General features: G+C 42.1%; 7 protein-coding genes across 7 annotated transcripts; 3 read left to right on the forward strand and 4 right to left on the reverse strand.

The window, feature by feature from the left end:
• Positions 1–4,113: 4,113 nt before the first annotated feature.
• LOC110522038 (TATA box-binding protein-associated factor RNA polymerase I subunit A) lies at positions 4,114–10,018 on the reverse strand. The gene is made up of 10 exons (XM_090232377.1): positions 9,708–10,018; positions 8,260–8,423; positions 8,049–8,162; positions 7,622–7,820; positions 7,291–7,412; positions 6,869–7,027; positions 6,493–6,559; positions 6,111–6,234; positions 5,776–5,933; positions 4,114–5,508 (listed from the first exon to the last, which is right to left on the reverse strand). Exons 1-10 carry the CDS (start codon positions 9,931–9,933, stop codon positions 5,369–5,371), a joined length of 1,473 nt encoding a protein of 490 aa, XP_090088503.1. The 5' UTR covers positions 9,934–10,018; the 3' UTR covers positions 4,114–5,368.
• Positions 10,019–16,043: 6,025 nt separating this feature from the next.
• LOC110522037 (transport and Golgi organization protein 1 homolog) lies at positions 16,044–35,874 on the forward strand. Its single transcript, XM_090232379.1, is given in 23 exon segments — positions 16,044–16,692; positions 17,579–17,712; positions 19,319–19,405; positions 19,539–21,696; positions 21,979–22,281; positions 22,366–22,499; positions 23,974–24,099; positions 24,224–24,245; positions 24,361–24,449; positions 24,555–24,706; positions 24,708–24,807; positions 24,925–25,047; positions 25,223–25,304; positions 27,245–27,297; positions 27,421–27,511; positions 27,589–27,727; positions 27,909–28,101; positions 28,290–28,357; positions 29,771–29,859; positions 33,351–33,416; positions 33,522–33,568; positions 34,708–35,056; positions 35,200–35,874. Coding segments are annotated over 23 exon segments (5,007 nt in total). The 5' UTR covers positions 16,044–16,571; the 3' UTR covers positions 35,481–35,874.
• A 2,857-nt stretch (positions 35,875–38,731) lies between these two features.
• LOC149984087 (TATA box-binding protein-associated factor RNA polymerase I subunit A-like) lies at positions 38,732–41,813 on the reverse strand. The gene is made up of 7 exons (XM_090230784.1): positions 41,498–41,813; positions 41,167–41,288; positions 40,746–40,904; positions 40,370–40,436; positions 39,989–40,112; positions 39,654–39,811; positions 38,732–39,386 (listed from the first exon to the last, which is right to left on the reverse strand). Exons 1-7 carry the CDS (start codon positions 41,811–41,813, stop codon positions 39,247–39,249), a joined length of 1,086 nt encoding a protein of 361 aa, XP_090086910.1. The 3' UTR covers positions 38,732–39,246.
• Positions 41,814–43,470: 1,657 nt separating this feature from the next.
• On the forward strand, positions 43,471–65,712 carry LOC118964432 (transport and Golgi organization protein 1 homolog). Its single transcript, XM_090232378.1, has 25 exons — positions 43,471–43,951; positions 44,779–44,912; positions 46,522–46,608; positions 46,742–48,899; positions 51,842–52,144; positions 52,235–52,368; positions 54,104–54,229; positions 54,354–54,375; positions 54,500–54,588; positions 54,694–54,771; positions 54,901–55,011; positions 55,461–55,532; positions 55,651–55,755; positions 55,873–55,995; positions 56,170–56,251; positions 58,192–58,244; positions 58,368–58,458; positions 58,536–58,674; positions 58,858–59,050; positions 59,240–59,307; positions 60,728–60,816; positions 63,537–63,596; positions 63,699–63,745; positions 64,885–65,233; positions 65,377–65,712. The coding sequence occupies exons 1-25, from the start codon at positions 43,831–43,833 to the stop codon at positions 65,640–65,642; spliced, it is 5,100 nt and encodes a 1,699-aa protein (XP_090088504.1). The 5' UTR covers positions 43,471–43,830; the 3' UTR covers positions 65,643–65,712.
• Positions 65,713–67,228: 1,516 nt separating this feature from the next.
• Positions 67,229–75,946, reverse strand: LOC149984088 (TATA box-binding protein-associated factor RNA polymerase I subunit A-like). Its single transcript, XM_090232380.1, has 11 exons — positions 75,787–75,946; positions 74,351–74,514; positions 74,140–74,253; positions 73,786–73,911; positions 71,790–71,862; positions 71,454–71,575; positions 71,027–71,191; positions 70,418–70,484; positions 70,037–70,160; positions 69,702–69,859; positions 67,229–69,434 (listed from the first exon to the last, which is right to left on the reverse strand). The coding sequence occupies exons 1-11, from the start codon at positions 75,920–75,922 to the stop codon at positions 69,295–69,297; spliced, it is 1,389 nt and encodes a 462-aa protein (XP_090088506.1). The 5' UTR covers positions 75,923–75,946; the 3' UTR covers positions 67,229–69,294.
• Positions 75,947–81,221: 5,275 nt separating this feature from the next.
• Positions 81,222–102,049, forward strand: LOC110513792 (transport and Golgi organization protein 1 homolog). The gene is made up of 25 exons (XM_090232383.1): positions 81,222–81,856; positions 82,699–82,832; positions 84,444–84,530; positions 84,664–86,791; positions 87,074–87,376; positions 87,467–87,600; positions 89,351–89,476; positions 89,601–89,622; positions 89,747–89,835; positions 89,941–90,018; positions 90,148–90,258; positions 90,704–90,775; positions 90,892–90,996; positions 91,114–91,236; positions 91,411–91,492; positions 93,420–93,472; positions 93,596–93,686; positions 93,764–93,902; positions 94,084–94,276; positions 94,465–94,532; positions 95,946–96,034; positions 99,526–99,591; positions 99,697–99,743; positions 100,883–101,231; positions 101,375–102,049. The coding sequence occupies exons 1-25, from the start codon at positions 81,736–81,738 to the stop codon at positions 101,653–101,655; spliced, it is 5,091 nt and encodes a 1,696-aa protein (XP_090088509.1). The 5' UTR covers positions 81,222–81,735; the 3' UTR covers positions 101,656–102,049.
• A 3,214-nt stretch (positions 102,050–105,263) lies between these two features.
• LOC110522043 (TATA box-binding protein-associated factor RNA polymerase I subunit A) lies at positions 105,264–107,988 on the reverse strand. The gene is made up of 7 exons (XM_036975598.2): positions 107,673–107,988; positions 107,342–107,463; positions 106,921–107,079; positions 106,545–106,611; positions 106,164–106,287; positions 105,829–105,986; positions 105,264–105,561 (listed from the first exon to the last, which is right to left on the reverse strand). The coding sequence occupies exons 1-7, from the start codon at positions 107,986–107,988 to the stop codon at positions 105,422–105,424; spliced, it is 1,086 nt and encodes a 361-aa protein (XP_036831493.2). The 3' UTR covers positions 105,264–105,421.
• Positions 107,989–109,080: the final 1,092 nt, after the last annotated feature.

The raw sequence follows: 109,080 nt of genomic DNA on the forward strand, positions 1-109,080 counted from the left end.
ACCAGGCCAGACCTTATGAAAGCCCCACTGTGTTTATGTCACATAAACACACACACACACACACACACACGCACGCACGCACGCACGCACGCACCCTGGGGGGCTGGGACTTTTGCACTCAGTTGAACGGTTGCTCCACTTCCTTAATGCATTTGGTCATGCGTACCGGGCACTCATTTTGGCATTTCAGCTGCAGAAAAATCACCAAGCACAGACAAGGACTGGAACTGGGGATTTTAGGGGGAGTTCATAAAATATGGTGTCCACCCAGCTTTGCAGTATATTCCCAGATACAATTTTGTCAATGTTAGGTTACGGGAAAAATGTATTAAGGTGCATGTATGACCTGTAGATGACTGACGCTCCCTAGGGAGCAAAAAGGTTTAAGTCAAGTAAGTCATATAGGCTTGTTCTTCAATAACTCAAGAGATAACATGCCCCTACTAATTGTAATATGGCATGCTAACAGTGTGGGTTTAGTGTCCTATTTCCCTCAATGTGACTCACCGTCATGTCTCCTCTCACAAACAGGTGTTAGTGCTCTCTCTCTCTCGGGACCACAGAGGCTGTTGATAAGGTCAGAGGTCAGCTTGTGGAGAAGGTCAGGAGGAACTTACATGGATATAGAACACCAACAACCAGTACGGCCACCAGGGACCAATCAGAAGCCAAAACAGTGCTGTAATTTTATATATATATATATATATATATATTATGACCACAGGGATAGACTAGAGGAATGTCTCCTAGATTACCTGTTTTTGGACCCTAGTTATATAATAGGTTAAACTATTCTACCCTGGTTATATTATACTATAGTAAAGGATTTCCTTTACTTTTTCAAAAATAAGACAGTTTCCAGGCATGAGAATGCATGTACATACAGCATAACTGCCTGGCTACAGCCAGGGACAAAACAGAAACCAACCAACCCAGGGATGCAGAAAAGCATCCCCACAACATGATGCTGCCACCCCCGTTCTTTACGGGGGCTTGCAAGCCTCCCTCTTTTTCCTCCAAACATAAGGATGGTCATTATGGCCAAACAGTTCTATTTTTGTTTCATTAGACATTTCTCCAAAAAGTACAATCTTTGTCCCCATGTGCAGTTGCAAATCATAGTCTGGCTTTTTTTAAGGCAGTTTTGGAGCAGTGGCTTCTTCCTTGCTGAGCGGCCTTTCAGGTTATGTCGATATAGGACTCGTTTTACTGTGGATATAGATACTTTTGTACCCGTTTCTTCCAGGATTTTCACAAGGTCCTTTGCTGCTGTTCTGGGATTGATTTGCACTTTTCACACCAAATTACATTCATCTCTAGGAGACGGATCGCAGCTCTCTCCTGAGTGATATGAAGGCTGCGTGGTCCCATGGTGTTTCTACTTGTGTACTATTGTTTGTACAGATGAACGTGGTACCTTCAGGCGTTTGGAAATTGCTTCCACGGGATGAACCATACTTGGAGATCTACAATTGTTTTTCTGAGGTCTTGGCTGATTTCTTTTGATTTTCCCATGATGTCAAGCAAAGAGGCACTGAGTTTGAAGGTAGGCCTTGAAATACATCCACAGGTACACCTCCAATTGACTCAAATGTTCTCAATAAGCCTATCAGAAGCTTCTAAAGCAATGACATTTTCTGGAATTTTCCAAGCTGTTTAAAAAGGCACAGTCAATTTAGTGTATGTAAACTTCTGACCCACTGGAATTGTGATACAGTGAATTATAAGTGAAATAATCTGCCTGTAAACAAAAAATGACTTGAGTCACGCAAGTAGATGTCCTAACCGACTTGCCAAAAAAAAGTGTGGAGTGGTTGAATTTTTTTTTACTGACTACAAGTATGTAAACTCCCAACTTCAACTGTAGATTATTTTTCTTCAGTACATTTTACCCCCTTTTTCGTGATATTCCAATCGGTAGTTACAGTCTTGTCCCATCTCGGGAACTCCCATACGGACTCTAGAGAGGTGAAGGTCGAAAGCCATGCACCCTCCGAAACACAACCCCGCCAAACTGCACTGCTTCTTGACACACAGCACGCTTAACCCCGGAAACCAGCCGCACCAATGTGTCGGAGGAAACACTGTACAGTTGGCACCCGAAGTCAGCACGGATGCTCCCGGGCCGTCACAAGGAGTCGCTAGAGCGCGATGGGACAAGGACATCCCGTCGGCCAAACCATCCCCTAACAAGGACGACTCTGGGCCAATTGTGCGCAGCCTCATGGGTCTCCCATTCGCAGCGGGTGGCGGCGCCTATAGCACTGCAAAGTAGTGCCTTAGACTGCTGTGCCACTCGGGAGGCCCGAAGGTAGATTTTTACAAGCACTATAGACCATCACTCTAGGCCTGAGGTCAGTATAGTTATTAATACATGTAGCACAATTCTCCTGGCTTTCATCAATATCAATCAACCGTCCCAAGCCATGGCAGCGTGCAACAAAATTGTCTGACTTCACTGTTGTTGCCTGACCCCTCCATAAGGAGCCATGACCAGCGGCCTCATTCCCATTTAAACTGATTTACATTTTTAGGATATAATTAAGATACACAGAATATTAATCTGCAGAAAAAATGCAAATATATACAAATTTAGCCAAAAATGATTGTCCAGTGTCCATGGCAACCATCAACAATCATTACAACAGTTCTTTCCATCTTCCCTTAATTGCTCCCTGTGAGGTTGAATTCTCAGATGACGCACCCCCCCCTCTCTGCCTTCTCTCCCCAGAGCAGCTGCTCTGTGGTTTGGCTAACTAGCCTTGCCTAGTGCTCTGGGCTCTAGTTATGTAATGACTGCAGAGCAGATAGAAGCATAGAGCCACATCCCCTGGTCAACTGAATAGCATCCCAAATGGCACCCTATTCCCTATAGTGCACTCCCAAAAGTAGTGCACTACATTGGGAATAGAGTGCCATTTGGGAAGCACACACCGACTGCATGCATGGCCATCGTTAAGGTGAGCTGCTACAACAGAATCATTACAAGCACTTAAGCTTATTAAAATTGGCATGGGGCCCAATATGGGGCAAGCCCCTGAGATGTTAGACTAAGGCACAGTGCAAGAGCCCATGAGAATGACTGAGTAGACTCTAGAGCATGTGTAAGGGCAGCATACTCAAGTCCCACAGAAGAGAAAAACAAGGTGACATAAAAATGAACAGTACATTATTCAAGTAGCCTAAATGAAATACAAGATATAGGAGTGAGGTGTGGCAGGGGCTTTGGGGGTACCTGAGACCCAAGTGGAGGATAAAGATGATATAGGCCACTTGTAATGCAGAGGAAATGCAGCACCTCCCAGCCAAGACACTCTCCTCTCTGAGCTAAGTGCAAAGTATCTTATGGTTGATTGATGAGAGCGTTCGCAGCCAGGTCAATGCAAAGTTGTGAGCGAGCACTTAGTTGTGGCACCACACCAGGGTGGACAGACAGAAAAGAAGCCCCAGAATTTGGGGCCTCAGCTGGGTCCACTCTCTGGACGTGTGGAGGTGGCGTGGAAGAAAGCCTGACGTGACCCCAACTCAAACCCATACACTTGGGCTCTTTTACCTAAGCTCAAGTAGTGTTACGAGGCAGATGCTTTCAGAGCCAATGATGCCCTGCAAATACAGAATGATGGCAGATGTGTGAAATGTGCATGTATGCATGAGGAGTTCAACTAAGACACCTTTTGAGAAAAAGGAGAGAAATGGGCATAAAGGAAAATAGGGCAAGACTGATGAATGCCTGAACATAATACCTCAAAGAAAAAAACATTTGATTTGACTCATGTCACTACTTTAAGACTATGCCCATTGAGATACAAGATTAGATAAATAATAGTTAAGGCCTCCTGAGTGGTCAAAGGCACTGCATCACAGTGCTAGCTGTGCCACTAGAGATCCTGGTTTGAGTCCAGACTCTGTCGCAGCCGGCCGCGACCGGCAGACCCATGGGGCGGCGCACAATTGGCCCAGCGTCGTCCAGGTTAGGGGATGCTCTTGTCCCATCGCGCACTAGCGACTCCTGTGGCGGGCATTGAAAACAAACTAATATAAATCAAACTAAAGTGCCATGGGTGAAACAAAAACACTTAGGCTTCACAGATTAATTCATCACAAACAACTTCATTCATTTAGAGCTATTCAGCCACCCAATCAACAGTGTTTAATCAGTGACAAATGGTACAAAATATAGCAGCCACAATCACCATACCACAGAGACTACAAAACTGAATCAGGTACAAGAGCTCAAATTGAAACAACCAAGTCATTCACTTTACAGTGCAGAGTATTTGATCATGTAACTTCCTGACTTTACATAGTACTGACCAAAAACCACAGTTAGTTGTTCAGGAACAGAAGGCTTCACAGGTTCTGATAAACATGAGTAGTCCTTAATCATGATAAAGCTGGGCCCACTGTTCCCTGGCAGCCTGCGAACCCTTGGCCTGTGAAATTGAGCTCTGTTATCCTGCATCAAGAGGCTGGAGGGGTGTAAAGTAATCAGATTTGCGTTCCGCCAGTGTGTGTGTGTGTGATGGATAGGTGTGGAAGGAGCCAAGGGTGTGTGTGCTCTCCCTCTATTTTACCTCAGGGACCCAAGGCTGCTTCCAACCAGGGATATCACTCATGTGATGTCATCAGACAGAGGACTCCAGAGCGAAGGCACAGAGTTTTATCAAGGGTGTCTGTCGTGTCACGTGAACGTGACTGAAGAATCTCAAAAGCAAGTTACAAAAATTCTCATTTTTTTCCCCCCCTCTGTATCGCTGCACTATCCTTTGCGTCTGTTGCCATGATGCTGCTCTTTGGCGTCGCCAAATGTTTTAGCAATTCCAACACGTCGCCTCCACCTAAATGCAGCTGGGTTATCCATGAATCAGCGGGAGTTCAGTTGAGGCCACACCTGCCTCAGAGCTTATTACCTCCTAGACTTAATACTGCAGCACACCCAACCTCCCTATTCCCGACCAACTACCACAGTGAACACATTCTTCAATTTCTGCCTCAGCTTCTTTTAAAAACGACGGAGCAGCAGCCTGAAGAGCAACTCAAAAACGTAGCCATAGCTTGAGTGCTCCCTGGTGGACAACCACAGAATTTGACGCATTATACATTGCAGTGCAATGAGAGAGGCCTGCCTTTTGAAGGTGGGGAATGGTCATCGTGGCTGCAACTACTGTATGCAGATAACCAAGAACATTCTAGACAAGAAAAATAATGAAGTTGGACCACCTGTCATGGAAGGGGAGAGAGTCTGACCTGATGACTGTATGAGGTGGTCATGCCTGCCGATCTTGGCAATGGTAGAAGCTCTTCACAAATTTTCAAAATGTTTGTTCTCGCCACTGTGCCTGGTGGCATTCCAGGAGCTTCCTCAAGGTCAGTCTTGGCTTTGCTGTCCCTTTTCTCTCCTGAGCCTTCTTATATTTTTTAGCGGTTTAGGATTCCTCTTAGCCTTTCGAGCCTCAGAAGTTACTCCTTTTCGGGCTGCCTTACCAACACCGGAGTACATGGAGGCATCTGGCAAAAGAGACAACAATGGGTTAGACTACATAAGATGTCATACTGCCACTTTTCCACTATCAGAACCAGGAAAAACTAGACCTAAGGATAGCCAAGCATGGTGGTTCAAGGAAGTAAACGTGTATTCTTAAACTAATTGGATATTTTTCCGCATAGTGCCAATGCTGCAAATACTGATAATAAGTGGGGACATCTTAATTTCACACAACTGAAAGAAAGTAATACTCAAGAAAATAAAAGGTGTTACCGTGTAGCTTTACTTACAGTGAGGACAAAAGGCTCCAACAACAAAGCTCTTCACTTCCAGTAGCTCTCTATTCTCTGCCGAATCTTTCCTGGCCTGGAATGTTGAGAAGTGTATTGCTAGCCACCAGTCCTTTCTGTACCCCATCTCCTCTGCAAAAATCTTCAGCCATTGTTTTCTAAAGGAAAATATAAATCCGTGGAATTGGCACAAATGAAGCATGACATAAGGACTTGCCAATTTGCCATGAGAAGAGATAAGCAATGTATGCCGAATTTAATTTCTTCAAAGGGAGTGCATTTTCAATGTCCTCCTTTTGAGAGAGAGTAGTGTGGATTCATGCAGCCATCCTTACTTCATCCTCAGTCTCTTGATGATGTTCATCAAATGGTTCCAGACATCCAAGTTGCTCCTCCAACTGGAGTAGTCCAGGAGATCCAGAACCACACCTAGAGCCTTCTGAAGATCACCCTCATTCTCTGGGGAAAAAAATCTAATCCTTTACTATGAACACCTTCATAGGACCAACATCAATGTGAAGAACACATCCACCAAACACATTCATCTGAATGCGTAAAAAAGCCACCGAGGACAGAAACACGCACGAAAACATTGAAAAATGACTAAAACATCAAGATAGACTTTAAAATGACTAGTTTCCCCTCATTTTACACCCCATTGTCCCTTTAAGACACTCAAAATCAATATATTGTTATTATTATTCTATATTCACATACCCGACTGTACCAGAAGAGAACAGTATTCCGGCATCAACTCATGACTTGGGACCAATGTATGCAGGATCTAAGGCAAATGTAATCGAAAACATGGACTCATTAAACAGTACAGTACCAGTAGGCTATTGAGGGGCAGAGTACAGGACTAACTGTAGCCTAGAGATTTCACCTTACTGTGATTGTTTTAAAATGAAATGGTCAAAAAGAAACAAATTGCTTCTTAGCAAAGAACCATTTCTAAAGCAAGAATTTTGCTGTGGAAATGTATACAAAACACAGGAAAATATTTTACTGCACTGGGCCTTTAATAATGATAATAGTGCCCAACATTTCAGCTAGATTCCCCTGTTAAGAACAGCAATGGCCTCAGTACTACCTTCAGCACTTTGAGAAGTTTCTTCAGTGGGTGGTTCTGTTTCTTCATGTACCGGTATAGGTAGACATGGGCATTGGGGTTGGGTGGGAAACTGTCGTCATAGGCATAGTCATTTAGAACCTTCACAGCTCCCTCGTGATCGTTGTAGAATTCCAGCATCTGCCATTGGCACACGCAAGTCAAAACATTAGATCATCATAGGTAGTCTGATAAGGGAAAGTAGTTCAATGATGGAAAAGTAATACAATGATGGAAAAAAGGGGATGCCAGGGGCCATGTTAAGTAGGGCAAATTGTAGTAAATCGTTTTGAAACGGAAAAATGAAAACAAGTATTTTTACTGGACAAATTCAGGTAGTATGTTACCGTTTGGTTTGGAAATTGTTCTTGTTTCATGCCTACTGAACACGAAGCAGTACTTACATCAATGTAACTCAGAACAAAAGGATCCCAGACGCCAGGAAGCTTCATGATCTCCTTCAGGTTCACAGAAGATTGTCGGAAGTAGCTATGCATTTCTTGGTTGACAGCTGCATCATACTCATCTAAAGTTCATGTTAAGCCAAAGCACAACCACAGGTTATGGCTACATTTTATTTGGCCATGCTTTTTGAAATGAATTGGAATTGTCCCTAAAGACGCAGTTACATTATCTGGCCAGTAGATGGTGACATAACATAAGGATTTCCACTATCCCAATGTCATTGAAACCAATGAAAAATTGATACTTGGGGGTTGCCAGGTGTCCTCTTACCTGTGCTGGATGCAGTGGCTTTCTTGTCACACCAGATGAAGTAATCCAGGAAGCCACTATAGGCCTGGATCAGCCTAATCCTCTGGGACTGACCGGCTGACTGCTTGCCATACCTCCAGCTCTCAGCGATGGACAGCTGAAGCTTGGCATCCTCAAACTGCCCATTGACCAGGAGATGGAACGAGTGCTCCAGACAGACCTTCAGGACAAACCAATTATTCAATGCACATTGGCATAGACTTCCATTGCAAACACATTGTTTACACATTCCATCTATTTGTTTGTTTTTGAAGGTGTCATAATTGCTTCATAACAAAAGTATAGACATGTTGACTGTCCTATATTAACTTATTTTTTCACCTATTGACTTAGGGTCCTTTAGTTGGGCTGATAGTGTAGAGATCAAGAGGTCAATTATGGAACCTACCTTCAGGTAATGCTTTACTCCTGAGTGTTTCACTCGCTCATAGAAACTGTTGTAGTCTTCCAGCGTCGAGTTGGGATGGTGGTGTAGTATCTCTGTGCCTATCCTCCAAATGATCTGAAAGACAAAGTTTGAAGAAATCAAACTTAGCATTTATACAGTACCTCTCAGCTACCCTTTGTGAAAGTTTCAGTCAGTGCAACGATTGACCTACCTCAGCGTAGAGTTGTGGCATGTTTGCGGTGGTATCCTCCAGTGTCTGTGAGTAACTGGCCATGTACTCTGCGGCATCCTGCCATCTATGGTGCAGCAAGACCTCCCTGATGTGCTGGAGGCAGTTCCTTGTGGTCTTGTGAAAGCCAGTCTCACGGGGTGTCTCTAACGAAACAACAGACATTGCCACTGGTTAATAAGAGCATCTTATGTATAGATGAAAATGATGAAAATCGGGCATTAACATACACTACATGACCAAAGGTATGTGGACAGCTGCTCGTCCAACATCTCATTCCAAAATCACAGGCATTAATATGGAGCTGTAACCCCCCTTTGCTAAACATAACAGCCTCCACTCTTCAGGGAAGGCTTTCCACTTAATGTTGGAACATTGCTGCGGGGACTTGCTTCCATTCAGCCACAAGAGCATTTGTGAGGTCGGGCACTGATGTTGGGCGATTAGGCCTGGCTGGCAGTCGGCGTTCCAATTCATCCCAATGGGGGTTGAGGTCTGGGCTCTGTGCTAGCCAGTCAAGTTAGTCCACATCGATCTTAACAAACCATTTCTGTATGGACTTTGTGCACAGGGGAATTGACATGCTGAAACAGGAAAGAGCCTTTCTCCAAAACTGTTGCCACAAAGTTGCAAGCACAGAATCGTCTAGAATGTCATTGTATGCTGTAGCGCTAAGATCTCTTCACTGGAACTACAGGGCCTACCCCAAAGCATGAAAAACAGCCCAAGACCATTATTCCTACACTTTACAGTTGGCACTATGCATTCGGGCAGGTAGTGTTCTCCTGGCATTCGCCAAACCCAGATTCATTCGTCGGACTGCTAGATGGTTAAAGCGTGATTCATCACTCCAGATAAATGTTTTCCACTGCTCCAGAGTTCAATGACAGCGAGCTTTACACTACTCCAGCCGACGCTCCCGAAGAACAGTTCTTGTGCTGAAGTTGCTTTCAGAGGCCGTTTGGATCTCAGTAGTGAGTGTTGCAACTGAGGATGATTTCTACGAGCTATGCGACTCAGCACTCGGCAGTTGTCTGTGAGCGTATGGGCTACCACTTCACAGCTGAGCTGTTGTTGCTCTAAGATGTTTCCACTTCACAATAACTGCACTTACAGTTGGCAGCTCTAGCAGGGCAGAAACTTGACAAACTTCACTTGTTGGAAAGGTGGCATCCTATGATGGTGCCACGTTGAAAGTCACTGAGCTCTTCAGTAAGACCATTCTTTTGCCAATGGGATTCTATGGAGATTGCATGGCTGTGTATTCGATTTTATACACCTGTGATGGTGTGGCTGAAATAGCCAAATCTACTAATTTGAAGGGGTGTCCACATACTTTTGTGTAAACAGCAGCTTGAACTAGCTAACTAGCTGGTTTAGCTTACTCAAGGGTTCACATATTCTTCTACACACTGCATTTCATAAATTACCTTTAAATAAAGGAGGCGCCAGGGGAAGGTTTGGCTTCTTGATTCGTTTTCTGTTGATTGATTCATCGTCATCTGAAGACTCATTTTCGCCCCGTTCTTCACCGGGCACCCTCAGTTCTGACTCCAGATCATCCATGACCCACCGTTCAAAGTTCGACCTATTTTCGTTAGCATATATTTGATGTAGGTTGTTTAGCAAAAAGTGTGAATTTGCGCCAAACACCATGCACGATAACAGCGTCTTATCAGCGACACAAAAAAAGTACTTCCGGGTCAAGGAAGTCGTTTTTCAAAATAAAAGTCGCCCACGTAATAGTAGAAAAGTGGCATTAACCTATATTTATTCATGACACGAAACACAGCCCTTATTAAGTGTTTCTAAAATTCCTTAAGGGGAAAAATGAATGGTGGAAAAACGATTGGAACCATTTCCCTGTTTGGGTATTATGACATCGCCACTTTGGGGCTCTGTAGCTGGGATAGGCAACTCTGTTCCTGGAGTGCAGGAAGAACTACAGGATTTTGTTCCAACTAGGCACCACATCTGACCAACTGAGCTAATTGATCAGTTCAATGATTGCATAAATTCAACACACCCGCTGTTCCAGGATGGTAAATCAAAAACATGAAGTGTCTGGGGCACTCCAGGACCATGGTTGCCTAGCCCTGCGCTATAGGCCTATAAATTACATATTGGCTTACATTGAAAAAACTATTCTAAATGCTGAAATGAAGTGGGGTTGGGATTACTCACTAGGGTCTTCATTTTAATTTGTCTTTATAACAAGAGGGCTTTGTGTTCGAGCCTATTTAATAAATAAGAGGTAGGCCTACCTGTTTCACAGACAATTATAGGCTGTACTATCCATAGACCTAACCTATATAATAATGATTTAACAACAATATACTGGAATAAAATATAATAAATTAGGGAAGGGAGCACGCTGCAGAGGTCTGGTGTTGGTGGAAGAACTGGTAAAGGGTGGACCTAGTGCTAAAGTAGGAGTTGACTGTACTGATAGTGACGCTGTTGTCTGGGGTGATGAGGGTTAACTGTGGAATTGACAGTACTGATAAATGCATAGATCAGAATAATTTTACACAACGGATGATAAATTAAAATAAGGCTGTTGAACCACCAAATCTGAAGCATAAATTGTATGGGGGTGGCACGGATGTTGTGAATGATCAGAAAGTTAAGACTCAAATTTTGTGGTGGGGGGGACATAAATGCATTTTGGGATTGTCATCATATTTCAATGGCAATACATTCCACTATGCAGCATAATGAAAAATGTGGTTTCCAATTTTGTGAGGAAGTTGCCAAAACCTTGCAAAGGCCAATTGGAAAAACAATTGTCACTAATAAACGTAGTGTCAAAAATCTTAGGAATATGTGGGACAAGAATAGAGGTTTTGTTAATCAGCCTCAGCCTCAAGTTTAGCCTCATTTTTGTTAATCAGATTGAGGAATAGGTTGAATTGACCAATCCGTTGGGTCGTCACCCATATGTAATGAAATAGGAGATGAGGCTGACCGCACAAATTTAAGTCAGTGCAACAGTCAGACTGAACTAATTGATACAAAAACACCAAACACAGAGGGGGGAGGAGAAATGCAGTGAAAGGTAAATATGGTGAGGAATGTGTCACACAGCACAAGAAACCCCAAACATAATTTTAACTAATAAAGGCAATACTTGAGATATTGAGAATAGGCAGAAAGGGCTCCCGAGTGGCGCAGCAGTCTAAGGCACTGCATCTCAGTACTAGCTGCATCACTAATCAAATCAAATGTATTGGTCACATACAAGTGTTCAGCAGATGTTATTGTGGGTGTAGTGAAATGCTTGTGCTTCTAGCTCCGACAGTGCGGTAATATCTAACAAATCATATCTAACAGTTTCACAACATATACACAAAATATATGTAAATCTAAGTAAGGAATATATATACAGTGCCTTGCGAAAGTATTCGGCCCCCTTGAACTTTGCGACCTTTTGCCACATTTCAGGCTTCAAACATAAAGATATAAAACTGTATTTTTTTGTGAAGAATCAACAACAAGTGGGACACAATCATGAAGTGGAACAACATTTATTGGATATTTCAAACTTTTTTAACAAATCAAAAACTGAAAAATTGGGCGTGCAAAATTATTCAGCCCCTTTACTTTCAGTGCAGCAAACTCTCTCCAGAAGTTCAGTGAGGATCTCTGAATGATCCAATGTTGACCTAAATGACTAATGATGATAAATACAATCCACCTGTGTGTAATCAAGTCTCCGTATAAATGCACCTGCACTGTGATAGTCTCAGAGGTCCGTTAAAAGCGCAGAGAGCATCATGAAGAACAAGGAACACACCAGGCAGGTCCGAGATACTGTTGTGAAGAAGTTTAAAGCCGGATTTGGATACAAAAAGATTTCCCAAGCTTTAAACATCCCAAGGAGCACTGTGCAAGCGATAATATTGAAATGGAAGGAGTATCAGACCACTGCAAATCTACCAAGACCTGGCCGTCCCTCTAAACTTTCAGCTCATACAAGGAGAAGACTGATCAGAGATGCAGCCAAGAGGCCCATGATCACTCTGGATGAACTGCAGAGATCTACAGCTGAGGTGGGAGACTCTGTCCATAGGACAACAATCAGTTGTATATTGCACAAATCTGGCCTTTATGGAAGAGTGGCAAAAAGAAAGCCATTTCTTAAAGATATCCATAAAAAGTGTTGTTTAAAGTTTGCCACAAGCCACCTGGGAGACACACCAAACATGTGGAAGAAGGTGCTCTGGTCAGATGAAATCAAAGTTGAACTTTTTGGCAACAATGCAAAACGTTATGTTTGGCGTAAAAGCAACACAGCTCATCAACCTGAACACACCATCCCCACTGTCAAACATGGTGGTGGCAGCATCATGGTTTGGGCCTGCTTTTCTTCAGCAGGGACAGGGAAGATGGTTAAAATTGATGGGAAGATGGATGGAGCCAGATACAGGACCATTCTGGAAGAAAACCTGATGGAGTCTGCAAAAGACCTGAGATTGGGACGGAGGTTTTGTCTTCCAACAAGACAATGATCCAAAACATAAAGCAAAATCTACAATGGAATGGTTCAAAAATAAACATATCCAGGTGTTAGAATGGCCAAGTCAAAGTCCAGACCTGAATCCAATCGAGAATCTGTGGAAAGAACTGAAAACTGCTGTTCACAAATGCTCTCCATCCAACCTCACTGAGCTCGAGCTGTTTTGCAAGGAGGAATGGGAAAAAAATTCAGTCTCTTGATGTGCAAAACTGATAGACATACCCCAAGCGACTTACAGCTGTAATCGCAGCAAAAGGTGGCGCTACAAAGTATTAACTTAAGGGGGCTGAATAATTTTGCACGACCCATTTTTCTGTTTTTGATTTGTTAAAAAAGTTTGAAATATCCAATAAATGTAGTTCCACTTCATGATTGTGTCCCACTTGTTGTTGATTCTTCACAAAAAAATACAGTTTTATATCTTTATGTTTGAAGCCTGAAATGTGGCAAAAGGTCGCAAAGTTCAAGGGGGCCGAATACTTTCGCAAGGCACTGTATACACACACACACACACACACACATTCTACCGTTCAAAAGTTTGGGGTCACTTAGAAAGGTCCTTGTTTTTGAAAAAAGGCTTTTTTTTAACCATTAAAATAACATCAAATTGATCAGAAATAGGGTGTAGACATTGTTAATGTTGTAAATGACTATTGTAGCTGGAAATGGCAGATGTTGAATGGAATATCTACATAGGCGTACAGAGGCCCATTATCAGCAACCAAACCCTTCTGCATTTATGTTAACACAGCTGAAAACTGTTATTCTGATTAAGAAAGCAACAGAAGTGGCCTTCTTTAGACTAGTTGAGTATTTTTGAGCATCAGCAATTACAGGCTCAAAATGGCCAGAAACAAAGGCTTTCTTCTGAGACTCGTCAGTTCTTGTTCTAAGAAATGAAGGCTATTCCATGCAAGAAAATTGTCAAGAAACTGAAGATTTCGTACAACGCAGTGTACTACTCCCTTCACAGAACAGACCAAACTGCCTCTAACCAGAATAGAAAGAGGAGTGGGAGGCTGCAGTGCACAATTGAGCAAGAGGACAAGTACATTAGTGTCTAGTTAGAGAAACAGACGCCTCACAAGTCCTCACCTGGCAGCTTCATTAAATAGTATCCGCAAAACACCAGTCTCAACGACAACAGTGATGAGGCGACTCAGGGATGCCTCCTCTACTCCCTGTTCACTCATGACTGCATGACTCCAACACCATCATTAAGTTTGCAGATGACACAACAGTGGTAGGTCTGATCACCGACAACAACGAGACAGCCTATATAGGGAGGAGGTCAGAGACCTGGCCGTGTGGTTTCAGGACAACAACCTCTCCCTCAACGTGATCAAGACAAAGGAGATTGTGGACTACAGGAAAAAGAGGATTGAGCACGCCCCCATTAACATCTACTGGGCTGTAGTGGTGGAGCAGGTTGAGAGCTTCAAGTTCCTTGGTGTCCACATCACCAACCAACTAACATGGTCCAAGCACACCAAGACAGTTATGAAGAGGCCACAACATAACCTATTCCCCCTCAGGGGACTGAAAAGATTTGTCATGGGTCCTCAGATCCTCAAAAGGTTCTACAGCTGCACCATCAAGAGCATCTTGACTGGTTGCATCACTGCCATGTATGGCAACTGCTCAGCCTCCGACTGCAAAGCACTACAGAGGGTAGTGCGTACGGCTTAGTACATCACTGGAGCCAAGCTTTCTGCCATCCGGAACCTCTATACCAGGCGGTGTCAGAGGAAGGACATAAAAATTGTCCGACTCCAGCCACCCTAGTCATAGACTGTTCTCTCAGCTACCGCACGGCAAGCGGTACCGGAGCGCCAAGTCTAGGTCCAAGTGGCTTCTAAACAGCTTCTAAGCCAAAAGACTTCTGAACATCTAATCAAATGGCTACCCAGACTTTTTGGATTGCCCCCCACCCCCACCCCCCTCTTACACCGCTGCTACTCTGTTATTATCTGTGCATAGTCACTTTAATAACTCTACCTACATGTACATATTACCTCGACTAACCAGTGCCCCCGCACATTGACTCAGTACCGGTACCCCTGTATATAGTCTCACTACTGTACTTTTACTGCTGCTCTTTAATTACTTGTTCCTTTTATTTCTTATTCATATTTTTTAAACTACATTGTTGGTTAGGGGCTTGTAAGTAAGCATTTCACTGTAAGGTTGTGTTCAGCGCATGTGACTAATAACATTTTATTTGATTTATAAAATACAATACAGTATATACATATGAGATGGTGTGATGCAATATGTAAACACAATTGAAAAGTGACCTAAGATACCGTAGAATAGTGTGGAGTGCAGTTTATACATATTGTGTCGACCCTCCTGCTCTGTCTGCCGTATTCTTTCGCTTTGCTCTTGTTTTCCTTATTAGGATGTTGGCGGGCTGAGCTGGGAGGGTCGTCAGCGACATGGGACACACCTGGGCCCGGGTGTGTCCCCGGATAAATGCACCAATTCCCCATTCATTGGGGAGACTCTCCATGCATGCACACTTATAGATTTTGGTTGTGGCATTTTTGTGGCTGTTTGGTTGCTTTGGTACCTTTCAACACACTTCATTATCACCTTTATGCACACAAACACTCAACATTGTTAATTGTATTTAGTTTACTTCAGTTAATAAATATATTTTGTTATTCCTTATCTCCACCTTGTCTCCTTTTTGTTACGAACTTCGAGCTGGTTCGTGATGAGATGAGTAATGCTAGATACGGAAACATTATTAAAGTGGCAGTGATCCATTTCTAAAATTGGCAGTGATTCCAAATCTTTGTCTATAGGCAGCCGCCTCTGATGTGCTAGTGATGTTTCGCAGTCTGATTGCCTTGAGATCGAGAGACTGAAAAACAGCTTCTGTCTACACAGACCCTGGTTCGATTCCAGGTTGTATCACAACCAGCTGTGATTGGGAGTCCCATAGGGAAGCGCACAATTGGCCCAGCGTTGTCCGGGTTTATCCGGGGTAGGCCGTAATTGTAAATAAGAAATTATTTTTAACTGACTTGCCTAGATAAATGTTAAATCAAAAAATGTAATTAAATAAATTGTCTTTGGTATAGGCCTGTAATTTGTTGCAATGCTTTTTTTTGTCATTTCATTGGCAATGACATGCAGCTTGGATCATTACGGTCATTGAGGGTCCTCCCAAATATGAGTAAAATTATGTCCTCAGGTTTAATGGGGTGATTGTAGTCTAGTCGGGTGGGAGTGGCTACTATTTTGATAACGGGTGAAACAAAAACAACTGGATCGCCAACCCGTAGCTTCGTCCAGCAACTAGGCATTTGTATTAACATTTATTTGATCAATTCTGACTTTTACAAGTTAATATAAATGTAGTTTATAGCCCACCCTGAAAATGTGAGTCACATCCTCTCTGTTTTTCAGGCACTGGGTACCAAAACAATCAACATGTGCTTTTGATGTATCATAATAAATCTGCAGTAGTCAGATCGTCAAATAAAATGGGATATTGCGTTCACTTGTCAGTAAACTTGTGGACGGTTTAGTTCTATCCAACAAATACGTGATAAACCCGAATCAGAACTTGTATTGTGACGCAATAAGAAGCTTTTATTCTGCGTTCTGGTTTCATGTCCTTGCTCTTATTTTTGACATTATCTTCCCAGATTTTGATATTTGCCTCTACGATCAACATCCTACGAATTGTTCCAGCCTTGGATTTTCCGACGTGTAGGCTTCATCTGTTCATGCTCCAGCAGAACCAGCCAGTCCAATTACCAACATGGCTGTAAATGTTTCTTACGTATATATTTTTATTTTATTTATTCATAATTTCATATCCAAAGCCGCAGTCGAAGGGAGATTCTCCGACTTCAAAAGCTGTGCAGACGAGGAATGCAGTAGTAAGTACTTGGCGCTGAACTCAAGCGAACTTTCAGGATGCTTCCATCTTTCCATAGCTAGCTAGCTTGACCGGTGTTGTCATTTCAAAGGGAAGTTATAAATACAAATACATAATAACCTAAGCTTGCTTAATTGTAACCTAAGCTTGCTTAATTGTAACCTAAGCTTGCTTAATTGTAACCTTAGCTTGCTTAATTGTAGCCGAAGCGAAGTCTTAGCCTGTGTTGGCTACTGCCTGACTAGTTGCCAAATTCTGGAACTACAACAACTGTTTCTGTAGTAACTACGTTAGTAGCTTGCACAATGTAAACACGCTTTCGGCCTATATATTTTGAAACCAAAGGCAAAGCCACACAAGGGCCCATAGCTACTCCAAACTTGTGAACATTGACTAACTAGCTACATGACAACTTGCCAGTTGATCTGGCAGTCTTCTTAACTAACTAGCTAGCTACACACAATAAGAGATGTTAGCTTGATTGTAATCAACCTCTATAGTTACTTACTAAATGGACCATAAATATATCAAAATTCTGTTGGCTTAGGAAGCAAAGATGGTGTATAGGGCTGGTTAGCTATAAAGCCAGCTATTGTTGACATAAAATACTGGCATGTCATTAACCCCTCTGCTTGCAAGTTCTTCTCTTTTTACATCTACCTTATCAAGACAAAAACAATATTCTATTTACCCTTAATGCTTGGCTTTCCTTTTGGATACTATGGCTCTGTAAAAAGAAAAGCAGATAAAACAAGGCTTACTTTAGTGATTTGTATTCTATTCACGCCCTGATTGTGCATGGGGCACAAAGGGTGGACGCTGAGGTAATGGGCTGAAATCTTTGGTAAGGGTGAAACAACTGATCTTTGAATCATTCCTCTCCACAGTGCTCTTGTGCCGGGGGAAAGCTTTTAGCGATTTCACCGGACCAGACTGTCGGTTTCTGCCATTTAAAAAAGGAGAGACTATATATGTCTACTATAAACTCTCAAGCCAAAGGACAAATATATGGGCAGGGAGTGTAAGTATGAGTTAATATTTCATTACAGCACCTGTCAAACGTTTGGACACATCTACTCATTCAATGGTTTTACTTTATTTGTACTATTTTCTACATTGTAGCATAATAGTGAAGACATCAACACTTTGGAAAACACATGGAATCATGTAGCAACCAAAAAAGTGTTAAACAAATCAAAATATATTTTAGATTCTTCAAAGAATCCAATGTCTTGATGACTGCTTTGCACACACTTGGCATTCTGTCAACCAGCTTCATGAGGTAGTCACCTGGAATGCATTTCAATTAACAGGTGTGCCTTATTCAAATTTTATTTGTGGAATTTATTTCCTTCTTAATGCGTTTGAGCCAGTTGTGTTGTGACAAGGTTCGGGTGGTATACAGAAGATTTGGTAAAATACCAAGTCCATATTATGGCAAGAACAGTGCAGTCGCAAAAACCATCAAGTCCTATGATGAAACTGGCTCTTATGAGGACTGCCACAAGAAAGGAAGACCCGGTGCTACCTCTGCTGCAGAGGATAAGTTCATTAGAGTTAACTGCACCTCATATTGAAGCCCAAGTAAATGCTTCACAGAGTTCAAGTAACAGACATAGCCCAGCATCAACTGATCAGAGGAGACTGTGTGAATCGGGCCTTCATTGTTGAATTGCTGCAAAGAAACCACTACTGAAGGACCCTAATAATAATAATAAGAGACTTGCTTGGACCTAGACACATGAGCAATGGACATTTAGACTGGTGGAAATCTGTCCTTTGGTCTGATGAGTACAAATTTGAGAGTTTTGGTTCCAACTGCCGTGTCTTTGTGAGATGCAGAGTAGGTGAACAAATTATCTCGACTTGTGTGGTTCCCACCGTGAAGCATGGAAGAGGTGTGGGGGTGCTATGCTGGTGACACTGTCTGTGATTTATTTAGAATTCAAGGCTCACTTAACTGGCATGGCTACCACAGCATTCTGCAGTGATACGCCAACCCATGTGGTTTGTGCTTAGTGGGACTATTATTTGTTTCTCAGCAGGACAATGACCCAACACATCTCCAGGCTGTTTTGGGCTTTTTGTGTGTTTTTTTTTTTGAGTGATGGAGTGCTGCATCAGATGACCTGGCCTCCACAATCTCCCGACCTCAACCCAATTTGAGATGGTTTGGGATGAATTGGACCGCAGAGTGAAGGAAAAGCAGCCAACAAGAGCTCAACATATGTGGGAACTCCTTCAAGACTGTTGGAAAAGCATTCCTGGTTCAACAACACCACAAGCATTTTGCGACACCTGCAATAACATCTGCTAAACAAGTGTATGTGACCAATAACATTTTATTTGATTTGGGCTACTTTGAAGAATATCAAATATATTTAGATATTTTTTTGTACACTTTTTGGGGGTTACTACATGATTCCATATGTGTTATTTCATAGTTTTGATGTCTTCACTATTATTCTACAATGTAGAATATAAAGAAAAACTCTTAAATGAATAGGTGTGTCCAAACTTTTTTACTGGTACTTTGTGATAACATTGCAGTCTAGAAGGAATGTTGAAGCTTTTTCTGTTTTGTTAACATGTTTCATTCTCTGTTTTGTTTCCATTTCTTACAATAGGTTGGTAACCGCTTTGGTTACTTCAATAAGGACCAACTCATAATCAATCACATATACACTGAAAAAGAATTGGAGATTCCTGCTGAGGTAAGTCAATAAATAGATGTAGGCCTAGTTCACTACTGCCAATGCATCATCGCTTAAAACATTATCTGGAATGACTGAACTTCTTTCTGAAATAGGTAGTATGACTCAAACAATGTTTTCTTTTTCTTTTCAGGAAACCGACTTTGTTTGCTTTGACACTGGACACGATAAGTTTGACAGTTATGACATTGATTCACTGTTAGGTTCCTCTTTATTGTTAACAGACGAGGAGGAATCTGTGCAAGTAACCACAGAGACTTTTTACCTTAACAAAAGTGCTGAGAGCACCACGGTGGAAGTGGATGAGCCTCCACCTGAAGTGACATTGTTAGAAAATGATGAGATTGATAGGGATGTTCCTGAGGACATTGATAAGGTTGTAGAGGTTCTAGATAATGATGATCTGAGACATTTTGAGGCTTTAGAGTCCTCTCTGCCTCAGCCTGAAACTCTTGACACAAAGGGAGTGGAATATAACACTGTACTTGAGACCACAGCTGAGAGGATCAAAGATTACCTTCAGAAAGATCAGCAGAGGACAGAGGACTCTGTGCCGTACAGTGTTGTTGAACCAGAGGAAGGTGAGATCAAAGAAACCCCCTCAGAACCTCTATCCAAAGATGATCCTGAGTTAGAAAATGCACCTGATGGTTTTTCAGAAGGCAGACCTATTCCGGAGTTAAAAACCACACTTGGAATAACTTTTGATGCTGTCACTTCCAATGATGAGGACACTTGGAAGGTGACTCCATATGATAAGGAAAGTGACAAGACTGAATATCAGCAGGATGAGGAAAGTGATTATCATCTCAGGGAAACTCCATTGCTGGCTTTTTCTGAAGAAAGTTCTAATTTGGAACACGAGAACATTCTGGAATCTGATCATACAGATGAGGAAGACAGTCTATCAGAGGTACCTCATACACAGAAACAGGACTCCAAGGACAATAACCTGTGGTCTGCATTTGGTGATACAGTTTTTAACGTTGTCAGTGGTGGGGAAAGAATAGCTCATGTTGCCAGTTCAGAGGAAAATGAGGAGGATGACGAAGGTGAGATTACACCAGAGCAGCCTCCCAAAATTGAAGAACCCAAGGAGTCATTTGGCTGTTCTACTTCCTCTGAGCTAATCTTTGAGCAACCTGCGGACTCTAATTTCAGTGAGGATGCTGTCAAAGTACCCGATGAGGATTCTCAGATGTTGCAGTTTGAGGATGAATCTGAAGAAGCTGACGTTGAACCTTCAACACCTCCTGCTTATGAGGCAGGACACACTGAGGCTTTAGCAGAGAATCTTACAGTAGATGACAGCCCAGTCCCTAAACAGCTCTCACAGACAGACATGCTCTCATACTTTGATAGTAAAAATAATGAATTAGAGCTGAAACAAGCTGTTGAAGAACTCCCAATAAAAAAAGAGGAGTCAATAGATTTCTCACAAGTAGAGAATACATTTAAACAGGGTGGTACAGAGCTTTTTAGACTATTGCGAGAACCATACCAGAAGATCCCAGATCCAAGTAAAAACACAATGGTGAAAGAGAGCCATCTTGAACTCCCCATAGAGGAGGATGATTCAATACACCTAGTGGGGGAAGAGATTGAGGAAGAGTTGCTAGAGGATGAAAATGTGGTATTGTCTTCATCCAAAACTGAGCACACTGATGAAAATGACACAGAAAGTCTATCTGAATTTGGGTCAGAGCAACCCAATAATTATACACAAACCGATGTTGTATCCAGTGATGTGTTGGATGTGGTCCAACACGACGAGGCTATTGACATAGAACCTGAGGTGCATGAGACTGAAAATGATGCTGAAAGCCACACACCCTCACTTAAAGATAAAGTTCTGGATCCCCTTCCAAACAAGGAGACGGAATACAGTGACAATGTGTTGAGGCTGACACTATTGCGAGACCACTTCAAGGAGGAGGATATGGAGCGCCTCCAAAAGATTCTAGGTCTTCAGAATCTCTTTAGGGTGGAGTTCCTGTTTTCTGACCTGGAGCTGAAGGCTGCCTGGCTATCCCAGACAAACACCAGTAAGGACATTGAAAAGGTGCTGGAAGCCATTTTGGAAGCCTCTGAAACCCCAATCCTGGATGAGATTGAGAGGATGCTGGATGCCCAGGAGAACGCTGACCTGCAGCAGGTGGCTGGTGAGTTTGTTGAGGAAGCTTCCATCTTGGACGACATCCAGGAATTGGTGTTCACCCTGAATCAGAAGTACTCAACGGCCAGAAACAGTGCTCCCTTGGCAGTGGGCAGTCAACTACACCCTGACACAGGTAATATATTTTTTTTTCAGTTTATGTTCATGTCAGAGTATAGGAGGATTAAAACCTTTTGTTAAATAAATATTTGGAAAGTCTCATTACATTGCTAATTACATGATTATAATGCCTAGAGATTTGGTTTGCAGAATAAGCTGTATTTAAGAAATGCCCAAGAAGTACAACAAAGTAAATAGTGATCTGTTGACAGAACAAATACACTTCCTGACAATGCCAGTTAGATTGTAATGCATGAACATTTACTCACTGTTTGCACCTCTCTGAATGTTTCAAAAGATGTGGATATGTCTGATGATGCGGAGGAAGAGAAGACATTCCCGCAGTCTGTGGAGGACATAAACAAGGACAACCTCACTGTGACAGAGACGGGTGAAGAGACTAAGGCACCTGAGAAGCCTGCCCATGATGGTCACAAGATACCAGATATGGGCATTGAGGAGGATAGTGGGTACTTGAACAGAAACAAAGACAATCAGGCAAGCTCTAAAACTCCAGAAGAAATCCAGAGGGGCCCTCAAACTATTTTGGAAAATACCTTGGACATGGGACTTAGCGTAGACATGGATCACCCTCCCTCAGGTTCATTATATTTCCCTACTTTTGAAATTGTGGTGAGATGTAAACTGTATGCATTAACCTAATTTGCTTGTGCTGTATTTCCAGGCTCTCTGGAGTCACCTCCTGTCACTGATTTCCATGAAGATGAGCAGAGTGGTTCATCATTCGTATCAGTGCTAATTTTATCTGGTCATCTCATCACCCTGTTTTATGAGTATCTTGGAATATATGGTGTTATGGTAAGTTACTTCATGTATTTCTCTCTTGTGAATGGGCTTTCCTTTCCATTGTAATTGACTAATTGCCTGCATGTAGTGCTTAGGACTCAAGTATTCATACTTATTTTATTATTGCTGGGACAATGCATGTATTATTTTTATTTGGGGGGGCATTTGCCATGCTGACAGCGTTACCCAACCCTTCCCCTTTTTTTCAACTGGTAGTTGAGTACAGCACCGTTTCCGTTAAATTAAACGTTCCAGAACGTAAAAATGTACTGAATGCAGCGTGTTCTAGTGAAGTGTAGGCTGAAGTTAAGTGTCCACAGCCGGTGTTTTGCTTATTGAGTTTGATATAAATGATTCCGCCGCTCGTTTTACCAGGCTTTGCGTAGAGAGTAATCGCGTTCAGAACTCTAAAAGGAGGCTAGTAGACATGTTGTTGGCGAAGCAGAGCCAGCATTGGCCAGCTAACCTTCAAGCTTAGGTTATAGTAGCTAGAAAGATAGGCACATATTGTCCTCTCCTGGGTAAATAGAACCACGATGAAGGATCCTCTCCAATAGTCGACAACGTTGATCAGTTGGTGAAATTAGGATTTTCGGGTTTACGCAAACGACTTGCATTGCAAGTCACAAGCCAAACTAACTTGATAGCCAGCTCAACTGTCAAAGTAACGTACGGTAGCGATGGATTCGGAAGAAACAACCCCATTACCCACTTTGCCCCTGATGACAGAATCTGATCAACTGTCTGTATGTAAGTAGTTGGTTACAATGTAGCTAGCTGGCAAGTCAAGTCTTAGGCCGCCATATGGCTGGCTGGCTAGCTACATTGAAACTGAATCTTGTTGGCAACTTCATTGTCTTGGGGAATGATTTTGTCCAACAATACCTAATGCATTTCCCAAATAGCTGCAGCCTAGAATGGGTCACTTGATTGCTCTTAGTTTAGATTTTTTTCGAAGTGGAAGTTGCCTGTCCTCTTCCTCATTAAAAAAATGGCTCACTTTCCAGACTAGCAGTATCTGTTCTTCCTGTATCTGGGTCTCAGATCGAGAGGTGCCTTCAAGTTGTTGAATTTTGCTCTGACAGCTTCCCCTTACATAACTATCACCTGAGGTTACATGCCATTCAAATCTACACATGGATGGACAGTGTTAGGACCCCAGGCCAATCCAATCCCAATTGATTACATAAGGTCAAGGCAAATCTTCTCTCTATTGATTTTGATCAACACTAGGTTATAGTCTGTCTATTTCTAAACCCACCTTGATTTGATCTGAAGATATGCCTCTTTGCATTGACCTAGAGGGTGCTCAGTGGGATATCCATTAGCCATGCTTGTAAACGGAACACTGGAATGCCTGATGGTTTAGTTCAATGTTTTTAACATCACTTATTTTCATCTGTCATCTCAGGCCAACTATTACCCAACGTATTTGCTAAGCCTGACATGTGCTGTCGTAATACTGATTGGACCTATCTCTCCCCAGATGGTCACCAGTCTGCCAGAGCACTGGAAGCCAGGTCCAGACTTCTACAGCGTGTTCTGTGAACCCGTGCTGGTCACTGCAGGTGCCGGGGTCATCGGCTTCCTCTTCTGGAGGAGCATTCTATCTGTAAGTCGTTGTTGCACAGTTACCGCTTTCATAATTTCTGATTGCTTTATGTTATTCTATGATGTATTGTATGCTACCATTGAGGAGGCTGTTTGCTGCCACTTTTTTGTTTTCCTCCTCACAGGTCAAAAGCAAGTCATATCTAAGTAAGTTCTTCTCTCTGGCTATTTAGGGTGCATAGTGAATCCTCATTCATATTGCTTACAGGCTGTTGTCCTTGTCACATGTCTGATTTCATATTCTCGTCATGTATTTTATTAGCTACTGAAAAAGAGCTGGTGGACAGGATGGAAATGCTTGAACAAGAGAAGAAGGAGATACTCCAAAAGGTCGCTGAACTGCAGCAACGGGTAAGTTGCAGAGACTTTTCACTGACTAAGATCCAGAATTTTGAGTTCAATGTGAATTAAGGGACATAATGTTTTGACAGTATATTTCTACTGGGTTCCCCTTAGGGCGAAGAACTTAAAGAAAATCAAAAGCTGTCTGAAAAATCTGCCACTTTCTCTCTGGAGAAGATCCAGGATTTGGAGGTGTCTCTGAGAAATATTATCTTGATCACATGTTATTTCCTTTTAATTATCCTTATCATTGAATCTGTAGTCTACCATTCTGATGGATGAAGTCAAGCTCTGTGAAGATGCCCGGAATGTCCAGCACCAGGTTCTGGAGAAGGATATTGCCACCCTGAAGGAGGAGAACCTCTCGGTGAGTACCAATATGGAACAACGATTCACAATTTAAGCCTCAAGACATTGTGTAGGACTCATTGGCCATGCAAGGCCTGCATAGCACCGTCCTTATGACCTCATTTCCTTGTTACAGCTGCACCATGCTGCCAAGTTGTGGGAGGAGAAGCACAGGGAGACAAGAGAGCGGATCAAAGTCTACTACAAGTCTCAGAAAGACCTGGAGGATTCCCTCGTTCAAAAGGACCACAACGTTGAGGTTTGTTTTTTACACTTTACGATATTGTTACACACATCAATTCCTGTTCACACCTTCTCAAATACACCTTGATGACAAAGAAACATGTCACCTTTATTATGTTCCAAAAAAAATACTTCTTGACTGATTCCAGGGGAAAAGTGTCTCAATTGGTGCTTCTCAACCTCTCTGGCAGGTTCTGTCTGACCTGCTAGGAGACCTGGAGGCCTGCGATGACCTGAAAGGTGGAGTTGTGGCTAACGGGGAAGCCTTTAACGGTAAGTCACCTGACACTGTGTCCTAATCAGAGGAGGCTGGTGGGAGGAGCTATAGGAGGACGGGCTCCGTGGAATGGCTGGAATGGAATGAAAAACATGGAAACAGTGTGCTTGACTCCATTCCGTTTACGCCATTATAGTGAGACGGTCCTCCTATAGCTCCTCCCACCAGCCTTCTCTGATTAGGATACCGTCATGTGATTTGGTCTTATGTAGCAACATTTTAAATCGTTTTTTACATTGGATTAAGGTAGAGACTTGGAGCAACAAAATGGTATTTCATACACTACAGTTGAGGAACAATGGGAAAGTAATTCTGCTTTGAAAGTTAATAAGCTTGTAACTCATACTGGAGAGCTCTTCTTTGTCTATACCCATTCAGCATTGTTCACACCCTCTTTAACCTTAGCCCCACCCATCTCTTTAAGGATTCACATGTGAGGTCGTGTACTAAACAACCAAAGATTTCAAGACTAAAGGCTGGTTTACACTACGTCTATCGACATGTCTGTAGACAGTTGTCGCGGTGACATGAACATTCTATTATGAAGAGAAAATCGAATCACAAAAACGACAGGCCGCATGACATCAGCAGCCTGGTGGTCCAAAATAGAATAATTGGTGTATTTTAACACCAATAAACCCAACCATTTAAAAATGGAATTTTGTATATGTCAATCTAGCAAACCAAGAACATTTCTAAACATTGGTTTGGTTTGTTTCTAGCTTGTTAGTTGGCTAGCCAGTTCAAATAATGACCATATCATATACCTGACAAGGTCTTAACTTTAGCTAATTAGTATTCATTATTACAGGAAAATAAACTCACAACAAAATCATTATATACAAATTAAGAAAATAGCTTACGGATATTCGTGTGACGAAGTAAAAGCAGGGTATTCTACTGGAGAATTTTAGTACTTGGACAGTGTCTCGTTGGCCTAACGTTATATCCTAATTTGGACTTTTATGCAGGTCATGTTCTTCACATATTACCGTCTCTGGTGATCACACACATATCAAATAAAATCTGGTTACTTGCATAGTGGAGACTTTTGTTTAGCTAGCTAAACAATTAACCATAATCCAAACTCATAACGTTACTACCTTGAATGAATCCCCTGGTAGCTAAAACTAACCAACTAGTTCAATGTTAACCTAGCTAGCTAACATTAGGCTATAACTAGAAATGCAAATGCGTCTGCGATATGAATAATATTATTACACAGATCAATCACTTAACATTAGCTGGCGATCCAGCCAGCTAACGTTAGCTAGCTAACAATATGCTTTATTTTGCAATGAGAAAATCACTTTCTGACAATTAGAAACTTATATCTGAAAATAGTTTCCCTTAATTTGAAGATGTATAAAACACCTGTCTCCAGAATACAACGGCCTTCAATGTGTTCTATTTTCGACTGCCTCTGCATATTTGCAATCAAACCACAGAATTTTCTCCATCTACTTAGCTATCATACTCTGCTTCCACCGGACAGTCCACTGATTTCAAAACTTGGTCCTCCTAAAAGTGGAGAGCATCTTTTCAAAAAAGCTGCGTTAGAAAGGATTACTTACACATACTGAGAAGCTCATGTTATAGACCAAAGCGTGTTACATGGCAGACCAATCCGAACTCGTTTCATGGCGCGTCCAGCTCATCCATTATCTCAGCCAATCAAGACTAGAGGGAAGGTTCCTTCCTTTTTCTGTGGCTAAACTAACTCGGCTCGTAGTTTACCATTTTTACTCGTATTTACGGATGGTATACAAGTTTGTTATTAAGGCACATGGAAGTTCACATACCAGAAGGCATTTTGCAAAAAAGAAAACGCATTTTGATAGTTATACATTCAAATGCCTCTCCTGTGAATTATTGACACGGTACATACGCCTACTTTCCTGAAACGCGTCACTGTGTTTACTATTATTTGTTTCAGACAAGCAGACCATCATCCAAAACCGCATTAAGCAAATGATGGTCGTCTCTCGGGTAAGACTGAGTTCTTTCTTGAACAGACCCAGATTTCTGTGTACCTGAAGGCAGGTAAAACTTGTGCTCAGAACCAAGAAGTGTGTCAACTCTTGCACTAACTGTTGGCAGAACTTTCCACAGGTCCAGACCACTCTGTCTGTTGTGGAGGAAGAGCGCGATCGCTTCATGACCAAGCTGCTGAACGAAGAGAAGTCCAGGAAAGAGCTGGAAGGTATGTCCCAGCAACTAGAATTTGATATGCATCACTACCTTTTCTCTCTCAACACTATCAACTTGTTTTCGCCACAGAGCAATTTCAGAAGCTGGAGCATGACATCTTGTTGGTGAAAAGTGACAAGAACCACCTGGAGAAGCAGTACAAGACCCTGCAGCAGAAGAATGACATCATGACCGAGATGTACCAGCAGAAGGAGAACGCTTTGCAGCAGTAAGTAGAATCAGAAGTGGTGCAGTTCATGCATTAATACTATAGTAGGGTTTGTTCTCCATGGTTCCACGGCATTAAAAAAAAAAATCATTGTCTTTTACTGTATTCTTTCACTGTGAGGTTTGAGGTTTTCAAATGGACTTAAAGTAGAGTTTGATTTAATTTGTGTGTCGCCTTACAGGAAGCTGACCAAGGAGGAGTTTGAGCGCCCCAACAAGGAAGACCGGCTGACGAAGGTGGACAGCAAGGCCCTAGAGGAGGAGGTCAAGGTGTGTAGGCAGCGCGTTAAAGAGATCCAGGATAAGCTGAAACGGACCGAGAAGTCCTACAAAGCCCAGATCATTAAGCAGGAGCAGAAATCTCACGAGAACTGGGTTTGTACAATACAACTTTTTTTTTGTCCATTTGTTAAAGAAACAACATGTCTCATTTCTCAACCCCCATCGATGGCACATACATTAGGATCAGGACATTTTTTTTTAAGTATTCTGTTTGGCCAGTCATTTGTAAGGTGAATTTAGTCCAAAACAGGAGATTTTAAATGTCTATTCCTTCTCTCTAGGCGATTGCACGTGCCGCAGAGCGAGCTATGTTCAACGAGAAGAAGGAAAACATTCACCTTCATAACTTGTGAGTGCAACACTAATACAACAGACTAAATTGGGCTATACCAATGCAGGGCTCAAGGCTTATTTAGTTGATGGCACCAGCACATGATTTGGTTACATACATTTTTCGCCACTGCACGGATATAATGACCTGACCTGTGTCCCATAATGTACCTGCATTCCATACAGAACCAGGCTAATAATGACTAGCCATCTTTACATTAGCATGCCCTTGAGTTCTAACATTGATTTGGATAGATTTACTCAGGGTGCAATGTGACTTTTTTGTCAGTGGAAGTTTATAAATCCATTGAGATGCATGCTTTCTCTCTCTATTCAGCTAGTAATAGGCTACATTTGGTTATTAATTAATGATATATTAAAAAGCTGTATGAAATAATTTTGCAATGTAAGACATTGCTCTGTTTGTTAGAATTGCGGAAATGTATTTTCTAAAGTAAGCCTGTAAAATATTATTTTACATTTAAAAATAGTATGTTGTCCCTTAATCAAGACAGACTGCTTTTTGAAGGAGAGTTCAATATGTCTACAGTAGGCTAGCCAAGACAAGTGCTAGTTGTCTTTGTAGCTTTCTTTTTTGTACACTATCAACAGTAGCCAGTAGAATATTTTTTTTCTCCAGTGACAAGCGAACTGAGATGGTATTCTAGGATTCAAAACAAAATCCAGGGAATGCATGATTGGTATTTTGATGTGAAACCTGTCCAATTAGGATCCAAAATGATCCAATATGTCTGCCTACACAGCTTGACCTAGGCTATATTATTCACCACCTGAGGAAGTGGAAACTCAAAACACTTATCTAGATTGCTAACTCTAAATATGTTAATGTTACTAGATAGCTAATTTATTAGCAAATGTAATGTCTTACAAAAGATTTCCAGCACTAGGCCCGTCCAGGCTACTGGATGTAGCCCTATTCACTGCAAATGGTGCACTCCACCGGCGCATCAAAACCATGTACTACATAGCCTACTCCGGTTGTTAAGTGGTGCCATGAGCTCCATCTTGAGAGCTGAGTAATGTAATTGTATACTCACAGAAAGCTGTGACTCTCCTCTCTGTAACTAGAACAACAGTAGCTGCTTTGCAAACTGCCTTTTTCCCGAATTGCATTTTAAGCAGCGGTCATATGGTTGTGCTAATTAGAATGCGCACCTCACCTATTGCTCACTCAAAATGGAGACAGGCAGATCCTTTCATTTGGTTAATTTTTGGTCAATATCACATTTACTTTTTGAATGAGTCATAATAGTAAAGTAAAAAGAGAAGCATTGTGAACCAAAGGTTGCACTGCCAAGTCGAAGGGCCACAAATGCAAGTGTTTTGGTCACAGTTTTGCAAGCTGTATTAGTCTAGATTTGGAGGTACAGTATTGAGAATCTAAATGCCTGGTCTCATTTTTTCACCCTAGACTGACTTCCATGTCCAGCAAGCTGAATGAGCTCCGTAGGCCTCTGTTCAAGCCCACCCTTGGGATGGCTCCCATGCCTCTCCGACGAGGTAAGAACCAATCCTCAGTTCACGTTATTTAGTGCTGGCGACTGGCACGTCTGCATTCAGTAAGGCAAAATTGTCAGAACATATCTTGCAGATAGAAATGAAATGAATAGGGCTGATATGACACTATTCTTGAGGACAGAGAATCATATTTCTATCTGAACGTTCTGTAACGTTCCTGGACATTTCTATTGTCTTGTCGGTTGGATATCAGCTGTGACTGCGTTTCAAATTAGATCTTGGACTTTTTGACTGTCTGATACCCCATCTGCTGTTTGACTTCCACCCTCTGAAATGCATGTTTTCCTGAGGTTTTGATTTGTATTCCTTGCAGCTGGTCCAATGTGGAGAGACTGACAGTGTTTTGTTAAATGGTTTTGCTAAACAGGTGATTAGTACGGGCCCTCACCTGTGAGCGGAGGTGCCCCTTCCCCCTCCTCTCATGATAGAAGTTCACGGGTGCCCCCCCTGTGGGGTGAAGGAACGAGCCCTATCGGGAGTCTCCTGAACCCCCGGCCCGGACAGCCTTGGCCCTGCTGATTGGCTGAGCAGTACCATCCCTCAGCCAATCAAACCCCCCTTGTTCACCCTTGTATGCCCTGACTCCCCGCTTTCTTTTTCACCTTTCCTTTTCCCTGTCTTTACCTCCGCTGTGGTGTTTCAATAATTCACTTATTTTTCTTCCTACTGCTCTCATCCTGCTCCTTACTGGTACCCACCTCTGACCTTTTCCTCTTCCTAATGTTTGTCTTCTGATTACGTCCTCTCTGATTTTCAAAGACATTCTTTCCTGTCTCTTTCACTGCCATCTTTTCTCCCTCTACTGCCATCTTTCTCACCTGTGTTTGCGTGTCCAGACGACCCAGAATGCTCCTATGCCCCCGTTTGCTTTCACAATTTGGAATAACCGCTCTTGCATGCCTCTTGCTCTTTCAGTATTATGGAGTTTTTGTTGTGTTCAGCTGTTGTGTGTGGAACTCGTTAGGTTACAAAAGCTTCAGCCTTTGCTTTCCCTTGTGGGATTACTGCATTCCATACATTTTTATGTTTAAAATATACACTACCGTTCAAAAGTTTGGGGTCACTTAGAAATGTCCTTGTTTTTGAAAGAAAAGCATTTATTTTTGTCCATTTAAAATAACATCAAATTGACCAGAAATACAGTGTCTACATTAATGTTGTAAATGACTATTGTAGCTGGAAAGTTTATATTTTTTTTAATGGAATATCTACATAGGCGTACAGAGGCCCATTATCAGCAACCATCACTCCTGTGTTCCAATGGCACGTTGTGTTAGCTAATCCAAGTGTATAATTTTAAAAGGCTAATTGATCTTTAGAAAACCGCTTTGCAAGTATGTTAGCACAGCTGAAAACTGTTGTTCTGATTAAGGAAGCAATACAATTGGCCTCCTTTTAGACTAGTTGAGTATCTGGAGCATCAGCATTTGTGGGTTCGATTACAGGCTCAAAATGGCCAGAAACGAAGCACTTTCTTCTGAATCTCGCCAGTCTATTCTTGTTCTGAGAAATGAAGGCTATTCCTTGTGAGAAATTGTCAAGACACTGAATATCTTGCACAACGCAGTGTACTACTCCCTTCACAGAACAGCGCAAACTGGCTCTAACCAGAATAGAAAGGAGTGGGAGGCCCCGGTTCACAACTGAGCAAGAGAACAAGTACATTAGTGTCTAGTTTGAGAAACAGACGCCTGACACGTTGAGGAACTGGCAACTTCATTAAATAGTACCCGCAAAACACCAGTCTCAACAGTGAAGAGGAGACTCCGCGATGCTGGCCATTTTGAGCCTGTACTCGAACCACGCAGCCGTTATACTGCTCAGGAAGGAGACGCATTCTGTCTCCTAGAGATGAACTTAATCCTAACCGACTTGCCAAAACTATAGTTTGTAAACAAGAAATTTGTGGAGTGGTTGAAAAACGAGTTTTAATGACTCCAACCTAACTGTATATACACATACACACAGTACCAGTCAGAAGTTTGGACACCTACTCATTCTAGGGTTTTTATTTTTACTATTTTATACATTGTAGAATCATAGTGAAGACATCAAAACTATGAAACAACACATTGAATCATGTAATAACCAAAAGTGTAGCCTCCCTTTGACTTGATGACACCTTTGCACACTCTTGGCATTCTCTCAACCAACTTCACCTGAAATGCTTTTCCAACAGTCTATTGTTGGCTGCTTTTCCTACACTCTGGGGTCAAACTCATCCCAAACCATCTCAATTGGGTTGAGGTCGGGTGATTGTGGAGGCCAGGCCATCTGATGCAGCACTCCATCACTCTCCTTGGTCAAATAGCCCTTACACAGCCTGGATGTGTGTTGGGTCATTGTCCTGTTGAAAAACAAATGATAGTCCCACTAAGCGCAAACCAGATGGGATGCCGTACCACTGCTGTGGTAGCCATGCTGGTTAAGTGTCCCTTGAATTCGAAATAAATCACAGACCGTGTCACCAGCAAAGCACTATCACACCACACCACCTCCATGCTCCACGGTGGGAACCACACATATGGAGATCATCCGTTCACCTACTCTGCGTCTCAAAAAGACACGAAGGTTGGAACCAAAAACTCTCACATTTGTACTCTTCAGACCAAAGGACAGATTTCTGTCAGTCTCATCTCCATTGCTCTTGTTCATTGGCCCAAGCAAGTCTCTTCTTATTGGTGTCCTTTTAGTGGTTTCTTTGCAGCAATTCGACCATGAAGGCCTGCTTCACGTGGTCTCCTCTGAACAGTTGATGTTGAGATGTGTCTATTACTTGAACTCTGAAGCATTTATTTGGGCTGGTAACTCTAATGAACTTATCCTCTGCAGCAGAGGTAACTCTTGGTCTTTCCTGTGGCATTTCTCATGAGAGCCAGTTTCATCATAGAGCTTGATGGTTTTTGCGACTGCACTTAAAGAAACTTTAAAAGTTCTTGAAATTTTCCAGATTGACTGATCTTCATGTCTTAAAGTAATGGACTGTTTCTTTTTGCTTATTTGAGCTTGTCTTGCCATAATATGGACTTAGCCCTATTTGGTAAAATACCATCTTTATAACACCCTTACCTTGTCACAACACAACTGATTGGCTCAAATGCATTAAGAAGGAAAGAAATTCCACAAATGAACTTTTAACAAGGCACACCTGTTAATTGAAATGCAGTCCAGGTGACTACCTCATGAAGTTGGTTGAGAGAATGCCAAAAGTGTGCAAAGCTGTCATCAAGGCAAAGGGTGGCTTCTTTGAAGAATCTCAAATATTCTGGTACTGGTACTTCTAGTTCTGGAAGAATAATATCCTACCATGACATGACCAAATAGACCAGACTTTGCTATAAATAGATGGTAGCATGAACCAGTAACGTGGTCTTGAGTCAGGTGCCTAATGACAACCAGGAGAGCCAAGGTTAGCATTCTAGAAGATTTGACATTTTACGTTGATGTATCACCGTGTATTTATTGTCCAACAGGACCACGACCTCACGGCCGTTACCCTCCTGACCACAAACACAGTGGCAGTGTGGCTTCTAGACCTGGTAGGGATTGTATTTTTTGTCAATGAGGGTTGATATGGTATTATCCCTAATCGAGCGCTTATCCTAAATCTGCTCTAATCATTCTGCCCTTTTTATCCTCCACAGACACCATGGCCCCAAGTACATCCTCACCAAGCGATCTGGGCAGCTCGGTAAGTGTCTCAAATTGACTGAAAATGTCCACAGGTTATTTACTTCCTTATTACGTAACAATGTCAGGAGGGAAAAAGTGACATGGAACTAGAGAAGGAAAGTTTCAACGAAACACCGTGAGTCCTTACGGTCTTATGGGCATCTCTCCCCCCTGTTCCTCCATCATGTGGGTGTGTTTGCACTAAACAGACCGCTCCACTAGAGTCACAGGCTGAGGCCCAGGCCTCCACAGAGAACCCAGAGGCAGTGAGTATTATGTTGGAGGCAGCAGTGGCAGGGATGTGGATGTGTGTGTGAGCATGCTTACCCCAGCCGTGGATCAGTGGCTGGAGTGGCAGTCAGCTGGGTAGTGGCTTCACAGGGTTGTCAGACTTAACATTGCTGGCTGGAGTCTGACATGCGTGGTTGCTTGTTTTAAGGAGCTTACAGACGGGCTGCGGTAAACTGAACATTTCTGCCTACTGTGTGTAGATGCCAGCGGTCTCGGTTGTTGTCAGCTCGACGGTTGTGATTTTAAAACATTGGTTGGTTGGCGAGATGGACTCTGCTCAATGGTCAACCATGCATATTTTGAAACGTTGAGCGTAGAGCCAACGCCGCAGCTCACTGGAGTGAGTACCACGAACGGCGACAATTGCAAAACTGCTTACCTTTTGCCGCCCTAGTCCCATTGAAGTCTGAAGACCTTTGCCGCTCCCCGTGGCCCGTCTGTAAGCTCCTTTTTATTTTTTCCCTATATTACAACACCCACCCTCCCTCTGACCCCCACTGAATGAATTGGTGACATTGTTCTACAAAGCCATAACTTCAGCACAACTACATGATGGATATCTCAAATGTGTTATCATTTAAAGCTGTGTGTGTTTTGAGGTTAATGCTTTGTGGAAACGGTCCTGATTCTGAATCGGTGTGTAGCACTTGGTTGTGTGATTCTTGTGGGACTGTGTAACTTGACTTATTATTGTGGGATATTGTTGTCTTTCTCACCAGTGCATAATTGTTTGTTTTGTTCTAACCTAACGAAACTGTTTGAATCAGATGAAAGGGACTCTCATTGTTGGTGCCAGCAGCAGGGCTACAAGTACAATGGACCTATTGCTATTCTTTGTTTTAATATTTTTTGTTGTTGTTCCTCTAGAACACTCGACCTCAGGGTCCTGGCTCCCTGCTGGTCTCTCCCATCAGGCCCCCCCCCGACTCAAGACCCGGCCCCCTCAGACCAGTCATCAGCCATCCCTCCGGACTCTGCTACCGTCCCATTCCCGGACGCCACCACATCCCTCCTCCCCCACCCTTCATGCCTCCCGTGTACCGACCAGACAACGGACACTCAGGCATGATGCCTCCTGGACCCCCACCGCCTAACGGACACCCGTTGATACCACCCGGACATCGGCGTCCAACTCCTGGTGCTTACAGTCCCCCTTCCCCACACAACCGGTACCTTCCTCCACCTTCTCACTATGAACCGGTGCCTCCCCCATTCGGTAGGTGGTGAATTCTGGCCCCCAGCTTTTATCTCAAGTTGAGTCTTTGTTATTCGCATCGCTAACCACAACTGAAATACTATTGTTATGTTGGTACTGCAGTGTTATATTTAATTTGTTTGTTCATTTTTCCTTCTACCTAGGTGTTTCCGGCAGCACTCCTATGGCCCGACCCATGGGACCCCCACATACCTACGTGCACTATGGACCACTTGATCACTCCATCCTGCCCCCTGGGGTGGCCCCATACCCTCATGTCGGCCCCAGAGACTTCCCTGTGCAGCCACAGGTCCCACATGGCCATGACTCTTCAGTGGGCCCCCAGCCCGGCGCTGGCCCCCAGGGCCAGGGGCAAGACTATAGGTCCCAGCAGGCAACAGCTGCCCCCCAGGACTCAGACAGCTCTGCCATGGCAGAGCCTTAGACACCTACCAACCATTAACGACCCAGCTACATTTAATCAACCACGATTCATCTCTTTATTTTTCTCCTTTTTGTTTTTTAATTAGCTGAAAATAAATATATGATATACTTGCAAACAACAGAAGTATCTAAAAAGTTAGTTCCTATTAAAGCATCAGAAAATCAATGTCTTATGTTTCTTGTCTGAAATGTAATAGACTTGAAGAGGAGTAGTACTGAGGCTTGTTACTCTGCAAGAGGTCCTATTGTGCAATAACATTTCTATTGTGTGACTGAGCTTTTTTTAAAAGGTTATTATGTTGATTTTTGTATTCATTTCACAATGTTATCATGGTTTCCTGTGGAAATTATTATTAAAAAGAAATGGACCCCAAGCTTTTGGGTTGCTTGATCAATCATTTCAGAAGTACCATATTATCTGAGCTCTTCCCAAAACTCTCTTCAGAATGAACTGAAAGGGAAGGTTGAAGGTCAGATGTAATTTACTGTTTTTAGGATATTTTATTAATAAAACTGGTAAAAGATACTGCAGTTTTCTATTGTTCATATGACGCATATGACAACTTTTGCGATCCATTATAGTTTGAAAGGAAATGTCTGACAGTGCATTTTGTTTTGTATGGGTAGCTGCATTACATGTGAAAGGCCAGTAAATCACCCACTAACTGAACACCTGTCATATTACATTGGTTTCACATTTGTTTCTTTTTGTTATGTTACATCAGGAATGCATCACACTTTTTCTATTTATTATCAATAAAAAGAAAATAACCCATTTTTTTTGCACGTGACTAAAGACTATTTGCATTAAATGTATATCATTGCATGCTTTGGTTAGAAATGTTTTACTCTCTGTAGGTCCCAGAACTTTTCTTTGTACCCACTGACTATTTACCTCTACCAAAACACTTGACTGATTATTGGCATATCTGGAATGTTATGATGTACACTGTTATCGAGGCTGTCAAATTATTGTGTAGCTGGGCACTGCTCTGCCTGTCACCATACTGTACACTGAAAGTGGTTCTGAGTGAATGACACAGGGAAAAGTAAGGGCATACAAGCGTTTGAGTCTTATGCTATAGTCCAGGGTTTCCCAAACTCAGTCCTTTTGCCCTAGCACTACACAGTTGATTCTATTAATCAACTCATCAAGCTTTGATTATTTGAATCACGACCGAGTTTGCGAAACCCTGCTCTAGTCTACAGAAACAGTGCAGGTAGAATGAACAGGGTTTGTCATCACGTTCTAGGTTTGTATTGACATTGTACATTTCTACAGTATGTGACGCCATAAATGGAGTTACTGAAGGTTAATCATGATGACGTGGATTTAAGTGGATTTTTTGTCGACACCCAACACTTGAATTTGCTGTCTTTGTATATGCTAACAATAACTGCTACAGTATATACCCATCTGTTTATTCCTGATTTAAGTGGATAATTCTGGTAATTACTATGGGCACTCCTGCAAAGCATTCGATAGTCTTACACGGCAGTGGCTATGTTCGTGAGAATCAAATATGTGATTCATTATGACTAACTGATCTACGAATAATGAGTTGTTTATTTTATGATGCGAGGTCATTTGTTTATCAGTCAGCAGTCACCTGCAATGTCAAACAAGCCCAGTGAAAATTTGACATGTTTGGTTTCGCTCCTTTAGTAAGTGTAAAGAAGGACCACTATTCGAACAGCATTTTGTTTATTAAAAATGAAAGTAGTGTAAATTGTCAGTCCAATGATAAATGTTCATTTTCTCACATCTGTTACCAAAAGCACAACACTGTATTGACAATCGTCAACCCTGTCGGACAGCACACACAATAATATGCACTGATTAGTGTCTCTTAATGCCGTGTTCAAAACAACTGGGAACTCAGAAATCTTTGACTTCAGTGTGTTCAAGACAACCGGGAACTCTGAAAAAAACAATCTCTGACTGGGAGAAATCTTTTAAGTCATCCAACTCGGACTTCCAAGTTGGGAACTCTGGCACCTTTCTAGAGCTCTGACTTTCCGAGCCGAAGATCACTGACGTCATGATTTGACCAATTTTTTTCAGAGTTCCCAGATGTCTTGAAAGCACCATAAGTGTATTCAGTTAGTGCCATTACAACAAAAAAATATCAAAATTTGAATAAAATGGAGACAATGTTTAAATTGTGGTTAGCCATTGTGGCCTTGATGGGAACAGCATTCAAAACAAAGGTAAAAGTCAACTTCAGTTACATGCAGCATCCTTTTCAACTCCCTTTTCAACTCAACTCCAGGATGACATAGCATCTCAGAATCCTTTTTGAATGCTAAAAAAATGCATCCTTCCTCCCATCCTTGAAGTAATCACACATATAATGTGATAGGATAGATTAAAGCAAATATCCCAATATATTACTTTTTACCTATTAAATAACGCTAGATCAGTGATAAGGATGTAAGTAAATGAACAGGGCAGTTATATATTTTCACTGTGGCAGTGTCAAATGGGCACAATGAGATATTTTGAAATTTGCACCAGGATATGACATCATCAATACACCACTTGAGCACCAATGACCATGTTGATCCTCTTTCATCCATAAAGGGAAAGGCAGAGGAAGACTAAAGACGAGGCTGGTTGTTTTTCTGCTGGTTGTTTGACATACAGTACCAATTGCTATCTCAACTCTTCTTTTCCATTGAGCGTCATGCAGAGAAGAGAGAAAAAAGTGATCGCTAATTGGCACCAGAGGGGTCAAATGCATTTGTAACCAAGTGGGAATTTACCATATACAACTGAGAAAAATCAATTTGAAAGGCCCTCCAACTGGTAATTACTAGTGGGAAACTCATACATCATCCTGAGCTCCCACTTCTCCCACATGCTGACCTCACCTACTTAGGAAATGACCTGGATAACAGCATTTTTCTGCAATTAAATGCAACAAATCATTATTTATAAAAAGCAATCTATTAATATGTTTTTTTAACACTCATTTGTTTACCAGCATGATAGCTTTTAGTTTATGGTTTAGGTAGCTTGTTGGCCATTAGCCAAATGATCTTTTCAAAGCACGTGAATGCATTCAACTGGTATTTAAGACTTCACAACTGCTAAATTCCCACCTCCCACTTGGTTACGAAGCAGCATTATACAGTAGTGTGTTGTCACCGCTGTAGTTAATATGTGTCATCCAGGGCCGTCCTATCACAGAGTTGAGGTTGTGGCATTTGGGACAGCTGGGTTTAGTATTGCTGATGTGAGTGGAGGCGGGTTCTCCATGAATCAGCGGAAGTTCAGTTGAGGCCACACCTGCCTCAGAGCTTATTACCTCCTAGACTTAATACTGCAGCACACCCAACCTCCCTATTCCCGACCAACTACCACAGTGAACACATGCTTCAATTTCTGCCAAATCTTCTTTTAAAAACGACGGAGCAGCAGCCTGCAGAGCAACTCAAAAACGTAGCCATAGCTTGAGTGCTCCCTGGTGGACAATCACAGAATTTGACGCATTATACATTGCAGTGCAATGAGAGGCCTGCCTTTTGAAGGTGGGGAATGGTCATCGTGGCTGCAACTACTGTATGCAGATAACCAAGAACAGTCTAGACAAGAAAAATAATGAAGTTGGAACACCTGTCATGGAAGGGGAGAGTGTCTGACCTGATGACTGTATGAGGTGGTCATGCCTGCCGATCTTGGCAATGGTAGAAGCTCTTCACAAATTTTCAAAATGTTTGTTCTCGCCACTGTGCCTGGTGGCATTCCAGGAGCTTCCTCAAGGTCAGTCTTGGCTTTGCTGTCCCTTTTCTCTCCTGAGCCTTCTTATATTTTTTAGCGGTTTAGGATTCCTCTTAGCCTTTCGAGCCTCAGAAGTTACTCCTTTTCGGGCTGCCTTACCAACACCGGAGTACATGGAGGCATCTGGCAAAAGAGACAACAATGGGTTAGACTACATAAGATGTCATTCTGCCACTTTTCCACTATCAGAACCTGGAAAAACTAGACCTAAGGATAGCCAAGCATGGTGGTTCAAGGAAGTAAACGTGTATTCATAAACTAATTGGATATTTTTCCGCATTGTGCCAATGCTGCAAATACTGATAATAAGTGGGGACATCTTAATTTCACACAACTGAAAGAAAGTAATACTCAAGAAAATAAAAGGTGTTACCGTGTAGCTTTACTTACAGTGAGGACAAAAGGCTCCAACAACAAAGCTCTTCACTTCCAGTAGCTCTCTATTCTCTGCCGAATCTTTCCTGGCCTGGAATGTTGAGAAGTGTATTGCTAGCCACCAGTCCTTTCTGTACCCCATCTCCTCTGCAAAAATCTTCAGCCATTGTTTTCTAAAGGAAAATATAAATCCGTGGAATTGGCACAAATGAAGCATGACATAAGGACTTGCCAATTTGCCATGAGAAGAGACAAGCAATGTATGCCGAATTTAATTTCTTCAAAGGGAGTGCATTTTCAATGTCCTCCTTTTGAGAGAGAGTAGTGTGGATTCATGCAGCCATCCTTACTTCATCCTCAGTCTCTTGATGATGTTCATCAAATGGTTCCAGACATCCAAGTTGCTCCTCCAACTGGAGTAGTCCAGGAGATCCAGAACCACACCTAGAGCCTTCTGAAGATCACCCTCATTCTCTGGGGAAAAAAACTAATCCTTTACTATGAACACCTTCATAGGACCAACATCAATGTGAAGAACACATCCACCAAACACATTCATCTGAATGCGTAAAAAAGCCACCGAGGACAGAAACACGCACGAAAACATTGAAAAATGACTAAAACATCAAGATAGACTTTAAAATGACTAGTTTCCCCTCATTTTACACCCCATTGTCCCTTTAAGACACTCAAAATCAATATATTGTTATTATTATTCTATATTCACATACCCGACTGTACCAGAAGAGAACAGTATTCCGGCATCAACTCATGACTTGGGACCAATGTATGCAGGATCTAAGGCAAATGTAATCGAAAACATGGACTCATTAAACAGTACAGTACCAGTAGGCTATTGAGGGGCAGAGTACAGGACTAACTGTAGCCTAGAGATTTCACCTTACTGTGATTGTTTTAAAATGAAATGGTCAAAAAGAAACAAATTGCTTCTTAGCAAAGAACCATTTCTAAAGCAAGAATTTTGCTGTGGAAATGTATACAAAACACAGGAAAATATTTTACTGCACTGGGCCTTTAATAATGATAATAGTGCCCAACATTTCAGCTAGATTCCCCTGTTAAGAACAGCAATGGCCTCAGTACTACCTTCAGCACTTTGAGAAGTTTCTTCAGTGGGTGGTTCTGTTTCTTCATGTACCGGTATAGGTAGACATGGGCATTGGGGTTGGGTGGGAAACTGTCGTCATAGGCATAGTCATTTAGAACCTTCACAGCTCCCTCGTGATCGTTGTAGAATTCCAGCATCTGCCATTGGCACGCGCAAGTCAAAACATTAGATCATCATAGGTAGTCTGATAAGGGAAAGTAGTTCAATGATGGAAAAGTAATACAATGATGGAAAAAGGGGATGCCAGGGGCCATGTTAAGTAGGGCAAATTGTAGTAAATCGTTTTGAAACGGAAAAATGAAAACAAGTATTTTTACTGGACAAATTCAGGTAGTATGTTACCGTTTGGTTTGGAAATTGTTCTTGTTTCATGCCTACTGAACACGAAGCAGTACTTACATCAATGTAACTCAGAACAAAAGGATCCCAGACGCCAGGAAGCTTCATGATCTCCTTCAGGTTCACAGAAGATTGTCGGAAGTAGCTATGCATTTCTTGGTTGACAGCTGCATCATACTCATCTAAAGTTCATGTTAAGCCAAAGCACAACCACAGGTTATGGCTACATTTTATTTGGCCATGCTTTTTGAAATGAATTGGAATTGTCCCTAAAGACGCAGTTACATTATCTGGCCAGTAGATGGTGACATAACATAAGGATTTCCACTATCCCAATGTCATTGAAACCAATGAAAAATTGATACTTGGGGGTTGCCAGGTGTCCTCTTACCTGTGCTGGATGCAGTGGCTTTCTTGTCACACCAGATGAAGTAATCCAGGAAGCCACTATAGGCCTGGATCAGCCTAATCCTCTGGGACTGACCGGCTGACTGCTTGCCATACCTCCAGCTCTCAGCGATGGACAGCTGAAGCTTGGCATCCTCAAACTGCCCATTGACCAGGAGATGGAACGAGTGCTCCAGACAGACCTTCAGGACAAACCAATTCTTAAATGCACATTGGCATAGACTTCCATTGCAAACACATTGTTTACACATTCCATCTATTTGTTTGTTTTTGAAGGTGTCATAATTGCTTTCTGCCATCCGGAACCTCTATACCAGGCGGTGTCAGAGGAAGGCCATAAAAATTGTCCGACTCCACGCACGGCAAGCGGTCCCGGAGCGCCAAGTCTAGGTCCAAGTGGCTTCTAAACAGCTTCTAACCCCAAGCCATAAGACTTCTGAACATCTAATCAAATGGCTACCCAGACTATTTGGATTGCCCCCCCCCCTTACACCGCTGCTACTCTGTTATTATCTGTGCATAGTCACTTTAATAACTCTACCTACATGTGCATATTACCTCGACTAACCAGTGCCCCCGCACATAGACTCCGTACAGGTACCCCTGTATATAGTCTCACTACTGTAATTTTACTGCTGCTCTTTAATTACTTCCTTTTATTTCTTATTCATATTTTTTTAACTACATTGTTGGTTAGGGGCTTGTAAGTAAGCATTTCACTGTAAGGTTGTGTTCAGCGCATGTGACTAATAACATTTTATTTGATTTATAGAATACAATACAGTATATACATATGAGATGGTGTGTTGCAATATGTAAACACAATTTAAAAGTGACTAAGATACCGTAGAATAGTGTGGAGTGCAGTTTATACATATTGTGACGACCCTCCTGCTCTGTCTGCCGTATTCTTTCGCTTTGCTCTTGTTTTCCTTATTAGGATGTTAGCGGGCTGAGCTGGGAGGATCGTCAGCGACATGGGACACACCTGGGCCCGGGTGTGTCCCCGGATAAATGCACCAATTCCCCATTCATTGGGGAGACCCTCCATGCATGCACACTTATAGATTTTGGTTGTGGCATTTTTGTGGCCATTTGGTTGCTTTGGTACCTTTCAACACTCTTCATTATCACCTTTATGCACACAAACACTCACCATTGTTAATTGTATTTAGTTTACTTCAGTTAATAAATATATTTTGTTATTCCTTATCTCCACCTTGTCTCCTTTTTGTTACGAACTTCGAGCTGGTTCGTGATGAGATGAGTAATGCTAGATACGGAAACATTATTAAAGTGGCAGTGATCCATTTCTAAAATTGGCAGTGATTCCAAATCTTTGTCTATAGGCAGCCGCCTCTGATGTGCTAGTGATGTTTCGCAGTCTCATGGCCTTGAGATCGAGAGACTAAAAAACAGCTTCTGTCTACACAGACCCTGGTTCGATTCCAGGTTGTATCACAACCAGCTGTGATTGGGAGTCCCATAGGGAAGCGCACAATTGGCCCAGCGTTGTCCGGGTTTATCCGGGGTAGGCCGTAATTGTAAATAAGAAACTATTTTTTTAACTGACTTGCCTAGATAAATGTTAAATCAAAAAATGTAATTAAATAAATTGTCTTTGGTATTGGCCTGTAATTTGTTGCAATGCTTTTTTTTGACATTTCATTGGCAATGACATGCAGCTTGGATCATTACGGTCATTGAGGGTCCTCCCAAATGTGAGTAAAATTATGTCCTCAGGTTTAATGGGGTGATTGTAGTCTTGTCGGGTGGGAGTGGCTACTATTTTGATAACGGGTGAAACAAAAACAACTGGATCGCCAACCCGTAGCTTCGTCCAGCAACTAGGCATTTGTATTAACATTTATTTGATCAATTCTGACTTTTACAGGTTAATATAAATGTAGTTTATAGCCCACCCTGAAAATGTGAGTCACATCCTCTCTGTTTTTCAGGCACTGGGTACCAAAACAATCAACATGTGCTTTTGATGTATCATAATAAATCTGCGGTAGTCAGATCGTCAAATCAAATGGGATTTTGCGTTCACTTGTCAGTAAACTTGTGGACGGTTTAGTTCTATCCAACAAATACGTGATAAACCCGAATCAGAACTTGTATTGTGACGCAATAAGAAGCTTTTATTCTGCGTTCTGGTTTCATGTCCTTGCTCTTATTTTTGACATTATCTGCCCAGATTTTGATATTTGCCTCTACGATCAACATCCTACGAATTGTTCCAGCCTTGGATTTTCCGACGTGTAGGCTTCATCTGCTCATGCTCCAGCAGAACCAGCCAGCCCAATTACCAACATGGCTGTAAATGTTTCTTACGTATACATTTTTATTTTATGTATTCATAATTTCATATCCAAAGCCGCAGTCGAAGGGAGATTCTCCGACTTCAAAAGCTGTGCAGACGAGGAATGCAGTAGTAAGTACTTGGCGCTGAACTCAAGCGAACTTTCAGGATGCTTCCATCTTTCCATAGCTAGCTAGCTTGACCGGTGTTGTCATTTCAAAGGGAAGTTGTAAATACCAATACATAATAACCTAATGTAACGGATGTGAAACGGCTAGCTTAGTTAGCGTGGGCGCTAAATAGCGTTTCAATCAGTGACGCCACTTGCTCTGAAACATTGAAGTAGTAGTTCCGGCGTTTGTGGAGCGATGGGTAACGATGCGAGGGTGACTGTTGATGTGTGCAGAGGGTCCCTGGTTCGCGCCCGGGTATGGTGCGAGGGGACGGTTTAAACTTATATTTACATTGATGCTGTTGACCCGGATTACTAGTTGACTAACTAGCTACATGACAACTTGCCAGTTGATCTGGCGACTGCCACTAGCTAGCTACACACAATAAGAGATGTGCTTGATTGTAATCAACCTCTATAGTTACTTACTAAATGGACCATAAATATATCAAAATTCTGTTGGCTTAGGAAGCAAATTGCAAGATGGTAATAGGCCTGGTTAGCTATAAAGCTAGCTATTGCACCCCTCTGCTTGCAAGTTCTTCTCTTTTTACATCTACCTTATCAAGACAAAAACAATATTCTATTTACCCTTAATGCTTGGCTTTCCTTTTGAATACTATGGCTCTGTAAAAAGAGAAGCAGATAAAACAAGGCTTACTTTAGTGATTTGTATTCTATTCACGCTCTGATTGTGCATGGGGCACAAAGGGTGGACGCTGAGGTAATGGGCTGAAATCTTTGGTAGGGGTGAAACAACTGATCTTTGAATCATTCCTCTCCACAGTGCTCTTGTGCCGGGGGAAAGCTTTTAGCGATTTCACCGGACCAGACTGTCGGTTTCTGCCATTTAAAAAAGGAGAGACTATATATGTCTACTATAAACTCTCAAGCCAAAGGACAAATATATGGGCAGGGAGTGTAAGTATGAGTTAATATTTAATTACAGCACCTGTCAAACGTTTGGACACATCTACTCATTCAATGGTTTTACTTTATTTGTATTATTTTCTACATTGTAGCATAATAGTGAAGACATCAACACTTTGGAAAACACATGGAATCATGTAGCAACCAAAAAAGTGTTAAACAAATCAAAATATATTTTAGATTCTTCAAAGAATCCAATGTCTTGATGACTGCTTTGCACACACTTGGCATTCTGTCAACCAGCTTCATGAGGTAGTCACCTGGAATGCATTTCAATTAACAGGTGTGCCTTATTAAAATTTTATTTGTGGAATTTATTTCCTTTTTAATGCGTTTGAGCCAGTTGTGTTGTGACAAGGTTCGGGTGGTATACAGAAGATTTGGTAAAATACCAAGTCCATATTATGGCAAGAACAGTGCAGTCGCAAAAACCATCAAGTCCTATAATGAAACTGGCTCTTATGAGGACTGCCACAAGAAAGGAAGACCCAGTGCTACCTCTGCTGCAGAGGATAAGTTCATTAGAGTTAACTGCACCTCATATTGAAGCACAAGTAAATGCTTCACAGAGTTCAAGTAACAGACATAGCCCAACATCAACTGATCAGAGGAGACTGTGTGAATCGGGCCTTCATTGTTGAATTGCTGCAAAGAAACCACTACTGAAGGACCCTAATAATAATAATAAGAGACTTGCTTGGACCTAGACACATGAGCAATGGACATTTAGACTGGTGGAAATCTGTCCTTTGGTCTGATGAGTACAAATTTGAGAGTTCTGATTCCAACTGCCGTGTCTTTGTGAGATGCAGAGTAGGTGAACAAATTATCTCGACTTGTGTGGTTCCCACTGTGAAGCATGGAAGAGGTGTGGGGGTGCTATGCTGGTGACACTGTCTGTGATTTATTTATAATTCAAGGCTCACTTAACTGGCATGGCTACCACAGCATTCTGCAGTGATACGCCAACCCATGTGGTTTGTGCTTAGTGGGACTATTATTTGTTTCTCAGCAGGACAATGACCCAACACATCTCCAGGCTGTTTTGGGCTTTTTGTGTGTTTTTTTTTTTTTTGAGTGATGGAGTGCTGCATCAGATGACCTGGCCTCCACAATCTCCCGACCTCAACCCAATTTGAGATGGTTTGGGATGAATTGGACCGCAGAGTGAAGGAAAAGCAGCCAACAAGAGCTCAACATATGTGGGAACTCCTTCAAGACTGTTGGAAAAGCATTCCTGGTTCAACAACACCACAAGCATTTTGCGACACCTGCAATAACATCTGCTAAACAAGTGTATGTGACCAATAAAATTTGATTTGATTTGGGCTACTTTGAAGAATATCAAATATATTTAGATATTTTTTTGTACACTTTTTGGGGGTTACTACATGATTCCATATGTGTTATTTCATAGTTTTGATGTCTTCACTATTATTCTACAATGTAGAATATAAAGAAAAACTATTGAATGAATAGGTGTGTCCAAACTTTTTTACTGGTACTTTGTGATAACATTGCAGTCTAGAAGGAATGTTGAAGCTTTTTCTGTTTTGTTAACATGTTTCATTCTCTGTTTTGTTTCCATTTCTTACAATAGGTTGGTAACCGCTTTGGTTACTTCAATAAGGACCAACTCGTAATCAATCACATATACACTGAAAAAGAATTGGAGATTCCTGCTGAGGTAAGTCAATAAATAGATGTAGGCCTAGTTCACTACTGCCAATGCATCATCGCTTAAAACATTATCTGGAATGACTGAACTTCTTTCTGAAATAGGTAGTATGACTCAAACAATGTTTTCTTTTTCTTTTCAGGAAACCGACTTTGTTTGCTTTGACACTGGACACGATAAGTTTGACAGTTATGACATTGATTTACTGTTAGGTTCCTCTTTATTGTTAACAGACAAGGAGGAATCTGTGCAAGTAACCACAGAGACTTTTTACCTTAACAAAAGTGCTGAGAGCACCACGGTGGAAGTGGATGAGCCTCCACCTGAAGTGACATTGTTAGAAAATGATGAGATTGATAGGGATGTTCCTGAGGACATTGATAAGGTTGTAGAGGTTCTAGATAATGATGATCTGAGACATTTTGAGGCTTTAGAGTCCTCTCTGCCTCACCCTGAAACTCTTGACACAAAGGGAGTGGAATATAACACTGTACTTGAGACCACAGCTGAGAGGATCAAAGATTACCTTCAGAAAGATCAGCAGAGGACAGAGGACTCTGTGCCGTACAGTGTTGTTGAACCAGAGGAAGGTGAGATCAAAGAAACCCCCTCAGAACCTCTATCCAAAGATGATCCTGAGTTAGAAAATGCACCTGATGGTTTTTCAGAAGGCAGACCTATTCCGGAGTTAAAAACCACACTTGGAATAACTTTTGATGCTGTCACTTCCAATGATGAGGACACTTGGAAGGTGACTCCATATGATAAGGAAAGTGACAAGACTGAATATCAGCAGGATGAGGAAAGTGATTATCATCTCAGGGAAACTCCATTGCTGGCTTTTTCTGAAGAAAGTTCTAATTTGGAACACGAGAACATTCTGGAATCTGATCATACAGATGAGGAAGACAGTCTATCAGAGGTACCTCATACACAGAAACAGGACTCCAAGGACAATAACCTGTGGTCTGCATTTGGTGATACAGTTTTTAACGTTGTCAGTGGTGGGGAAAGAATAGCTCATGTTGCCAGTTCAGAGAAAAATGAGGAGGATGACGAAGGTGAGATTACACCAGAGCAGCCTCCCAAAATTGAAGAACCCAAGGAGTCATTTGGCTGTTCTACTTCCTCTGAGCTAATCTTTGAGCAACCTGCGGACTCTAATTTCAGTGAGGATGCTGTCAAAGTACCCGATGAGGATTCTCAGATGTTGCAGTTTGAGGATGAATCTGAAGAAGCTGACATTGAACCTTCAACACCTCCTGCTTATGAGGCAGGACACACTGAGGCTTTAGCAGAGAATCTTACAGTAGATGACAGCCCAGTCCCTAAACAGCTCTCACAGACAGACATGCTCTCATACTTTGATAGTAAAAATAACGAATTAGAGCTGAAACAAGCTGTTGAAGAACTCCCCAAAAAAAAAGAGGAGTCAATAGATTTCTCACAAGTAGAGAATACATTTAAACAGGGTGGTACAGAGCTTTTTAGACTATTGCGAGAACCATACCAGAAGATCCCGGATCCAAGTAAAAACACAATGGTGAAAGAGAGCCATCTTGAACTCCCCATAGAGGAGGATGATTCAATACACCTAGTGGGGGAAGAGATTGAGGAAGAGTTGCTAGAGGATGAAAATGCGGTATTGTCTTCATCCAAAACTGAGCACACTGATGAAAATGACACAGAAAGTCTATCTGAATTTGGGTCAGAGCAACCCAATAATTATACACAAACCGATGTTGTATCCAGTGATGTGTTGGATGTGGTCCAACACGACGAGGCTATTGACATAGAACCTGAGGTGCATGAGACTGAAAATGATGCTGAAAGCCACACACCCTCACTTAAAGATAAAGTTCTGGATCCCCTTCCAAACAAGGAGACGGAAAACAGTGACAATGTGTTGAGGCTGACACTATTGCGAGACCACTTCAAGGAGGAGGATATGGAGCGCCTCCAAAAGATTCTAGGTCTTCAGAATCTCTTTAGGGTGGAGTTCCTGTTTTCTGACCTGGAGCTGAAGGCTGCCTGGCTGTCCCAGACAAACACCAGTAAGGACATTGAAAAGGTGCTGGAAGCCATTTTGGAAGCCTCTGAAACCCCAATCCTGGATGAGATTGAGAGGATGCTGGATGCCCAGGAGAACGCTGACCTGCAGCAGGAGGCTGGTGAGTTTGTTGAGGAAGCTTCCATCTTGGACGACTTCCAGGAATTGGTGTTCACCCTGAGTCAGAAGTACTCAACGGCCAGAAACAGTGCTCCCATGGCAGTGGGCAGTCAACTACACCCTGACACAGGTAATATATATATATTTTTCAGTTTATGTTCATGTCAGAGTATAGGAGGATTAAAACCTTTTGTTAAATAAATATTTGGAAAGTCTCATTACATTGCTAATGACGTGATAATAATGCCTGGAGATTTGGTTTGCAGAATAAGCTGTATTTAAGAAATGCCCAAGAAGTACAACAAAGTAAATAGTAATCTGTTGACAGAACAAATACACTTCCTGACAATGCCAGTTAGATTGTAATGCACATATGTCAGAGTCAAGGCCCGCGGGCCACATCCGGCCCGCAAGAAGGTTTTTTACGGCCCCTGGGATGATCTTGATTTATTATTAGAACCGGCCCGCAGCAAGCCGGCAGCCCGCAGATCTTTTACACGTACCAATACTACATTTCCCACAATGCAAAGGTGACGCACCGAGCAGTAGGCTGCTTCATTTCAATATTTATTGGCACAGCAGTCGTCAGCATCACAGTAAAATTAACTTTCAGATACCCATCAAAAATGGCAAAACGGAAGGTGGATACTGAGAACCGGGGGTTTCAAACAAGGTGGGAGTCGGAGTATATGTTCACGAAGGTAGCTGGAAAACCTGTGTGTCTTCTGTGTGGAGAAAGTGTGGCGGTACTGAAAGAGTATAATCTGAGACGACATTATGAAACGAAACACGCGGACAAAAACAAGAATATGGACATGGAACAAAGGCTACAAAAGGCAGAGGAATTAAAACGAGGCCTCAAATCTCGACAGGCTCTGTTCAAAAAAGCCAAATCACAAGGCCAGGCTGCTGTCAAGGCCAGTTTTATTTTGGCAGAAGAGATCGCTAAATCAGCCCGGCCATTTACGGAGGGGGATTTCATCAAAAACTGCATGATTAAAGTTTGTGACGAAGTTTGCCCAGAAAAAAGGCAACTCTTTTTAAATGTGAGTCTGAGCAGAAACACCATTGCCGAGAGAGTAGACCAGTTGTCCATCAATCTAAAAGAGCAGCTTGTGAAAAAGGGAAAAGATTTTATTGCATATTCCTTGGCTGTGGATGAGAGCACCGACATTTCTGACATTGCCCAGTTGTCAATTTTCATCCGCGGAGTGGACTCCAGCCTAAGCGTGACAGAGGAGTTTTTGGCTTTACGTCCTATGCATGGCACAACTACGGGGCATGATTTGTATGAAGAGGTGTCAAGATGTGTAAATGAGATGGAGCTGCCTTGGGAAAAACTCGTGGGTTTGACAACCGACGGAGCACCTGCGATGTGTGGACACAGGAGCGGACTGGTGGCGAAGATACGGGAAAAGATGCAAGAGGAAAACGCGACAGGTGAGCTGACAGCTTATCATTGTATCATACACCAGGAAGCGTTGTGCGGTAAAGCCTTGAAAATGGAGCATGTAATGAGCATCATCACGCGCACAGTTAACTTTATCAGAGCCAAAGGTTTGAATCACCGCCAGTTCAAGGCATTTCTGACGGAGTTAGAAACGGAGCATGGTGATTTGCCTTATCACACAGAGGTGCGATGGCTAAGCCAGGGAAAGGTGCTTCAAAGATGTTTCGAGCTTCGTGAGGAGATTTGTCTATTCTTGGACAGCAAAGGGAAAGACACAACACAACTCCGAGACGAAATGTTTCTGTGTGAAATGGCTTTTCTGTGTGACATTACGAGTCATCTGAATGCAATAAACTTGCAGCTGCAGGGTCGGGATCGTGTCATCTCTGATATGTACAGTACAGTGAAGGCATTTAAAACCAAACTGACTCTGTGGGAGACGCAGATGCGGAAAGAAAATTTGAGCCACTTTCCCAGCTGCCAGACCATGAAAGAGAAGCTCTCTACCAGTGCGTTCCCGAGCACACAGTTGGCTGATAAAATAGGTATGCTTACCACTGACTTTCGACGCCGATTTGCTGACTTTGAAGCACAAAAAAGCAGGTTGGAACTGCTCGGTAACCCATTTGCTGTTGACGTGGAAAGCTCACCACCAAACCTCCAAATGGAGTTGATTGACCTCCAATGCAATGATGCACTGAGGGAAAAATATGCGGCAGTGGGTGCTGCGGAGTTTGCCCGTTTCCTCCCCGGCACAATGCCCCAGCTGCGCATCCAGGCTGCTCAAACGTTGTCTATGTTTGGCAGCACATACCTGTGTGAACAACTGTTTTCTTTGATGAACCTGAACAAAACATCACACAGAAGTCGACTTACTGCTGAACACCTCCACTCAATTCTGAGGATTTCTTCAGCTCAGAGCCTTACCCCGAACATTGATGAACTTGTGGAAAAGATGGGACACCACCAAGTATCACCCTCAACCTCAAAGAAGTGAACATTACTGTGCAATCACATATTTAGAGTTTTTACTCAGTTCAAGTTTAAAAGTTAAAATTTAATATTTGTTTTCACTGCATGTTACTTCTCCTTAAACAAAGTGTTGTTTTTGATTAATAGATTTTTGCACTTTATTTTTTTGTATTTCAATCCAATTATATTTTAAAAATATTTCAGTTGAGTGGATGATAGAAAATTGCTATTATTGTTTTTTCTTTGAAGTAAATTTAGCCCACTTTTGCTAAAATAGAAAATATAGTCTACTGATGGTGCCTTGAATACCGGTTTCTTTCATTTAATGTTCATGTTATGGGGATATTTATATAAAGGAAATTTGTCTTTTGTGTCTGTTGAAAATTAAAGATTACTGACAGAGCCATAAGAAAATATTGCTTTATTTATCTGATCATATTGTAATATATTTGTTAGGTTTTCAGTAGGTTCAATTAGGTTCACTAGACTATATGCGTCATTTAAAAATTTTTCAATGAACATTCGAACAGTCCGGCCCTCGTCTTGTAGCTGATTTTTTTATTTGGCCCTCCGTCCATTTGACTTTGACACCCCTGTTGTAATGCATGAACATTTACTCACTGTTTGCACCTCTCTGAATGTTTCAAAAGATGTGGATATGTCTGATGATGCGGAGGAAGAGAAGACATTCCCGCAGTCTGTGGAGGACATAGACAAGGACAACCTCACTGTGACAGAGATGGGTGAAGAGACTAAGGCACCTGAGAAGCCTGCCCATGATGGTCACAAGATACCAGATATGGGCATTGAGGAGGATAGTGGGTACTTGAACAGAAACAAAGACAATCAGGCAAGCTCTAAAACTCCAGAAGAAATCCAGAGGGGCCCTCAAACTATTTTGGAAAATACCTTGGACATGGGACTTAGCGTAGACATGGATCACCCTCCCTCAGGTAGGTGTTCATTATATTTCCCTACTTTTGAAATTGTGGTGAGATGTAAACTGTATGCATTAACCTAATTTGCTTGTGCTGTATTTCCAGGCTCTCTGGAGTCACCTCCTGTCACTGATTTCCATGAAGATGAGCAGAGTGGTTCATCATTCGTATCAGTGCTAATTTTATCTGGTCGTCTCATCACCCTGTTTTATGAGTATCTTGGAATACATGGTGTTATGGTAAGTTACTTCATGTATTTCTCTCTTGTGAATGGGCTTTCCTTTCCATTGTAATTGACTAATTGCCTGCATGTAGTGCTTAGGACTCAAGTATTCATACTTATTTTATTATTGCTGGGACAATGCATGTATTATTTTTATTTGGGGGGGCATTTGCCATGCTGACAGCGTTACCCAACCCTTCCCCTTTTTTTCAACTGGTAGTTGAGTACAGCACCGTTTCCGTTAAATTAAACGTTCCAGAACGTAAAAACGTACTGAATGCAGCCCAGGTTCAGTGATCCTTTCCCATTTTTTTGTAGACGTGTTCTAGTGAAGTGTAGGCTGAAGTTAAGTGTCCACAGCCGGTGTTTTGCTTATTGAGTGGGATATAAATGATCCCGCCGCTCGTTTTACCAGGCTTTGCGTAGAGTAATCGCGTTCAGAACTCTAAAAGGAGGCTAGTAGACATGTTGTTGGCGAAGCAGAGCCAGCATTGGCAAGCTAACCTTCAAGCTTAGGTTATAGTAGCTAGAAAGATAGGTACAAATTGTCCTCTCCTGGGTAAATAGAACCACGATGAAGGATCCTCTCCAGTAGTCGACAACGTTGATCAGTTGGTGAAATTAGGATTTTCGGGTTAACGCAAACATTGCAAGTCACAAGCCAAACTAACTTGATAGCCAGCTCAACTGTCAAAGTAACGTACGGTAGCGATGGATTCGGAAGAAACAACCCCATTACCCACTTTGCCCCTGATGACAGAATTTGATCATCTGTCTTGTACTGTCTTGTACTTCAATATGCAAGTAGTTGGCTACAATGTAGCTAGCTGGCAAGTCAAGTCTTAGGCCGCCATATGGCTGGCTGGCTAGCTACATTTGAAACTGAATCTTGTTGGCAACTTCATTGTCTTGGGGAATGATTTTGTCCAACAATACCTAATGCATTTCCCAAATAGTTGCAGCCTAGAATGGGTCACTTGATTGCTCTTAGTTTCGATTTTTTTCGAAGTGGAAGTTGCCTGTCCTCTTCCTCATAAAAAAAATGGCTCACTTTCCAGACTAGCAGTATCTGTTCTTCCTGTATCTGGGTCTCAGATCGAGAGGTGCCTTGAAGTTGTTGAATTTTGCTTTGACAGCTTCCCCTTACATAACTATCACCTGAGGTTACATGCCATTCAAATCTACACATGGCTCATGTCTAGTAATATGTTATGTAATCATCTGTTTTGTTTATTGGCCATTTTACAGGGTGAAAGGCTACATGATGCAATCTTTTGCACTCTAAATCCACATAGGCCTAAGGCTTGTTAGTTAGATCCACTCTGTGGTGATTCATTTAGCTATTCCCCGAATTTCACTGAGAGACTGCGATGGAAGTTCTGTATTGTGCAAAGGTCACCATGGATGGACAGTGTTAGGACCCCAGGCCAATCCAATCCCAATTGATTACATAAGGTCAAAGCAAATCTTCTCTCTTGATTTTGATCAACAACTAGGTTATAGTCTATGTCTATTTCTAAACCCACCTTGATTTGATCTGAAGATATGCCTCTTTACATTGACCTAGAGGGTGCTCAGTGGGATATCCATTAGCCATGCTTTTAAACAGAACATTGGAATGCCTGATGGTTTAGTTCAATGTTTTTAACATCACTTATTTTCTTCTGTCATCTCAGGCCAACTATTACCCAACTTATTTGCTAAGCCTGACATGTGCTGTCGTAATACTGATTGGACCTGTCTCTCCCCAGATGGTCACCAGCCTGCCAGAGCACTGGAAGTCAGGTCCAGACTTCTACAGCGTGTTCTGTGAACCCGTGCTGGTCACTGCAGGTGCCGGGGTCATCGGCTTCCTCTTCTGGAGGAGCATTCTATCTGTAAGTCGTTGTTGCACAGTTACCGCTTTCATAATTTCTGATTGCTTTATGTTATTCTATGATGTATTGTATGCTACCATTGAGGAGGCTGTTTGCTGCCACTTTTTTGTTTTCCTCCTCACAGGTCAAAAGCAAGTCATATCTAAGTAAGTTCTTCTCTCTGGCTATTTAGGGTGCCTAGTGAATCCTCATTCATATTGCTTACAGGCTGTTGTCCTTGTCACGTGTAAACCATGTCTGATTTCATATTCTCGTCATGTATTTTATTAGCTACTGAAAAAGAGCTGGTGGACAGGATGAAAATGCTTGAACAAGAGAAGAAGGAGATACTCCAAAAGGTCGCTGAACTGCAGCAACGGGTAAGTTGCAGAGACTTTTCACTGACTAAGATCCAGAATTTTGAGTTCAATGTGAATTAAGGGACATAATGTTTTGACAGTATATTTCTACTGGGTTCCCCTTAGGGCGAAGAACTTAAAGAAAATCAAAAGCTGTCTGAAAAATCTGCCACTTTATCTCTGGAGAAGATCCAGGATTTGGAGGTGTCTCTGAGAAATATTATCTTGATCACATGTCATTGTCATGCTGACAATTATTTTATTTTTTATTATAATTGTTTTCTTCTCCATAGTGTTTAAATTGACTACGCATTTTCTTTTTCTATCCAATAGAATATTGTGCAAGAGATGGAGAGACAAAATGAGCGCCTGGATGAGGAAAATCACTTACTCGCCATATCCTTTGACAAAGAGCGGGCCAACACTGCGAAACATGAAGATATGGTGAGTAGTATTGAGCGATTTGGCTGTAATTAAAATGTTTCAGAACAACCAATTCTCTGACGTCGGTTCAATTATTTGAATCCCATTAAGTTAGTTTATTGTGTGAGCTCAATGTGCCGTTTCTGTAGAGAGAAATCAAATGAAGCACAAACTTTGGGACGTTGTAGTTTTCAACAGGCAAATAAATATTCAACATAGTTTAGTGCAGAAAATGTGGTAATTGACTAAAATGACCACAATCCATTACAGCTACCTGGACTTGTGCGGGCAGTCACAGAGAGAAAGTGACAGCCTGCAAACGAAAGAGACACCCTAGAGAGCAGTTGCTTTCGTGATGCAGATAGCATAGGCAGCTACTATTAGCCAGCTACTATCCTAAATAGGATGGCTCGTTGATGAGCACAGAGAAAGATGGTTGTCATTATGCTTATCATTATCTTTGCCCATAGATGTCCGAAATGGACAAAACCATTGAGAAGTTGAAGCGCAGCAAGAAGAAGACCCAGGACGCACTCTCCAAGGTATATATGTCATATACGTGAACATGCCCAATGAAAATATGTCAAATATATTAACATTGCAACAATCAAATGTAAAGTGTTTATTTCCTTTTAATTATCCTTATCATTGAATCTGTAGTCTACCATTCTGATGGATGAAGTCAAGCTCCGTGAAGATGCCCGGAATGTCCAGCACCAGGTTCTGGAGAAGGATATTGCCACCCTGAAGGAGGAGAACCTCTCGGTGAGTACCAATATGGAACAACGATTCACAATTTAAGCCTCAAGACATTGTGTAGGACTCATTGGCCATGCAGGGCCTGCATAGCACCGTCCTTATGACCTAATTTCCTTGTTACAGCTGCACCATGCTGCCAAGTTGTGGGAGGAGAAGCACAGGGAGACAAGAGAGCAGATCAAAGTCTACCACAAGTCTCAGAAAGACCTGGAGGATTCCCTCGTTCAAAAGGACCACAACGTTGAGGTTTGTTTTTTACACGTTACGATATTGTTACACACATCAATTCCTGTTCACACCTTCTCAAATGCACCTTGATGACAAAGAAACATGTCACCTTTATTATGTTCCAAAAAAATACTTCTTGACTGATTCCAGGGGAAAAGTGTCTCAATTGGTGCTTCTCAACCTCTCTGGCAGGTTCTGTCTGACCTGCTAGGAGACCTGGAGGCCTGCGATGACCTGAAAGGTGGAGTTGTGGCTAACGGGGAAGCCTTTAACGGTAAGTCACCTGACACTGTGTCCTAATCAGAGGAGGCTGGTGGGAGGAGCTATAGGAGGACGGGCTCCGTGTAATGGCTGGAATGGAATGAAAAACATGGAAACAGTGTGCTTGACTCCGTTCCGTTTACGCCATTATAGTGAGACGGTCCTCCTATAGCTCCTCCCACCAGCCTTCTCTGATTAGGATACTGTCATGTGATTTGGTCTTATGTAGCAAAATTTTAAATCGTTTTTTACATTGGATTAAGGTAGAGACTTGGAGCAACAAAATGGTATTTCATACACTACAGTTGAGGAACAATGGGAAAGTAATTCTGCTTTGAAAGTTAATAAGCTTGTAACTCATACTGGAGAGCTCTTCTTTGTCTATACCCATTCAGCATTGTTCACACCCTCTTTAACCTTAGCCCCACCCATCTCTTTAAGGATTCACATGTGAGGTTGTGTACTAAACAACCAAAGATTTCAAGACTAAAGGCTGGTTTACACTACGTCTATCGACATGTCTGTAGACAGTTGTCGCGGTGACATGAACATTCTATTATGAAGAGAAAATCGAATCACAAAAACGACAGGCCGCATGACATCAGCAGCCAGGTGGTCCAAAATAGCATAATTGGTGTATTTTAACACCAATAAACCCAACCATTTAAAAATGGAATTTTGTATATGTCAATCTAGCAAACCAAGAACATTTCTAAACATTGGTTTGGTTTGTTTCTAGCTTGTTAGTTGGCTAGCCAGTTCAAATAATGACCATATCATAAACCTGACAAAGTCTTAACTTTAGCTAATTAGTATTCATTATTACAGGAAAATAAACTCACAACAAAATCATTATATACAAATTAAGAAAATAGCTTACGGATATTAGTGTGACAAAGTAAAAGCAGGGTATTCTACTGGATAATTTTAGTACTTGGACAGTGTCTCGTTGGCCTAACGTTATATCCTAATTTGGACTTTTATGCAGGTCATGTTCTTCACATATTACCGTCTCTGGTGATCACACACATATCAAATAAAATCTGGTTACTTGCATAGTGGAGACTTTTGTTTAGCTAGCTAAACAATTAACCATAATCCAAACTCATAACGTTACTACCTTGCATGAATCCCCTGGTAGCTAAAACTAACCAACTAGTTCAATGTTAACCTAGCTAGCTAACATTAGGCTATAACTAGAAATGCAAATGTGTCTGCGATATGAATAATATTATTACACAGATCAATCACTTAACATTAGCTGGCGATCCAGCCAGCTAACGTTAGCTAGCTAACAATATGCTTTATTTTGCAATGAGAAAACGACTTTCTGACAATTAGAAACTTATATCTGAAAATAGTTTCCCTTAATTTGAAGATGTATAAAACACCTGTCTCCAGAATACAACAGCCTTCAATGTGTTCTATTTTCGACTGCCTCTGCATATTTGCAATCAAACCACAGAATTTTCTCCATCTACTTAGCTATCATACTCTGCTTCCACCGGACAGTCCACTGATTTCAAAACTTGGTCCTCCTAAAAGTGGAGAGCATCTTTTCAAAAAAGCTGCGTTAGAAAGGATTACTTACACATACTGAGAAGCTCATGTTATAGACCAAAGCGTGCTACATGGCAGACCAATCCGAACTCGTTTCATGGTGCGTCCAGCTCATCCATTATCTCAGCCAATCAAGACTAGAGGGAAGGTTCCTTCCTTTTTCTGTGGCTAAACTAACTCGGCTCGTAGTTTACCATTTGTACTCGTATTTACGGATGGTATACAAGTTTGTTATTAAGGCACATGGAAGTTCACATACCAGAAGGCATTTTGCAAAAAAGAAAACGCATTTTGATAGTTATACATTCAAATGCCTCTCCTGTGAATTATTGACACGGTACATACGCCTACTTTCCTGAAACGTGTCACTGTGTTTACTATTATTTGTTTCAGACAAGCAGACCATCATCCAAAACCGCATTAAGCAAATGATGGTCGTCTCTCGGGTAAGACTGAGTTCTTTCTTGAACAGACCCAGATTTCTGTGTACCTGAAGGCAGGTAAAACTTGTGCTCAGAACCAAGAAGTGTGTCAACTCTTGCACTAACTGTTGGCAGAACTTTCCACAGGTCCAGACCACTCTGTCTGTTGTGGAGGAAGAGCGCGATCGCTTCATGACCAAGCTGCTGAACGAAGAGAAGTCCAGGAAAGAGCTGGAAGGTATGTCCCAGCAACTAGAATTTGATATGCATCACTACCTTTTCTCTCTCAACACTGTCAACTTGTTTTCGCCACAGAGCAATTTCAGAAGCTGGAGCATGACATCTTGTTGGTGAAAAGTGACAAGAACCACCTGGAGAACCAGTACAAGACCCTGCAGCAGAAGAATGACATCATGACCGAGATGTACCAGCAGAAGGAGAACGCTTTGCAGCAGTAAGTAGAATCAGAAGTGGTGCAGTTCATGCATTAATACTATAGTAGGGTTAGTTCTCCATGGTTCCACAGCATAAAAATAAAAAAAATCATTGTCTTTTACTGTATTCTTTTACTGTGAGGTTTGAGGTTTTCAAATTGACTTAAAGTAGAGTTTGATTTAATTTGTGTGTCGCCTTACAGGAAGCTGACCAAGGAGGAGTTTGAGCGCCCCAACAAGGAAGACCGGCTGACGAAGGTGGACAGCAAGGCCCTAGAGGAGGAGGTCAAGGTGTGTAGGCAGCGCGTTAAAGAGATCCAGGATAAGCTGAAACGGACCGAGAAGTCCTACAAAGCCCAGATCATTGAGCAGGAGCAGAAATCTCACGAGAACTGGGTTTGTACAATACAACTTTTTTTTTGTCCATTTGTTAAAGAAACAACATGTCTCATTTCTCAACCCCCATCGATGGCACATACATTAGGATCAGGACATTTTTTTTTAAAGTATTCTGTTTGGCCAGTCATTTGTAAGGTGAATTTAGTCCAAAACAGGAGATTTTAAATGTCTATTCCTTCTCTCTAGGCGATTGCACGCGCCGCAGAGCGAGCTATGTTCAACGAGAAGAAGGAAAACATTCACCTTCATAACTTGTGAGTGCAACACTAATACAACAGACTCAATTGGGCTATACCAATGCAGGGCTCAAGGCTTATTTAGTTGATGGCACCAGCACATGATTTGGTTGCATACATTTTTCGCCACTGCACGGATATAATGACCTGACCTGTGTCCCATAATGTACCTGCATTCCATACAGAACCAGGCTAATAATGACTAGCCATCTTTACATTAGCATGCCCTTGAGTTCTAACATTGATTTGGATAGATTTACTCAGGGTGCAATGTGACTTTTTTGTCAGTGGAAGTTTATAAATCCATTGAGATGCATGCTTTCTCTCTCTATTCAGCTAGTAATAGGCTACATTTGGTTATTAATTCATGATATATTAAAAAGCTGTATGATATAATTTTGCAATGTAAGACATTGCTCTGTTTGTTAGAATTGCGGAAATGTATTTTCTAAAGTAAGCCTGTAAAATATTATTTTACATTTAAAAATAGTATGTTGTCCCTTAATCAAGACAGACTGCTTTTTGAAGGAGAGTTCAATATGTCTACAGTAGGCTAGCCAAGACGAGTGCTAGTTGTCTTTGTAGCTTTCTTTTTTGTTCACTATCAACAGTAGCCAGTAGAATATTTTTTTTCTCCAGTGACAAGCGAACTGAGATGGTATTCTAGGATTCAAAAAGTAAGATATTTCTTCTAACACATCCAGGGAATGCATGATTGGTATTTTGATGTGAAAGCTGTCCAATTAGGATCCAATATGTCTGCCTACACAGCTTGACCTAGGCTATATTATTCACCACCTGAGGAAGTGGAAACTCAACACACTTATCTAGATTGCTAACTCTAAATATGTTAATATTACTAGGTAGCTAATTTATTAGCAAATGTAATGTCTTACAAAAGATTTCCAGCACTAGGCCCGTCCAGGCTACTGGATGTAGCCCTATTCACTGCAAATGGTGCACTCCACCTGCTCATCAAAACCATGTACTACATAGCCTACTCCGGTTGTTAAGTGGTGCCATGAGCTCCATATTGAGAGCTGAGAAATGTCATTGTATACTTACAGAAAGCTGTGACTCTCCTCTCTGTAACTAGAACAACAGTAGCTGCTTTGCAAACGGCCTTTTTCCGAATTGCATTTTAAGCAGCGGTCATATGGTTGTGCTAATTAGAATGCGCACCTCACCTATTGCTCACCCAAAATGGAGACAGGCAAATCCTTTCATTTGGTTAATTTTTGGTCAATATCACATTTACTTTTTGAATGAGTCATAATAGTAAAGTAAAAAGAGAAGCATTGTGAACCAAAGGTTGCACTGCCAAGTCGAAGGGCCACAAATGCAAGTGTTTTGGTCACAGTTTTGCAAGCTGTATTAGTCTAGATTTGGAGGTACAGTATTGAGAATCTAAATGCCTGGTCTCTTTTTTTCACCCTAGACTGACTTCCATGTCCAGCAAGCTGAATGAGCTCCGTAGGCCTCTGTTCAAGCCCACCCTTGGGATGGCTCCCATGCCTCTCCGACGAGGTAAGAACCAATCCTCAGTTCACGTTATTTAGTGCTGGCGACTGGCACGTCTGCATTCAGTAAGGCAAAATTGTCAGAACATATCTTGCAGATAGAAATGAAATGAATAGGGCTGATATGACACTATTCTTGAGGACAGAGAATCATATTTCTATCTGAACGTTCTGTAACGTTCCTGGACATTTCTATTGTCTTGTCGGTTGGATATCAGCTGTGACTGCGTTTCAAATTAGATCTTGGACTTTTTGACTGTCTGATACCCCATCTGCTGTTTGACTTCCACCCTCTGAAATGCATGTTTTCCTGAGGTTTTGATTTGTATTCCTTGCAGCTGGTCCAATGTGGAGAGACTGACAGTGTTTTGTTAAATGGTTTTGCTAAACAGGTGATTAGTATGGTCCCTCATCTGTGAGTGGAGGTGCCCCTTCCCCCTCCTCTCATGATAGAAGTTCACAGGTGCCCCCCCTGTGGGGTGAAGGAACGAGCCCTATCGGGAGTCTCCTGAACCCCCGGCCCGGACAGCCTTGGCCCTGCTGATTGGCTGAGCAGTACCATCCCTCAGCCAATCAAACCCCCCTTGTTCACCCTTGTATGCCCTGACTCCCCGCTTTCTTTTTCACCTTTCCTTTTCCCTGTCTTTAGCTCCGCTGTGGTGTTTCAATAATTCACTTATTTTTCTTCCTACTGCTCTCATCCTGCTCCTTACTGGTACCCACCTCTGACCTTTTCCTCTTCCTAATGTTTGTCTTCTGATTACGTCCTCTCTGATTTTCAAAGACATTCTTTCCTGTCTCTTTCACTGCCATCTTTTCTCCCTCTACTACCATCTGTCTCACCTGTGTTTGCGTGTCCAGACGACCCAGAATGCTCCTATGCCCCCGTTTGCTTTCACAATTTGGAATAACCACTCTTGCATGCCTCTTGCTCTTTCAGTATTATGGTGGAGTTTTTGTTGTGTTCAGCTGTTGTGTGTGGAACTCGTTAGGTTACAAAAGCTTCAGCCTTTGCTTTCCCTTGTGGGATTACTGCATTCCATACATTATGTTTAAAATATACACTACCGTTCAAAAGTTTGGGGTCACTTAGAGTTGTCCTTGTTTTTGAAAGAAAAGCATTTATTTTTGTCCATTTAAAATAACATCAAATTGACCAGAAATACAGTGTCTACATTAATGTTGTAAATGACTATTGTAGCTGGAAAGTTTATTTTTTATTTTTTATGGAATATCTACATAGGCGTACAGAGGCCCATTATCAGCAACCATCACTCCTGTGTTCCAATGGCACGTTGTGTTAGCTAATCCAAGTGTATAATTTTAAAAGGCTAATTGATCTTTAGAAAACCCCTTTGCAAGTATGTTAGCACAGCTGAAAACTGTTGTTCTGATTAAGGAAGCAATAAAATTGGCCTCCTTTTAGACTAGTTGAGTATCTGGAGCATCAGCATCTGTGGGTTCGATTACAGGCTCAAAATGGCCAGAAACGAAGCACTTACGAAGCACGAACGCAGCACTCCATCACTCTCCTTGGTCAAATAGCCCTTACACAGCCTGGATGTGTGTTGGGTCATTGTCCTGTTGAAAAACAAATGATAGTCCCACTAAGCGCAAACCAGATGGGATGCCGTACCACTGCTGTGGTAGCCATGCTGGTTAAGTGTCCCTTGAATTCTAAATAAATCGGTGACCGTGTCACCAGCAAAGCACTATCACACCACACCACCTCCATGCTCCACGGTGGGAACCACACATATGGAGATCATCCGTTCACCTACTCTGCGTCTCAAAAAGACACGAAGGTTGGAACCAAAAACTCTCACATTTGTACTCTTCAGACCAAAGGACAGATTTCTGTCAGTCTCATCTCCATTGCTCTTGTTCATTGGCCCAAGCAAGTCTCTTCTTATTGGTGTCCTTTTAGTGGTTTCTTTGCAGCAATTCGACCATGAAGGCCTGCTTCACGTGGTCTCCTCTGAACAGTTGATGTTGAGATGTGTCTGTTACTTGAACTCTGAAGCATTTATTTGGGCTGGTAACTCTAATGAACTTATCCTCTGCAGCAGAGGTAACTCTTGGTCTTTCCTGTGGCATTTCTCATGAGAGCCAGTTTCATCATAGAGCTTGATGGTTTTTGCGACTGCACTTAAAGAAACTTTAAAAGTTCTTGAAATTTTCCAGATTGACTGATCTTCATGTCTTAAAGTAATGGACTGTTTCTTTTTGCTTATTTGAGCTGTTCTTGCCATAATATGGACTTAGCCCTATTTGGTAAAATACCATCTTTATAACACCCCTACCTTGTCACAACACAACTGATTGGCTCAAATGCATTAAGAAGGAAAGAAATTACACAAATGAACTTTTAACAAGGCACACCTGTTAATTGAAATGCAGTCCAGGTGACTACCTCATGAAGCTGGTTGAGAGAATGCTAAAAGTGTGCAAAGCTGTCATCAAGGCAAAGGGTGGCTTCTTTGAAGAATCTCAAATATTCTGGTACTGGTACTTCTAGTTCTGGAAGAATAATATCCTACCATGACATGACCAAACATTTTCCTCGGACTGCAAATAGACCAGACTTTGCTATAAATAGATGGTAGCATGAACCAGTAACGTGGTCTTGAGTCAGGTGCCTAATGACAACCAGGAGAGCCAAGGTTAGCATTCTAGAAGATTTGACGTTTTACGTTGATGTATCACCGTGTATTTATTGTCCAACAGGACCACGACCTTGCGGCCGTTACCCTCCTGACCACAAACACCCAGTGGCTTCTAGACCTGGTAGGGATTGTATTTTTTGTCAATGAGGGTTGATGTGGTATTATCCCTAATTGAGCCCTTATCCTAAATCTCTAATCATTCTGCCCTTTTTATCCTCCACAGACACCATGGCCCCAAGTACATCCTCACCAAGCGATCTGGGCAGCTCGGTAAGTGTCTCAAATTGACTGAAAATGTCCACAGGTTATTTACTTCCTTATTACGTAACAATGTCAGGAGGGAAAAAGTGACATGGAACTAGAGAAGGAAAGTTTCAACGAAACACCGTGAGTCCTTACGGTCTTATGGGCATCTCTCCCCCCTGTTCCTCCATCATGTGGGTGTGTTTGCACTAAACAGACCGCTCCACTAGAGTCACAGGCTGAGGCCCAGGCCTCCACAGAGAACCCAGAGGCAGTGAGTATTATGTTGGAGGCAGCAGTGGCAGGGATGTGGATGTGTGTGTGAGCATGCTTACCCCAGCCGTGGATCAGTGGCTGGAGTGGCAGTCAGCTGGGTAGTGGCTTCACAGGGTTGTCAGACTTAACATTGCTGGCTGGAGTCTGACATGCGTGGTTGCTTGTTTTAAGGAGCTTACAGACGGGCTGCGGTAAACTGAACATTTCTGCCTACTGTGTGTAGATGCCAGCGGTCTCGGTTGTTGTCAGCTCGACGGTTGTGATTTTAAAACATTGGTTGGTTGGCGAGATGGACTCTGCTCAATGGTCAACCATGCATATTTTGAAGCCTTGAGCGTAGAGCCAACGCCGCAGCTCACTGGAGTGAGTACCACGAACGGCGACAATTGCAAAACTGCTTGGCTTTTGCCGCCCTAGTCCCATTGAAGTCTGAAGACCTTTGCCGCTCCCCGTGGCCCGTCTGTAAGCTCCTTTTTATTTTTTCCCTATATTACAACACCCACCCTCCCTCTGACCCCCACTGAATGAATTGGTGACACTGTTCTACAAAGCCATAACTTCAGCACAACTACATGATGGATATCTCAAATGTGTTATCATTTAAAGCTGTGTGTGTTTTGAGGTTAATGCTTTGTGGAAACGGTCCTGATTCTGAATCGGTGTGTAGCACTTGGTTGTGTGATTCTTGTGGGACTGTGTAACTTGACTTATTATTGTGGGATATTGTTGTCTTTCTCACCAGTGCATAATTGTTTGTTTTGTTCTAACCTAACGAAACTGTTTGAATCAGATGAAAGGGACTCTCATTGTTGGTGCCAGCAGCAGGGCTACAAGTACAATGGACCTATTGCTATTCTTTGTTTTAATATTTTTTGTTGTTGTTCCTCTAGAACACTCGACCTCAGGGTCCTGGCTCCCTGCTGGTCTCTCCCATCAGGCCCCCCCCCGACTCAAGACCCGGCCCCCTCAGACCAGTCATCAGCCATCCCTCCGGACTCTGCTACCGTCCCATTCCCGGACGCCACCACATCCCTCCTCCCCCACCCTTCATGCCTCCCGTGTACCGACCAGACAACGGACACTCAGGCATGATGCCTCCTGGACCCCCACCGCCTAACGGACACCCGTTGATACCACCCGGACATCGGCGTCCAACTCCTGGTGCTTACAGTCCCCCTTCCCCACACAACCGGTACCTTCCTCCACCTTCTCACTATGAACCGGTGCCTCCCCCATTCGGTAGGTGGTGAATTCTGGCCCCCAGCTTTTATCTCAAGTTGAGTCTTTGTTATTCGCATCGCTAACCACAACTGAAATACTATTGTTATGTTGGTACTACAGTGTTATATTTAATTTGTTTGTTCATTTTTCCTTCTACCTAGGTGTTTCCGGCAGCACTCCTATGGCCCGACCCATGGGACCCCCACATACCTACGTGCACTATGGACCACTTGATCACTCCATCCTGCCCCCTGGGGTGGCCCCATACCCTCATGTCGGCCCCAGAGACTTCCCTGTGCAGCCACAGGTCCCACATGGCCATGACTCTTCAGTGGGCCCCCAGCCCGGCGCTGGCCCCCAGGGCCAGGGGCAAGACTATAGGTCCCAGCAGGCAACAGCTGCCCCCCAGGACTCAGACAGAAAATAAATATATGATATACTTGCAAACAACAGAAGTATCTAAAAAGTTAGTTCCTATTAAAGCATCAGAAAATCAATGTCTTATGTTTCTTGTCTGAAATGTAATAGACTTGAAGAGGAGTAGTACTGAGGCTTGTTACTCTGCAAGAGGTCCTATTGTGCAATAACATTTCTATTGTGTGACTGAGCTTTTTCTAAAAGGTTATTATGTTGATTTTTGTATTCATTTCACAATGTTATCATGGTTTCCTGTGGAAATTATTATTAAAAAGAAATGGACCCCAAGCTTTTGGGTTGCTTGATCAATCATTTCAGAAGTACCATATTATCTGAGCTCTTCCCTAAACTCTCTTCAGAATGAACTGAAAGGGAAGGTTGAAAGTCAGATGTAATTTACTGTTCTTAGGATATTTTATTAATAAAACTGGTAAAAGATACTGCAGTTTTCTATTGTTCATATGACGCATATGACAACTTTTGCGATCCATTTTAGTTTGAAAGGAAATGTCTGACAGTGCATTTTGTTTTGTATGGGTAGCTGCATTACATGTGAAAGGCCAGTAAATCACCCACTAACTGAACACCTGTCATATTACATTTGTTTCACATTTGTTTCTTTTTGTTATGTTACATCAGGAATGCATCACATTTTTTCTATTTATTATCAATAAAAAGAAAATAAGCAATTATTTTTTTGCACGTGACTAAAGACTATTTGCATTAAATGTATATCATTGCATGCTTTGGTTAGAAATGTTTTACTCTCTGTAGGTCCCAGAACTTTTCTTTGTACCCACTGACTATTTACCTCTACCAAAACACTTGACTGATTATTGGCATATCTGGAATGTTATGATGTACACTGTTATCGAGGCTGTCAAATTATTGTGTAGCTGGGCACTGCTCTGCCTGTCACCATACTGTACACAAAGTGGTTCTGAGTGAATGACACAGGGAAAAGTAAGGGCATACAAGGGTTTGAGTCTTATGCTATAGTCCAGGGTTTCCCAAACTCAGTCCTTTTGCCCTAGCACTACACAGTTGATTCTATTAATCAACTCATCAAGCTTTGATTAATTGAATCACGACCGAGTTTGCGAAACCCTGCTCTAGTCTACAGAAACAGTGCAGGTAGAATGAACAGGGTTTGTCATCACGTTCCAGGTTTGTATTGACATTGTACATTTCTACAGTATGTGATGCCATAAATGGAGTTACTGAAGGTTAATCATGATGACGTAAGTGGATTTTTTGTCGACACCCAACACTTGAATTTGCTGTCTTTGTATATGCTAACAATAACTGCTACAGTATATACCCATCTGTTTATTCCTGATTTAAGTGGATAATTCTGGTAATTACTATGGGCACTCCTGCAAAGCATTCGATAGTCTTACACGGCAGTGGCTATGTTCGTGAGAATCAAATTTGTGATTCATTATGACTAACTGATCTACGAATAATGAGTTGTTTATTTTATGATGCAAGGTCATTTGTTTATCAGTCAGCAGTCACCTGCAATGTCAAACAAGCCCAGTGAAAATTTGACATGTTTGGTTTCGCTCCTTTAGTAAGTGTAAAGAAGGACCACTATTCAAACAGCATTTTGTTTATTAAAAATGAAAGTAGTGTAAATTGTCAGTCCAATGATAAATGTTCATTTTCTCACAACCTGTTACCAAAAGCAGAACACTGTATTGACAATCGTCAACCCTGTCGGACAGCACACACAATAATATGCACTGATTAGTGTCTCTTAATGCCGTGTTCAAAACAACTGGGAACTCAGAAATCTCCGACTTCAGTGTGTTCAAGACAACCGGGAACTCTGAAAAAAACAAGCTCTGACTGGGAGAAATCTTTTAAGTCATCCAACTCGGACTTCCAAGTTGGGAACTCTGGCACCTTTCTAGAGCTCTGACTTTCCGAGCCGAAGATCACTGACGTCATGATTTGACCAATTTTTTTCAGAGTTCCCAGATGTCTTGAAAGCACCATAAGTGTATTCAGTTAGTGCCATTACAACAAAAAAATATCAAAATGTTAATAAAATGGAGACAATGTTTAAATAGTGGTTAGCCATTGTGGCCTTGATGGGAACAGCATTCAAAACAAAGGTAAAAGTCAACTTCAGTTACATGCAGCATCCTTTTCAACTCCCTTTATAACAGGATGACATAGCATCTCAGAATCCTTTTTGAATGCTAAAAAATGCATCCTTCCTCCCATCCTTGAAGTAATCACACATATAATGTGATAGGATAGATTAAAGCAAATATCCCAATATATTACTTTTTACCTATTAAATAACGCTAGATCAGTGATAAGGATGTAAGTAAATGAACAGGGCAGTTATATATTTTCACTGTGGCAGTGTCAAATGGGCACAATGAGATATTTTGAAATTCGCACCAGGATATGACATCATCAATACACCACTTGAGCACCAATGACCATGTTGATCCTCTTTCATCCCCAAAGGGAAAGGCAGAGGAAGACTAAAGACGAGGCTGGTTGTTTTTCTGCTGGTTGTTTGACATACAGTACCAATTGCTATCTCAACTCTTCTTTTCCATTGAGCGTCATGCAGAGAAGAGAGAAAAAAGTGATCGCTAATTGGCACCAGAGGGGTCAAATGCATTTGTAACCAAGTGGGAATTTACCATATACAACTGAGAAAAATCAATTTGAAAGGCCCTCCAACTGGTAATTACTAGTGGGAAACTCATACATCATCCTGAGCTCCCACTTCTCCCACATGCTGACCTCACCTACTTAGGAAATGACCTGGATAACAGCATTTTTCTGCAATTAAATGCAACAAATCATTATTTATAAAAAGCAATCTATTAATATGTTTTTTTAACACTCATTTGTTTACCAGCATGATAGCTTTTAGTTTATGGTTTAGGTAGCTTGTTGGCCATTAGCCAAATGATCTTTTCAAAGCACGTGAATGCATCCAACTGGTATTTACGACTTCACAACTGGTAAATTCCCACCTCCCACTTGGTTACGAAGCAGCATTATAGTGTGTTGTCACCGCTGTAGTTAATATGTGCCATCCAGGGCCGTCCTATCACAGAGTTGAGGTTGTGGCATTTGGGCCAGCTGGGTTTAGTATTGCTGATCTGAGTGGAGGCGGGTTCTCCATGAATCAGCGGAAGTTCAGTTGAGGCCACACCTGCCTCAGAGCTTATTACCTCCTAGACTTAATACTGCAGCACACCCAACCTCCCTATTCCCGACCAACTACCACAGTGAACACATGCTTCAATTTCTGCCTCAGCTTCTTTTAAAAACGACGGAGCAGCAGCCTGCAGAGCAACTCAAAAACGTAGCCATAGCTTGAGTGCTCCCTGGTGGACAATCACAGAATTTGACACATTATACATTGCAGTGCAATGAGAGGCCTGCCTTTTGAAGGTGGGGAATGGTCATCGTGGCTGCAACTACTGTATGCAGATAACCAAGAACATTCTAGACAAGAAAAATAATGAAGTTGGGACACCGGTCATGGAAGGGGAGAGTGTCTGACCTGATGACTGTATGAGGTGGTCATGCCTGCCGATCTTGGCAATGGTAGAAGCTCTTCACAAATTTTCAAAATGTTTGTTCTCGCCACTGTGCCTGGTGGCATTCCAGGAGCTTCCTCAAGGTCAGTCTTGGCTTTGCTGTCCCCTTTCTCTCCTGAGCCTTCTTATATTTTTTAGCGGTTTAGGATTCCTCTTAGCCTTTCGAGCCTCAGAAGTTACTCCTTTTCGGGCTGCCTTACCAACACCGCAGTACATGGAGGCATCTGGCAAAAGAGACAACAATGGGTTAGACTACATAAGATGTCATACTGCCACTTTTCCACTATCAGAACCAGGAAAAACTAGACCTAAGGATAGCCAAGCATGGTGGTTCAAGGAAGTAAACGTGTATTCATAAACTAATTGGATATTTTTCCGCATTGTGCCAATGCTGCAAATACTGATAATAAGTGGGGACATCTTAATTTCACACAACTGAAAGAAAGTAATACTCAAGAAAATAAAAGGTGTTACCGTGTAGCTTTACTTACAGTGAGGAGAAAAGGCTCCAACAACAAAGCTCTTCACTTCCAGTAGCTCTCTATTCTCTGCCGAATCTTTCCTGGCCTGGAATGTTGAGAAGTGTATTGCTAGCCACCAGTCCTTTCTGTACCCCATCTCCTCTGCAAAAATCTTCAGCCATTGTTTTCTAAAGGAAAATATAAATCCGTGGAATTGGCACAAATGAAGCATGACATAAGGACTTGCCAATTTGCCATGAGAAGAGACAAGCAATGTATGCCGAATTTAATTTATTCAAAGGGAGTGCATTTTCAATGTCCTCCTTTTGAGAGAGAGTAGTGTGGATTCATGCAGCCATCCTTACTTCATCCTCAGTCTCTTGATGATGTTCATCAAATGGTTCCAGACATCCAAGTTGCTCCTCCAACTGGAGTAGTCCAGGAGATCCAGAACCACACCTAGAGCCTTCTGAAGATCACCCTCATTCTCTGGGGAAAAAAACTCATCCTTTACTATGAACACCTTCATAGGACCAACATCAATGTGAAGAACACATCCACCAAACACATTCATCTGAATGTGTAAAAAAGCCCCCGAGGACAGAAACACACACGAAAACATTGAAAAATGACTAAAACATCAAGATAGACTTTAAAATGACTAGTTTCCCCTCATTTTACACCCCATTGTCCCTTTAAGACACTCAAAATCAATATATTGTTATTATTATTCTATATTCACATACCCGACTGTACCAGAAGAGAACAGTATTCCGGCATCAACTCATGACTTGGGACCAATGTATGCAGGATCTAAGGCAAATGTAATCGAAAACATGGACTCATTAAACAGTACAGTACCAGTAGGCTATTGAGGGGCAGAGTACAGGACTAACTGTAGCCTAGAGATGTCACCTTACTGTGATTGTTTTAAAATGAAATGGTCAAAAAGAAACAAATTGCTTCTTAGCAAAGAACCATTTCTAAAGCAAGAATTTTGCTAGTACTGTCTGGGAGAGGTCTTTGTGGGGAGGGGAAATCCGAAAACTAGCTGTTATTGGCAGAGACGTTTGGAACTCTTTCTTATTGGTCTATTAACAAATTGACCACCTGGTGATGTCACCAGGCAGACCAAAACTCCACCCCACCAAAAACAGGCGGACATTTCAGGCGTCTCTTCAACCAACTCATACACCAAAAGGACATTATACATTTTCACAGTATTATTCAAACCTGTGGAAATGTATATAAAACACAGGAAAATATTTTACTGCACTGGGCCTTTAATAATGATAATAGTGCCCAACATTTCAGCTAGATTCCCCTGTTAAGAACAGCAATGGCCTCAGTACTACCTTCAGCACTTTGAGAAGTTTCTTCAGTGGGTGGTTCTGTTTCTTCATGTACCGGTATAGGTAGACATGGGCATGGGCATTGGGGTTGGGTGGGAAACTGTCGTCATAGGCATAGTCATTTAGAACCTTCACAGCTCCCTCGTGATCGTTGTAGAATTCCAGCATCTGCCATTGGCACGCGCAAGTCAAAACATTAGATCATCATAGGTAGTCTGATAAGGGAAAGTAGTTCAATGATGGAAAAGTAAAACAATGATGGAAAAAGGGGATGCCAGGGGCCATGTTAAGTAGGGCAAATTGTAGTAAATCGTTTTGAAACTGAAAAATGAAAACAAGTATTTTTACTGGACAAATTCAGGTAATATATTACCGTTTGGTTTGGAAATTGTTCTTGTTTCATGCCTACTGAACACGAAGCAGTACTTACATCAATGTAACTCAGAACAAAAGGATGCCAGACGCCAGGAAGCTTCATGATCTCCTTCAGGTTCACAGAAGATTGTCGGAAGTAGCTATGCATTTCTTGGTTGACAGCTGCATCATACTCATCTAAAATATGTTAAAGTCCATGTTAAGCCAAAGCACAACCACAGGTTATGGTTACATTTTATTTGGCCATGCTTTTTGAAATGTATTGGAATTGTCCCTAAAGACGCAGTTACATTATCTGGCCAGTAGATGGTAACCTAAGGATTTCCACTATCCCAATGTCATTGAAACCAATGAAAAATGGATACTTGGGGGTTGCCAGGTGTCCTCTTACCTGTGCTGGATGCAGTGGCTTTCTTGTCACACCAGATTAAGTAATCCAGGAAGCCACTATAGGCCCGGATCAAATCAAATCAAATTTTATTTGTCACATACACATGGTTAGCAGATGTTAATGCGAGTGTAGCGAAATGCTTGTGCTTCTAGTTCCGACAATGCAGTAATAACCAACAAGTAATCTAACTAACAATTCCAAAACTACTGTCTTATACACAGTGTAAGGGGATAAAGAATATGTACATAAGGATATATGAATGAGTGATGGTACAGAGTAGCATAGGCAAGATACAGTAGATGGTATCGAGTACAGTATATACATATGAGATGAGTATGTAAACAAAGTGGCATAGTTAAAGTGGCTAGTGATACATGTATTACATGAGGATACAGTCGATGATATAGAGTACAGTATATACGTATGCATATGAGATGAATAATGTAGGGTAAGTAACATTATATAAGGTAGCATTGTTTAAAGTGGCTAGTGATATACAGTATTTACATCATTTCCCATCAATTCCCATTATTAAAGTGGCTGGAGTTGAGTCAGTGTCAGTGTGTTGGCAGCAGCCACTCAATGTTAGTGGTGGCTGTTTAACAGTCTGATGGCCTTGAGATAGAAGCTGTTTTTCAGTCTCTCGGTCCCAGCTTTGATGCACCTGTACTGACCTCGCCTTCTGGATGATAGCGGGGTGAACAGGCAGTGGCTCGGGTGGTTGATGTCCTTGATGATCTTTATGGCCTTCCTGTAACATCGGGTGGTGTAGGTGTCCTGGAGGGCAGGTAGTTTGCCCCCGGTGATGCGTTGTGCAGACCTCACTACCCTCTGGAGAGCCTTACGGTTGAGGGCGGAGCAGTTGCCGTACCAGGCGGTGATACAGCCCGCCAGGATGCTCTCGATTGTGCATCTGTAGAAGTTTGTGAGTGCTTTTGGTGACAAGCCAAATTTCTTCAGCCTCCTGAGGTTGAAGAGGCCTGCTGCGCCTTCTTCGCGATGCTGTCTGTGTGGGTGGACCAATTCAGTTTGTCTGTGATGTGTATGCCGAGGAACTTAAAACTTGCTACCCTCTCCACTACTGTTCCATCGATGTGGATAGGGGGGTGTTCCCTCTGCTGTTTCCTGAAGTCCACAATCATCTCCTTAGTTTTGTTGACGTTGAGTGTGAGGTTATTTTCCTGACACCATACTCCGAGGGCCCTCACCTCCTCCCTGTAGGCTGTCTCGTCGTTGTTGGTAATCAAGCCTACCACTGTTGTGTCGTCCGCAAACTTGATGATTGAGTTGGAGGCGTGCGTGGCCACGCAGTCGTGGGTTAACAGGGAGTACAGGAGAGGGCTCAGAACGCACCCTTGTGGGGCCCCAGTGTTGAGGATCAGCGGGGAGGAGATGATGTTGCCTACCCTCACCACCTGGGGGCGGCCCGTCAGGAAGTCCAGTACCCAGTTGCACAGGGCGGGGTCGAGACCCAGGGTCTCGAGCTTGATGACGAGCTTGGAGGGTACTATGGTGTTGAATGCCGAGCTGTAGTCAATGAACAGCATTCTCACATAGGTATTCCTCTTGTCCAGATGGGTTAGGGCAGTGTGCAGTGTGGTTGAGATTGCATCGTCTGTGGACCTATTTGGGCGGTAAGCAAATTGGAGTGGGTCTAGGGTGTCAGGTAGGGTGGAGGTGATATGGTCCTTGACTAGTCTCTCAAAGCACTTCATGATGACGGAAGTGAGTGCTACGGGGCGGTAGTCGTTTAGCTCAGTTACCTTATCTTTCTTGGGAACAGGAACAATGGTGGCCCTCTTGAAGCATGTGGGAACAGCAGACTGGTATAGGGATTGATTGAATATGTTCGTAAACACACCGGCCAGCTGGTCTGCGCATGCTCTGAGGGCGCGGCTGGGGATGCCGTCTGGGCCTGCAGCCTTGCGAGGGTTAACACGTTTAAATGTCTTACTCACCTCGGCTGCAGTGAAGGAGAGACCGCATGTTTTCGTTGCCTAATCCTCTGGGACTGACCGGCTGACTGCTTGCCATACCTCCAGCTCTCAGCGATGGACAGCTGAATCTTGGCATCCTCAAACTGCCCATTGACCAGGAGATGGAACGAGTGCTCCAGACAGACCTTCAGGACAAACCAATTCTTAAATGCACATTGGCATACACTTCCATTGCAAACACATTGTTTACACATTCCATCTATTTGTTTGTTTTTGAAGGTGTCATAATTGCTTCATAACAAAAGTATGGACATGTTGACTGCCCTATATTAACTTATTTTTTCACCTATTGACTTAGGGTCCTTTAGTTGGGCTGATAGTGTAGAGATCAAGAGGTCAATTATGGAACCTACCTTCAGGTAATGCTTTACTCCTGAGTGTTTCACTCGCTCATAGAAACTGTTGTAGTCTTCCAGCGTCGAGTCGGGATGGTGGTGTAGTATCTCTGTGCCTATCCTCCAAATGATCTGAAAGACAAAGTTTGAAGAAATCAAACTTAGCATTTATACAGTACTTCTCAGCTACCCTTTGTGAGAGTTTCAGTCAGTGCAACGATTGACTTACCTCAGCGTAGAGTTGTGGCATGTTTGCGGTGGTATCCTCCAGTGTCTGTGAGTAACTGGCCATGTACTCTGCGGCATCCTGCCATCTATGGTGCAGCAAGACCTCCCTGATGTGCTGGAGGCAGTTCCTTGTGGTCTTGTGAAAGCCAGTCTCACGGGGTGTCTCTAATGAAACAACAGACATTGCCACTGGTTAATAAGAGCATCTTATGTATAGATGAAAATGATAAAAATTGGGCATTAACATACACTACATGACCAAAGGTATGTGGACAGCTGCTCGTCCAACATCTCATTCCAAAATCACAGGCATTAATATGGAGCTGTAACCCCCCTTTGCTAAACATAACAGCCTCCACTCTTCAGGGAAGGCTTTCCACTTAATGTTGGAACCTTGCTGCGGGGACTTGCTTCCATTCAGCCACAAGAGCATTCGTGAGGTCGGGCACTGATGTTGGGCGATTAGGCCTGGCTGGCAGTCGGCGTTCCAATTCATCTCAATGGGGGTTGAGGTCTGGGCTCTGTGCTAGCCAGTCAAGTTAGTCCACATCGATCTCAACAAACCATTTCTGTATGGACTTTGTGCACAGGGGAATTGACATGCTGAAACAGGAAAGAGCCTTTCTCCAAAACTGTTGCCACAAAGTTGCAAGCACAGAATCATCTAGATTGTCATTGTATGCTGTAGCGCTAAGATCTCTTCACTGGAACTACAGGGCCTACCCCAAAGCATGAAAAACAGCCCAAGACCATTATTCCTACACTTTACAGTTGGCACTATGCATTCGGGCAGGTAGTGTTCTGGCATTCGCCAAACCCAGATTCATTCGTCGGACTGCTAGATGGTTAAAGCGTGATTCATCACTCCAGATAAATGTTTTCCACTGCTCCAGAGTTCCATGACAGCGAGCTTTACACTACTCCAGCCGACGCTCCCGAAGAACAGTTCTTGTGCTGAAGTTGCTTTCAGAGGCCGTTTGGATCTCAGTAGTGAGTGTTGCAACTGAGGATGATTTCTATGAGCTATGCGACTCAGCACTCGGCAGTTGGCTGTGAGCGTATGGGCTACCACTTCACAGCTGAGCTGTTGTTGCTCTAAGATGTTTCCACTTCACAATAACTGCACTTACAGTTGACAGCTCTAGCAGGGCAGAAACTTGACAAACTGACTTGTTGGAAAGGTGGCATCCTATGATGGTGCCACGTTGAAAGTCACTGAGCTCTTCAGTAAGACCAATATTTTGCCAATGGGATTCTATGGAGATTGCATGGCTGTGTATTCGATTTTATACACCTGTGATGGTGTGGCTGAAATAGCCAAATCTACTAATTTGAAGGGGTGTCCACATACTTTTGTGTAAACAGCAGCTTGAACTAGCTGGTTTAGCTTACTCAAGGGTTCACATATTCTTCTACACCCTGCATTTTATAAATTACCTTTAAATAAAGGAGGCGCCAGGGGAAGGTTTGGCTTCTTGATTCGTTTTCTGTTGATTGATTCATCGTCATCTGAAGACTCATTTTCGCCCCGTTCTTCACCGGGCACCCTCAGTTCTGACTCCAGATCATCCATGACCCACCGTTCAAAGTTCGACCTATTTTCTTTAACATTTGTTAGTGTTGTAAAACAGGAGAGTGAGACCAAATCATGGACGCTAGACAGAGTGTAATCAAGTATAGCAAAAAGGCAGTTTATTGAGTCAAAAGATATCTTGTCCTGCAGTTTAACGTGCACGGACCCTATTCCTTTGGCTCAGAAGGAGCCAGAGTTTACAGCAGAATGTATACACAGAATAATGTAGGTGGAGTCTCGTCGGGTAGGTCTTCTGACTGGTCCTGAAGAGTTTGAGGCGGGCCTGCTCTATCCAGAGCAGGAGCCCCATTGGTGCACAGCAAAGTCCTTTGCTCTTGGCACCCGACCAGTAGGGGGGGGGGGGGGGGGGGGTAGAGTGTGAGTGTACAGTGCTCATGAAATGAATGTGTGTCAAGGAAGCGTGGATTTAGGGACTGGTAATGTCTGCTTTAGGCTCAGGTGTTTCCTGTCTTTGCAGGAGTGCATGCAAGGGTCAATGTCAGTGAGATAGTTTGGCACTCTAAGCTCGTTAGTGTTGCAGGATGTTCTTTGTAGTCTACAGGGGAGTATATTTGTGTGATGGCAGCTGTGTGTCCTTCGGATAATCATGTTATTGCACGTAGGCTCTAAACTTGACTGAGGACACTGGGCCCAGAGTTATCTGAGGACATCCGGTTTAACCAGAGCATTGGCCTGCTAGTAATGCTTGATATTAGATTATTTATATAACACATATATTTGATGTAGGTTGTTTAGCAAAAAGTGTGAATTTGCGCCAAACACCATGCACGATAACAGCGTCTTATCAGCGACACAAAAAAAGTACTTCCGGGTCAAGGAAGTCGTTTTTCAAAATAAAAGTCGCCCACGTAATAGTAGAAAAGTGGCATTAACCTATATTTATTCATGACACGAAACACAGCCCTTATTAAGTGTTTCTAAAATTCCTTAAGGGGAAAAATGAATGGTGGAAAAACGATTGGAACCATTTCCCTGTTTGGTTATTATGACATCGCCACTTTGGGGCTCTGTAGCTGGGATAGGCAACTCTGTTCCTGGAGTGCAGGAAGAACTACAGGATTTTGTTCCAACTAGGCACCACATCTGACCAACTGAGCTAATTGATCAGTTCAATGATTGCCTAAATTCAACACACCCGCTGTTCCAGGTTGGTAAATCAAAAACATGAAGTGTCTGGGGCACTCCAGGACCATGGTTGCCTAGCCCTGCGCTATAGGCCTATAAATTACATATTGGCTTACATTGAAAAAACTATTCTAAATGCTGAAATGAAGTGGGGTTGGGATTACTCACTAGGGTCTTCATTTTAATTTGACTTTATAACAAGAGGGCTTTGTGTTCGAGCCTATTTAATAAATAAGAGGTAGGCCTACCTGTTTCACAGACAATTATAGGCTGTACTATCCATAGACCTAACCTATATAATAATGATTTAACAACAATATACTGGAATAAAATATAATAAATTAGGGAAGGGAGCACGCTGCAGAGGTCTGGTGTTGGTGGAAGAACTGGTAAGGGTGGACCTAGTGCTAAAGTAGGAGTTGACTGTACTGATAGTGACGCTGTTGTCTGGGGTGATGAGGGTTAACTGTGGAATTGACAGTACTGATAAATGCATAAATCAGAATAATTTTACACAACGGATGATAAATTAAATTAAGGCTGTTGAACCACCAAATCTGAAGCATAAATTGTATGGGGGTGGCACGGATGTTGTGAATGATCAGAAACTTAAGACTCAAATTTTGTGGTGGGGGGGGACATAAATGCATTTTGGGATTGTCATCATATTTCAATGGCAATACATTCCACTATGCAGCATAATGAAAAATGTGGTTTCCAATTTTGTGAGGAAGTTGCCAAAACCTTGCAAAGGCCAATTGGAAAAACAATTGTCACTAATAAACATAGTGTCAAAAATCTTAGGAATATGTGGGACAAGAATAGAGGTTTTGTTAATCAGCCTCAGCCTCAAGTTTAGCCTCATTTTTGTTAGTCAGATTGAGGAATAGGTTGAATTGACCAATCCGTTGGGTCGTCACCCATATGTAATGAAATAGGAGATGATGATGACCGCACAAATTTAAGTCAGTGCAACAGTCAGACTGAACTAATTGATACAAAAACACCAAACACAGAGGGGGGAGGAGAAATGCAGTGAAAGGTAAATATGGTGAGGAACGTGTCACACAGCACAAGAAACCCCAAACACCAAACATAATTTTAACCAATAAAGGCAATACTTGAGATATTGAGAATAGGCAGAAAGGGCTCCCGAGTGGCGCAGCAGTCTAAGGCACTGCATCTCAGTACTAGCTGCATCACTAATCAAATCAAATGTATTGGTCACATACAAGTGTTCAGCAGATGTTATTGTGGGTGTAGTGAAATGCTTGTGCTTCTAGCTCCGACAGTGCGGTAATATCTAACAAATCATATCTAACAGTTTCACAACATATACCCAAAATAAATGTAAATCTAAGTAAGGAATATATATACACACACACACACACACACACACACACATTCTACCGTTCAAAAGTTTGGGGTCACTTAGAAAGGTCCTTGTTTTTGAAAAAAGGCTTTTTTTTTAAATAACATCAAATTGATCAGAAATAGGGTGTAGACATTGTTAATGTTGTAAATGACTATTGTAGCTGGAAATGGCAGATTTTTAATAGAATATCTACATAGGCGTACAGAGGCCCATTATCAGCAACCAAACCCTTCTGCATTTATGTTAACACAGCTGAAAACTGTTATTCTGATTAAGAAAGCAACAGAAATTGCCTTCTTTAGACTAGTTGAGTATTTTTGAGCATCAGCAATTACAGGCTCAAAATGGCCAGAAACAAAGGCTTTCTTCTGAGACTCGTCAGTTCTTGTTCTAAGAAATGAAGGCTATTCCATGCAAGAAAATTGTCAAGAAACTGAAGATTTCGTACAACACAGTGTACTACTCCCTTCACAGAACAGACCAAACTGCCTCTAACCAGAATAGAAAGAGGAGTGGGAGGCTGCAGTGCACAATTGAGCAAGAGGACAAGTACATTAGTGTCTAGTTAGAGAAACAGACGCCTCACAAGTCCTCACCTGGCAGCTTCATTAAATAGTATCCGCAAAACACCAGTCTCAACGACAACAGTGATGAGGCGACTCAGGGATGCCTCCTCTACTCCCTGTTCACTCATGACTGCATGACTCCAACACCATCATTAAGTTTGCAGATGACACAACAGTGGTAGGTCTGATCACCGACAACAACGAGACAGCCTATATAGGGAGGAGGTCAGAGACCTGGCCGTGTGGTTTCAGGACAACAACCTCTCCCTCAACGTGATCAAGACAAAGGAGATTGTGGACTACAGGAAAAAGAGGATTGAGCACGCCCCAATTAACATCTACTGGGCTGTAGTGGTGGAGCAGGTTGAGAGCTTCAAGTTCCTTGGTGTCCACATCACCAACCAACTAACATGGTCCAAGCACACCAAGACAGTTATGAAGAGGCCACAACATAACCTATTCCCCCTCAGGGGACTGAAAAGATTTGTCATGGGTCCTCAGATCCTCAAAAGGTTCTACAGCTGCACCATCGAGAGCATCTTGACTGGTTGCATCACTGCCATGTATGGCAACTGCTCGGCCTCCGACTGCAAAGCACTACAGAGGGTAGTGCGTACGGCTTAGTACATCACTGGAGCCAAGCTTTCTGCCATCCGGAACCTCTATACCAGGCGGTGTCAGAGGAAGGCCATAAAAATTGTCCGACTCCAGCCACCCTAGTCATAGACTGTTCTCTCAGCTACCGCACGGCAAGCGGTACCGGAGCGCCAAGTCTAGGTCCAAGTGGCTTCTAAACAGCTTCTAACCCCAAGCCATAAGACTTCTGAACATCTAATCAAATGGCTACCCAGACTTTTTGGATTGCACCCCCACCCCCCTCTTACACCGCTGCTACTCTGTTATTATCTGTGCATAGTCACTTTAATAACTCTACCTACATGTACATATTACCTCGACTAACCAGTGCCCCCGCACATTGACTCAGTACCGGTACCCCTGTATATAGTCTCACTACTGTAATTTTACTGCTGCTCTTTAATTACTTGTTCCTTTTATTTCTTATTCATATTTTTTAAACTACATTGTTGGTTAGGGGCTTGTAAGTAAGCATTTCACTGTAAGGTCTACTACACCTGTTGTATTCAGCGCATGTGACAAATAACATTTTATTTGATTTATAGAATACAATACAGTATATACATATGAGATGGTGTGATGCAATATGTAAACACAATTGAAAAGTGACCTAAGATACCGTAGAATAGTGTGGAGTGCAGTTTTTACATATTGTGACGACCCTCCTGCTCTGTCTGCCGTATTCTTTCGCTTTGCTCTTGTTTTCCTTATTAGGATGTTGGCGGGCTGAGCTGGGAGGGTCGTCAGCGACATGGGACACACCTGGGCCCGGGTGTGTCCCCGGATAAATGCACCAATTCCCCATTCATTGGGGAGACCCTCCATGCATGCACACTTATAGATTTTGGTTGTGGCATTTTTGTGGCCATTTGGTTGCTTTGGTACCTTTCAACACTCTTCATTATCACCTTTATGCACACAAACACTCACCATTGTTAATTGTATTTAGTTTACTTCAGTTAATAAATATATTTTGTTATTCCTTATCTCCACCTTGTCTCCTTTTTGTTACGAACTTCGAGCTGGTTCGTGATGAGATGAGTAATGCTAGATACGGAAACATTATTCAAGTGGCAGTGATCCATTTCTAAAATTGGCAGTGATTCCAAATCTTTGTCTATAGGCAGCCGCCTCTGATGTGCTAGTGATGTTTCGCAGTCTGATGGCCTTGAGATCGAGAGACTGAAAAACAGCTTCTGTCTACACAGACCCTGGTTTGATTCCAGGTTGTATCACAACCAGCTGTGATTGGGAGTCCCATAGGGAAGCGCACAATTGGCCCAGCGTTGTCCGGGTTTATCCGGGGTAGGCCGTAATTGTAAATAAGAAACTATTTTTTTAACTGACTTGCCTAGATAAATGTTAAATCAAAAAATGTAATTAAATAAATTGTCTTTGGTATAGGCCTGTAATTTGTTGCAATGCTTTTTTTTGTCATTTCATTGGCAATGACATGCAGCTTGGATCATTACGGTCATTGAGGGTCCTCCCAAATGTGAGTAAAATTATGTCCTCAGGTTTAATGGGGTGATTGTAGTCTAGTCGGGTGGGAGTGGCTACTATTTTGATAACGGGTGAAACAAAAACAACTGGATCGCCAACCCGTAGCTTCGTCCAGCAACTAGGCATTTGTATTAACATTTATTTGATCAATTCTGACTTTTACAGGTTAATATAAATGTAGTTTATAGCCCACCCTGAAAATGTGAGTCACATCCTCTCTGTTTTTCAGGCACTGGGTACCAAAACAATCAACATGTGCTTTTGATGTATCATAATAAATCTGCGGTAGTCAGATCGTCAAATCAAATGGGATTTTGCGTTCACTTGTCAGTAAACTTGTGGACGGTTTAGTTCTATCCAACAAATACGTGATAAACCCGAATCAGAACTTGTATTGTGACGCAATAAGAAGCTTTTATTCTGCGTTCTGGTTTCATGTCCTTGCTCTTATTTTTGACATTATCTGCCCAGATTTTGATATTTGCCTCTACGATCAACATCCTACGAATTGTTCCAGCCTTGGATTTTCCGACGTGTAGGCTTCATCTGTTCATGCTCCAGCAGAACCAGCCAGCCCAATTACCAACATGGCTGTAAATGTTTCTTACGTATACATTTTTATTTTATGTATTCATAATTTCATATCCAAAGCCGCAGTCGAAGGGAGATTCTCCGACTTCAAAAGCTGTGCAGACGAGGAATGCAGTAGTAAGTACTTGGCGCTGAACTCAAGCGAACTTTCAGGATACTTCCATCTTTCCATAGCTAGCTAGCTTGACCGGTGTTGTCATTTCAAAGGGAAGTTGTAAATACCAATACATAATAACCTAATGTAACGGATGTGAAACGGCTAGCTTAGTTAGCGTGGGCGCTAAATAGCGTTTCAATCAGTGACGCCACTTGCTCTGAAACATTGAAGTAGTAGTTCCCCTTGCTCTGCAAGGGCCGCGGCGTTTGTGGAGCGATGGGTAACGATGCGAGGGTGACTGTTGATGTGTGCAGAGGGTCCCTGGTTCGCGCCCGGGTATGGTGCGAGGGGACGGTTTAAACTTATATTTACATTGATGCTGTTGACCCGGATTACTAGTTGACTAACTAGCTACTTGCAACTTGCCAGTTGATCTGGCGACTGCCACTAGCTAGCTACACACAATAAGAGATGTGCTTGATTGTAATCAACCTCTATAGTTACTTACTAAATGGACCATAAATATATCAAATTCTGTTGGCTTAGGAAGCAAATTGCAAGATGGTAATAGGCCTGGTTAGCTATAAAGCTAGCTATTGCACCCCTCTGCTTGCAAGTTCTTCTCTTTTTACATCTACCTTATCAAGACAAAAACAATTACCCTTAATGCTTGGCTTTCCTTTCCTTTTGAATACTATGGCTCTGTAAAAAGAGAAGCAGATAAAACAAGGCTTACTTTAGTGATTTGTATTCTATTCACGCCCTGATTGTGCATGGGGCACAAAGGGTGGACGCTGAGGTAATGGGCTGAAATCTTTGGTAGGGGTGAAACAACTGATCTTTGAATCATTCCTCTCCACAGTGCTCTTGTGCCGGGGGAAAGCTTTTAGCGATTTCACCGGACCAGACTGTCGGTTTCTGCCATTTAAAAAAGGAGAGACTATATATGTCTACTATAAACTCTCAAGCCAAAGGACAAATATATGGGCAGGGAGTGTAAGTATGAGTTAATATTTAATTACAGCACCTGTCAAACGTTTGGACACATCTACTTATTCAATGGTTTTACTTTATTTGTACTATTTTCTACATTGTAGCATAATAGTGAAGACATCAACACTTTGGAAAACACATGGAATCATGTAGCAACCAAAAAAGTGTTAAACAAATCAAAATATATTTTAGATTCTTCAAAGAATCCAATGTCTTGATGACTGCTTTGCACACACTTGGCATTCTGTCAACCAGCTTCATGAGGTAGTCACCTGGAATGCATTTCAATTAACAGGTGTGCCTTATTAAAATTTTATTTGTGGAATTTATTTCCTTCTTAATGCGTTTGAGCCAGTTGTGTTGTGACAAGGTTCGGGTGGTATACAGAAGATTTGGTAAAATACCAAGTCCATATTATGGCAAGAACAGTGCAGTCGCAAAAACCATCAAGTCCTATGATGAAACTGGCTCTTATGAGGACTGCCACAAGAAAGGAAGACCCAGTGCTACCTCTGCTGCAGAGGATAAGTTCATTAGAGTTAACTGCACCTCATATTGAAGCCCAAGTAAATGCTTCACAGAGTTCAAGTAACAGACATAGCCCAACATCAACTGATCAGAGGAGACTGTGTGAATCGGGCCTTCATTGTTGAATTGCTGCAAAGAAACCACTACTGAAGGACCCTAATAATAATAATAAGAGACTTGCTTGGACCTAGACACATGAGCAATGGACATTTAGACTGGTGGAAATCTGTCCTTTGGTCTGATGAGTACAAATTTGAGAGTTTTGGTTCCAACTGCCGTGTCTTTGTGAGATGCAGAGTAGGTGAACAAATTATCTCGACTTGTGTGGTTCCCACCGTGAAGCATGGAAGAGGTGTGGGGGTGCTATGCTGGTGACACTGTCTGTGATTTATTTAGAATTCAAGGCTCACTTAACTGGCATGGCTACCACAGCATTCTGCAGTGATACGCCAACCCATGTGGTTTGTGCTTAGTGGGACTATTATTTGTTTCTCAGCAGGACAATGACCCAACACACCTCCAGGCTGTTTTGGGCTTTTTGTGTGTTTTTTTTTTTTTTTGAGTGATGGAGTGCTGCATCAGATGACCTGGCCTCCACAATCTCCCGACCTCAACCCAATTTGAGATGGTTTGGGATGAATTGGACCGCAGAGTGAAGGAAAAGCAGCCAACAAGAGCTCAACATATGTGGGAACTCCTTCAAGACTGTTGGAAAAGCATTCCTGGTTCAACAACACCACAAGCATTTTGCGACACCTGCAATAACATCTGCTAAACAAGTGTATGTGACCAATAAAATTTGATTTGATTTGGGCTACTTTGAAGAATATCAAATATATTTAGATATTTTTTGTACACTTTTTGGGGGTTACTACATTATTCCATATGTGTTATTTCATAGTTTTGATGTCTTCACTATTATTCTACAATGTAGAAAATAAAGAAAAACTCTTGAATGAATAGGTGTGTCCAAACTTTCTTACTGGTACTTTATGTGATAACATTGCAGTCTAGAAGGAATGTTGAAGCTTTTTCTGTTTTGTTAACATGTTTCATTCTCTGTTTTGTTTCCATTTCTTACAATAGGTTGGTAACCGCTTTGGTTACTTCAATAAGGACCAACTCGTAATGAATCACATATACACTGAAAAAGAATTGGAGATTCCTGCTGAGGTAAGTCAATAAATAGATGTAGGCCTAGTTCACTACTGCCAATGCATCATCGCTTAAAACATTATCTGGAATGACTGAACTTCTTTCTGAAATAGGTAGTATGACTCAAACAATGTTTTCTTTTTCTTTTCAGGAAACCGACTTTGTTTGCTTTGACACTGGACACGATAAGTTTGACAGTTATGACATTGATTCACTGTTAGGTTCCTCTTTATTGTTAACAGACGAGGAGGAATCTTTGCAAGTAACCACAGAGACTTTTTACCTAAACAATAGTGCTGAGAGCACCATGGTGGAAGTGGATGAGCCTCCACCTGAAGTGACATTGTTAGAAAATGATGAGATTGATAGGGATGTTCCTGAGGACATTGATAAGGTTGTAGAGGTTCTAGATAATGATGATCTGAGACATTTTGAGGCTTTAGAGTCCTCTCTGCCTCAGCCTGAAACTCTTGACACAAAGGGAGTGGAATATAACACTGTACTTGAGACCACAGCTGAGAGGATCAAAGATTACCTTCAGAAAGATCAGCAGAGGACAGAGGACTCTGTGCCGTACAGTGTTGTTGAACCAGAGGAAGGTGAGATCAAAGAAACCCCCTCAGAACCTCTATCCAAAGATGATCCTGAGTTAGAAAATGCACCTGATGGTTTTTCAGAAGGCAGACCTATTCCGGAGTTAAAAACCACACTTGGAATAACTTTTGATGCTGTCACTTCCAATGATGAGGAAAGTGACAAGACTGAATATCAGCAGGATGAGGAAAGTGATTATCATCTCAGGGAAACTCCATTGCTGGCTTTTTCTGAAGAAAGTTCTAATTTGGAACACGAGAACATTCTGGAATCTGATCATACAGATGAGGAAGACAGTCTATCAGAGGTACCTCATACACAGAAACAGGACTCCAAGGACAATAACCTGTGGTCTGCATTTGGTGATACAGTTTTTAACATTGTCAGTGGTGGGGAAAGAATAGCTCATGTTGCCAGTTCAGAGGAAGATGAGGAGGATGACGAAAGTGAGACTACACCAGAGCAGCCTCCCAAAATTGAAGAACCCAAGGAGTCATTTGGCTGTTCTACTTCCTCTGAGCTAATCTTTGAGCAACCTGCGGACTCTAATTTCAGTGAGGATGCTGTCAAAGTACCTGATGAGGATTCTCAGATGTTGCAGTTTGAGGATGAATCTGAAGAAGCTGACATTGAACCTTCAACACCTCCTGCTGATGAGGCAGGACACACTGAGGCTTTAGCAGAGAATCTTACAGTAGATGACAGCCCAGTCCCTAAACAGCTCTCACAGACAGACATGCTCTCAGACTTTGATAGTAAAATTAACGAATTAGAGCAGAAACAAGCTGTTGAAGAACTCCCCATACAAAAAGAGGAGTCAATAGATTTCTCACAAGTAGAGAATACATTTAAACAGGGTGGTACAGAGCTTTTCAGACTATTGCGAGAACCATACCAGAAGATCCCAGATCCAAGTAAAAACACAATGGTGAAAGAGAGCCATCTTGAACTCCCCATAGAGGAGGATGATTCAATACACCTAGTGGGGGAAGAGATTGAGGAAGAGTTGCTAGAGGATGAAAATGCGGTATTGTCTTCATCCAAAACTGAGCACACTGATGAAAATGACACAGAAAGTCTATCTGAATTTGGGTCAGAGCAACCCAATAATTATACACAAACCGATGTTGTATCCAGTGATGTGTTGGATGTGGTCCAACACGACGAGGCTATTGACATAGAACCTGAGGTGCATGAGACTGAAAATGATGCTGAAAGCCACACACCCTCACTTAAAGATACAGTTCTGGATCCCCTTCCAAACAAGGAGACGGAATACAGTGACAATGTGTTGAGGCTGACACTATTGCGAGACCACTTCAAGGAGGAGGATATGGAGCGCCTCCAAAAGATTCTAGGTCTTCAGAATCTCTTTAGGGTGGAGTTCCTGTTTTCTGACCTGGAGCTGAAGGCTGCCTGGCTGTCCCAGACAAACACCAGTAAGGACATTGAAAAGGTGCTGGAAGCCATTTTGGAAGCCTCTGAAACCCCAATCCTGGATGAGATTGAGAGGATGCTGGATGCCCAGGAGAACGCTGACCTGCAGCAGGAGGCTGGTGAGTTTGTTGAGGAAGCTTCCATCTTGGACGACTTCCAGGAATTGGTGTTCACCCTGAGTCAGAAGTACTCAACGGCCAGAAACAGTGCTCCCATGGCAGTGGGCAGTCAACTACACCCTGACACAGGTAATATATTTTTTTTTCAGTTTATGTTCATGTCAGAGTATAGGAGGATTAAAACCTTTTGTTAAATAAATATTTGGAAAGTCTCATTACATTGCTAATGACGTGATAATAATGCCTGGAGATTTGGTTTGCAGAATAAGCTGTATTTAAGAAATGCCCAAGAAGTACAACAAAGTAAATAGTAATCTGTTGACAGAACAAATACACTTCCTGACAATGACAGTTAGATTGTAATGCATGAACATTTACTCACTGTTTGCACCTCTCTGAATGTTTCAAAAGATGTGGATATGTCTGATGATGCGGAGGAAGAGAAGACATTCCCGCAGTCTGTGGAGGACATAGACAAGGACAACCTCACTGTGACAGAGACGGGTGAAGAGACTAAGGCACCTGAGAAGCCTGCCTATGATGGTCACAAGATACCAGATATGGGCATTGAGGAGGATAGTGGGTACTTGAACAGAAACAAAGACAATCAGGCAAGCTCTAAAACTCCAGAAGAAATCCAGAGGGGCCCTCAAACTATTTTGGAAAATACCTTGGACATGGGACTTAGCGTAGACATGGATCACCCTCCCTCAGGTAGGTGTTCATTATATTTCCCTACTTTTGAAATTGTGGTGAGATGTAAACTGTATGCATTAACCTAATTTGCTTGTGCTGTATTTCCAGGCTCTCTGGAGTCACCTCCTGTCACTGATTTCCATGAAGATGAGCAGAGTGGTTCATCATTCGTATCAGTGCTAATTTTATCTGGTCATCTCATCACCCTGTTTTATGAGTATCTTGGAATATATGGTGTTATGGTAAGTTACTTCATGTATTTCTCTCTTGTGAATGGGCTTTCCTTTCCATTGTAATTGACTAATTGCCTGCATGTAGTGCTTAGGACTCAAGTATTCATACTTATTTTATTATTGCTGGGACAATGCATGTATTATTTTTATTTGGGGGGGCATTTGCCATGCTGACAGCGTTACCCAACCCTTCCCCTTTTTTTCAACTGGTAGTTGAGTACAGCACCGTTTCCGTTAAATTAAACGTTCCAGAACGTAAAAACGTACTGAATGCAGCCCAGGTTCAGTGATCCTTTCCCATTTTTTTGTAGACGTGTTCTAGTGAAGTGTAGGCTGAAGTTAAGTGTCCACAGCCGGTGTTTTGCTTATTGAGTGGGATATAAATGATCCCGCCGCTCGTTTTACCAGGCTTTGCGTAGAGAGTAATCCCGTTCAGAACTCTAAAAGGAGGCTAGTAGACATGTTGTTGGCGAAGCAGAGCCAGCATTGGCAAGCTAACCTTCAAGCTTAGGTTATAGTAGCTAGAAAGATAGGTACATATTGTCCTCTCCTGGGTAAATAGAACCACGATGAAGGATCCTCTCCAGTAGTTGACAACGTTGATCAGTTGGTGAAATTAGGATTTTCGGGTTTACGCAAACGACTTGCATTGCAAGTCACAAGCCAAACTAACTTGATAGCCAGCTCAGCTGTCAAAGTAACGTACAGTAGCGATGGATTCGGAAGAAACAACCCCATTACCCACTTTGCCCCTGATGACAGAATTTGATCAACTGTCTGTCTTGTACTGTCTTGTACTTCAATATGCAAGTAGTTGGCTACAATGTAGCTAGCTGGCAAGTCAAGTCTTAGGCCGCCATATGGCTGGCTGGCTAGCTACATTTGAAACTGAATCTTGTTGGCAACTTCATTGTCTTGGGGAATGATTTTGTCCAACAATACCTAATGCATTTCCCAAATAGTTGCAGCCTAGAATGGGTCACTTGATTGCTCTTAGTTTAGATTTTTTTCGAAGTGGAAGTTGCCTGTCCTCTTCCTCATTAAAAAAAATGGCTCACTTTCCAGACTAGCAGTATCTGTTCTTCCTGTATCTGGGTCTCAGATCGAGAGGTGCCTTCAAGTTGTTGAATTTTGCTCTGACAGCTTCCCCTTACATAACTATCACCTGAGGTTACATGCCATTCAAATCTACACATGGCTCATGTCTAGTGATATGTTATGTAATTATCTGTTTTGTTTATTGGCCATTTTACAGGGTGAAAGGCTACATGATGCAATCTTTTGCACTCTAAATCCACATAGGCCTAAGGCTTGTTAGTTAGATCCACTCTGTGGTGATTCATTTAGCTATTCCCTGAATTTCACTGAGAGACTGCGATGGAAGTTCTGTATTGTGCAAAGGTCACCATGGATGGACAGTGTTAGGACCCCAGGCCAATCCAATCCCAATTGATTACATAAGGTCAAGGCAAATCTTCTCTCTATTGATTTTGATCAACACTAGGTTATAGTCTATGTCTATTTCTAAACCCACCTTGATTTGATCTGAAGATATGCCTCTTTGCATTGACCTAGAGGGTGCTCAGTGGGATATCCATTAGCCATGCTTGTAAATGGAACACTGGAATGCCTGATGGTTTAGTTCAATGTTTTTAACATCACTTATTTTCATCTGTCATCTCAGGCCAACTATTACCCAACTTATTTGCTAAGCCTGACATGTGCTGTCGTAATACTGATTGGACCTGTCTCTCCCCAGATGGTCACCAGTCTGCCAGAGCACTGGAAGCCAGGTCCAGACTTCTACAGCGTGTTCTGTGAACCCGTGCTGGTCACTGCAGGTGCCGGGGTCATCGGCTTCCTCTTCTGGAGGAGCATTCTATCTGTAAGTCGTTGTTGCACAGTTACCGCTTTCATAATTTCTGATTACTTTATGTTATTCTATGATGTATTGTATGCTACCATTGAGGAGGCTGTTTGCTGCCACTTTTTTGTTTTCCTCCTCACAGGTCAAAAGCAAGTCATATCTAAGTAAGTTCTTCTCTCTGGCTATTTAGGGTGCATAGTGAATCCTCATTCATATTGCTTACAGGCTGTTGTCCTTGTCACGTGTAAACCATGTCTGATTTCATATTCTCGTCATGTATTTTATTAGTTACTGAAAAAGAGCTGGTGGACAGGATGAAAATGCTTGAACAAGAGAAGAAGGAGATACTCCAAAAGGTCGCTGAACTGCAGCAACGGGTAAGTTGCAGAGACTTTTCACTGACTAAGATCCAGAATTTTGAGTTCAATGTGAATTAAGGGACATAATGTTTTGACAGTATATTTCTACTGGGTTCCCCTTAGGGCGAAGAACTTAAAGAAAATCAAAAGCTGTCGGAAAAATCTGCCACTTTCTCTCTGGAGAAGATCCAGGATTTGGAGGTGTCTCTGAGAAATATTATCTTGATCACATGTCATTGTCATGCTGACAATTATTTAATGTTTTATTATAATTGTTTTCTTCTCCATAGTGTTTAAATTGACTACGCATTTTATTTTTCTATCCAATAGAATATTGTGCAAGAGATGGAGAGACAAAATGAGCGCCTGGATGAGGAAAATCACTTACTCGCCATATCCTTTGACAAAGAGCGGGCCAACACTGCGAAACATGACGATATGGTGAGTAGTATTGAGCGATTTGGCTGTAATTAAAATGTTTCAGAACAACCAATTCTCTGATGTCGGTTCAATTATTTGAATCCCATTAAGTTTATTGTGTGAGCTCAATGTGCCGTTTCTGTAGAGAGAAATCAAATGAAGCACAAACTTTGGGACGTTGTAGTTTTCAACAGGCAAATAAATATTCAACATAGTTTAGTGCAGAAAATGTGGTAATTGACTAAAATGACCACAATCCATTACAGCTACCTGAACTTGTGCGGGCAGTCACAGAGAGAAAGTGACAGCCTGCAAACGAAAGAGACACCCTAGAGAGCAGTTGCTTTCGTGATGTAGATAGCATAGGCAGCTGCTATTAGCCAGCTACTATCCTAAATAGGATGGCTCGTTGATGAGCACAGAGAAAGATGGTTGTCATTATGCTTATCATTATCTTTGCCCATAGATGTCCGAAATGGACAAAACCATTGAGAAGTTGAAGCGCAGCAAGAAGAAGACCCAGGACGCACTCTCCAAGGTATATGTCATATACGTGAACATGCCCAATGAAAATATGTCAAATATATTAACATTGCAACAATCAAATGTAAAGTGTTTATTTCCTTTTAATTATCCTTATCATTGAATCTGTAGTCTACCATTCTGATGGATGAAGTCAAGCTCCGTGAAGATGCCCGGAATGTCCAGCACCAGGTTCTGGAGAAGGATATTGCCACCCTGAAGGAGGAGAACCTCTCGGTGAGTACCAATATGGAACAACGATTCACAATTTAAGCCTCAAGACATTGTGTAGGACTCATTGGCCATGCAGGGCCTGCATAGCACCGTCCTTATGACCTAATTTCCTTGTTACAGCTGCACCATGCTGCCAAGTTGTGGGAGGAGAAGCACAGGGAGACAAGAGAGCAGATCAAAGTCTACCACAAGTCTCAGAAAGACCTGGAGGATTCCCTCGTTCAAAAGGACCACAACGTTGAGGTTTGTTTTTTACACGTTACGATATTGTTACACACATCAATTCCTGTTCACACCTTCTCAAATGCACCTTGATGACAAAGAAACATGTCACCTTTATTATGTTCCAAAAAAATACTTCTTGACTGATTCCAGGGGAAAAGTGTCTCAATTGGTGCTTCTCAACCTCTCTGGCAGGTTCTGTCTGACCTGCTAGGAGACCTGGAGGCCTGCGATGACCTGAAAGGTGGAGTTGTGGCTAACGGGGAAGCCTTTAACGGTAAGTCACCTGACACTGTGTCCTAATCAGAGGAGGCTGGTGGGAGGAGCTATAGGAGGACGGGCTCCGTGTAATGGCTGGAATGGAATGAAAAACATGGAAACAGTGTGCTTGACTCCGTTCCGTTTACGCCATTATAGTGAGACGGTCCTCCTATAGCTCCTCCCACCAGCCTTCTCTGATTAGGATACTGTCATGTGATTTGGTCTTATGTAGCAAAATTTTAAATCGTTTTTTACATTGGATTAAGGTAGAGACTTGGAGCAACAAAATGGTATTTCATACACTACAGTTGAGGAACAATGGGGAAAGTAATTCTGCTTTGAAAGTTAATAAGCTTGTAACTCATACTGGAGAGCTCTTCTTTGTCTATACCCATTCAGCATTGTTCACACCCTCTTTAACCTTAGCCCCACCCATCTCTTTAAGGATTCACATGTGAGGTCGTGTACTAAACAACCAAAGATTTCAAGACTAAAGGCTGGTTTACACTACGTCTATCGACATGTCTGTAGACAGTTGTCGCGGTGACATGAACATTCTATTATGAAGAGAAAATCTAATCACAAAAACGACAGGCCGCATGACATCAGCAGCCTGGTGGTCCAAAATAGCATAATTGGTGTATTTTAACACCAATAAACACAACCATTTAAAAATGGAATTTTGTATATGTCAATCTAGCAAACCAAGAACATTTCTAAACATTGGTTTGGTTTGTTTCTAGCTTGTTAGTTGGCTAGCCAGTTCAAATAATGACCATATCATATACCTGACAAAGTCTTAACTTTAGCTAATTAGTATTCATTATTACAGGAAAATAAACTCACAACAAAATCATTATATACAAATTAAGAAAATAGCTTACGGATATTAGTGTGACGAAGTAAAAGCAGGGTATTCTACTGGAGAATTTTAGTACTTGGACAGTGTCTCGTTGGCCTAACGTTATATCCTAATTTGGACTTTTATGCAGGTCATGTTCTTCACATATTACCGTCTCTGGTGATCACACACATATCAAATAAAATCTGGTTACTTGCATAGTGGAGACTTTTTTGTTTAGCTAGCTAAACAATTAACCATAATCCAAACTCATAACGTTACTACCTTGCATGAATCCCCTGGTAGCTAAAACTAACCAACTAGTTCAATGTTAACCTAGCTAGCTAACATTAGGCTATAACTAGAAATGCAAATGCGTCTGTGATATGAATAATATTATTACACAGATCAATCACTTAACATTAGCTGGCGATCCAGCCAGCTAACGTTAGCTAGCTAACAATATGCTTTATTTTGCAATGAGAAAACGACTTTCTGACAATTAGAAACTTATATCTGAAAATAGTTTCCCTTAATTTGAAGATGTATAAAACACCTGTCTCCAGAATGTTCTATTTTCGACCCGCCTCTGCATATTTGCAATCAAACCACAGAATTTTCTCCATCTACTTAGCTATCATACTCTGCTTCCACCGGACAGTCCACTGATTTCAAAACTTGGTCCTCCTAAAAGTGGAGAGCATCTTTTCAAAAAAGCTGCGTTAGAAAGGATTACTTACACATACTGAGAAGCTCATGTTATAGACCAAAGCGTGCTACATGGCAGACCAATCCGAACTCGTTTCATGGCGCGTCCAGCTCATCCATTATCTCAGCCAATCAAGACTAGAGGGAAGGTTCCTTCCTTTTTCTGTGGCTAAACTAACTCGGCTCGTAGTTTACCATTTTTACTCGTATTTACGGATGGTATACAAGTTTGTTATTAAGGCACATGGAAGTTCACATACCAGAAGGCATTTTGCAAAAAAGAAAACGCATTTTGATAGTTATACATTCAAATGCCTCTCCTGTGAATTATTGACACGGTACATACGCCTACTTTCCTGAAACGTGTCACTGTGTTTACTATTATTTGTTTCAGACAAGCAGACCATCATCCAAAACCGCATTAAGCAAATGATGGTCGTCTCTCGGGTAAGACTGAGTTCTTTCTTGAACAGACCCAGATTTCTGTGTACCTGAAGGCAGGTAAAACTTGTGCTCAGAACCAAGAAGTGTGTCAACTCTTGCACTAACTGTTGGCAGAACTTTCCACAGGTCCAGACCACTCTGTCTGTTGTGGAGGAAGAGCGCGATCGCTTCATGACCAAGCTGCTGAACGAAGAGAAGTCCAGGAAAGAGCTGGAAGGTATGTCCCAGCAACTAGAATTTGATATGCATCACTACCTTTTCTCTCTCAACACTATCAACTTGTTTTCGCCACAGAGCAATTTCAGAAGCTGGAGCATGACATCTTGTTGGTGAAAAGTGACAAGAACCACCTGGAGAAGCAGTACAAGACCCTGCAGCAGAAGAATGACATCATGACCGAGATGTACCAGCAGAAGGAGAACGCTTTGCAGCAGTAAGTAGAATCAGAAGTGGTGCAGTTCATGCATTAATACTATAGTAGGGTTTGTTCTCCATGGTTCCACGGCATTAAAAAAAAAAATCATTGTCTTTTACTGTATTCTTTTACTGTGAGGTTTGAGGTTTTCAAATGGACTTAAAGTAGAGTTTGATTTAATTTGTGTGTCGCCTTACAGGAAGCTGACCAAGGAGGAGTTTGAGCGCCCCAACAAGGAAGACCGGCTGACGAAGGTGGACAGCAAGGCCCTAGAGGAGGAGGTCAAGGTGTGTAGGCAGCGCGTTAAAGAGATCCAGGATAAGCTGAAACGGACCGAGAAGTCCTACAAAGCCCAGATCATTAAGCAGGAGCAGAAATCTCACGAGAACTGGGTTTGTACAATACAACTTTTTTTTTGTCCATTTGTTAAAGAAACAACATGTCTCATTTCTCAACCCCCATCGATGGCACATACATTAGGATCAGGACATTTTTTTTTAAGTATTCTGTTTGGCCAGTCATTTGTAAGGTGAATTTAGTCCAAAACAGGAGATTTTAAATGTCTATTCCTTCTCTCTAGGCGATTGCACGTGCCGCAGAGCGAGCTATGTTCAACGAGAAGAAGGAAAACATTCACCTTCATAACTTGTGAGTGCAACACTAATACAACAGACTAAATTGGGCTATACCAATGCAGGGCTCAAGGCTTATTTAGTTGATGGCACCAGCACATGATTTGGTTACATACATTTTTCGCCACTGCACGGATATAATGACCTGACCTGTGTCCCATAATGTACCTGCATTCCATACAGAACCAGGCTAATAATGACTAGCCATCTTTACATTAGCATGCCCTTGAGTTCTAACATTGATTTGGATAGATTTACTCAGGGTGCAATGTGACTTTTTTGTCAGTGGAAGTTTATAAATCCATTGAGATGCATGCTTTCTCTCTCTATTCAGCTAGTAATAGGCTACATTTGGTTATTAATTAATGATATATTAAAAAGCTGTATGAAATAATTTTGCAATGTAAGACATTGCTCTGTTTGTTAGAATTGCGGAAATGTATTTTCTAAAGTAAGCCTGTAAAATATTATTTTACATTTAAAAATAGTATGTTGTCCCTTAATCAAGACAGACTGCTTTTTGAAGGAGAGTTCAATATGTCTACAGTAGGCTAGCCAAGACAAGTGCTAGTTGTCTTTGTAGCTTTCTTTTTTGTACACTATCAACAGTAGCCAGTAGAATATTTTTTTTCTCCAGTGACAAGCGAACTGAGATGGTATTCTAGGATTCAAAACAAAATCCAGGGAATGCATGATTGGTATTTTGATGTGAAACCTGTCCAATTAGGATCCAAAATGATCCAATATGTCTGCCTACACAGCTTGACCTAGGCTATATTATTCACCACCTGAGGAAGTGGAAACTCAAAACACTTATCTAGATTGCTAACTCTAAATATGTTAATGTTACTAGATAGCTAATTTATTAGCAAATGTAATGTCTTACAAAAGATTTCCAGCACTAGGCCCGTCCAGGCTACTGGATGTAGCCCTATTCACTGCAAATGGTGCACTCCACCGGCGCATCAAAACCATGTACTACATAGCCTACTCCGGTTGTTAAGTGGTGCCATGAGCTCCATCTTGAGAGCTGAGTAATGTAATTGTATACTCACAGAAAGCTGTGACTCTCCTCTCTGTAACTAGAACAACAGTAGCTGCTTTGCAAACTGCCTTTTTCCCGAATTGCATTTTAAGCAGCGGTCATATGGTTGTGCTAATTAGAATGCGCACCTCACCTATTGCTCACTCAAAATGGAGACAGGCAGATCCTTTCATTTGGTTAATTTTTGGTCAATATCACATTTACTTTTTGAATGAGTCATAATAGTAAAGTAAAAAGAGAAGCATTGTGAACCAAAGGTTGCACTGCCAAGTCGAAGGGCCACAAATGCAAGTGTTTTGGTCACAGTTTTGCAAGCTGTATTAGTCTAGATTTGGAGGTACAGTATTGAGAATCTAAATGCCTGGTCTCATTTTTTCACCCTAGACTGACTTCCATGTCCAGCAAGCTGAATGAGCTCCGTAGGCCTCTGTTCAAGCCCACCCTTGGGATGGCTCCCATGCCTCTCCGACGAGGTAAGAACCAATCCTCAGTTCACGTTATTTAGTGCTGGCGACTGGCACGTCTGCATTCAGTAAGGCAAAATTGTCAGAACATATCTTGCAGATAGAAATGAAATGAATAGGGCTGATATGACACTATTCTTGAGGACAGAGAATCATATTTCTATCTGAACGTTCTGTAACGTTCCTGGACATTTCTATTGTCTTGTCGGTTGGATATCAGCTGTGACTGCGTTTCAAATTAGATCTTGGACTTTTTGACTGTCTGATACCCCATCTGCTGTTTGACTTCCACCCTCTGAAATGCATGTTTTCCTGAGGTTTTGATTTGTATTCCTTGCAGCTGGTCCAATGTGGAGAGACTGACAGTGTTTTGTTAAATGGTTTTGCTAAACAGGTGATTAGTACGGGCCCTCACCTGTGAGCGGAGGTGCCCCTTCCCCCTCCTCTCATGATAGAAGTTCACGGGTGCCCCCCCTGTGGGGTGAAGGAACGAGCCCTATCGGGAGTCTCCTGAACCCCCGGCCCGGACAGCCTTGGCCCTGCTGATTGGCTGAGCAGTACCATCCCTCAGCCAATCAAACCCCCCTTGTTCACCCTTGTATGCCCTGACTCCCCGCTTTCTTTTTCACCTTTCCTTTTCCCTGTCTTTACCTCCGCTGTGGTGTTTCAATAATTCACTTATTTTTCTTCCTACTGCTCTCATCCTGCTCCTTACTGGTACCCACCTCTGACCTTTTCCTCTTCCTAATGTTTGTCTTCTGATTACGTCCTCTCTGATTTTCAAAGACATTCTTTCCTGTCTCTTTCACTGCCATCTTTTCTCCCTCTACTGCCATCTTTCTCACCTGTGTTTGCGTGTCCAGACGACCCAGAATGCTCCTATGCCCCCGTTTGCTTTCACAATTTGGAATAACCGCTCTTGCATGCCTCTTGCTCTTTCAGTATTATGGAGTTTTTGTTGTGTTCAGCTGTTGTGTGTGGAACTCGTTAGGTTACAAAAGCTTCAGCCTTTGCTTTCCCTTGTGGGATTACTGCATTCCATACATTTTTATGTTTAAAATATACACTACCGTTCAAAAGTTTGGGGTCACTTAGAAATGTCCTTGTTTTTGAAAGAAAAGCATTTATTTTTGTCCATTTAAAATAACATCAAATTGACCAGAAATACAGTGTCTACATTAATGTTGTAAATGACTATTGTAGCTGGAAAGTTTATATTTTTTTTAATGGAATATCTACATAGGCGTACAGAGGCCCATTATCAGCAACCATCACTCCTGTGTTCCAATGGCACGTTGTGTTAGCTAATCCAAGTGTATAATTTTAAAAGGCTAATTGATCTTTAGAAAACCGCTTTGCAAGTATGTTAGCACAGCTGAAAACTGTTGTTCTGATTAAGGAAGCAATACAATTGGCCTCCTTTTAGACTAGTTGAGTATCTGGAGCATCAGCATTTGTGGGTTCGATTACAGGCTCAAAATGGCCAGAAACGAAGCACTTTCTTCTGAATCTCGCCAGTCTATTCTTGTTCTGAGAAATGAAGGCTATTCCTTGTGAGAAATTGTCAAGACACTGAATATCTTGCACAACGCAGTGTACTACTCCCTTCACAGAACAGCGCAAACTGGCTCTAACCAGAATAGAAAGGAGTGGGAGGCCCCGGTTCACAACTGAGCAAGAGAACAAGTACATTAGTGTCTAGTTTGAGAAACAGACGCCTGACACGTTGAGGAACTGGCAACTTCATTAAATAGTACCCGCAAAACACCAGTCTCAACAGTGAAGAGGAGACTCCGCGATGCTGGCCATTTTGAGCCTGTACTCGAACCACGCAGCCGTTATACTGCTCAGGAAGGAGACGCATTCTGTCTCCTAGAGATGAACTTAATCCTAACCGACTTGCCAAAACTATAGTTTGTAAACAAGAAATTTGTGGAGTGGTTGAAAAACGAGTTTTAATGACTCCAACCTAACTGTATATACACATACACACAGTACCAGTCAGAAGTTTGGACACCTACTCATTCTAGGGTTTTTATTTTTACTATTTTATACATTGTAGAATCATAGTGAAGACATCAAAACTATGAAACAACACATTGAATCATGTAATAACCAAAAGTGTAGCCTCCCTTTGACTTGATGACACCTTTGCACACTCTTGGCATTCTCTCAACCAACTTCACCTGAAATGCTTTTCCAACAGTCTATTGTTGGCTGCTTTTCCTACACTCTGGGGTCAAACTCATCCCAAACCATCTCAATTGGGTTGAGGTCGGGTGATTGTGGAGGCCAGGCCATCTGATGCAGCACTCCATCACTCTCCTTGGTCAAATAGCCCTTACACAGCCTGGATGTGTGTTGGGTCATTGTCCTGTTGAAAAACAAATGATAGTCCCACTAAGCGCAAACCAGATGGGATGCCGTACCACTGCTGTGGTAGCCATGCTGGTTAAGTGTCCCTTGAATTCGAAATAAATCACAGACCGTGTCACCAGCAAAGCACTATCACACCACACCACCTCCATGCTCCACGGTGGGAACCACACATATGGAGATCATCCGTTCACCTACTCTGCGTCTCAAAAAGACACGAAGGTTGGAACCAAAAACTCTCACATTTGTACTCTTCAGACCAAAGGACAGATTTCTGTCAGTCTCATCTCCATTGCTCTTGTTCATTGGCCCAAGCAAGTCTCTTCTTATTGGTGTCCTTTTAGTGGTTTCTTTGCAGCAATTCGACCATGAAGGCCTGCTTCACGTGGTCTCCTCTGAACAGTTGATGTTGAGATGTGTCTATTACTTGAACTCTGAAGCATTTATTTGGGCTGGTAACTCTAATGAACTTATCCTCTGCAGCAGAGGTAACTCTTGGTCTTTCCTGTGGCATTTCTCATGAGAGCCAGTTTCATCATAGAGCTTGATGGTTTTTGCGACTGCACTTAAAGAAACTTTAAAAGTTCTTGAAATTTTCCAGATTGACTGATCTTCATGTCTTAAAGTAATGGACTGTTTCTTTTTGCTTATTTGAGCTTGTCTTGCCATAATATGGACTTAGCCCTATTTGGTAAAATACCATCTTTATAACACCCTTACCTTGTCACAACACAACTGATTGGCTCAAATGCATTAAGAAGGAAAGAAATTCCACAAATGAACTTTTAACAAGGCACACCTGTTAATTGAAATGCAGTCCAGGTGACTACCTCATGAAGTTGGTTGAGAGAATGCCAAAAGTGTGCAAAGCTGTCATCAAGGCAAAGGGTGGCTTCTTTGAAGAATCTCAAATATTCTGGTACTGGTACTTCTAGTTCTGGAAGAATAATATCCTACCATGACATGACCAAATAGACCAGACTTTGCTATAAATAGATGGTAGCATGAACCAGTAACGTGGTCTTGAGTCAGGTGCCTAATGACAACCAGGAGAGCCAAGGTTAGCATTCTAGAAGATTTGACATTTTACGTTGATGTATCACCGTGTATTTATTGTCCAACAGGACCACGACCTCACGGCCGTTACCCTCCTGACCACAAACACAGTGGCAGTGTGGCTTCTAGACCTGGTAGGGATTGTATTTTTTGTCAATGAGGGTTGATATGGTATTATCCCTAATCGAGCGCTTATCCTAAATCTCCTCTAATCATTCTGCCCTTTTTATCCTCCACAGACACCATGGCCCCAAGTACATCCTCACCAAGCGATCTGGGCAGCTCGGTAAGTGTCTCAAATTGACTGAAAATGTCCACAGGTTATTTACTTCCTTATTACGTAACAATGTCAGGAGGGAAAAAGTGACATGGAACTAGAGAAGGAAAGTTTCAACGAAACACCGTGAGTCCTTACGGTCTTATGGGCATCTCTCCCCCCTGTTCCTCCATCATGTGGGTGTGTTTGCACTAAACAGACCGCTCCACTAGAGTCACAGGCTGAGGCCCAGGCCTCCACAGAGAACCCAGAGGCAGTGAGTATTATGTTGGAGGCAGCAGTGGCAGGGATGTGGATGTGTGTGTGAGCATGCTTACCCCAGCCGTGGATCAGTGGCTGGAGTGGCAGTCAGCTGGGTAGTGGCTTCACAGGGTTGTCAGACTTAACATTGCTGGCTGGAGTCTGACATGCGTGGTTGCTTGTTTTAAGGAGCTTACAGACGGGCTGCGGTAAACTGAACATTTCTGCCTACTGTGTGTAGATGCCAGCGGTCTCGGTTGTTGTCAGCTCGACGGTTGTGATTTTAAAACATTGGTTGGTTGGCGAGATGGACTCTGCTCAATGGTCAACCATGCATATTTTGAAACGTTGAGCGTAGAGCCAACGCCGCAGCTCACTGGAGTGAGTACCACGAACGGCGACAATTGCAAAACTGCTTACCTTTTGCCGCCCTAGTCCCATTGAAGTCTGAAGACCTTTGCCGCTCCCCGTGGCCCGTCTGTAAGCTCCTTTTTATTTTTTCCCTATATTACAACACCCACCCTCCCTCTGACCCCCACTGAATGAATTGGTGACATTGTTCTACAAAGCCATAACTTCAGCACAACTACATGATGGATATCTCAAATGTGTTATCATTTAAAGCTGTGTGTGTTTTGAGGTTAATGCTTTGTGGAAACGGTCCTGATTCTGAATCGGTGTGTAGCACTTGGTTGTGTGATTCTTGTGGGACTGTGTAACTTGACTTATTATTGTGGGATATTGTTGTCTTTCTCACCAGTGCATAATTGTTTGTTTTGTTCTAACCTAACGAAACTGTTTGAATCAGATGAAAGGGACTCTCATTGTTGGTGCCAGCAGCAGGGCTACAAGTACAATGGACCTATTGCTATTCTTTGTTTTAATATTTTTTGTTGTTGTTCCTCTAGAACACTCGACCTCAGGGTCCTGGCTCCCTGCTGGTCTCTCCCATCAGGCCCCCCCCCGACTCAAGACCCGGCCCCCTCAGACCAGTCATCAGCCATCCCTCCGGACTCTGCTACCGTCCCATTCCCGGACGCCACCACATCCCTCCTCCCCCACCCTTCATGCCTCCCGTGTACCGACCAGACAACGGACACTCAGGCATGATGCCTCCTGGACCCCCACCGCCTAACGGACACCCGTTGATACCACCCGGACATCGGCGTCCAACTCCTGGTGCTTACAGTCCCCCTTCCCCACACAACCGGTACCTTCCTCCACCTTCTCACTATGAACCGGTGCCTCCCCCATTCGGTAGGTGGTGAATTCTGGCCCCCAGCTTTTATCTCAAGTTGAGTCTTTGTTATTCGCATCGCTAACCACAACTGAAATACTATTGTTATGTTGGTACTGCAGTGTTATATTTAATTTGTTTGTTCATTTTTCCTTCTACCTAGGTGTTTCCGGCAGCACTCCTATGGCCCGACCCATGGGACCCCCACATACCTACGTGCACTATGGACCACTTGATCACTCCATCCTGCCCCCTGGGGTGGCCCCATACCCTCATGTCGGCCCCAGAGACTTCCCTGTGCAGCCACAGGTCCCACATGGCCATGACTCTTCAGTGGGCCCCCAGCCCGGCGCTGGCCCCCAGGGCCAGGGGCAAGACTATAGGTCCCAGCAGGCAACAGCTGCCCCCCAGGACTCAGACAGCTCTGCCATGGCAGAGCCTTAGACACCTACCAACCATTAACGACCCAGCTACATTTAATCAACCACGATTCATCTCTTTATTTTTCTCCTTTTTGTTTTTTAATTAGCTGAAAATAAATATATGATATACTTGCAAACAACAGAAGTATCTAAAAAGTTAGTTCCTATTAAAGCATCAGAAAATCAATGTCTTATGTTTCTTGTCTGAAATGTAATAGACTTGAAGAGGAGTAGTACTGAGGCTTGTTACTCTGCAAGAGGTCCTATTGTGCAATAACATTTCTATTGTGTGACTGAGCTTTTTTTAAAAGGTTATTATGTTGATTTTTGTATTCATTTCACAATGTTATCATGGTTTCCTGTGGAAATTATTATTAAAAAGAAATGGACCCCAAGCTTTTGGGTTGCTTGATCAATCATTTCAGAAGTACCATATTATCTGAGCTCTTCCCAAAACTCTCTTCAGAATGAACTGAAAGGGAAGGTTGAAGGTCAGATGTAATTTACTGTTTTTAGGATATTTTATTAATAAAACTGGTAAAAGATACTGCAGTTTTCTATTGTTCATATGACGCATATGACAACTTTTGCGATCCATTATAGTTTGAAAGGAAATGTCTGACAGTGCATTTTGTTTTGTATGGGTAGCTGCATTACATGTGAAAGGCCAGTAAATCACCCACTAACTGAACACCTGTCATATTACATTGGTTTCACATTTGTTTCTTTTTGTTATGTTACATCAGGAATGCATCACACTTTTTCTATTTATTATCAATAAAAAGAAAATAACCCATTTTTTTTGCACGTGACTAAAGACTATTTGCATTAAATGTATATCATTGCATGCTTTGGTTAGAAATGTTTTACTCTCTGTAGGTCCCAGAACTTTTCTTTGTACCCACTGACTATTTACCTCTACCAAAACACTTGACTGATTATTGGCATATCTGGAATGTTATGATGTACACTGTTATCGAGGCTGTCAAATTATTGTGTAGCTGGGCACTGCTCTGCCTGTCACCATACTGTACACTGAAAGTGGTTCTGAGTGAATGACACAGGGAAAAGTAAGGGCATACAAGCGTTTGAGTCTTATGCTATAGTCCAGGGTTTCCCAAACTCAGTCCTTTTGCCCTAGCACTACACAGTTGATTCTATTAATCAACTCATCAAGCTTTGATTATTTGAATCACGACCGAGTTTGCGAAACCCTGCTCTAGTCTACAGAAACAGTGCAGGTAGAATGAACAGGGTTTGTCATCACGTTCTAGGTTTGTATTGACATTGTACATTTCTACAGTATGTGACGCCATAAATGGAGTTACTGAAGGTTAATCATGATGACGTGGATTTAAGTGGATTTTTTGTCGACACCCAACACTTGAATTTGCTGTCTTTGTATATGCTAACAATAACTGCTACAGTATATACCCATCTGTTTATTCCTGATTTAAGTGGATAATTCTGGTAATTACTATGGGCACTCCTGCAAAGCATTCGATAGTCTTACACGGCAGTGGCTATGTTCGTGAGAATCAAATATGTGATTCATTATGACTAACTGATCTACGAATAATGAGTTGTTTATTTTATGATGCGAGGTCATTTGTTTATCAGTCAGCAGTCACCTGCAATGTCAAACAAGCCCAGTGAAAATTTGACATGTTTGGTTTCGCTCCTTTAGTAAGTGTAAAGAAGGACCACTATTCGAACAGCATTTTGTTTATTAAAAATGAAAGTAGTGTAAATTGTCAGTCCAATGATAAATGTTCATTTTCTCACATCTGTTACCAAAAGCACAACACTGTATTGACAATCGTCAACCCTGTCGGACAGCACACACAATAATATGCACTGATTAGTGTCTCTTAATGCCGTGTTCAAAACAACTGGGAACTCAGAAATCTTTGACTTCAGTGTGTTCAAGACAACCGGGAACTCTGAAAAAAACAATCTCTGACTGGGAGAAATCTTTTAAGTCATCCAACTCGGACTTCCAAGTTGGGAACTCTGGCACCTTTCTAGAGCTCTGACTTTCCGAGCCGAAGATCACTGACGTCATGATTTGACCAATTTTTTTCAGAGTTCCCAGATGTCTTGAAAGCACCATAAGTGTATTCAGTTAGTGCCATTACAACAAAAAAATATCAAAATTTGAATAAAATGGAGACAATGTTTAAATTGTGGTTAGCCATTGTGGCCTTGATGGGAACAGCATTCAAAACAAAGGTAAAAGTCAACTTCAGTTACATGCAGCATCCTTTTCAACTCCCTTTTCAACTCAACTCCAGGATGACATAGCATCTCAGAATCCTTTTTGAATGCTAAAAAAATGCATCCTTCCTCCCATCCTTGAAGTAATCACACATATAATGTGATAGGATAGATTAAAGCAAATATCCCAATATATTACTTTTTACCTATTAAATAACGCTAGATCAGTGATAAGGATGTAAGTAAATGAACAGGGCAGTTATATATTTTCACTGTGGCAGTGTCAAATGGGCACAATGAGATATTTTGAAATTTGCACCAGGATATGACATCATCAATACACCACTTGAGCACCAATGACCATGTTGATCCTCTTTCATCCATAAAGGGAAAGGCAGAGGAAGACTAAAGACGAGGCTGGTTGTTTTTCTGCTGGTTGTTTGACATACAGTACCAATTGCTATCTCAACTCTTCTTTTCCATTGAGCGTCATGCAGAGAAGAGAGAAAAAAGTGATCGCTAATTGGCACCAGAGGGGTCAAATGCATTTGTAACCAAGTGGGAATTTACCATATACAACTGAGAAAAATCAATTTGAAAGGCCCTCCAACTGGTAATTACTAGTGGGAAACTCATACATCATCCTGAGCTCCCACTTCTCCCACATGCTGACCTCACCTACTTAGGAAATGACCTGGATAACAGCATTTTTCTGCAATTAAATGCAACAAATCATTATTTATAAAAAGCAATCTATTAATATGTTTTTTTAACACTCATTTGTTTACCAGCATGATAGCTTTTAGTTTATGGTTTAGGTAGCTTGTTGGCCATTAGCCAAATGATCTTTTCAAAGCACGTGAATGCATTCAACTGGTATTTAAGACTTCACAACTGCTAAATTCCCACCTCCCACTTGGTTACGAAGCAGCATTATACAGTAGTGTGTTGTCACCGCTGTAGTTAATATGTGTCATCCAGGGCCGTCCTATCACAGAGTTGAGGTTGTGGCATTTGGGACAGCTGGGTTTAGTATTGCTGATGTGAGTGGAGGCGGGTTCTCCATGAATCAGCGGAAGTTCAGTTGAGGCCACACCTGCCTCAGAGCTTATTACCTCCTAGACTTAATACTGCAGCACACCCAACCTCCCTATTCCCGACCAACTACCACAGTGAACACATGCTTCAATTTCTGCCAAATCTTCTTTTAAAAACGACGGAGCAGCAGCCTGCAGAGCAACTCAAAAACGTAGCCATAGCTTGAGTGCTCCCTGGTGGACAATCACAGAATTTGACGCATTATACATTGCAGTGCAATGAGAGGCCTGCCTTTTGAAGGTGGGGAATGGTCATCGTGGCTGCAACTACTGTATGCAGATAACCAAGAACAGTCTAGACAAGAAAAATAATGAAGTTGGAACACCTGTCATGGAAGGGGAGAGTGTCTGACCTGATGACTGTATGAGGTGGTCATGCCTGCCGATCTTGGCAATGGTAGAAGCTCTTCACAAATTTTCAAAATGTTTGTTCTCGCCACTGTGCCTGGTGGCATTCCAGGAGCTTCCTCAAGGTCAGTCTTGGCTTTGCTGTCCCTTTTCTCTCCTGAGCCTTCTTATATTTTTTAGCGGTTTAGGATTCCTCTTAGCCTTTCGAGCCTCAGAAGTTACTCCTTTTCGGGCTGCCTTACCAACACCGGAGTACATGGAGGCATCTGGCAAAAGAGACAACAATGGGTTAGACTACATAAGATGTCATTCTGCCACTTTTCCACTATCAGAACCTGGAAAAACTAGACCTAAGGATAGCCAAGCATGGTGGTTCAAGGAAGTAAACGTGTATTCATAAACTAATTGGATATTTTTCCGCATTGTGCCAATGCTGCAAATACTGATAATAAGTGGGGACATCTTAATTTCACACAACTGAAAGAAAGTAATACTCAAGAAAATAAAAGGTGTTACCGTGTAGCTTTACTTACAGTGAGGACAAAAGGCTCCAACAACAAAGCTCTTCACTTCCAGTAGCTCTCTATTCTCTGCCGAATCTTTCCTGGCCTGGAATGTTGAGAAGTGTATTGCTAGCCACCAGTCCTTTCTGTACCCCATCTCCTCTGCAAAAATCTTCAGCCATTGTTTTCTAAAGGAAAATATAAATCCGTGGAATTGGCACAAATGAAGCATGACATAAGGACTTGCCAATTTGCCATGAGAAGAGACAAGCAATGTATGCCGAATTTAATTTCTTCAAAGGGAGTGCATTTTCAATGTCCTCCTTTTGAGAGAGAGTAGTGTGGATTCATGCAGCCATCCTTACTTCATCCTCAGTCTCTTGATGATGTTCATCAAATGGTTCCAGACATCCAAGTTGCTCCTCCAACTGGAGTAGTCCAGGAGATCCAGAACCACACCTAGAGCCTTCTGAAGATCACCCTCATTCTCTGGGGAAAAAAACTAATCCTTTACTATGAACACCTTCATAGGACCAACATCAATGTGAAGAACACATCCACCAAACACATTCATCTGAATGCGTAAAAAAGCCACCGAGGACAGAAACACGCACGAAAACATTGAAAAATGACTAAAACATCAAGATAGACTTTAAAATGACTAGTTTCCCCTCATTTTACACCCCATTGTCCCTTTAAGACACTCAAAATCAATATATTGTTATTATTATTCTATATTCACATACCCGACTGTACCAGAAGAGAACAGTATTCCGGCATCAACTCATGACTTGGGACCAATGTATGCAGGATCTAAGGCAAATGTAATCGAAAACATGGACTCATTAAACAGTACAGTACCAGTAGGCTATTGAGGGGCAGAGTACAGGACTAACTGTAGCCTAGAGATTTCACCTTACTGTGATTGTTTTAAAATGAAATGGTCAAAAAGAAACAAATTGCTTCTTAGCAAAGAACCATTTCTAAAGCAAGAATTTTGCTGTGGAAATGTATACAAAACACAGGAAAATATTTTACTGCACTGGGCCTTTAATAATGATAATAGTGCCCAACATTTCAGCTAGATTCCCCTGTTAAGAACAGCAATGGCCTCAGTACTACCTTCAGCACTTTGAGAAGTTTCTTCAGTGGGTGGTTCTGTTTCTTCATGTACCGGTATAGGTAGACATGGGCATTGGGGTTGGGTGGGAAACTGTCGTCATAGGCATAGTCATTTAGAACCTTCACAGCTCCCTCGTGATCGTTGTAGAATTCCAGCATCTGCCATTGGCACGCGCAAGTCAAAACATTAGATCATCATAGGTAGTCTGATAAGGGAAAGTAGTTCAATGATGGAAAAGTAATACAATGATGGAAAAAGGGGATGCCAGGGGCCATGTTAAGTAGGGCAAATTGTAGTAAATCGTTTTGAAACGGAAAAATGAAAACAAGTATTTTTACTGGACAAATTCAGGTAGTATGTTACCGTTTGGTTTGGAAATTGTTCTTGTTTCATGCCTACTGAACACGAAGCAGTACTTACATCAATGTAACTCAGAACAAAAGGATCCCAGACGCCAGGAAGCTTCATGATCTCCTTCAGGTTCACAGAAGATTGTCGGAAGTAGCTATGCATTTCTTGGTTGACAGCTGCATCATACTCATCTAAAGTTCATGTTAAGCCAAAGCACAACCACAGGTTATGGCTACATTTTATTTGGCCATGCTTTTTGAAATGAATTGGAATTGTCCCTAAAGACGCAGTTACATTATCTGGCCAGTAGATGGTGACATAACATAAGGATTTCCACTATCCCAATGTCATTGAAACCAATGAAAAATTGATACTTGGGGGTTGCCAGGTGTCCTCTTACCTGTGCTGGATGCAGTGGCTTTCTTGTCACACCAGATGAAGTAATCCAGGAAGCCACTATAGGCCTGGATCAGCCTAATCCTCTGGGACTGACCGGCTGACTGCTTGCCATACCTCCAGCTCTCAGCGATGGACAGCTGAAGCTTGGCATCCTCAAACTGCCCATTGACCAGGAGATGGAACGAGTGCTCCAGACAGACCTTCAGGACAAACCAATTCTTAAATGCACATTGGCATAGACTTCCATTGCAAACACATTGTTTACACATTCCATCTATTTGTTTGTTTTTGAAGGTGTCATAATTGCTTTCTGCCATCCGGAACCTCTATACCAGGCGGTGTCAGAGGAAGGCCATAAAAATTGTCCGACTCCACGCACGGCAAGCGGTCCCGGAGCGCCAAGTCTAGGTCCAAGTGGCTTCTAAACAGCTTCTAACCCCAAGCCATAAGACTTCTGAACATCTAATCAAATGGCTACCCAGACTATTTGGATTGCCCCCCCCCCTTACACCGCTGCTACTCTGTTATTATCTGTGCATAGTCACTTTAATAACTCTACCTACATGTGCATATTACCTCGACTAACCAGTGCCCCCGCACATAGACTCCGTACAGGTACCCCTGTATATAGTCTCACTACTGTAATTTTACTGCTGCTCTTTAATTACTTGTTCCTTTTATTTCTTATTCATATTTTTTAAACTACATTGTTGGTTAGGGGCTTGTAAGTAAGCATTTCACTGTAAGGTTGTGTTCAGCGCATGTGACTAATAACATTTTATTTGATTTATAGAATACAATACAGTATATACATATGAGATGGTGTGTTGCAATATGTAAACACAATTTAAAAGTGACTAAGATACCGTAGAATAGTGTGGAGTGCAGTTTATACATATTGTGACGACCCTCCTGCTCTGTCTGCCGTATTCTTTCGCTTTGCTCTTGTTTTCCTTATTAGGATGTTAGCGGGCTGAGCTGGGAGGATCGTCAGCGACATGGGACACACCTGGGCCCGGGTGTGTCCCCGGATAAATGCACCAATTCCCCATTCATTGGGGAGACCCTCCATGCATGCACACTTATAGATTTTGGTTGTGGCATTTTTGTGGCCATTTGGTTGCTTTGGTACCTTTCAACACTCTTCATTATCACCTTTATGCACACAAACACTCACCATTGTTAATTGTATTTAGTTTACTTCAGTTAATAAATATATTTTGTTATTCCTTATCTCCACCTTGTCTCCTTTTTGTTACGAACTTCGAGCTGGTTCGTGATGAGATGAGTAATGCTAGATACGGAAACATTATTAAAGTGGCAGTGATCCATTTCTAAAATTGGCAGTGATTCCAAATCTTTGTCTATAGGCAGCCGCCTCTGATGTGCTAGTGATGTTTCGCAGTCTC

Source organism: Oncorhynchus mykiss, chromosome 4 (assembly GCF_057628025.1).
Source record: "Oncorhynchus mykiss isolate SJ-2025 chromosome 4, ASM5762802v1, whole genome shotgun sequence".
Classification (NCBI taxonomy): domain Eukaryota; kingdom Metazoa; phylum Chordata; class Actinopteri; order Salmoniformes; family Salmonidae; genus Oncorhynchus; species Oncorhynchus mykiss.

Bases quoted from the DNA above. Each gene is read 5' to 3' on its own strand.
- LOC110522043 (XM_036975598.2), bottom strand. From the start codon at position 107,988: ATGGCAGAAAGCAATTATGACACCTTCAAAAACAAACAAATAGATGGA. The intron at 105,987-106,163 runs GTAAGGATGGCT...ATTTTCCTTTAG, and splicing joins ATCAAGAGACTGAGGATGAA to AAAACAATGGCTGAAGATTT. The intron at 105,562-105,828 runs GTAAGTAAAGCT...CTCTTTTGCCAG, and splicing joins TGGAGCCTTTTGTCCTCACT to ATGCCTCCATGTACTCCGGT.
- LOC149984088 (XM_090232380.1), bottom strand. From the start codon at position 75,922: ATGGATGATCTGGAGTCAGAACTGAGGGTGCCCGGTGAAGAACGGGGC. The intron at 71,863-73,785 runs CAACGAAAACAT...ATTTGATTTGAT, and splicing joins GTCAGTCCCAGAGGATTAGG to TTGATCCGGGCCTATAGTGG. The intron at 70,161-70,417 runs GTATGTGAATAT...TTTTTTCCCCAG, and splicing joins TTCTCTTCTGGTACAGTCGG to AGAATGAGGGTGATCTTCAG.
- LOC118964432 (XM_090232378.1), top strand. From the start codon at position 43,831: ATGGCTGTAAATGTTTCTTACGTATACATTTTTATTTTATGTATTCAT. The intron at 54,589-54,693 runs GTAAGTTGCAGA...GGTTCCCCTTAG, and splicing joins TCGCTGAACTGCAGCAACGG to GGCGAAGAACTTAAAGAAAA. The intron at 54,772-54,900 runs GTGTCTCTGAGA...TCTATCCAATAG, and splicing joins AGAAGATCCAGGATTTGGAG to AATATTGTGCAAGAGATGGA.
- LOC110522038 (XM_090232377.1), bottom strand. From the start codon at position 9,933: ATGGTGTTTGGCGCAAATTCACACTTTTTGCTAAACAACCTACATCAA. The intron at 8,424-9,707 runs GTAATTTATGAA...TTGTTTCGTTAG, and splicing joins GGCGCCTCCTTTATTTAAAG to AGACACCCCGTGAGACTGGC. The intron at 8,163-8,259 runs GTAGGTCAATCG...TTTGTCTTTCAG, and splicing joins TGCCACAACTCTACGCTGAG to ATCATTTGGAGGATAGGCAC.
- LOC110513792 (XM_090232383.1), top strand. From the start codon at position 81,736: ATGGCTGTAAATGTTTCTTACGTATACATTTTTATTTTATGTATTCAT. The intron at 82,833-84,443 runs GTAAGTATGAGT...TTCTTACAATAG, and splicing joins CAAATATATGGGCAGGGAGT to GTTGGTAACCGCTTTGGTTA. The intron at 99,592-99,696 runs GTAGGGATTGTA...TATCCTCCACAG, and splicing joins CAGTGTGGCTTCTAGACCTG to ACACCATGGCCCCAAGTACA.
- LOC149984087 (XM_090230784.1), bottom strand. From the start codon at position 41,813: ATGGCAGAAAGCAATTATGACACCTTCAAAAACAAACAAATAGATGGA. The intron at 40,905-41,166 runs GTAAGTACTGCT...TGCCAATGGCAG, and splicing joins TTGTTCTGAGTTACATTGAT to ATGCTGGAATTCTACAACGA. The intron at 39,812-39,988 runs GTAAGGATGGCT...ATTTTCCTTTAG, and splicing joins ATCAAGAGACTGAGGATGAA to AAAACAATGGCTGAAGATTT.